General features: G+C 39.3%; 12 protein-coding genes and 1 long non-coding RNA gene across 25 annotated transcripts; 4 read left to right on the forward strand and 9 right to left on the reverse strand.

Moving 5' to 3' along the window:
- Positions 1–7,734: 7,734 nt before the first annotated feature.
- LOC135584441 (dof zinc finger protein 1-like) lies at positions 7,735–9,820 on the reverse strand. Of its 3 annotated transcripts, XR_010487103.1 has the most exons (3): positions 9,613–9,820; positions 8,097–9,218; positions 7,735–8,007 (listed from the first exon to the last, which is right to left on the reverse strand). XR_010487103.1 is itself a non-coding variant. In XM_065109470.1 (2 exons), the coding sequence occupies exons 1-2, from the start codon at positions 9,634–9,636 to the stop codon at positions 8,253–8,255; spliced, it is 990 nt and encodes a 329-aa protein (XP_064965542.1). In that variant the 5' UTR covers positions 9,637–9,820; the 3' UTR covers positions 7,735–8,252. The 3 variants fall into 3 exon arrangements, 2 of the variants coding, with proteins under 2 accessions (XP_064965542.1, XP_064965543.1); XM_065109470.1 differs by having other exon boundaries at positions 7,735–9,218; XM_065109471.1 differs by lacking the exon at positions 9,613–9,820 and adding an exon at positions 9,378–9,606 and having other exon boundaries at positions 7,735–9,218.
- Positions 9,821–11,748: 1,928 nt separating this feature from the next.
- LOC103985711 (uncharacterized) lies at positions 11,749–20,101 on the reverse strand. Of its 2 annotated transcripts, none has more exons than XM_009403507.3 (9): positions 19,582–20,101; positions 18,902–19,033; positions 18,461–18,584; positions 16,936–17,054; positions 16,621–16,845; positions 14,894–14,970; positions 14,647–14,782; positions 12,748–12,951; positions 11,749–12,364 (listed from the first exon to the last, which is right to left on the reverse strand). In XM_009403507.3, exons 1-9 carry the CDS (start codon positions 20,050–20,052, stop codon positions 12,305–12,307), a joined length of 1,548 nt encoding a protein of 515 aa, XP_009401782.3. In that variant the 5' UTR covers positions 20,053–20,101; the 3' UTR covers positions 11,749–12,304. The 2 variants fall into 2 exon arrangements, with proteins under 2 accessions (XP_009401782.3, XP_009401781.3); XM_009403506.3 differs by having other exon boundaries at positions 16,936–17,060.
- Positions 20,102–26,776: 6,675 nt separating this feature from the next.
- On the forward strand, positions 26,777–31,276 carry LOC135612792 (uncharacterized). Of its 2 annotated transcripts, XM_065109473.1 has the most exons (8): positions 26,777–27,129; positions 27,665–28,774; positions 28,862–28,952; positions 29,050–29,207; positions 29,295–29,346; positions 29,962–30,041; positions 30,141–30,234; positions 30,325–31,276. In XM_065109473.1, exons 1-8 carry the CDS (start codon positions 27,118–27,120, stop codon positions 30,993–30,995), a joined length of 2,268 nt encoding a protein of 755 aa, XP_064965545.1. In that variant the 5' UTR covers positions 26,777–27,117; the 3' UTR covers positions 30,996–31,276. The 2 variants fall into 2 exon arrangements, with proteins under 2 accessions (XP_064965545.1, XP_064965544.1); XM_065109472.1 differs by lacking the exon at positions 26,777–27,129 and having other exon boundaries at positions 27,626–28,774.
- A 790-nt stretch (positions 31,277–32,066) lies between these two features.
- On the reverse strand, positions 32,067–35,671 carry LOC103985709 (uncharacterized). 3 transcript variants are annotated; one of them, XM_009403502.3, is made up of 3 exons: positions 35,261–35,671; positions 34,717–34,811; positions 32,067–32,402 (listed from the first exon to the last, which is right to left on the reverse strand). In XM_009403502.3, the coding sequence occupies exons 1-3, from the start codon at positions 35,562–35,564 to the stop codon at positions 32,256–32,258; spliced, it is 546 nt and encodes a 181-aa protein (XP_009401777.2). In that variant the 5' UTR covers positions 35,565–35,671; the 3' UTR covers positions 32,067–32,255. The 3 variants fall into 3 exon arrangements, with proteins under 3 accessions (XP_009401777.2, XP_018681567.2, XP_009401776.2); XM_018826022.2 differs by having other exon boundaries at positions 34,717–34,814; XM_009403501.3 differs by having other exon boundaries at positions 34,717–34,817; positions 35,261–35,670.
- A 128-nt stretch (positions 35,672–35,799) lies between these two features.
- LOC135612793 (uncharacterized) lies at positions 35,800–39,346 on the forward strand. Of its 2 annotated transcripts, none has more exons than XR_010487106.1 (4): positions 35,800–36,507; positions 36,756–36,829; positions 38,671–38,756; positions 39,060–39,346. It is a non-coding gene; the product is annotated as an uncharacterized LOC135612793 (long non-coding RNA). The 2 variants fall into 2 exon arrangements; XR_010487105.1 differs by lacking the exon at positions 39,060–39,346 and adding an exon at positions 38,830–38,985.
- Positions 39,347–42,757: 3,411 nt separating this feature from the next.
- LOC103985706 (E3 ubiquitin-protein ligase At1g63170) lies at positions 42,758–49,169 on the reverse strand. 2 transcript variants are annotated; one of them, XM_009403500.3, is made up of 5 exons: positions 48,382–49,169; positions 46,015–46,134; positions 45,787–45,919; positions 44,698–44,856; positions 42,758–43,176 (listed from the first exon to the last, which is right to left on the reverse strand). In XM_009403500.3, the coding sequence occupies exons 1-5, from the start codon at positions 49,149–49,151 to the stop codon at positions 43,003–43,005; spliced, it is 1,356 nt and encodes a 451-aa protein (XP_009401775.2). In that variant the 5' UTR covers positions 49,152–49,169; the 3' UTR covers positions 42,758–43,002. The 2 variants fall into 2 exon arrangements, with proteins under 2 accessions (XP_009401775.2, XP_009401774.2); XM_009403499.3 differs by having other exon boundaries at positions 44,698–44,859.
- Positions 49,170–49,981: 812 nt separating this feature from the next.
- LOC135611802 (CEN-like protein 1) lies at positions 49,982–50,990 on the forward strand. The gene is made up of 4 exons (XM_065107441.1): positions 49,982–50,253; positions 50,321–50,382; positions 50,465–50,505; positions 50,597–50,990. The coding sequence occupies exons 1-4, from the start codon at positions 50,053–50,055 to the stop codon at positions 50,812–50,814; spliced, it is 522 nt and encodes a 173-aa protein (XP_064963513.1). The 5' UTR covers positions 49,982–50,052; the 3' UTR covers positions 50,815–50,990.
- A 2,916-nt stretch (positions 50,991–53,906) lies between these two features.
- On the reverse strand, positions 53,907–58,809 carry LOC135612795 (homeobox-leucine zipper protein ROC5-like). The gene is made up of 10 exons (XM_065109474.1): positions 58,646–58,809; positions 57,916–58,254; positions 57,612–57,835; positions 57,406–57,523; positions 56,639–57,325; positions 56,454–56,555; positions 56,158–56,373; positions 55,241–55,415; positions 54,792–55,162; positions 53,907–54,557 (listed from the first exon to the last, which is right to left on the reverse strand). The coding sequence occupies exons 2-10, from the start codon at positions 58,075–58,077 to the stop codon at positions 54,198–54,200; spliced, it is 2,415 nt and encodes an 804-aa protein (XP_064965546.1). The 5' UTR covers positions 58,078–58,254; positions 58,646–58,809; the 3' UTR covers positions 53,907–54,197.
- Positions 58,810–64,882: 6,073 nt separating this feature from the next.
- Positions 64,883–76,666, forward strand: LOC103985943 (RHOMBOID-like protein 2). Of its 3 annotated transcripts, none has more exons than XM_065109475.1 (5): positions 64,883–65,135; positions 71,621–71,784; positions 71,903–72,066; positions 72,146–72,396; positions 76,424–76,666. In XM_065109475.1, exons 1-5 carry the CDS (start codon positions 65,014–65,016, stop codon positions 76,533–76,535), a joined length of 813 nt encoding a protein of 270 aa, XP_064965547.1. In that variant the 5' UTR covers positions 64,883–65,013; the 3' UTR covers positions 76,536–76,666. The 3 variants fall into 3 exon arrangements, with proteins under 3 accessions (XP_064965547.1, XP_064965549.1, XP_064965550.1); XM_065109477.1 differs by having other exon boundaries at positions 71,621–71,754; XM_065109478.1 differs by having other exon boundaries at positions 71,621–71,691.
- A 381-nt stretch (positions 76,667–77,047) lies between these two features.
- LOC103985703 (probable pectin methyltransferase QUA3) lies at positions 77,048–81,914 on the reverse strand. Its single transcript, XM_009403495.3, has 7 exons — positions 81,108–81,914; positions 80,315–80,518; positions 79,999–80,209; positions 79,639–79,900; positions 79,169–79,540; positions 78,748–78,840; positions 77,048–77,452 (listed from the first exon to the last, which is right to left on the reverse strand). Exons 1-7 carry the CDS (start codon positions 81,552–81,554, stop codon positions 77,230–77,232), a joined length of 1,812 nt encoding a protein of 603 aa, XP_009401770.2. The 5' UTR covers positions 81,555–81,914; the 3' UTR covers positions 77,048–77,229.
- A 10,611-nt stretch (positions 81,915–92,525) lies between these two features.
- Positions 92,526–95,219, reverse strand: LOC103985702 (protein IQ-DOMAIN 22). The gene is made up of 4 exons (XM_009403494.3): positions 94,599–95,219; positions 93,658–93,852; positions 93,493–93,570; positions 92,526–93,415 (listed from the first exon to the last, which is right to left on the reverse strand). Exons 1-4 carry the CDS (start codon positions 95,046–95,048, stop codon positions 92,693–92,695), a joined length of 1,446 nt encoding a protein of 481 aa, XP_009401769.2. The 5' UTR covers positions 95,049–95,219; the 3' UTR covers positions 92,526–92,692.
- A 531-nt stretch (positions 95,220–95,750) lies between these two features.
- Positions 95,751–97,400, reverse strand: LOC135612796 (uncharacterized). 3 transcript variants are annotated; one of them, XM_065109480.1, is made up of 5 exons: positions 97,014–97,400; positions 96,388–96,772; positions 96,218–96,309; positions 96,078–96,135; positions 95,751–95,969 (listed from the first exon to the last, which is right to left on the reverse strand). In XM_065109480.1, the coding sequence occupies exons 1-4, from the start codon at positions 97,286–97,288 to the stop codon at positions 96,114–96,116; spliced, it is 774 nt and encodes a 257-aa protein (XP_064965552.1). In that variant the 5' UTR covers positions 97,289–97,400; the 3' UTR covers positions 95,751–95,969; positions 96,078–96,113. The 3 variants fall into 3 exon arrangements, with proteins under 3 accessions (XP_064965552.1, XP_064965553.1, XP_064965551.1); XM_065109481.1 differs by having other exon boundaries at positions 95,751–96,006; XM_065109479.1 differs by having other exon boundaries at positions 95,751–95,956; positions 97,014–97,399.
- A 40,112-nt stretch (positions 97,401–137,512) lies between these two features.
- Positions 137,513–139,707, reverse strand: LOC103974561 (triacylglycerol lipase 2-like). Its single transcript, XM_065107210.1, has 9 exons — positions 139,534–139,707; positions 139,338–139,448; positions 139,082–139,222; positions 138,886–138,996; positions 138,620–138,763; positions 138,448–138,488; positions 138,222–138,301; positions 137,935–138,030; positions 137,513–137,835 (listed from the first exon to the last, which is right to left on the reverse strand). The coding sequence occupies exons 1-9, from the start codon at positions 139,705–139,707 to the stop codon at positions 137,513–137,515; spliced, it is 1,221 nt and encodes a 406-aa protein (XP_064963282.1).
- Positions 139,708–141,514: the final 1,807 nt, after the last annotated feature.

A 141,514-nucleotide genomic window follows, 5' to 3' on the forward strand; every position in this document is an offset into this window, starting at 1 on the left:
CTTTTACTGATATATGGATGAGGTAGCCTCAAGGTTAAGGGCTACATGGGCTCGAGTTTTCAGTCTGATACCGACAATAGCAAGTCAAACTCAAAGTATGTGTTCACCGTGAATGAAGGAGTAATAAACTGGAAGAGTTCCAAGTAAGACACTATTGCTGACTCGACCACTAAAGTGGAGTATATTGTTGTAGTAGAAGCAGCAAAGGAGGAAGTTTGGATGAAAAAGTTTATCGTAGATCTGGGAGTCATGCTGAATAGCGAGGAGCCAATTCCCTTATATTACAACAATAATGGGGCGATTGCTTAAGCAAAGGAACCTAAGTCTCATCAGAAATCTAAGCACGTTCTGAGAATGTTCCACTTGATTAGAGAAATCGTGGCTCGTAGTAATGTAGTAGTGGAAAAAGTTCTATCCGAAAATAACATTGTAGATCCATTGACAAAGTCATTGTCTTACATTATTTTTTAGCGTTATAAGGGTTTTATAGAAATCAGACATATAAGCGATTGACTTTAGGCCAAGTATGAGATTGCTAGTTACAAGTGTCTTGCAAACTAATCACGTGAGTGATGATACGTGTGACATATTGTATAATATTTTTTGTTATTATTATTATGATATTTTCTCACTTTATATTATATGATTAATATATATTATGATGTCCTTGGATCTATACAATGAGAATTATATCATGATGAGGTCATGATAGTGACATTAATTCACCTATAAACATAGATCGCTAAATGTTCCCGATAATAGGTTACTCGAGATGGACATTAAGATAGCCGAACATGTCGATGTGCTATATATTCGTTCATATGATAGAAGTAGCTGGTCTTATAGTTGATTATATGGGAACACTAGGAATATAGTGCAGGTTCTTATTGGAGAATGGGTTCACTGAATGATCCACTTACGGAATGTTGGTTGACTAATGATACCTTATATTCAGACAGCAATTCTGTAGTTCCAATTGTGTGTCTAGTTCTTAGACTTGAGACACCAATGATATCTTGTATGAGTACTTCATTGTTTGATATCGAAATTTTAGGTTTAAAAGTTTCACACCTAGCATAACCAGTCATCGGGCGTGGTAGCCAACCTTACGAGGGTAATTGGGTGACAATAGAGATCATCCGCTCTCAATATCATAAGAAGAATATCCTATGTCTTCTCACTCAAGCAAATCTCTAGCTAGGGTTAGTCGGATTATGATGAAACTGATAAACATAAGATTCAAATTAAAAGAGAGAATTCTCTAGGAGAATCTGATTAGAGTGAGACTTTGATAGATTTTGTATTGGTCTGATTGTGGCATGCCCAATATATAATCTCTAGGATATTAAATGGATGAGGGACTATAGATACATAGTAATTAAGGGCAGATATGTTCAATGGATTAGATCTCCCTATGCCATCTAGGGACTATGGCGTAGTGGCCTACTACATTCGTAGCTGATGAGTTAAGTGAATTATTATGAAGATAATAATTTATTAAGTCAGAAGGAGTTCTGATAGATGTAACTCATGGCCAGCTTAGTATAGGGCCTAGAGGGTCACACACATACGGTGGATGATATGACGAATAGAGTATTGAATATGCAATATCTAATAAGCCCATATTTTAATGGATTCTTGGGTGAGACCCAATAAGGCTTAGAATGGTTATTAGATGGGGATCCAACATCCATTAAGCCAAGGGTTATTGGATAGAGATCCAATATCCAAAGAGAAGAATCTATTAGGGTTAAGTTGAGAGGGCTCTCTATAAATAGGAGAGGGACCAAAGAGTCATATGCTAGATTTCTTTTGGCCGCCCACCTCCTATCATCTCCTTCCATTTCTTCCCTTGCCACCAACCCCTATTTTGGTATGAGGATAGTAAGAAGGGCTAGCCCCTTTTTATTTTGCTGTTGTATGGTGGTGTGCGAAGGCAAGAAAGAATGTGCAACGAGATGAGGTGCGTCGCTATTTCATCCATCATATGGATCACCATTAGAGAGGAGTTTGTGAGAGCTCCTTCATCCATGAACTAGGATCTACAGATTAGGAGATATACGATCTCTCCTATGTGAGAACATCTCACATATCTTACGCAGTTTTCGGTTTCACGAGTTTACGCTCCCAATTATTACAGGACGATTGATTCTTTTGATAAACCAATTTTTTTTTTTTTTTCTCGTTGTATATGTGATGCTCTCTAAGGTTTTCCTATAAGGAGTACCTAATGAACTCCCAATCTAAGTCATCAGCCTTGTAGTGGTGATAAATGGAAGACAAGTGGTAGTAAGGGAAGGAAGGGGCAGATGTGAGAGAGGCGAAGGTGATGGAAGTAGATAAAGCGATGGCACTAGAAAGGAGGGCGGGGGGCATCTATCGCTAGATGTGGTCAAATACGAAAATGTTGAAGGCACCGAAGGAGTAAAAGATGCCATAAGGAATGTCAAGGTCGACAATAAGGTGGTGGGTTCGACTAATGAAGAAATCGGAGATGGTGTAGAACTTGCCAAGGGAGGATGAATCGGAGGGCGACGGTCGCTCAACATTTATATCAACATCGACGTAAATGCAAAGGGGGAGGAGTCCACCACCACCAATGTCAACTGCACCATCATTGTCGTCTACCACTAAACGTTAAAATTATCTTTTTACCCTTTATTTTTATGTTTTTATCGATAAAACTGATATCGTTAGGGTAAATGGATCTAATTGTTTTACTTTTGTAACTATATGATTGTCAATATAACTTTTTAAAGTATAGGGATCGGGACATTAAAGATATCTAACTATAGGGGACAATATGTACTTAGCCTAAATTAATTTAAATATTAGGTTTACAAAGATATTAGTGACAACTAAATGTTGGATTAAAACATAGTTATAATAATGAAAGATCTTTTATATTATGATATAGATGATTGAGATATATCTGTAAGGAAAGAATTGAAAGATTAGTGAAAGATAATATTTTAGAAGATTTAAACTTCGTTGATTTTGATATTTACATATATTACATTAAGGAAAAGTAAGCTAAGTATACAAAGAAAAAATGCTAGAAGAAGTAAAGAACTCCTTGAGATTATTCATACTGATATCTACAAACCATTTCATATTCTTTATTTCAATGGAGAAATGCATTTCTTCACATTTATAGATGATCTATCCAGATATGATTATATGTATCTAATATATGAAAAGTCTCAAGTTAATGATATTCTTGAAATATACATAATGGGATCAATAGATAATTAGATAGAAAAGTTAAAATTATCATATCTAATAAGGTGGTAAATTTTATGATGGATATAATGAATCTAGTCAGAAAGTTGATTCTTTTATTAGATTCCTAGAAAAATAGGATATTTGTGCTTCATTTATCTTACTAAATATGCCACAAGTGAATAACATTGCTGAAAGGCAAAATTATACTTGTATGGACATGATTAGGATCATTATGAGTTATTCCTCTGTACCCGAATCAATAACATTGCTGAAAGGAAAAATTATATTTTTATGGACATGATTAGGAGCATTATGAGTTATTCCTCTATACCCGAATCAATGTGAAGTAAAACTCTTAGAATAACCATGTATATCTTGAACAGAGTTCTTAATAAGTTGGTTTTATCAACTTCATTTGAGTTATAAACTAAAGGAAATCTAGTTTAGGATATTTATATATTTGGGGTGTTTTGTAGAGATAAGAGTCTTTAATCCGCATAAAAAAAAATTGAATCCAAGAACTATTTTTAAATATTTTATTAGTTATCTAGAAAAATTCAAGGAATATAAATTTTATTACCCTAATCATAGTATGAGGATAATAGAATCTAATAATACAATATTCTAATAAAATGATGAAATCAATGGGAGTGAAGAATCTCAAAGGATTAATTTTAATATCGAGGAGATACAAGTTAATTATTCCTTGTCATCTCATATTCGAGAGATTATTATTCCTCAAATTATTAAGAGAATTGATGATGATGAACAACAAAATAGCATTAATAAACTCTCGTATGATATTGATATTATCGCTACTAATCTTGTAGAGCAATCACAATCAGTAATTTTGATAATTTCTCAAAGAAAAAATAAGCATATTATTGTTGATAATTATGTGATATATTTACAAGAATCAAATTATAATATGAGGATAAAAAAGGGACCCATTATCATTTTCATATGTCATAAAAAATAGTAATTTTGAAAAGTGGTATGATGTGATAGAAGAAAAGTTAAAATCGATGGATTAGAATAATGTTTGAAAACTCGTTGAATTGTCCAATAACTATAAAGAGTCAATTGCAAATTGGTCTTCAAGACAAAATGTGACTCAACAAGTAATATTGAATGATATAAAGTCAGAGTTATAGCTAAAGATTTTTCTCAAAAAGAAACATCGACTATAATGAAATCTTTTCTCTAGTTTTTTAAAACGATATGTTAAAGATCATCATTATATTATTAGCTTATAATGATCTTGAATTATATCAAATAGATATACAAATAATATTTTTGAATGAGAATATAGATGAGAAAATCTATATGAAACAGCTTGAAAGATTTACAAAAAAGAAAAAATAAAGTTGGGCTTACAAACTTAGAAAATCTATTTATGGCCTTAAATAAGTTTTTGGAAATGATATATAAAGTTTTATTATACCGTTACTTTCTTCATATTTAAGAAAAATACTATTGATTAGTGCATATATTTGAAGGTTAATAGGAGCAAGTTTATTATATTAGTCTTATATATGAATGATATTTTGCTTACCATTAGTGATATTAGTTTATTGTATGAAACTAAGATGTTTCTCAACAAAATTTTTCAAATTGTTGATATAAATGAGGCAGCATATGCTATTGACATTGAGATATTCAGAGATAGATATTAAGGAATATCTCATAAATGATATATTGATCAGGTTTTAGAGAAATTTAGTATGCAGTTTTGTTCAGTTAATAATACACCTACTACTAGAGGTGAAAGATTTAGTCAAAGCTAGTTTCCGAAAAATTATTTAGAAATGAATCAAATGAAGGATATTCCTTATATATACGTAGTTGGAAGTCTATTCAAATCTGTACAATAGTTTTGTAGTTGTAATACTGGGTAGATACTAGAGCAGTCCATGAATAGAACATTAGATTATTGCAAAGAAAATAATGAGATATCTACGAGAGACAAAAGATTACATGCTCATATACAAGATATCAGATCAACTTGAAGAGATGCGATATTCAGATGTTTATTTTGTAAATTGTCTCGATAGTAAGAAGCCTACTTTATGATTTATATTTACATTAGCTAAAGGGGTCATTTCTTAAAAAAATATAAAACAATCGCTTATTGCATCATCAATAATGAAAGCTAAATTTGTGACATGTTTTGAGGCCACAAATCAAACTTTATGGGCATGAAATTTCATCACAAGACTTGGTATGATCGACTCAATTGTTAGGTTGTTGAAGATATCTTATGATAACATCATAGTAATTTTCTTCTCTAAGAGTAGTAAGTACTATTATAGTTCCAAGCATATCGAGATAAGGTATTTGGTGGTTAAAGAAAGAGTCCAGAAACAATACATATCAATTGACAACCTGAGCACCACCTTAATGATTACTGATTCATTTGCTAAAGCTTTACATTCTAAAATATTTAAAAAATATATTCTTAGAATAGGGCTTGTGAGAAAATGCTGATGCATGTTTAGGTAGATAATACATTAATGAGAAATTATAAATCTTCTCTAATCTTTTCTTAGTCACATAATCAGTCATTAAAAGATTACAACTATTCTCTCATCCTCTCTTATATCTAATCCATCGATCGTAGCGATGAATCTAGTTTTTTCTTTTAGATCAATATCACTATGATTTTTTGATTTGCGGTGCCTTTGCAGATTAAATAAAAAAAAATTTATGATATCAAAAAATACATATTGTAAATTTAATGTATTGTTATCTGATTTTAATACTGATATTAAGGTTTCTTCACATAATAATAATATATTATAATTTTTTATACTTATACATATTTGTATTATATCTCTAGCTTTATCCTCATATAAGCTTAAGCCGACGTGTCATAATCCCAATTGATAGGATCATCAAATCTTTATATATCAATTTAAATATGTAATCAGATTAGATGCCCGAAAAAATGGAGGATCACTTACTTGTTTAATATGCGGGAGAGTGGGAAATGCTTGCTTAACAATTAAGCATTGCTTGAGCTGAAGGAAATGGTGGAAGGATAAAAGAATTCCCGAGCAGATCATAGGGTACATATAATCCACTACGAATACCACGATGGATGGATGTGATTCGCGAACTGGGACCCCCCAACTCCCCCTTACGAATCAGGGAGAGAGAAGCATCCTCGTGCCCACGTGTTCTACCAAGCGGAGCCCGATCGGAGGACCGGCGATGGCCCACGACCCATTAACTCCGATGTCTTAGATATCACCGGAAGGTTCGTGGAATTGCGTTCGCATCACGAGAGACGACTCCTTCGTGCATGTCGTCCCTGTCTTGGCGTTTTAGGGTGACACGAGCAAAACGGACACGGTCGGTGGTCGCATGGCTCTGCAGGTGGTGGTCTCGGGGAGTGGCTCCCCCGTAGCATTTCATCCCCATCGGCCTGAGGCCGACAAGTTCACGTGTCGCTCCTAGTCGACGTACATCAGTCTCCCAGAGCCCTCTGAAGTGTTGCTGCCACCAAATCTGACCATCGGCAAAGCATTCAACGCAGCAGCGGCAGAATACCTTTTCCATCGCTAAGCCAATGACCCACCCCTCCACCGAAACAATAGATGTGGCTTACGTCGGAGGAGTACCGGCTTCTTGCCGTCCAAATGTGATGGCAACCAAAACAAAAGAGAGCCACACCTTCCTCCAGAGAGTATCATGCAAGCGAGTAAGATATCGGTGTCAGGATGAAGCCAATGGTGTGGGTCATTCTTCTGCCCACATCCCAAGGAGAATGTTTGCAGGGAGCCCACATCCGGGAAATCAATTAAATGTTTCCGAGGAAGTAGAGTGGCCTCCTTGTTTCCAAGTAGAAAGGCATGGGAGAGGAGGGTGGTGGTGAGTGGGTGCAGGAATCATTAGCCGCAAGACTAGTGCTGAGGCAGGTGAAGTCTGCAATTTCCATGCCTCACGACCCAAGCTTTCTTCCTCATCCAACTGGCACTGCAACTCCTAAGAAACCTGTTTAATGCTGGTAGTATACATATATATATATATATATATATATATATGTATATATATATATATATATGTATATATATATATATGTATATATATATATATGTATATATATATATATATGTATATATATATATATGTATATATATATATATATGTATATATATATATATATGTATATATATATATATATGTATATATATATATATATGTATGTATATATATATATATGTATGTATATATATATATATATGTATGTATATACATATATATACATATATATACATATACATACATATATATATATATACATATATATATATATATACATATATATATATATATATATATATAATTAATTCGAAGGAAAAAGTTCCTCGACGGGGAGAGTATGGGCATGCCAACCTATTCCGGTCTATCTTAAGCTTCTCGTGGTGCTTTCATAGTTGGGAGAATCTCACTCGAATGATGAGACGTGACATCTCAGACTGATTCAAGAGGGCGACACAAACGACAAGAAGAACATGCATGCCAACGTGAATTGACGTACACAAAATCCCTGTTTCTCGAGTTACAAAGTAGAGCAGTACAACTGTAGTTTTCCCTTCTGCCCCCGTTTTTGGCCAATACAAATCTGATGCAAAGTCCGCACAGTCGCCACACTACGACTCTGTTGCCTAACCCAACCAAACATTATCACAAACGCTACCCATTCTTCTTCTCCATCTCCAGCGAACCAGGCGATGGACCACTACTAGCAAGGAGGTGTATCACCTCCCTTTGTCATCACTGCACAGAAACAAAGGAAGAAAAAATGTGGGTTCTCTGGCCTAACCAAAGGCTACTTTTGCACGGTAAGATATCATTTTGAAGCCGACCTAAAAAGAAGCTTCATGCTGCTGAAAAATGAAGGCTGTAAAAGAAGAGAAGAAGGGAGTGATGGAGAGATACGAAGAAGGAACTTCATGTGGCTTCTGTCTTTTGTTAGTGCTGAGCCACCCGAGACCTAATGGATAAGCATAGTGTGTTGATTCCTACCATGAGCCTCCTCCACCGAACATACCATTCCAAAAACCAGGAGTGGCCACACCTTCCTCCCTGCTATTCTCCAACTCGGGAGTCGTGCTTGTATCAGCCACTCCTGGCTTTACGTCTTCGAACGGGAACACAAGCCTTCCATGAGCACTCTCCTGCATCCCCTGCAGAGCCCCGTACCCGCCGCTACTCCCGCCTCGTCCTCCTTCCCCTCCTCCTCCTCCTCCTCCACCAATTCCCTCTATCGGGAAGTTGAATGCAGGAGCCCTGAATTCCTGCAACACAAATCCAGTTGGGTATTCCGGCAGTGGCACCGGCACGAATGTCCCGATCTCTCTCGCTGTCATTCCACTACTCAGCAGCTCCATGGCTGAGAGAGCACCAAGTGCATTGCATGGGATGCTTCTACTACTGGTGCTGCTATTGTTGTTGACGGTACTGCTCTCCAAGCTGGGGAAGTCGTTGTACTCGGGGAGTCCCGGGTGGGGGAAGGCCATGTTGAGATCTTGTCCCTCATGGAACTTACGAGAAGTAGAGAGGGAGAAGGGAGGGGAAACGTGCTCGGTTGGAAGCTTCTTAGGATTTGACACTAATGCTGATGCCGCTGTGGCGGTGGAAGAGGTGGCGGTGGTGGCGGCGGTGGAAAGGAAAGACTTCTTGTTCTTCCTTGAGCCACCACCGACGGGAACATTTCTGAGGGATCCACCCTCGGTCCAATACCTCCTGCAGGTCTTGCAGAAGTACCTGGGCTGAGTGAGGCTGTAGTTGTTGTAGTAGCAGAACTTGGTGTTGGTGGAGTTGCACCGGGGGCAATTGAGGGCCTGCTCCTTCTGCGGCCTAGCCCTGCGCTCCGTCACCACCTGCGACATGGCTGTGGAGCAAGTATTGCTCGCAGTGGTGGTGGTGGTGGAGGGGGAGGAGGATGCAGAGGGCACCAGCTGCATGGGCTTCGCCAGCCCTATATCCTGAAGAGCAACAAAACCGCAACCCCATGCGGACCAATAATTAGACATACAAAACATTAGCAAACATCTATATATGTTGGAGAGCTGTAGATATCCACGATTACATGAAAAGGATGATCCGAGGGAAATCAGAAAAGATGAAAGAGAAATCAGACTCACTTGGTACACCAACCTGTTCATGCCTTTGCTTTTACCTCACAAGCTAAAAAGGAGGAGAAAGAGAAAGGGAGAAGAAAAGAAGGTAGAAAAAGAAAGTGATTTGCTTCTTTCAAGGATTAAAGAGGAAGCCATGACAGTATCATAAGAGATGATGTACCAGAAGAGATCCAACACAAAGAATGAAAAGACCCAACAAAGCGCCATGCCCTCCCTCACATATCCACAGACCATTTACCTGACGCCACTGAGCAGCATCCATGCGATCCGGATGAAGCTGAGAGAAGAAGAGGAAGAAAAAACGGCTGCTGCCCCTGGAGAAGGAACGCTTATGGACGGCGGTGGAATCGCGGTGCGGTGGTGCCTCTCATGGCATCGAGAAAGTAAGAATGAGATGGCTGCGGTGAGAGGACGCGAGTCCGCCAAAGCTTACCATTTGTGCGGGCGGTCTTGTCCATTGCTGCCCGTTCGCCGTGTGTGATTCGAGTGCACGAGCAAGACGGCAAGGTGGGGCCGTGACGCAAGTGCGGACGCTGACGTGGTACGTTCCTGCGATGGAGAGCTGTTGTGTGGGGCCGGTGACATGAGTTGTCCACAGACGGGAATCCGCCAAGCGGGGCCCCACTTCTCGTGCCGATGGGAGGAGAATTGCGGGTACAAAACCATCGAGGTCTTGCACTCCCTGCCACGTGGCGCACTCCCGTGCCTTGCGATTGGAAGATAGATCAGATGATGCATTTTTGGGCTTTTTGATGAATCAGCTGTTGGTGGCGAGGGAAAGGAGGAGTTTTGACCCGATCGGGATCGGATCGACATAGTCGACGGGTTGGGTTGAGTCGATTTAAGTTATCGGATCGATATTTACGTGGATCCGCATCCGACTCGTGGACAGGTTAAAAGTCTCCATCCAATTGATGATCTTATGGTTGCAATTGATTTGAACGAGCTTTATGCTTATGCAGACCGTAGGATGACGTTATGAACATAAAACACGAAAGTTAACTCGTACCGTACGATGACTTTACATCCAAATAACGCCCCCGAAACAGTTCGGGGGGGGAAACAATGGCCACCGTTCGAAGCAACAATCAAGTACGCACACGAATCTCAAAGCGGCGTTATCAACTCAAATAGGTAGGATTCGTTTTGTACGGGCGCTTAACGGTGGTGACGCGAGTCGTGTCTGAAGCGGCTGCGAGTGGTCGGCACGGCTATAATTGCTCATTACGATGCCGCTCGATAACATCATGGTCCGCAGGCCCCCCCTGGCACCGTGCACCACGAGACATGCCACGAGTCGGGCCCAGGCGAGCATGTGTTGTCTGGTGAAAGCGACGCCCTCGGCTGACAAGCCACGTACTGAACTCCGAGGGTGATCGCAGATGTCGGGTAAAGCGCGAAACGCATACAGTGCGTATCGGATCGAAAGAACAGGAGAACGATTCCGAGTGTCGACCATCCATGTCCGCTGTGCCCTCTTCTTCCCCTCTCTCTCTCTCCCCGCCTCGTCAAGTCGATCGTTGTGCGTGCACTTTGGCTCCCAAGGCAAGCAAAGAATGGCTGTGGACTCCATGAACACTCCACGATGTCGTCCTGGTGGGATCTGCTGCCGCTGTCAATAGATTTAATATGATACAAAATATTGAAGTGCTCTTGTGATGTTCCTCTTTGTCTTCCACTGGCTTCGTCGTCCTATCATTTTACACTAAACGACAAGCTGCGTTGCTGTGCTTTGATGCTCTCGCTGTTCCCTTTTGTCCGCAGGCAACACAGATGGATGGTTAAGCAGACAATTTGCCTTTCTATTACAGGTGTATGGCTTAAGGCAGCCATTCACTCATCAAATCTAAATGGGTACGTATTGGTTGAGAGTGGGAACTATTCGCTGGTCGTTTCCCGGTCTTCTCCACTTGCAGAAAAGGATGGACGGCGGAATTTATTCTCGTGCGCAGAAAGCTGCGGTGCAATGAATGATGACAATCTGAGTTAAGCTGATGGGTTCATATCCGAGACAAGTTTCCACGTTTTATGTATTTAATATCTCAAGACAGAACTACTAATTTCGGCAGATTGGTTTTAATTTTCGATTCCCTATGTCTCGAGTCAAAGTGGCCGACGCACAAAAGGATAAAATATAGCTTTTGTTTTACAACAAAAAGAAATACTGATTTCATTTTTTTCATTACAGGCAGACCTCACATCGACAAAGTAATTGATGCACAAAACATCACAACAAGGATTATAATAGAACGTGAAGCTCAAGATTGCAGCCATATGTGGGGGCCAGAAAGAGAGAGTGTACGTCGGATGGGAGTCTAACCCAATCCCACCTACAAACCTGTCACCCAACATGCCCCTTTTCTCTCTCAAGAAATTGACAGTTTACACTGTTCAGACGAAATGCATTGATCGAACAAGGCTATGACAGAATTCTCTACTCCTCAACCAACAACAAAAGTAAAAGCACATAGGCTAACATGTTAAAAGCATCTGTGTCAGATCTACTAAGAGAATAGTTGACAAAATGGAAAAAGAATGGGCATAAAGGTCAATCTCAGCCCCCTGTCTTCTCTGCAGATGGGAGGCCATAAACGCATTCATTTTTCCCTCACTAAGGCCAGATTAGGCTACCAAAGATATCTTCAAATGAAACGAACAGTATGTTTTCTTGGTTGGAGAAGTTGTACCAGAAGACATGAAGTTGGAAGGTGAGAAGGTTCAGTCTTCTGTGTCTTCTCTGCAGATGGGAGGCCATGAACGCATTCATTTTTCCCTCACCAAGGCCAGATTAGGTTACAAAAGATATCTTCAAATATTCTTACAACAACAGAATCAAGGTGGAAGCCATGCAGAAAGCCTGAAACGAACAGTAGGTTTTCTTGGTTTGATGAAGTTGTACCAGAAGACATGAAGTTGGAAGGTGAGAAGGTTCAGTCATTCAACTTGCAAACTGCCACAAATTTCTGTACTGCATTGTGATACTGGGTTCCCTGTAAAGTGGAGACAACACTGTTAAATAATCTGGGATAAGACGTATAATTTGAAACAATTTGGTTTCTATGAACTGAATATTTGGTAGGGTACCAAAGCTGAATCAAATGATTATCACAATTTGTAACAATATGGGCTAAATTATTGAGGGTTTGAAGAGGATAATTTATCCAAAACTAATCGGTCTTTCAGAATATTGAAGTACACAGCTGCAATGATTATAGTGGATATATGGCTTTTCAACTTTGGATTGAAAACTAGGACATGGTCATATCTTGAGAAAAGAAAACATTAGACTGTCCGAAAACAAAGATATCATCAGGCCAGTTTAACATATAACGGAACCAAGACAACAACGTCAGCAAGCAGGTTGAGACATTACCTCCCAGTAGAGTTGTTTGCAGTCAGTGCATTGCCAGAACTCAAGATTTCGGTCAAAAAGGCAGTCAGGAATGACCTGGAATCCCCTAGAAGCTGCAATAGCTTCTTCAATTGTCAGAGGCTTCTGAATGAAGTTTCCGTTGCATTTTGTACATCTTGACATGAGTTGTTCCTCGGAAATTTTCAACTGGAAGGTCTCAATGACCTGTCAGAACTAAACAAATCAAAACTGGCACAGAATGTAATAGTCATAATAATTCTTTTAGTGAACATAAATGTTACGACCATTGACCAGTGTATCTTGATAGTTCGAGAACATGATTTCCTAGTCGGATTTGTTTTGTAGATCTAATTTTGTGAAAACTGCACACATAACCGAGATTGCTTCTTTGAGATGTTATAACTCATTAAACGACAAAGGCAAAATAACATAACAAAAAGAACTTTTCTCAAAAGAATCAGGTCTTACTGACTGACACATCAAGAAGATGAAAATGAAAAGGAAAAGGTCAAGTGGCCAAGATGAACCAGAGCACCATTTTGAGGTACTGATCTGAAAGAGAATGGGTTCGGATTTCACTCTTGATACTTAAGATATAAGATATTTAATAATAATAAGTGGAATGAAGTGCATACTGCACCTAATATGGGTGATTTAATGGATATGTTTAATGCTTCATATAAAGTAGCAAAATAGAAATCTTAAAGTTCTAAAAATGACTGAGATGTTGCAGTTGGTTGTTCAAGTGATTTTGGATTCCAAGATGACACAGTTAAATTAGTAAACAACTGCACCATTCAATTACACTAAGAGCACATTTATATTACTATAAGTAAACCACTGAAGTGAATTTATAGTCAAAGTGATCTGAGTTCTTGTGTTAATTCACCAAAAATAAGATGCAATTCTGAAGTGAAGTTCCAAGAGGCCAAAAAATTGAAGGTGGTCTTTTGTGCAAAGAGCTCCAGAATCATTTTAGGGGAAATGGGAACAGGAGATTTCGTTATTTCATTTGAATTTTGTAGAGCTCAATTTTGGTGCTTTTCAGAAAACCAAATACTACTTGTGAGTGATTGATTGGAAAAAAAATCAGAGCTCACTTCCCCCTTAATTATGTAGTTAGGCTTTTATATAGCTAATTTCACCTTGAGCCTGAACCATGGAAGTCCTAGGTCATCTGAAGTGCATTCCACTAGATATTTTTAGCCTGCAATTTAGTTGATTGTGAACCCAACCACAGGCTACTAGTTATTTTTGCGGACCATCAAGTAGCTAGCAATGGCAATGAATCAGCAATCAAGATTTGTCGAGAGCAACCTATGATAACCAACTGCGGCTCTACGGATTGTTTACCAATCTAATAACAGATGGTAATACCAACTATGTTAAATGATGAGTGATCACCCTCCAATGTCCTAACAAAGGCGACAATCTGTCAGCAAATGAAATTGGGGTTTACAATGGGCTAACAATTTGCCTGCAATCACTGATAAACTAATATTGACTAAAAATTGGCTCACTAAAAATGTTGATTGATTAAAGATCCTCAATTGTTTGTCCCTAAAGAAGGGAAAGACAACTATGAGCAATCGCTATGTAGTAAGAGGAATGATTGACAAAATGTGCATGGTCATTGATTAGCAGTTTGTTAGCGATGGCCAGCCTGTAATCTGCCAGTGGTCCACAATCATCAAATGGTGCGCTCTACCAGAGGCTAACAATCTAACAGTGGTTTTAATTGTAATCAATGGAATACAACCAATAACAGCAGTTTACAACTCTCAACAAATCCACTGAGCAACCTTCATGCTATCCATGACAACAAGGTAGTGAGTGAACTGGAGATTATCTTAATAAGAGATGTCTGATATATACTGAACAAATATTCCATGCAATTACCTCAAGTAGTTGGTCATTCTTGAGTGAACTCTTCACCTTGTATACTTGATTCCTCACCAAATATTGATATCTCAAAAGCTTGGCATCTCGTGTTAACAGGACCCTTTTCTCTTTGTATGCTTGATTCAGTAGCTGCCTACAGAAAATAGAGGTTGGATAAGAATCATATGTTTCTGTTAAAAAGAATGTGACATACACATGGTTAAGAAGAGGTACTAAAAGTCCAAATGTGTTTTCACAAACTAACCTTGGATCAGGCTTCCTTAAAAAAGGAATAGCAGCATCAATGCCAACACATCGTAGATGTTTTGCTAACCCCTCTATCTATGGATCCAAAACTGTATCTAGTTAGATTTAGTAGAATTTCCAAAATGCACATGATAAATTAAAGAAAATACACAATCAAATAACACTAACAAAAGCCTGAGTGATGCATGAAAAATAGGTCAAATATAGAAAGTAAACACGAAAGTTTTGGATAAATGTTTATACTAATTGTGCTAAAAAATAGTATAAAAACATATAAGAAAATCTATATAGACCATCTGTTAAAGATCAAGAAAGCAATTAATAAGAAAATATAAGTTTTCAGGACAATATCATAAGGACCTAGTACTGGACTTCCCGCTATATTTGTTGAATTCATATGTGATCCAATTTTAGATCAAGCTCTGATTTGAAAGCCAAATGTGATTATATAATTTATATGCATCTTATGTAAACCATCATTAAATACAGTTCTAAATTCATCTGATAGTGAATACATTATTTCATGATACTCGACATACCATACATTCTTTCGTTGTCTCCTACGAAACAAGCTTCATAATATTAGTCCTTGTTTATACTGTAAAATTGGTTAATTTAGTAAAGTAATCTCTAGTAGCAATCTTTAGGAGGCCTATTCTTTCAAATTGGAGAATACTCCAACAGCAATTGGTTGCTTCCAAATCATGACCAACCAATTTTAAACAATATGACTTGATCCGATCCAATCCAATAGTTGAATTACAAGTTCATTATCTAGGTGAAAATCAAACCTTCATTTTGGAAGCCTGAAGTTTGTAAAAATCAAAGTTATAGTTTATATAACCTGAACCGAGCAAATCCAATTATAGTCAAACTTCATAATGTTAGTTCAGATTTCAGGCCCTGACTATCATGATTTTATTCTAACATTATGCTTTTGGATACTATCTTGCAACCATTAGATTTAAGATTCAAATGTAAATGAAGGTGGTACTCATAGTAAAATTAACAATCCACAAACCAAAGAATATTTGACTGAATTGGTTCATAATTGACTAAATTTTGATCGGATTGAGGTCAATCTGGATCTTATCAATCTAGAATGAGCAAGATTCTGCTTAGGAAAGTAAATGCTTATTTTAGCATTGTTAGGGTGAAATCAGTTCATAATCAGGTTTATAGAATAATACCACTATTAGTTTGAGTTTTTAGTTAAAAATCTGATAAATGTAATTTTGAGGTCATGAATTAACAAGCACACATTCGTCGAATACAGTGATGCCTATTTTGGGCAGTATTTCGGGTGGGCAAGCCTTGATACAAATGATAAGAATCTTAATTCATGACCTAGATGACTATAATTCAACTCGCAAAAATAAGCTCTCTGCTTGTCGGGGTTGGACTGTGTGCCTGCCTAACTTTTCTGTCACTTGTCAGCTTTAGCCCCCTTTTGAATTAGTTCTATGGCCTGAACTTTTGAATATCAAACCCCCAATCTTGATGCATGCTAAATGATTCAACACCTCAACTGATGCTGAAGAGAGATCCCATATAGACGGAAGCCTTATGTACTAGGCTCACTTTAGGGATGTCTATTTTCCCTAATGACATAAAAAGTAATAAGAACACACGAGAAAGCCATACTACAAAGTCAATGACTATAAGCAATCAAAACTAGCAGCAGCGATACAAATATAAAGCAGTGCACAAAGAAAAGTCTCATACCATCACATCACATAAAAACTTTGGGCTTCCATCCCCACCGAAGGATACATCCCATGGTGGAGGGCCTTGCCAATCTTCATCACAAGTCAATTTCTCTTTGTTCTTTGCATTTCCAGATGACTGCTTTTTCTCTTTTCGTCTTGAGGTCCGAGGTATTTTGTCTGATTCCTTCAACATAATTTTTTCGCCATGTCTCCTGACATTGTTCGAGAGACAATCATCAAGCTGAAATATATATATCAACAAGAAGGCCATAAGGTGGGTATAACTGCAAAATGTCTCAAAAGAGAAAATTTTAAAATCACGTGATCTGACCATATCAGATGATTCACAACATTCAGTAAACAATTTGTTGGAGCCTGATTCTGGGATGATTTCCTTTTCTATAACAGTGGCAATGAAATTCTGTCCAGGAGGACTAGGTTGTGATTTGGCTGCAGCTACAATCATTCAAAGTTAACAAAAGAAATTGAACAGCATTTCAAAGGATCTGTTCTGCAAGAAAATTTAAGAAATAAAAATCCTAACTAATCATTATCTAGCAAAAAATCTAGTGATAAGACCCAAAAGACTTTTATAAGATAGAAAATTACCATGAAAAGAAAATGAATCAGAAAGATTATATGAAGGTAGGAAATCCTGATAGAGTTGTCATGCTAGATATAACTTACAAAATTACAGCCAAGAATTTCAGTATCATATAATCATGACATGCTACCATCGTACAGCATAGCAGGTGCCAAGGCATGTGTTCTCCCAATTATTACACCTGGGACTCAACAAGTGTGTTCACATAATTCCAGTATGATAAGACCAGGGCAACAAAGCATTACTTTAAAGAGGCGTCCAATCACAGAAGGCTCTGCAAATGAAAATAGAAGACTGGTGGGATGCAATAATTGCTTAGAACAAAAGTCAGATCTAGCAATGGGAAAACATGTGTGATGAGATTAAAGGCTACCAAAATTTTGTAGCTATTGGTATTGGTGAAGTTGGCTCAACCCAAGCAGAAGGCTTGATAAGACTATAAAGTGAATTTGATGTCTCCAAAGAGACTTGTTTTTAGGGTACTGAAATCAGTGGCTATTATAATAAGTCCAATACTTTAATAATTTTAGTACCGATTATTTCTTGAATGGATCATCATGAGGCAGGATAATAACCTCATGCAATTGTCCATCAGCTCCTAATGATCTTAACTTTCACTTTCATGTTAAAATATAACCGTTGAACCTCATGAACTACAGGATTTATAACACACCAGAAGTCCATTCGTATAGGCTATTCTATTGACCATAAGAGAAGGCCAGTGAAAAATTAGAAAAAGAAGGCAGAAGCACTTCAAGAATATTCCCGTCACCACTGTCACTTTTACATCTATTTTCTTTGTTCTTTTTTTTTTTCTGTTCTTATCAGCATCAAAAGATTTTTTTTCTAAATACCTATTTGATTAAGGCAGTCACCGCAAATGTAAGAGAGAGTATATTTTGTATCAATATCCTGAATTTGGCTTTGCTACTATACTTGTGAGCTGTGAAATGAATGTCAGCTTAGTGAATTTGGGGAATAGAGAGGCAAAAGAATGATGGCTAAACCAATATCACTAGCTCAGAAGACACTAGGCTAAGCCATAGGCATTGATACACAAGACTGCTAAGTCCCCAGACGTTTAAAACTTGTCACATAACCAACAAAAAAAATTGATATGGAAAATTTTGTCATTGTCCATCACACTGAAAAGTAAGATAATACAACACAAGTTCAACAAAAAGAATGTACTATGGAAATTTGATCAGGACATATACATATAATAATAGTTCCAAGCTTACAGAGGATATACCTTTGGTGATTATTTTTTGCTGGAAGACATCAAATATTTCAAGCAAGTAATACGCATCAGCTGCAGCATATAATATCTGCTGTTCACTAAGAGGACGGCATGACCAGTCACTGCATTGGAGTTCCTGTAGAAAGAAATTGTTGAGCAATAACTCCAGGAGATGTTTGAAGTCCAATATAGAAAATTATATGATGCTTCAGGTCATTTTTAAATTCTACTTTAGTCAACTCATACAAAATGAAGAATAGAAAAGGATATACAAAATAGGAAGGGTACTTGCAGACATGGAAGAACACATGATAAGGAGCCATTTGTGGTATTTTGATGGAGTACTAAGGCCTTTAATGAAAGCCAACGAAAGCCACTATCCATTAGATATATTACATGTTAACATGAAAAAGAAATCCAGAAGTCTATAAGAAACCTCATGCAACAACCAACCTTTGATAAAGAGACATTAAGAACTTCCTTGCAGATAGCTGCTAAGCTTTTAGTATCCTTTGGATGTTTTTTACCCATGGTTGGATTCTTTAGGTGATGGTAAATGCTGGTGATATCCATAAAAGGCTCCACCTGTCCCAGAAAGACATAGTTATCGTTTCAAAGAAGTGAGAACCATTAAATTAACATTAAAGAAAAGGTCCCAGATTCAAAGAAAAACTAGCATTACAAACTTCAACATTCCATTGTAGTTCCTACTTGTAGGCCACCAATTATATGAGAACCTAAAACAAACATTCCATATCTTTCCCAATTGACACTGTTGTCATCATTTTCCATAGATCAATAAGTCCATCGAAAAAATTCGAATTGATCAGAGACCGTAACTTAACATATGGGGAGAAAGGCAAGTCTGCTGAGAGTGCCACCGACGACCTAAGCAAACCCTTATACTGTTCTCAATCTTATTTAAAGGATCTTGTGGTGATTGTAGATAGATCTCCTTTTAACTTCATGCTGTCCGCTGCATGTAAAATCGAAAGATGACCAAAAAGGCGGCCGTGCATCCAATAATCCGCACAATGTTTGGCCCAATTTTCAATATATATCGAAATTAAAAGTCCTAAAACAATGCAACACCAAAGAGCACAACGTTTACAGAGTATGCGGAGGAAGATTACTCTATCGAAGCCAGGATCGCATCCGTTGGCGGAGAAGGTGGAGGAGAGGTATACGAGATCCTGTTTGAACTTAAAACCAAGCTTGATTACCGACGACGACTCGAACATATCCCTTAGCGGATCCCACAGGGCAACGAGCGGGACGGAGAGTAGGTCCACCAAGAAAACCGGCGAGTCTCCGACCACCGGATCCGACGGGCGCCGACGGACACGGCAGGCGATTTGGAGGAGGGACACGGTGGGGAACGACCGAGCCGGGAGGTCGGCGGCGGGGGCGGAGTCCCCGCCGCCGACGGTGTCCTGGTGGTGGAGCCGGATGGTCCGGTTGGGCTTCCACTCGGCGTCGAGGCCGACGACAGGGGAGCTGCGGAGGGCCCAGCAGAGGAGCGCAAACTCGGGCGAGTCCGCGGCCGCCACCATGTGGATCTCCATCATCGGCGGAGGCGGTCGCTCGGGTTGGATCGGCTCCATCGCGTCCGGACCGAATCGTGTCGTGTTAATGGCGCCGGGCTCTTATCTACGACCCAGCTCGGGTCGGAAGAAGTTTGGTGGGACCACCACATGATTAATTGGTTGTTACTTAACCCAGTCGGTCCATTAAAGCCCAAAAAGTATTGGGCTGGTGACACCAACGTCATGTGTGGTCCAATCTATTATATTACATATTGGATCTCTTAAATCTTTGAGATGTATGATTATTCAATCAAAATCTTTATCATTGTATTTAAGTTATCTGATACAAAGAATGAGATCTAATGGAGGATTTGTCAGAAGGTTACTGGAAATTGCCACGTAAGTGCAGAGTTCAGCCTCAGTCACCAGCTTTTTCCCTATGTGAACGTTCGTACGTTTGAGTAATCAAACATAGTTTATTGGAAAACAAATCATCGGCGTGGTAGTAGTCATTACTTCGATTAGACTGATGACAAGGCTTGGCATGTACTCTCTCAGGCTCTATGCTGTCCAGATATCTAATCGTCTACGTCAAGTAATCCCACGACAAGTCCATCAGCTCAAGATTTGAATGTTCCAATCTTGCCATCATCTGGAAAGAAACAAAAGACCTGTGAAGGATATGTTTGGTGTTAAGATACCACAGAAGCAGTTCAAAATGGTACAACAAACTCACCTAAATACTTGATGATAAGCTTCACATTCCTAAGATCCAGTTCACCTACTGGGAGAGCTAACGTCGTAGGAACACGAAGAAGTTGGAGAACCGGTCAACAAGTCACTACTTTGACTTTGACTTGTGTTTTGGTCACATAATGCGAGCGTTTGAAGCTACCCACGCGAACAAGTTGTCTTTTATTAATCTACCCCTCCTTTTCTATATATATATATATAACTAATCTCTTCTTGTGTCAAAAGTTAGACTGACAATTTTTGTTATTGTCATGAAGGCCGAACCACGAGCCGGAAAGGTAGAGACTCAATCTTATGGAGGAATGACATCCTCTATGACATCCATATCCGAGCACCTGGTAAGCACCAAACGTTTCTCGAGAATCATAACCAATAGCTTCAAGCTTCCGTCTGACTTTTCTAAGAATTGCCATGGAATCAGTAAGAGTTTACACGGCACAAAATTCTAGGTTTTCATCTCCTATTGATTGGAACCCAATTAAATGCGTGTGGGTGTCCACTGTCAAAATGGCCTCATTGTTTAGGAGATCCTGGGGGAACGATCCTGGATAAGGTTCCTCACCTCAGATCGATGTACTTACTGTTCATTGCACCTCCATATCTTTTCTTTCTTCCTCCGCTTCTGGATCTATCTATAATACCCGACACAAATCTCTCTCTCTCTCTCTCTCTCTCTCTCTCATAAGAAGAAACGGAAAGAGATCAACATGTCCTTAGAAAATGAAAGGACCACTAGGGGACGGCAATAACTTGTAAACGAAGACTCAACGTAACGAGTGAACGAGGGAATCATGCATGTGGGCAACAACATGCCCACATACTGTGGTTTGACAAGCTCTACAAAGTACTGGCTTCAGCTATTGCTTAATCCCCGAATCTTACAATAGTACTGGTCACAGTTATTAATAGAAGATAAGGAAAATCCTATATTCTTTTCAGGGAAATCCTTCCTCATAATATGTATAAATAGGAAAGTTAATGTATTTAAACTAAAGTTACTTCAATAAAACTTCTTTAATAAAGTTTCTTCAATAATTATTCTTATTTTCTATTCTTTCCATCATGGTATCAGAGTAGTGAGAAAAGCGAAACTTTGCTTTTGCCTTCGGCCAGCGACTAACGTCGCTGAGAAAAGCAAAGCTTCGCCCTTGCCTTCGGCTAGCGACCAACGCCGCCAGCCAAACTTCTAAGAGGCTCCACGGCCAATTCTTATCTTTCTCACCGCGATAGTCTTCGTTGATCTACTAACAGTCGGCGGACTTAAAGAGAACGAAGGACGGACTTAAGGGGAATGAAAGGAACGCATGTGCCCTCACAGCAACAGCAATCGCAGTAGTAGTAGTGATCTGCTCTTGCTCTACTCACAACTCTCGCTCGTAAACCATTCTTTGCATCGATCATCCAAGATTGGTATCCTTAACAGAAGCACCATCTTACGGGAGCATGATAGAAGATAAGGAAAATCCTTTATTCTGTTGAGGAAAATCTTTCCTCCTAATCTGTATAAATAGGATAGTTAATACATTTAAGCTAAAGTTACGTCAATAAAACTTATTCAATAAAACTTCTTCAATAATTATTCTTATCTTATATTCTTTCCATTAGTCATTACCAACATGAAATGTTCGTCTCCATTATGCATAAAATCATTTTTCTCCACTATTTTCTGCCACAACTTTGCTCTCGAGTGGCATCATCATCATGTACTGTGTATTAAGTCCAAATGTAGGAGGTTTATTTGTTATTATTCGAACCGTGCAAGGACGTTTCAGGATATGCACTAAGAAAGATGAAGCTTTGAACGAAGTGTGAGGAAACGAGGAAGGTGCGATGTTGCATCAGATGGGACTTTGTGTGGAAAAGAGGCACGACGTTTACCCAACAATAGTTGATTAGACCGGGAGACAAGGAAATGGACCGGAAAGATCGAATGATACTTTGACCGTGGAATCAAAGTCAATGGAACACCTAATTATGCGTGCCTCCCGTGACGGCTCTTTCACCACCGACCCAAAAAAGTACCAAAGCGTCACGACCACCGACGCCTTTTCCGCCGCTCGTGATCTCATATTCTCGCCATCGATCTGCTAACGAACGACGATCCGCGTTCACTCAAGTCGTCCGAAGGCCCCCACAATGATGCAATAACACCAGCTCGGATGCCGCGTGAGCCGTTTGAGTTACGTTGTCTCGGAAACGATCGATGCCGTGGTGGGGGCCATATATCGAACGGTGGATATGCGTCGTCGAAGGAGGGTACGACTTTGAGGCAAATAGAGTGAGCCAATAGAATAGCTAAAGAAAAGAAGTTATTTTCCGTGATATGAGAATAATATTCTGGCCATCGATCTGCTAACGGACGGCGATCCGCGTTCACTGAAGTCGTCCGAAGGCCCCCACAATGATGTAATAACATCATCTCGGATGCCGCGTAAGCGATTTGAGTTACGTTGTCTCGGAAACGACCGATGCCGTGGTGGGGGCCATATATCGAACGGTTGATATGCGTCGCCGAAGGAGGGTACGACTTTGGGGTAAATAGAGTGAGCCAATAGAATAGCTAAAAAAAAAGAAGTTATTTTCCGTGATATGATAATAATATTCTGAACGTTATTTTTGTGCAATGAAAAGTTCCCATTATAATTAACTTTCATGAAGTCAAACGCGTTGACTCCGTGCGAACTTTCCCCAGTCGTGCACTGACGGCGGACCCACCATCCCCAGATGGGAAAAGAAGGGCTTGGAGACTGGTCCTGTTAATTTCCGCGTGTTCTTCAAGCTAAATATCTTACGACCGCCCTTCAACGCACGCTATTCGGAAGTCAACACCACGTGGACTTTTTTCTTCCCTCCTAAAAATATTCAGAGAGAATGCACGGGTGGTGCGAGAGGACGAGTGATTTGAGATCCACGCATGATCTTGATGAACGTTGTCGAGGTGTATATCATACGCTAGCAAAGAGAGAGAGAAATCATTGATTTAAAAGAATGTATATAATCGAATAATTTACCAAAGAAAAATCCAAGTTTTGGACCTTTACAAGAGAAATATGGGAACATCCCTTTAATGTAAATATTACGTTTGTCTCCTCATCGGTCCACACCATGGCTGACTTCTTCCTCTATCTCTTCCTTCTTGGTTGATGATGCCGGTTGCACTCGTGTCCTCCCCCCTTTTGTTTGATCATACTTGCTCTTTCTCCTTTTTCCTCTTTTCTCTCTCATATATTAACAATCTCAACTCTAACCTCAGTATCACAACCTTCAACTTCCACTACTAACCCATTCCCCTCTTCCTTGTAGTAAAAATATTAATTACAAAAAATATTTCTAGATAAATTAGCAAAAAAAATCCTATTGGATTAAAACTCAAAACCTAATATTTTTTTAATAAATAATTATATATTTATTAACATAGTTTATGTTATTGATATGTTTTTGGGTATCGATTGATTAACGATATGATACGTATCAAATTATATTGATATGTGTTGACAAATTGATATGTATAGTTCATATCATTCTCTTGTCAGATTATTATATATTTCTCATATTAAACGATATATTATAATATGATGAACCTTGCTTATCAATAAACTCTTACATTCATGTTTATATTATGATACCTAGTTAATACTCTTAAAATATATTCATCCCCTTTAAAATATTAGGAAGAGGGATCGAATTCTTGTGGAGATTCGACTATAAAATATGATTTTGGATATCAAACTTTCACTCTCCACTAAGTCCATTTCTAAAGTCTAGATGAAACGTTAGAGGATCACATCGAGTGCCTCATTGTGACAGTCTTGGTCGAGGAAACATTCCTCCATAATGCTAAAGCAACTGTCATATGCGTTAAAGGTATCATATCGAATATTAAAAGACTCCTCGCTCAGATCGATCGAGATCAGAGCGTTCATCATCGATGTAGCTGTCGTGTGCTCCGTATCAAAGCAAACATTCCTCCTATCAGCCACAAAAGTTTGTCATGCAAAAGGTTTAATCCATAATGCTCATTTTAATGGAATTATGGGGGCATTCCGTTGGTTTTAATCATAAAAAACTAATGATAATATGGTAGACACTAAGGATAATTATTCTAATATTATCAACGGGATAAGTATTAGCCTTATCCAAAGTTTCAATGGTCAGAACTCAACCTGCATGTTAAAAGGTCATTTAAATGATGCTCAATATACTAATCATAAATTGATTGGTTAGTCAATAACACACTTAGCAAATTAGTACAATTATATAATAACTAGTTTTCATGTGTAGATGGATAAGAAGGACGCAACTTTGAATTAGATCTGAAATGATATTTTCGGTTAGATATGACTCGACAATCCTTGGTAGAAGCTCTTACTATTTGTATTTGACCGCGATAAGAAACTTGGGTAATCGTTAAATAATTAAGACATCACACGAGATCATAAACATGTAATCATGTGAATGATTATTCTATGCTTTGTTGACAATAACTTAAATCTAGATTAAAGTAACATAGTGAATCTTATAAAGACACTTCATCCAATGGATCTTATAAACATTGAGCAGCATCTTTCATTTTGTTTGTTTAGAAATTTTGAGCTTTGTGTTGTTACAACTTTGATTTTAAAAACGAAAACCTCGATTTTTTTTACTTTATCTTTTTTATTTTTCTTATTTTTAAATCTATTTCCTTGCCCTTCTTTAATTATGTGTTTTTTTTTCTCAATCAATTTAGATTCTTAAATTGGATTTATGGTTTGCCATTACATCTTAGCAACTATACTTATTATTTTTCTAAAGAAGTGATATATATATGAAGAAGATTTGTCGTTTGCTTTACATAATGTTAGCGCAGGATTATTCAAGATGTTTTTTAGGTGGAAACGTCGAATTCCTTATGTATCATCTACATAAAGATCAAGGTCAAAAGAGGTTTTTCAATCCAGTCCCTTTGACGCTAAATTAGTAACTCAAAGATTTATGAGTACGAACGTAAATAGTCAAAGGAAGTCTCATAGTCAAATGAAATCTCCATAAAAGCAAGCACGAAGGAAGTTTGTGATTGTTTTTCTCCTCATATATAACGAGAAGGAAGTTTACAATTATCTTTCTTATAAAAGAAAAAAATTTAATCTTATCCTTATGCCAATGTGTCAATGATTAACCGACAATATATTCTTTTATCACATAACTAAATATATTATTTTGGACACAACCAAGATTTTATCTATAAGAAAATATTTTTCAAGATTTTGCACGTATCATTCTCAATTCCCTTAACATTTTTGCTGCTGAAAAAGCTACCAACCACATCACGTCGGCAAAGTTACGAGAGGAATGTCAGAAACTACCTTTGGGGAATGGATTCAATCATATGCATGCACGAAGAGACACACTCATTCCTTCGAAGTGACATCTAAAATAAAACGGATCGGATGAGAGTCTCAAAACCTCATATATCTTTTTTTTTTATCTTTTATTTATTTCCTTGCCCTTCTTTAATTGCTTGTGTTATTTTTCCTCAATTAATTTAGAAAATTTTCCATTACATTTTGGCCGTTATCATTTGAAATAAGAAGACAAATTGCTGCTTATTTTACGTGGAAAAAGATTAATATTATTTGGATGCAACCGAGAGTAAATCTTCTTCGGGATTTTCCACGTATTATTCTCGGAAAATGGACCCAATTCTCTTTATTCGCTTACGTTGGAACATTACTGCAAAAATAAATAAATAAATAAATAATGCTTACGTTGGAACATTTGTTTGTACGCATCGAGTGGCAATTAAGTTGTTATTCTGCCTACGTTTGGTTGATGCCAAAATGTTTCTATATTTAAAATTAATCATATTATTATTTGTCGACGTACTTTCAAAAGGGTATTCCCAACAGTCAACGTAGCTAATGCAGGGCGCAAACGTCAAACGAGCCCTAATTCCGCTACCTGCCTCGTTTGACTTGGGCTCGGCTCGTCCGGAATGGGTCTCGTAGAAATGTCGTATTGGCATTCAGCAGGCGATTTCCGTCTTTTGGTCGCGCGCCGGGGGTAGAAACTCATCGACATGTTGGCAGCAAAAGCAGAGGATGGGAGAGAGAGAGCAGAGACGGCGGCGGCGGCGTGAGCAGGAGAGAACGGTGCAATAAAAAGCAGTTGTACTCACGCGGGGAATTGAGAGAACCTGAGAGAGAGAGAGAGAGAGAGAGAGACGCACACAGCCAAAATCCTCGTAGTCTCGCAACTCGAGGTTTGTGCCCTCTGCTTTTTTATTCCAAAGATCGAATTTTTATTGCCGGGAAGCAGAGGCTTTTGCTCTCTCCGTTCTTCGGATTGGACGAGGGACGGAGGGAGGAGAACGGAGTGCTGTGGATTGCCGTGGAAGATTAGCCGCTGCTGATGGGAGTCCAGGTGAGCCTGCTCCTGTTCCATTCTCCACTTTTGGGTACAGAATTTGTGGTGGATTATTTCTTTTTATTCGTCAGATTCTATTCTTTTTGCCTTCATGAGAGGAAACAAAACTTGTTCGCTTCGTCTGATTCGCTGTTCCTTTTCATCAAAATCGAATTTTGATCCCTGTCGAGATTTGGGCTCGGAGACTCCTTGATTAGCGTCGGAGATCGAGGCCTTCTCGTGGACTTTCCCCCCCTTATTAAACAATTGTTTCCTATTCAAATGCAATCCGACTGCCTTTGGATCGAGGATCGTTTCGTCTGGTTCGACTTGAGACCTGACTTGCAATCCAAGGCAATCCCAATTGCTGTTCTCGTGGAGATTTTGAGTGCTTAGTTTGATCTCTCCTCGTCTCTTTTCCCGGAGAGGAAACTGAGGGGCTTTCTTGCCGACCTGCAAGTGCATTGGAATCCTTTGTTATGCTTTTCCTGAGATGGGTTTCTGTTTGAAGGTTTTGAAGTGAGGAATAATGGCTGAGAGTTGCGTGTTTCAGGAAGAAGAGGAGGATCTGTTCTTCGACTCGCGTGAAGACGTCTCGTCGGTGTTCGACTCGTGTCCTGGCAGCCCCGCAAAGAATGATTCGCTCCCGGAAGAACAATTCACCGGTCCCCAGTTCGAGTTTTGGCTCAAGAGTCCTCACGGCGTGAGGGAACGCCGAGACAAGTTCATGCGATGGATGGGCAAGGATCTCATGAACTGCTCCCTTCCCAGCTCCTCTGGTTTGGATGGACAGGTTCAGATCGACGACGACATCCTGCCAGGGATCAACAGGAGCACGTCAAACTGTTGTGATGCGGGGAACAAGTGTCCGATGTGCAGCTGGTCTAGCCAGGATGCGAGCACATCTTGCAACGAGGCCTTGGAAGAGAACATGGTGTACAGAATCAAGAATTTGGATGATGGTGCTGTTTTCACGGTGGATGAGTTGGGAAAAGATGGTAGCTTGAGAAGCCTTCGCAAAGCCGGTTCGAATCAGATGGCAGCGCTCAATGAGCCTGAGAAAAGTTTGGGTCCGTCGTCTTCGATCCCACGGCACATGCAGCAAGAAGATAACACATCAAAGAAATCTGGCAATTCAGTGAGGAGGAAGTGGAAACGGTGGCTACAGAGACTAAGTGCTGTGGCTTGCATTTTAGATAGACATTCCTTTAAAAATGGAATTGCCAAGTCTGGGAGAGTGGAAGTCAGGCAACACAGAAAGCAGTCAAAAGAACTGTCTGCAGTCTACAAGGGGCAAGACATCAAAGCACATGATGGTGCAATCTTGGCCATGAAGTTTAGCCCTGATGGCCGGTATTTAGCTACTGGTGGCGCTGATGGCATTGTACGCGTGTGGCATGCCATGGAATGTGAGAGGAAAGATGAATTTAGCATTCCTGATGATGATCCTTCGTGTTTATACTTCACAGTGAATCATAACGCCGAATTAACTCCTGTTCGAGCTGATAAGGAGAAAAAGCCCAATTCTAAGCGAACAAGGAGAACTACAGATTCAGCTTGTGTCGTAATTCCTGCTCATGTTTTCCGGTTATCGGAAAAACCAGTGCACGAATTCCGTGGGCATGATGCAGATGTATTGGACCTTTCATGGTCAATGAATCAGGTTCGTGCCTTCTTTAACAGCTCAATTTTATTCTCATACTTCTCACTATTATTTCCAAGTACCAACACTTCTTTTATTTGCATTCAGCTTCTATTGTCATCTTCCAAGGACAAAACTGTTCGCCTGTGGCAAGTTGGATGTGATCGCTGCCTCAAAGTTTTCTCCCATACCAACTATGGTTGTTTCTTGTTGTAATGTGCTTATGTTATGTTTTGCCAATCCTTTTTGCTTCAATAATTCTGACGTATTCCTATATTGTCTGATATATAATGCAGTGACATGTGTTCAATTTAATCCCATGAATGAGAATTACTTTGTAAGCGGATCTATAGATGGAAAAATTCGTATCTGGGATGTTTCTGGATGTCAAGTTGTGGATTGGGTTTATATTAGAGAAATAGTCACCGCAATAGGTTACCATCCCAAAGGAAAGGTATGTCAGTTACTTTGTGATTGTTTCTAAGGATCGATGCTTAAGAAAATCCATTTTGAAAAGTGATATTTTTTTTTGTCCTTGTAGAGACTGGCCATTGGCACCTTGAAAGGCAATTGTCGCTTTTATGATGCATCGGGTAAATATAAACATAATGACTCCTATGAAATTTACAAATACATTTGTTTTCATTTTGCACATCATTGCATGAGTGGTTATACTATTGTTCTAAAGGTAGATGAGTACTTCAAAAAACATCTGTATATCTGCAGAAATTTTTTTTTGAGTAGTTTTCATGGCAACCTTTACTTACAAGCTATCCTTTTATAGGCTATGCCCAATATGTTTTTATGGTTGCCATTGAAACCATTATCATTGAAAATATTTGTCCAGATGGCCGCACATCTATATTTGGTATAACAACACATCTATGCACCTGAAGATGCAACAGTAAAATCTTGCGAAGAGAAATTTATGAGTTTGGAGCTTTTTCTTTAATATGATCACTCTTTAGAGTATTGCAACAGTTTCTTTATGATACCGTAAAATAACTACCATTGATTCTGGAATATATTTCTGTAATTTCTTGCATGGATTGAGCAAATAGAAATTTTTATTCTGGAATAGATTTCTTCTGTAATTTCCTGTGTGGTTTGAAACCTGTGCTAATGCCACCACAGGTGATACATGGAGACACAATTTGTATCTAGCTTTGCATGTGAATAACTTGGTGCTTCCATTTTCTGTTTGACAGATACTCATCTGCAAAGAGAAGCTCAGGTCTTTTTGCAAGGAAAAAAGAAGTCTGGTAACAAGCAGATAACTGGATTTCAGGTAGCTTGCAAGGGATATCGATCTTTCATGATTGGCATATATTTTTATGTGCTTCATGTGATTTCTTTTCTTACTTTGTAATGTGGCTTTGACATCCAGTTTTGCCCAGTGGACCCTAAAAAATTGATGGTCACCTCTGCTGACTCACAAATTCAAATTTTTGATGGGACTAATGTGGTCTCCAGATACAAGGGTATGCATTCACCTTATCTTCTTGATCTCATCCATTAATGCTCATCATCCATCTGTCCTCACAGATCTTACTTTGACAATCTTGTTTCAGGTTTTTGTGGTGCTGGAAGTCAGATGTATGCATCTTTCACCGCAGACGGGCAGCATATCGTCTCTGCCAGTGATGATTCAAATGTCTATTTCTGGAACCGTGCTAGCCATAACACCTCCACGTCCAACCATGTTAAGAGCACACGGTCTTGCGAGCATTTCTTCTCCAGAAACACTACTATCGCGATACCTTGGCATGGTTTGGAATCCGGTGATCGGATCTCTGTGACCTCTGAGGTTATCCATTCCCAACAAGGTAACAGTGACGAAGCTGGAGTCCCAGAGATCGATTTGAAATGCCACTCAGGAGATTCTTACGGCAACAACGCACTGTATCTTTCGCCTTCTGGTAGTTTCACTCTGAGTCATGAATTCTTCTCAGAGTTTTCGCCAAAGGGATCGGTGACATGGCCCGAGGAGAAACTTCCCTCGAGCTCTGCCGCATCTACCTTGTCCAAAGCCCACCACAAGTTCTTGAAGACATCTTTCCGGAATACCTCCCATGCCTGGGGTCAAGTGATACTGACTGCTGGATGGGATGGATCGATCAGATCCTACCAGAATTATGGTTTGCCAGTGTGCATCGATGACCAGTTTGGCCTTTACACGGCTGGCATCAGTCTCTTCCAGTGGGCATTGCCAACGAATGATCACCGCACCGAAGTTGAGTGACCAGCAAAGATGATGCAGCCGATCCAGTTGGAGACAGACCTACAACTATAGAGTTCCATGCTCGGTGCTCCTTCCTTATCGAGCATGGACCCGTGCTGTTAACATGTGCTGGTGGTCCTTGAATGTCTTAGCAGCACCATCATCGAGCCATGGAAGAAGGCCCAGAGAGGTCGAAGATCTTCTGGGTTTGTGCAGTGCAGGTGAGATTTTGAAGTCTCAAGTGTTTCTTTCAGATCCTATGGGTTTCGGAGACATACTGCAAGCAGGTTGTGCCGAAAACCCGAGTAGAAGAAGAAGGCATCGTTGCATATAGAAATTTGATGTAGTTATTACTCAATTCTTTCATTTATTCAATGTTAGGTGTTCATAGTTTTTGCCCTTCAAAGAGATTGATTTGTTCATGTGGGGGAAGTCATGTTTGCACTTTATGATTAGATATTTTCCTTTACAAATAAGAATCCGCGGACTTGTCAATCTTCCGAATTACTTACTGCCTACATGTCACTTGAGCGGAGAGCTTTGTTTATGGAGTGATTAATTGGACAAGGGGGTCGACTTGATCAATTAAAATATTTCAAATTTTAATCAAATAATTCAAAATTATATATACTATTATTTTATAAATATCATAATTAATGAAAAATGAATATAAAGAAAAATAAAACTATAATCACATAGACAAGAATGTTTAACTGAAATAAATAAATAAAAAGATGAAAGATGTAAGAGAGAAATGACTGTAACGAAGAAAAATAGAGAGAGAAAAATGATATATTAGAAAAATTGGTACCCACATTAGGTTTTAATTAATTTACCTGATATATTTTTATTATTGGATAACATAACAGCAAATCAACCTTATTTTTTTAATTTATAAAAAAAATCATGTTCTTCTAATCTGTTGAAATTAAAATTGGAAATTCGAATGAGAGAAATATGATCTTGTACATGAATTCTATGAGAATTATTTGGAACACTTAAAAGATTTTGATTTAGCAGAATCAGTTAGTTAATAGTAGAGAGATGATAGGAATGTTTATTGTCCATTTCAAAAGAAAAAGAAAAGAAATATTAAAATAACACACTGCACGGACTATTTCTCTTTGGCTGAACCGGCTATCATCAGATTCGCAACTGCGATCGGAGAATTAAGAGACAGTAATTATATCTCGCAACTGCGAACTCAGAGAAAAGAGGATGACGCTTACCACCACTAGTACAAAACTCGAACTAGGAAAAAGAACCAAAGAAGAAAGAAAGTTAAACAGCACCAACAGATCGATTGCTTGCACTTCTTTTCTTACTCGGTGTGGTGTTGGCGTCTCGCTGAGCAATCTGGGAAGCTCCTGCTTCTCCAGCTTTCATTTTGTGTGAAGTAATCCCGTCGTCTGGCTTTGCGCTTCCAAGCTGTGTGTGCAACCAAGTCAGAGGAGTAGGCATACATTATTATAACTTTAAAGAACAAGTTCAATTTCACACGCTAAACTAACCAAAGAATATGAGTAACCCAAATTGAAGTGAACCAGAAAAAGAAGGAATAGTGCCCATAAAAAGTAATAGTAAAACAATCATATTGACCAAAGCAAACAATAATGCAAATATATGTCGTTTTATATGCTTTAGTGAGTCCATCTCTGGGATCTCATCGATCATTCAACCGTGTTGGGTGCCAACTCCCATAGACCACACAACATTAGCTAAACCTGATCCAAAATACTCGAAGAAACATGGGCCAGAAACACTAGCTAAACCTGATCCAAAACATTCGCTAAACCTGATGTTGACAATGTGCAAGGTGGGGAGAGGCAAGTCTTCAAACACTCACACCTCTTCTCTCTCTCTCTTTTCTCCATGGATCCTTTTTTTGGAGTTGGTTCCCAGAATCTGACTTGCATTATGGGGCCTCTACAAATTTAAAGTAAACAATATATTCTGCATTTGTTCCATAAAGAAAATTCTATAGGGTAAGATCTAACTGTGACATCCGGAAGATAAAATTTAGAGGGGAGAATTTGAAATATCAAAAGTATTTAATTAAAAAACCCAAAATTTGGAAATTTATTAAACCAGAGCTTTTCCACCGATTTGGATCTTCCAAGCTACAGCCTGCTGGTTGGCTCCACGCTACAGGACAAACCCATTAATTATCAGACAATACAGGTCACGACATGGCCACCGGTAAATCGTGATGTGACTTAATGTCACAGATGTCCTCGTCCCCGGATAACACCGCATGACAGAGTCCTCGGCACCATTGCCACCTCGTCACGTTTTGATTTGGACAATTCTATTTTACGGGAAAAAAAAAGAGAGAAAAAGAATGTGTCGACTACTCGAGAAACCAAGTCTCTTACTCCAATTAGATGACGTGAAGCTTTTGAAGGTGACGACGACCATGACCCCGAAGATGTTCTAATATCTGCGGTAGATATCGACGAGTCTTCGTTATCAAGATTATCCATATCTTTTTATAAGCTTGGATAATCTCGAACTAGGAAGAAAGAAAGGCCATAATAGAAATTTGGTGCCCCATACATACTTCTGTACGTGCAACAACACACGAAAGCCTCGACCAAAAATTTCTCAGCTGAATTACCTAACACACTTCGATCTTTTTTCCATCGAATTTGAAACCAATATTGGCGGTATTTATTAAAAACTTCTAACGATGCTTAATATCTTCGAGGCTTCGATGATTCGTGTCCACACAAAAAACAACAAAAAACAAAAACTTACCGACAAAAGGTACTTGCGGTAGCGTACCACCCCCGACCCCACCGGTTCTCCGCCATACGTGCACCGCATCATGCACAGTCGTGACACGAACCATTTGAAAGCAGCGTTGAAACTAGCAGGACACTTAAAAATCTGCCCAGTACTTGCAGTGTTGGCAACAGAGCCACAATCTGCTTTATGTGTACCTACCTAATCACCTTCCGTCGACGGACTTGGGTCCTCTCCAAACTCGTTCCTTCCTGCCATGACGACGGGTGGAAGACGAGAGTTACGAGATTACACACCCGAGGCTTCACAAGCTTAAAACCCACCGTAAGCCGTGAGGGGCGTCCTCCTAATGGGCAATCCGAGGCACCCACGGTTCCGTACAAGAAATCCATCGAGCACTTTTCATGCAGTATTTTTATCATTTTGTGCCAGGTTTTACGGCATTTTATTGCTTCCTACTCCTGCCACTGCTTCCCGTTCTAGCCTTCCCAGTTGGTGCACCGGGTTGTACCTCACACCAAGCTAATGTGTTGCAGGACCATGAAAGAACTTGAGAACGCTATAAATTAATGCATGTGCCTAAATCGATTTATACAGCAGCATATTAATGGATGAAAGCGTTGTGTAGCTGTTATAACGAGTTTCACTAATCTACGCATCGACGATCTGTTTTCCGTATGTAACTCATCCATACAAATGTCAGACTAATAAAAAAAAGAAAGAAAGCCAAAGCCAATTCATCTATTTTTAAATCCATCTCCATCTACTCACTTGCCATTTGAAAAACTAGAATTACTATTATGTCCTTCTCAATTTAATGGTTTATGTTTTCACTCTTATTGTTTCTATGTAAAGAAAAACAACAATAATATTGTATATATATATATATATAAAGAAAGTAACAACAGTAATGGAAAACTAACAGATGAGAAAAATGATATTATTCAAGAAAACAAATAAGATAGACTGAAACACATACACATGAAATGAAATTTACCTGATCCTTCTGGCACTTGTGCTTTGAGAGAAGTGGTTGTGGCTTCCTTTTCCTGTGACGACTTGTCACGACTGACTCCCCTTCTTCTTCTTCTTCTTCTTCTGAGGAGAAAAAAAGGAAAAAGAGCAAATAAATAAAACGAAGAACGATCACCCACGACCAATTTAAATAATATTAAAAGAGTTAAAAAAATAAATTTAATATATTAAAGAGTCCTCATGCTTCTATTTCTTGCGCCATACTGTGCAGCTACCGAACAGGTTAGTGCAACGACCGTAACGGGCAGGAGCAACAAAATATACGACTTATCCCAACAAACTCCATCCCCAACAACCCTTTCCAATAAAGGCAAGCATCGCAACAACGTCGAAAATATCTAAGGGTAATTTCGTCATTTCATCACCGACAGCGACCATCCTCGTAGACCCGCCCACCGGAAAAATGACGCGATCGCAACACCTCCCATCACCATACCGCAACAACGGAAGCGAAGAACAGGCAGACGTGTGCCCGCGGGGACGATGAGAATGGGCAGAAACCGTACCTGGCTCCTCCGCCTCCACGGCCGTCGTCGCCGATCGCCGTGTCCGGGCCGGCCTGGCGGGCCTCCCAGGGTTGCGGTTGGACTCGGTGGCGCTGTCGGGGAGGAAGCGGTCGAGCGGGAGCGGCGGCGGGAGCCAAACGGAGGCCCCGAGCTTGACGTCGAGGTCCAGGTGGGGGCTAGGGTCGTTGCCGCGGGCGGCGAGCACCCGGCGGACGAAGGACTCCTCTACCCAGTTGAGGAAGGCGGAGTGGCGCTCTTCCGTCCACGACCCGCCGCAGCCGTCCATCATCTCCTCGAGGTCCATAGATCGGACGCCAGAGATTGCAGCTCTCTCTCGCTCGCTCGGGAACTCTTAAGGCGTGGCGGTTGCGCGACTTCTCTTTTAATTTCCCCCCTCGTGCCTCTTGAGGGGGAGAGACAGAGGAAATATCTAGGAGTATGTTGCCACGTGTCCCAAAGATTTTTTTTTCTTCCTCGTCCATGTGGGACCTCAACGTGGGACGAAGACGACGGCGAACAGAGATAACCTGATTCCCAAAAGTAAAGGAAAAGACGAAGATAAAAAGAGAGACGCATTGGAAGAAATCCAACAAGGAATCGAGGAGAAAGAGTCTTGTCACGTCATCAGTGGATCGCGAGCAAGCAGTCTTAATCTCCAACCGACCATTGCAGCGTATCATTAATGTTTATGATGGGGAAATGTTCATCATTCTTCGGTAATTTATGATATCACATTTAGTTAGGGTATTCTTCGCACGAATCTTCACCGTCGTTTTCTGTTGTCACGTGATTCCTTTCGCTGGAGCTGGTGACCATCTCAGTGAGCACGCGGGGCATTTGGTTTTGGGTTTGGAACCGTCTGGAATCAGCTACATTCCCACGTCACGTGAGTATTAAGTCAATTATTGGGCCGAAGAACGCTGATGCCCGTCACAGAAACCCAGAGTTTGTTGGTCAGCCGTCCATTTGAAAGGGCTTCTCCCTCCCTTTCCCATCTCCTCTCTCTCTCTCTCTCTCTCTCTCTCTCTCGCTGCTTTGTTCGGAGTTCTCTTCTTTTTACCCTCTTTCGATTTTCTCAGTCTTCTTGACCTCTCTGGGGTTCCCAAGATTCTCATTCGTTGATCCATTTCCGTCCCTCCCGATCCTTGAACGACCATCTCCTCGGAGAAACTGGAGGCCCAGCAACGCCGGTTTCTGGAGGAGGACGGCACTCCTGATCGCCAGCTCAAGCTGATGGAGGAGATATTGTGAGAAGCTAGGATAATGTTATTTCTTACCCTAATTTATCGTTCGGATCTTTTTTTCTAGCTTCCCTTCTCTTTTGGTTCTTGATTGGGTTTGGCGAGTCTGCTTCTTGGATTCTTTTCTTTGTTCGTTGATTCAGTTTTTCTGGGGCTTCTTTGGTTTTGGCTATCGATTTCCATCTTGATCATGAGAGTCTGGTTCAACCAAGAAAAGACGATTTCATCTTGATTATGGTGGGACTTTGATGCAGCCAAGAAGATGCAGCAGCTGGAGGCGAGGACTGCAAGAATTCAAAGAAGGAAGACGACGTGGACCCAAGCGCAGGTGAGCCCAAAAATCTTCGACGGCAAGGAACCTTCGATTTTGTTCTTGATGTTTCCCTAGATCTCTAAACTTCTGCAATGATGAAAAATCATCGTCCATGAATAGAGAACCTTCCTTTGTTCTTTCAATGGTTGCAGTCAAATTCCAAGAAATTATTTCGTGATATTCTTGTCAAAGTTTCGTAAATATGTTAAAATAAATAATAAATTGAAGAATAGGATCGAGACACTGGTACAGAAAAATGCTTTGAATTGAAAAAATCTTGAGAAATCGACTCCACAAGCATTTCTTTTTCTACTCCTTTTAATATATGACAATCTTGCTAGGTTTCTTGATCATCTTACCAACTGACTGCCATATAAATCTTACATGATCGTCCTATGATTCTAAACACATATCTTATGCATTTACCCTATCCTTAGAAATTGACTCCACGAGTATTTCTTTGTATACTCCTGTTATCAGATGAAAAATATATATGAAAATATTGCTAGGTTTCTTGATACTCATACCAGGAGACTGCCATATAAATCTTACATGATTGTCCTATGATTCTGTATACATATCTGCATTTACTCTATTTGTAAAAATTCATATTTTTATTTCCCCTGATGTGCATAAAAAAGATTCCAATGCTAAGAATGTTTCTGTAAATTATTTCCTACGTTGATGTGCATGTATGATTTTTCTTACTTGTGCCATAATCACACTTTTTAATTTAAAGTATTGGTTGATATTATCCTTCTATAAAAGAAATATGTGTTATTACATGAGAAAACAACTAGTTAAATTCCTAAATAGTGCAAGTGCTTTATCCATGTTACCATACCAGATGAGTCCGCGGTTGAACTTCGGTATTTGGAAGCAAAAGACCCTGCTTAATGAGCATTTGATTAATAATCTTTTAAGGAGCACCACAGATTCAAGTTGTATTAATGGTCTATTATTTTTCTCAAGGATAATTTTATACTTTTATGTACATCATCTGGAAATGAGTTTACAAAAGATTTTGTTGAATAGCAATGCTTCCTAGTGTTCCTTAAAAAGCATTTTAAGCATTCCTCACAATTTGAGTAATTATATAGTTAAAATTCAATCAGTCCTTTGGTCTACTTGTATAAAAGTTTAAACAAAGATCTGGATGTTTAGGCAGTAGTTAACATGGATAGTCGATTTATGAATGAACAATTTTGATATGTTCAATCCATGAAATACTTGTTGGTTGTATAACCAATATGTAATATGAAGAGAAACAATGAATGTGAATTATGTAATCAGAATGCCAGCAGATTGGGAAATTTCACTTATTCAATAAACCCCAAGTACTTGTTAAATGGGTGCAGCCTTGTCATGAGGAACCACTGTTAATTCCATAATAATGAAACTATCAAGTAGGCAATTACTTCATTCTCCAATTCTTGATCAATGATAGTGCAGAAGTCTGTTGTTAGTGGTGGCCAATCTGGATTTGTTATAGAAATCATGAAAATTGTAATCATTTGAAGACATTTCAGGTTCACTGTAAATTGTATGCTTCCTCAATATGCGTCAACACTTACAGAAGATGAGATGGGTTATAGATGGATTGGAACTTGTAGTCTCTTGATTTTGTGCCTTTGATCAGTCCTTCAGATATCAGGTTAGTACAGTCAACATGTGGGAAATGTAGTCAAATTATCTCCATGAGTATCTGTTGTCCGAGATAATCTCTGTTATGTTCATTCTAATATTTCTTTAATTGCATGTTCATTTGGACAAAGATGTTTAATATTTCATTTAGGGAAATTTAAATGAAATGAGATTATTTTGCTTTATATTAATAATAAGGCTCTTGGTCTCAGGTGGACTTCTATTGTTTACTGTTCTAATTAGGGGGGCTACCATCCTGCTTCGGATGAATCAAATGAAAGGCTCGGTCAAGCTTCGCGTGAGTTGCTCATTGTCATTTAGTTTTTTCTTTTCATATTTGATTATTGATAATATCCAATATTGCCATTCAGAGACTGGTCTGTTCAAAACATTCAGAGACTGATCTGCTCAACTTTTAACTTCTTTGATGTCGGACGGTGTATTGCCATTCAATGTTGGGCATTTTTACTATTTACGCTTGTCTTTTTAATATATCAATGAATTGGATCTGTCATCTGCTTTATTTATTTGCATGAAAAATTAAAAAGTGATGAGCTGCCTAGCCCAGTAGCTAACACGAAGGATCGTCGACCCGTTTCAGAGAGGAAGAAGAAGGAAAAAGAAAGAGTTGTGAAGGAGAGATAAATAAGTGCGGAGAAATGGGTGGACTAGTGGTTGTGGCAACAAAGGCGGCGTCAGAAATGGGTCGCAAGCTCTAATCGGGAGTGGCATCACCCAATGTTATATTTATTTTATGATTTATTTCTTTTTATATATGATTTAGCCCGTGCCATGACGGCAACATGAGAAGTGGGTCACAAGCCCTAATCGGGGGTGGCACCACACAATGTTATATTTATTTTTGGGTTTGTTTCTATTTATATATGATGTGGATTGGACTGCCCAAAACGAGAGAAGTGATGGAAACCAGGGTGTTCAAACCGAGTAAAATAAAATAGTCTAAATCGATTTGAATCTACCAATTCAAAATCAATTAATTCAGTTCAGTTAATCGATTTATAATTTTAAATAATTTAAAAAATATATATTTCAAATGAACTTATTCCAATTCAATTGAATCGAATCGAAGATATGATAAAATTTGCTAAATTAAGTCTTGGTTGGTAAAATTAGACTTTTGGATCAATAAAGGGTTTAGAATAATGAAGTTTAATATCCTTTTAAATTAAGATTGATTTAATTCAATTCAAATCGATTAATCAAATCAAATAAGTGTATCCCAAATTAAAATTATTTATAGCGTGAAGCATAGATTCAATTTAAATAACCCTATCCCAAAGATTAAAAATACTAAATATATGTGAATGTGAAATCAAAAGTCCATCAGTGTTTGTATCGTTTTGGGTGGTATGATACAAGGATTACAATACCGAATGATACCGTCCATATTGGTCGATACGTAACGATCAGCCAGTAGACCTATAAACGAATCACCCGCTATCAGATAGTTCTATTGATCTAGCCTCGTATCGAATGATACGAGGTTATATTGGGCAATAACGATCGATTTCGATCATCATCGCTTGTAACCGAGCGGTATCAACCTGGTTGCGACCTAACTGTGGCGAGGGAAGAAGAAGCGTTGAGAGAGAAGAGGGAGAAGGCACTCGAAGAAAAGGAAGAATCGGGAAAACCTCGACGATCCCAATCTAGGGGTAACAAAGAGGCGACGACTCAGCTTCTTCTTTGTTGCATTCTTTTGCTGAAGGTGGGAGACGCCTATAGTCTTTGTCTTGTTCTTTGTCGAATGTCGGGGACGTATGTTGCCTTTGACGTTTTCGTTGAACGTCACAAATGAGGAGAAGACCGCGTTCTTTTTCTCGTCTGACGCGATAAGGAGAAGAGAAGGAGGCGCTGAGACAGCATACGTTTTCTTTTTTTTATATATATTTTTTATATATTTTTACATTATATATAGACATACCAAGTGATACATCTCTTGACGTATCGCTCGATACGCCCGTACTACGTGTACCGTATTGAGCAAAGTTCGATATGTCGGTACGATATGAAAATATAACGATGGCCCTTGGTTAACATAACCTATTTAAATGGATCTAAGTTATCAAATTTATCATATGAAGCCACTAGAGGTGCAAGTATTTTTGTAATAATTTCATTTAGCAAATCATGTGCAATAATAAGGTAACAACTAATAGCCACAATCATTTTGTGGACCATGACCCAACAAGAGATGATATAGGGTTATCCTTAGTGTTTATGAGGTAATAATTCATAACTTTTGTTTTTGTTGGATGCTTGTTTGGACTTTCACAACGTCTCCGTTATAACATCATCTTGTTGTTTCTTGTATACACTTGGTGGCTTCTCATAACAAAATCTTACTTTTGTTATCAGAGATCTATTGACCCATAATCAAGCAAGCTTATGCCGTCTACGAAGATAATTAAAGCAAGTGTCTAGAGGCCTATTGGTTTGAATACCTTTTTTATATACACACTTTTGCTTTGATTACACTGTATTTCCTCAAAAAAAGTGGTCGTGCTTATTTGTGGTATCTGAAACGTTGCTGTGACTAGAAACTAGAAGTCAATTTTTTAATGCTGCATAATTTTCCTGTGCAGATGATGAGACCAGAGTTGGGACAGTTTATGGAACCAATAATTGCTTCTTATGACAGTTTATGAAATCAGCTGCAAACAAATCATTTTCAAGATGTGCAGTAAAGTAGGAGCCACACACTTTTCGAACCAATAATTGTCGGAAGTAGTGAACAAAAGATGGAAGACAGTTAATGATCTCATGGAATGCAGAGAAAAATTGAACCGAATACAACTTAACAGTAGAAGAAACAGTACCTACCAACAACCAGCAGAACTTGACAGTAAAAGAAACAACCATCACTGCCCACGTTCCAATAAAGAATAAGCAAGTGTAGCTTGGTAAGCTTAAAGAGAAATTACCAAGAAAAAAAATATATATAAAAAATAAAATAAAGCAAGAAGCACCTCATTGCATATTTATCTATCATCAGACAAAACTTCAAACTTGCCAAAAATTAACAACCAGTTCAATAGGGACAATAAAGAAAATAGGTTCACCATCTACAGGTAATAAATAATAGAACAATAATGACGATGTCTATGTACATGTATTCATGGTGAGCAAAGGTAAAAAGCTTTCACTGTTTGAGAAAGTAAACTTACTGCAGCTACATCACCAATATATGTCTGTCCAAATCAGGACGTCGCTGAGATGTTTTCATCTTAACCGCAGGTGCCAGGTGCAATTAGCACAGTCCAAAAAGTTCCAGGTCTTGAGAGACTAAAATAAATGCTTCATGATGATAATAATGATATAACAACAATATAGTTTAGAATTCAACATGAAGTCTCTCACCTGTAGATATAACAACAAAACCAAGACAAGTTACATGCATCATCATCATCATATCAACGAAATCACCGTTCTGATGAACAGTCTTCTAAGGTCTCTGCAAGAGAAAAACAATACTTTATGACAGTGCATAAAATGTGGAGGAAGCCAAACTAATAACTAATAGGGAAAGAGAAATGAACATATCTGAGAATGGTCCATTAATGCATGCCGTACTGTGCCTTTGCGTGATATCAGTACAAAAGAAGCACTGAAGATTGATTGTCAGCATTACATTTCGGGTGTCAACCATAACTCCAACAACCAAAACCAAAGCAGCAACATAAGAGAATCAAGAAAACAGAAGCTCATCTGAAGGGGTTTACCGGACTCTACGTGTTCAAGAACGTCACCGGCGTAGATTATATCCGAGTCGACGACGGCGTAGATTATGGCCGGGTAGATGAACCGAATTCTTGGATGGAGAAGAATAAATAGTGCCGTGAACCGGACCCGGTTTGGTTCTCCTAATCAAGTCCGTACCCAACAAATCCCGAGTCATTAGCCCATCAAATGAGGCTTATTCGGTCGAAGACCTCATCTTAACCCTTCGCAAACGAAGTATTTTTATTAAATGCAGACTTTATGCTGCACCACACGTAGAAAACTCAATCCATGGATTGATTGAATCAAATCGAGCATAGTTCGTTCGTTCTTGCACATCTCAAGCCCGATAAATCTGAGGAAGTATGAACCATTGAAAGTATATACGTAGTATAAATGTGTTTAGTGCAACGCCACGACGTGGGCAGAGACCCCTCTCACCGAAGGGTTCCTACATCAAAGGTTCGCCATCTCAAAGCATGATTGAGTGCAGATCATGTGTCTGAATAAATTATATGGAGAGAGGATTTGAACTCTTTATGTGAAGGGGACAGAAAATAGAGCAACATTTCCCGAGTCCAACAGGAGCATCAGGCTTATGAACAACATTTTCATGTTGCGCAACAATTTTTTTGTATGCTACATATGTCGAAAAGATTATCCACCAACATAGGCCACAAATTACAATAGTCCATGAGGAGGCCTACCACCAGCAGCAGCAGCAGCAGCAGAAGCAGTAAAAGTTCGCTCACGTCGTCATCTCTTTACACATAATAATCACATCTTTTAGGTGGACAGAGGGTCTACACCTCCTCCGTTCCATGGTGGTTGCTTTTTAATATGTTGAACTTGCAGAGTGGGCATGTAGCATTTATACGCAGCCATTTATCTATGCAGCTGCAATGGAAATGGTGACCACAAGGCAGTTCACGCAGCTCCACACCATCGTCATACGGAGACAGGCAAATGCAGCATTCCTGCAGGTAAGAAAGACACATGATTGTAAGTAAACTAGATTTGGTTGCTTCGAGTTCATGGAAGGAGATAAAAAGGACAATAAAATGCTAAGGTTCGCCAAGCTATCAGATCAACATACAGGAATAACCCTGTTAACATTTAGCAGTAAAAAAGAAAAAAGTCAGATAACAAACAAACTGGTCTGATATTTAGCCATGAGTTGATTCATTTGTCGGTATTCTCACTCTGACAAAAATGAACCTTTTTCATGCCACTTTGATATCTAGTTAGCTTTGGGACGGCTAGAATCTGCTTTAAAATGACATTGATTTGGAGATAGGCAGTCTGAGTCAAAGTGACATTTTGTCCTGAGCTGAGGATTGTAAAAAACATGAGATTCTCAAAAAATATCCAATAGCTGCCTCGATGCTGGAAAGATCTGATGTTGCATAGCAAAATGAAACGAAACCTATCTTGGTTAAAGCATCTATACTAGCATCTTTCAATAACAATTATAAGCATCTACATTGAATCGGTGGTGACATCTTTCCTATTCATTGAATTACACTGAGAGAGCTAGGGATCTTCTGGAAAAAATTGCTCTGCCTGTTCAGTAAATATCAAGCTCCCTATCGCCTTGCAACTTTTTTTCCTGTCAAGCCCAGTGAAAAGTTACTCATGAAAAATTAGATTGCTCAAGCACAATTGGACTCGTGCATACTGATATGACTTCATCAAACATTACACTGGAAGATCTTATGTTGATTGTTTTCTATAAAATGCATTAAGCAGGTTACCATCTTAGCCATGGAGAACTCATGTGGAATCTCTATAAAGGCTGAGCATGTTTTCATTAAAGTGTCAATTATCTGTGACCAGAAAGCCATCAACTAGAAGCCCACCTTGCATTAGAAAGAAAAGTATAAAAATGCTCTGGTCAAGTGGTGAAAGGCACAATTGTTTCATGAAAAGAGTTAGACTGCCATGGGAGTAATGGTAGAGAAGAAGAATTAATTTAAAACAAATAAACTTACAACCAAAGAAGATAACCTCAAAAAGTAAGAAAAACCAAATCAACATGAAAATTAGATATAAAACTGATTTTCTTCAATGCCTTGACAGGAGGGAATAGGGATAACACAGTGGTTTAGAAAAACAAGGGAACATCAAAGCGATCTTCATAGATGGACCAAATGATGTTTAAGACTAGATATGGACCAAATGATGTTCAAGATCTTTAAATTTAGACTAAGTATAAAACCAGGTCGTGGGCTTCGTTTGATAAATAGATTATCAATATATTTAACAGATCTCCACCAGGAAGCCATCATTTGACACTTACAACTCCAATTATGCCTTTAAGTGATTTAGAGAAAATTTTCTTGCTTACTGTTCCTGGGTGTCTGCCTAATGATCATACCACGCATGACAACAGTGACATGTAAAGATCCATAAAAGGAAAATAAAATTAAACACAAACTAAAGCCTAAAGAGAAAAACAAGAACTAAAGCTTAAAGATAAGTCAAACTGAAAAGCTTACAGCATCCTCGGCTGAAAGAGTGTGCTCCACGGGTGGATCACTGCCACACTCTATCATGATTCCACCAAAAGGTCCGGATATCTCAAGTTTTTCAGGATCTCCAACCTTATGAAATTTGTACTTTGAAAGTTGGTGTATATCTTCTTCAGACGCTCCTTCCTGCTTAAATGGTGAAATGAATGCATCACATACTTGATATTATACAAATCATAGATAGAAGTCCCATATGACTGCAATATATGACATGCCAACCCATAAGATTCAAGCACTGCATTGACAGAAAGCAACAGCATGCATTAAGTACCATGGCACAAACTGCACAAGTGGCCAGCCAAAATAGACGCCATGTGACATACTAACCCTTGATGCAAGCTCTTACCATGTCTTATTAGGATCCAGTAAAAGAAATATTTCCAGACATTCAAAAATAACTAAAGAACCCACTTATACCATGAATGAAGAGAGAAGACCCACATTTAACCAACTAATTTCAATGCACATAAATGTGAAATATCTGTGATAATTTAACCAAAATGAACAGATAGAAGTACAAAGGTTTTAAGCAAAAGGTCACTATGAAGCAAAATATTGTCCTTAGCAAATCAGATTAATGAAATGAAACTAAAAATACCAGAGTTCAGCTAGCATAATATAAACAAATACATTATCATCAAAGGAAGTACTAGATAGGGTTGGTATTCTAAAAGATCAGCTCAGGTGTGTACAATTGCATAAACTCATATAAATTTATTTCCCATATTTTAGCTAGAGAAAAGTTTATACATCTTTGATAAGCACCCTCTTACACACCGCTGTTGATAACAATTGCATCAACTTCAAGAGCAAAATGTCAGACAAAACGTTACTCAAGTTAGTAATACTCCATATAAAAAGATCAACCCAGAAGAAAATTACCAAAAAAGATTTACCAAGTTGTGACATGGAATGATTGTTTTCTCAACCCTTATCTGGAAAGAATATAAAACCCAGTCTAGCGAATTGCTTCAAATATCAAAATAATCAAGAAAAGAAGGAATAGCTACAGGATAACAACATGACATGGATATAATAACACTTGAGGTGGCATACCTGGTCTGCAACAGCATATAAAATGGCAATGATGCATGGCAGACAGCAGCAAACAGCAATACCAACCACACAAGCCAAAGCAACACAGAAAACAACAAAGAATACATCAAACGCCAGAAAGATTATGCACAGCCTGCAAAAAAAGAAAGGTTCAAACTTAATTCTGGAGTTCATCATGGTTCAAACTTTACTATGCAACAAAATACTTGATCTATATCTTAGTCAAACCAGTAAAGTTGGGGTGCATCATGGGTCAATTCTTGGCCTCCAGCAGATACCCAGTAAAATCCAATGATCCACCATATGAATGAGAACATAGTGTTTGCAGACTCCAAATGCTTTACAACACTGCCAAAAAAGGGAACAGACGAAAAAAGGTAGAAACTTGGTATCCATGATAAATAAAGGTAGAAACTTTAATAATCTTATGTTCCTATAGTATACAAAGGGTATTATATAGAGAAAAGAGGAAAAAAAATTAATAAACCTACACGGAGATCAACACATTATTATTCATAAACATGGTCATGGCCCTTTCCAGAATTATGGCATCTTAATACAGAAGAAAATTTTGCAACATTGATACAAGTAAAATGTTGATTAAAGATAAATTTCACAATGTGACTAGATATGTGAAAATCATGAAGTCTATAATTGGTGGTTCATGTACATAAAGTCCTTTTAAACTAAAATGGCCCATTTGCAGCAGTTGTATTTAATAGAAAGGTATGGCTACAAAGAAGCAAATATATATAGTATATTTTATTGCCTCTAAAGTTTATGTTAAAGGAAGCAACAACAGAAAGAAAATCATACAAAGACAGCCAGTTCAAGAGGTCCTAACCACTTTGGAGATAATAATATGATTTGAACCATCACACATCTTAAATGTAACAAAAGTTTCAATAAAGGATCTCCATCCATAATTGGCATGTTCATAGGATCTGTGATGGGTAACACAAGCCAAAAAGAAACAAGACGACCTGTCAGTATTCCCTCAATGCAGCACAAACCGTATGCCAATACTGTGCCTGTACAGTTCCACACTTGTCAAAGTCCGAATAAAAACCTAGCCCACAGACACATAAGATTAACCCCAGGAACATTTTTATATAATTATACTTGACAAAAGAACTCGTGCGTCATCCATTTAAATAACCCCCAAATCCAAAGTATACAGTATATTAATAAAGCAATCATTACTAATGTTACAATTTACCTCCCTGGCCAGTACTTCTCTAGTTCAAGGATGTGAAAAACCCTCCCAAAGAGAATTGGAAGAGAAAAGGAAGGTTGTATAGCTGAAAATTTTGGAGAAACTGCAAATGAGATAATTGAAGTGTCCCTTACAAGATTTATTCGAAGGATATTATTGCTGAGCTCTAAATTATTAGAGAAAGAACAAGAAAAACCATGTCTCCTTAATTTGTTTCTATTGTTGAATGCACTCAATCAGGGGTTTTCGGCTGATCACTGCTCGTCAAAGGTTTAAGAGAGGTCACCAACCCTTCTCCTCAACCTGGTAGGACTCGGTGAACTCTTTTGCGAGTAGGGTAAAGGATCCCTTTCAGTCACAGGAAAAGGGTTGCCGGACCAGATAGTTGGCTGCACATGTCTGTTGAGCTTTGCTTAATGAGAAACCATGGCCACTGGGCTTCTAATACTGCTGCTTTTGTATATACTGCCTGTTAGATTTCTCAAAGTTATTTTTTGTAAAGAAGAAGAAATACCAAACATGCCCTTAACTTTTACATTTAAATTTGATACAGTCACAAGTCAACCCTTCTCCTTTCTAATAACTTCCTTTTCTTTCACTATGCTCTAATCACCAAACATCAAACGTCAAAGCAATCAGCATTGTGTATGATATTATTTTCTTTCTAGATAATCTGCTGATTTCAAACAATTACCAGCAGACTTTTATATGCTTCCATTTATAAATAATTAGGTGTAATCCTGATAGAGATCAAATGAGGCCTATAGATGTTGTCATTAGGTGATATGAGTTAAATATGATTAGTGGTGTATGGAGGAAGGTCGCAAGACTTCAATAAAAATAATGATAATAATAAAAACCTTAATGCTCTTGAGTTAACGAGAGATATTGCATTACACAAGGGACAATGGTGAAAAAAAATCCATGCGACCAAGCGAAATGGTTTGGTATGGCTTATTATTCGTATTGTTATGAACAGAAATCCCAGAAAAAGGGTGGTTGATATTTGTTAACTTTTTTCTAAACAGAGACCGGGAGAATGCATGGTTTTCCCCCATTGTTATCGGAAACAAAAGCTCTTCTGCATACATGGATTATCTCCTTTACCATAGAAGTCCATTCCATTTTCCAGATATTTAAGTAGGGTATGGCATCATTCTCATTCAGTTATTTTTTTCAGATCAAATATTATATCTCATAGCCCAGGATAATTACTACATTGAATAGGAACATCATGCATTCAGAGATCAACAGAGAACTATTGTGACAAATAGTAAATCTACATGCATGTGAATATCAAGAAGAGGAACGAACAACAGCGGAATTTTGTTAGTGTTGTAAAAGATGACTAGTAGAATGCAGGATAACAAAATCCTTACCCATTACTATCTTCGTCTTGGTGCTGCGCATCATCCGCAGATTCTCCGATCTCCCTTGGTGAATTCGAGCCCGAGCTCCTCCCACTACTGCCCTCTTCCACGTCCAGAATATCCTCCTCGGTCGGGTGCCTCCGCCGGTACTCGATGCACACACAGACCATATGCAGCAGGCACTGGAACGCGTATCCCACGATCCACAATCGAAGAGGCATCGACGGCGTCTCATCACGGCTCAAGATCAGCACGCCGACAGCGACCCCCACGAAGGCCAGGTTCCACAGGATGTCGAGGAACACGACGGGCTTAGAATAGGCCCAGTCGTTCTGCCGCTCCTCCAGATGCTCCGCCGCCGTCTCCCGCACCATCATCGACGGCTCCCTCATCATCCGCCGGCCGCTCGCCCGGCGGAGGAACCAAGCGGCACTGCGGAGGCTGGGGCCTCGCCCGTACCGGCCCGCGCCGCCGAGGAGCGGGGCCGGGTCTACGCTGCCTTCCCCGCCCGGGCTCGGAGGCCTCGTCGTCGTCGTCGTCGTCGACATCCCCAATATCGAAGATCTGAAATCGGATGCAACTCTCGTCCTTGTGCCGACCCTAATCGATCCTATCGCTTCCGATCGTGGCGATCCCCAAACGAAGATCCTCGACGAGGAAACCCTTGGTGTGACGGAATCGGAGCCACTTTTCGTCGTCTCTTGATGAATCCCCACAAACGATGATGAGGGCGGGGCCAACCGCGTATAGTCTCGACGCGTAACCGCGTCAGTTTGCATGTGCTAGCTCTAGCGGTGTAAATATGTCACACGGTACTCTTTTAAATCTTGGAAACCTCTCTTATAATTAATTCTAAAAAGTATCAATAATTAATTAATAATGCAGAAAGATCTTTAAATTATTTGTGTCGATATATTATACTTCTAACGGTCATCAATAATAATTAACCACGTAGAAAGATCTTTGAACTATCTCAGGGGAAGTCAAGACATGGAAATAAATAACAGGATTATTCTAAATGACCTAAAATATATGATTAACTCGCTCATTAATTTCATTGGATTTGAATCACTTGTCAAAAAATTTTGAAGTTAAATAAATTAACAATAATATCTATAAGATTTTTATAGATTAATCTAATATTAAAAACTATACCAAGGAAGAACAAATTCTTTCGATTTTAGGATAAGACAGAGACTCTTCCGAAGGATTCTGTCTACCTACCGTCTCCATTAAGCTGGCCCGAGCGAAAAAGATATCCATCAAGCACCAAAAATCATACACATCTTTTCTGATTTCCACCTCTGACCAGCAGACAAATGTATGCCCGTGGATGTCAATCCCATTCTGATTCCTTCTCTAACGCAGACGAAACCTTTCCCAGCATCCATTACCCGAAAGATATCATTAACAAAGGCGAAAGGTCCACTCCTCCGTGCGTAGACTTTGTGAAGTTGTTCAATCAGTGCTCCAGTTTATGATGATTTCAATCCTCCCATCATCTGTCCTCTCGACACCTCACGGCACGAGAATATCTCTTTTTGATCTCCGTGGCCAGCTTGCACTACTCCTTCCCTCTATAAACCCTACCGGCTCCGAAGCAGGAGCCACAAACTTGTCTGCACCTTCTCATTTAGAAGCTTGCAGCTTTCTTCGAGTTCTTTCGATCTCGCTGAGACGATGACCAAAACGTTGGGTCCACTCGCAGTGGGGAGAGTGATAGGAGATGTGTTGGATTCCTTCGTCCCTGGAATGAAGCTGGAGGTTGCTTACGGTCATAACAAGCAAGTCTACAATGGCCATGAGCTCATGCCTTCTGCGGTGTGTGGAAGACCGCGGGTTGAGATCGGTGGCGATGACATGAGGAGCTTTTATACGCTTGTACGTAACGTATGATTCTATCAACTTTGATCCAACATATGGAGTTAATTTATGCGAGCATTCGTAGGTTTTGACAGACCCAGACGCTCCGAGCCCCAGTGACCCTCACTCGCGAGAACACCTCCACTGGTTAGCATGCAGCGTAACATTTCTATTACGGTCTGTAAAGTTCGTATTCGGTGCATAAACAATCTGGGTTTGGCTTCTTCAGGATTGTTACTGACATTCCCGGCACGACTAATGCATCGTTTGGTGAGTAGTAGGACTCGAACACGTTCTTCCGATGCTCATCTTTTCATGGTTGATGCAAGTGATGAAGTGCCGGTTAGTGTGGACGATGCAGGTAGAGAGATAGTTAGCTACGAGGCACCGAAGCCTTCCATCGGCATCCACAGGTACGTGTTCGTCCTCTTCAAGCAGAAAGGGAGGCGAACGGTGTGCGTGCCGGCTTCGAGAGACCACTTCAACACGCGAAGCTTCTCCGAGGAAAGCGGCCTCGGACTGCCTGTGGCTGCGGTCTACTTCAACGCACAAAGAGAAACAGCTGCAAGAAGAAGATGAATCGTGATTGTGATGATCAGCCACGAGTTTCATCTATGGAAGTGTTCTTACGATGAAGAAATGAGCAAGAAAATTATATGTAACATTATTATCTTAGTGGTAAGTTTGTTTGAATAAGTATGTCCAATGCTTGTTAAATCAGACAATTATAGCTAATAAAGAACTTATCAAGATTCTGATAACTCTTTTTTGAGGAAACAAAACACCTTCGATGAGTATATAAGTTTCCATTGAAATGTAGATTAATTCCACAAATTATCATTCATTCTATTCCGTATCCATCGGTCGTCGTGACAAGTCAACGTCATCTCGGCCATGCACCAAAGATTCCCTCGATATTAATAGTGTGCAGCATCTACTTTACCGAGCAGTAATGACCAATAAATCAACGCCATCAACAATCTTGCCCTCTTAAATGACCTTATTCTTTGCCATGATATTTATCCTTCCATGGGATATAAAGAAAAATATTAATCTTTTTAAATAATATATATATATATATAATCAAACTGTTTAGGATATATTTAATTTAAAATCAACGAATAATCAAATCGATTTAATTTCGAGTCCAATCGAATCGATGATCAGAACGAACTATCAGAGTCTCCCTACGTAAGAGTAATGGGGTTGTCAAGATAACGTCTGGTGCCAGTAGGACGTGACCTCTGAGTAAGGCTTGACAGGAAATGGTGTGAGGATTGTGGCTGGCGATAGGAGGTGCGTTTGGCAAGGAAAAGATGCAGAGGGTGACTACAAGATCGATTAGTTTGCTCGGTGATGTGTATGGTCTAATGTAACATTGTCTTTCGTTGGATTGAGATGCACTGATGTGGAAGAGATGTCATCATCACCACATGACCTTTATGACGTTGATATGCATGTAGGTGATGTTGTCTCTCGTCAACATCCAAATCTAATAACTAGAAGAAATCCACCATTTTCTCGAACAAATAATAAGTTGGAGCATATCTCATTCATTAACCTATTTCAGCAGTTTAGTTACCATGTAATCATTTCAAACAATTCAATCGAATATGACTTTTAGGTTAAACTTGTACCAATAAGATGTAAGTAGAATATTCATCTACGCCCCCAAAACATTAATAGAGTGAGCTAATTTATTATTGAAATATTACTATTTGTATTTCCTTTTTTATGATTTATAATTTTTTTTTATTTTTAACTGTCTTTTTATAAATAATTATATATATATATATATATATATATATATATATATATATATATATATATTTCCCTCCTACTCTTCTTCCTTTTTCTCATCGTCCTTCTCCTCCTCTTCTCTTTCCCCTTCTTTTTATTAGATGTTTATTGTCTTTAAAGTTTTTCATGAACAACATACTGTTGATAACATCAGAATGATGAAAATTATTTTGGAAGAGCATTATTTGGTTTTAAATTGGTTTTGATAATGCATCTGTAAATACTATTTTGATCCTTAATTACAAAAAGTGTGTCAACCAACTTTTGGTGGTGTCTTTTTCTATATTAGCTCCTATATATGTAAAAGAAATCTAGATTTTAAAGATTAAAATGCTCCTGTAGATGAAACTTTACATATTAATTGCTTAATAAAAGTTTTGAGTAAAAAAAATTATTATATACTTTTGTTACAAATAATGTTAAACAAGTAAGTTTATATCCACAACATTGGAATGTCTGCAATACCTTATTCAGTGTTTATTATCCTACCACTCATATATTTTTAATTATATATATTAATATTGTTGGTGCTTCAAAAGAATATCAACATGATCATGACTTAAATATAACTATTATGACAATGAAAACAAAATGGATGGATAAATTATTTTCTCGTTATTCCATTGATTTATCTTGTTGCTTTTGTTTTTATCCTCGTAGATGGTTTGAGTGATTATTTATATATTTATTATGAAAATTTAGGATTATAAGTTAATATTGGGAAGAAAATTAGAGTAATAAAAAAAATTGGTCATTAACTTAGACTATTATAGTGTAAAATTTAATAGACAATAAACTACTTTTAAAACCTCTCCATTTTTGGATTAAGTTAGCAAGAATAGTAGAATTAGTAAGGGAGCAAAATTATTATTACAAAGATAAACAAAAATTTGAGGAGATTATTAGGCTCAAACTTGGAGCTTAAATTTAGTTTGATAACAATAAGTATAGAATTTTTAATTGTTCAAAGGTGGATGCCAAAGACAATAACTTTTCTTATTTTGACAATTACAATAAGATAAATATTAGCAATCTATGGAAAGTTTTCAACACACAGGAAATATATTATGTATGAAACTTGTTGAGTATGACCCTGAATCAATTTAAGCTTAAACATATATCAATGATTGGAATAAGATGGAGAAAAAGAAGAAGAAGAGATCATCCGCAAAAACAATGACTACTTATTTAACGTATCAACCGAAAGAACAATCAGAACATCCGATACCAAATTTATAATTTTATTTTATATATATATTTTTTTATTTGACTCATTATACACCCATTTTTTAAGCTTACAAATAAAATTATAAAGTTTTTATATTTTAAGTTATTTTTAACTAATATTCTTAAAAAAAATTAATGATTCAAATCGGAATTAAAACCATCAGAATTAGAATTATCGATTCCAATTCTAATTCAAGAACTGGCGATTTTGGAACCTTATGACTTAAAATATCTAATCATTTTCAATCTCTATTATTTTCGATTTTGGAACCTTATTATTTTCGATCTTGAATTCAAGTGATCAGCAAAATAATCAGCTTATCATGTTACATAGCTGATTATTTTCGATCTCTATTGAGATATTTAAGTTGATTAAAAATCTTGAGACACAAAATGTACTCATAAGAATAAATCCTCTAATTAAAATTTAATTTTAATACATCAAAAAGTTTGAATTTAATTTAAAACTCTTATCAAGTAGATAGACACATCTAAATACAGCAGTTTATTTATCCTAAATTGTAGACTACAGATTGTGTTTTTCATGTATACCATAGAATTCTTAGATCAAATATGTAGCATGGCCTGTGTGAGATGCATGTTACATAGTCATGGAAATGAATCAAGGAGGAGGAAGAAGAGTATGACTTCCTTACCATCACCAACATTTATTGAACTTGCTACAACTCAACCATCTCGTTCTTAGATGAAACCCAATAGTCGTAAAGCACGCGTACAACATAGTCTTCCACACACGAAACAAAAGCCACACGACAACATCAATTGAATAACGCAGCAGGCGGTGGAGCGACGGCATTTAGAGACAGAGTCAATGCCCGAACCACCACCATCGCTCGGTGCTAGGGATCTTTGTTCGCGCGGTTCGTTCTTGACTCAACCCATGCCATGGCACTCTCCCCTACACTGCTGCTTCGTCAAGGCTCGCAGTTGAGCGCCGCCTTTATCTTTTGGACGGTGCAGGAGATTAGGTTGTTGACGGTCTCCACCGACTCCACCGTCAGCTTCGCAGTTGGCTGGCTGTTCACTAGGATCTGGAACGCCACGGTCAGCAGAGAGCCACCGGCCTTGCGCGCGCCACCGACGCTGCCGCTGGGTAGGCCGTCCGGGAGGACAGCGAAGCCGGAGGGAAGGAGAGCGACGTAGGCGGAGTCACCGCCGCTCATGACGAGGTGCATGGCCGGGATGTCCACCGGCGCGTACACCACCAGCGACCCCGACGCGTCCGTGCACGTCTCCTGCAGTATCAGCATGCTGCTCTGATTCGCGTTCATGGCCTGCAGATACAACTCAAATGCTGAGGCGCCACATTGCTTCAAGAAACAGCAATGCAACCACATAATGATAAAAGTATGGATTGAGCATGAGGGAAGGTTACTATGATGTCAGGGGTGAAGAAGAAAGGACAGCTATGAGCCAGTCATGCTTCTCATGTCAAGTCTAATGTCACTAGTACGTTTGTACGCTGAGGAGAAGGAAGAGCTATGGAAGTGAGGTAAAAAGATACTCACGCTGGCTCGGAGCAGGGAGACGGCGTTGCCGGTGTTCTGGCCCTTAGCGATGTGGGCCATCTCCTGCATGGGCCCGCCGTTGGAGAGGATGTCCCACTGGCTGCGGAGCTGCTCGTTGCGGAGGAAGTCGAACAGGCGCTGCGGTGAAACTGGGAGCCACACCGAGGTGGCGGCGCTAAGCACCACCCCCGGCGGTTCCCCGGGGTCGGCCACGCTCTGCCTCGTCATCACCCGCACGTCCTCCCCGATGTTGATCCCGCCGCCAAGCTTTTTCCACTCGCGGGCCGACGATGCGCAGACGCCGGCGCAGAAGTTGTCGGTCATCCGCTGCGCCAGCTTCAGCATGCTCCTCCGTCCGCTCGGCGTTATCGCTGTCATGGCAATACGACCACTTCTGCTGTAAACAACTATTGCACTTATACGTGTTCGTTCTTCGCCAAGAAGCTTACCGGTGTTGTCATCAGGAGGGAGGGAGGAGGACATGAGGATGGCGAGGGACTGGCACTGGCGTTGGAGCGAGGCCACCCAGCGGCAGGCACCGAGGGCCAACCCGGAGAGCAGCAGCGGGCGGTACAGCGGCGGGACTGCCGCCTCGTCGTACTCGGCATGCTCCACCCATGTGACCTGCGCACCACCGTCGTCGTTAGTTCATTGAATCTCCCTTCTCTCTCTCTCTCTCTCTGCTAGGTCGACGCTACAGTGCACGTTGTCACTAGGAGACACAGTTCACTCTTCCCTATGCAAGCTTGATACTGCACACGACTTGGGCTCTGATGGACGCCAAAAGCTTTGACTATGAGAACCAGTGACTGCATCGATCCAAAACAAATGAACAGAAGCAGTATATACTACTGAACCCTCTTAAGAATAGGCCTCGAGCTATTGCACGGGTGTTAGCTTAGATGACTAATTAAAGCTAAGAACTGGAATAGAAATGGGATTAGAAACAGCAGGCTCCTTGCGACTAAACCAATCTAGATGTAAACTAAGTCATCGTAATCCATGTTCGAAGAAAGCGACGCACAGCTCACGAGGGACGCGACATTTTTAATGTTTATTTGCAGGAGACGGGGACAGGAAGAGAAGAGACTTCCATGTCCAGACTAAACAATACAAACTGTGATCGAAAGACATGGGCGAACCCGGCGGCGGAGCCCCAACTTAGGGCTTTGAGAGCCCGGAGAGAGAGGCGAGATAGGTTGCATAAACAAGACAGCAGGCAATCTTAGGGTGACGCTCTCGATGGGGAAGAAGAAGCATCTAAACCTCTAAAGAAAGACGCACGAGAAGTCAGCGTGGGGAGACGTGCAACTCCAATGGAAATGCACGAAACGGAACGAAGTGGGGAAGGACAGTGATCAATTACCTTAGAATAGCCAGTAGGCGTATCTTGCACCACACATCCGGAAGGAAGCCTGCGGCATTGCGTCTTAGCCGGTGAGGCAGATGGGGTGCCTCTAATTCCGTCGATGGAGACGTCAACTATGGCCCAAGCGCCCTCAGTCAACTGCTTGCAGAACCTAAGGAAACGGACTTCTCGAACAGGAACCAAGGGAGACAGAACTTGGAGCTCCGCATGCATCTGGTGGCACCGAAAGCAACAGGCATCAGATTCGGTATAGATGAATGAATCAATAGCTCATGAGTGATGCTTGGACTCACAAGCTGGAGTGCACCATTGTTAGTCCCACCCAGGCCGCTGGAGATCACGTCCGCAGGGCTCGCTCTTGCAATCACAGACGGGAACATGTCTGCCCATCGAGCCTGCTCATGAATCAGACGTGAATTCATAAGAACCTTGATGGATTCCAATACAGTGCCTGTAACGCAAATAGATAAACGCTTACAGCATCCATGAGAGTGTCAACAAGGGAAGAGCTGTTGATGATGACCACCCCGGTCTCCCTCGTGGCCTCGGAAACGAAGCCGGTGGGCCTGGGGCCGATGCACCGGGAGAAGCACCGGTCGTATTCGACGTGGTTCAGGGTTTCTCTGCCGGCGTCCAAGCTCGGAATCCACAGGGGCTCCTCCAACTGGGCCATCTTCACCAACTCGTCCATGGCTACGAGTGCAAGCTCCAAGAACACGAACCTGTCCGGCGATTTGTCCACGCCGCCTACGGCCCGCGAGGGAGTTATGACGGTGTCCAGAGGGCTTGATGCCCCAGAAGGGAGATCAGTCAGCGGAGGCAACGTCGCGGCGGCCACCGTGCCGACGGAGGCAAAACCATTCGTTCCGACCGCGAGCTCCAGCGACGAGTTCGGCAACGGGAGAGGGAGCGAGCCGGCCAAGGCGGAGACGGGCTTTCCGAGAAATTTCCCGGCGAGGGCGCGGACGCGGTCGAGGTCGTCTTTGAGGCGAGCGTTATCGATTCTCAGGTGCTGCTCCTCGAGGGAGATCTCGCTGAGTACCGCCGGGCCACCACAGTTGCAGCACATGGGGTTCCTCATGGCCTCTCTGATGGATAGGTTCTCCGCTCGAAGCTTGTCGTTCTCTTGCCTCAGGATCATGTTCTCGTGCCGTTCCATCTGGGTCTGGTTTCCACGATTTGCAAGCACGTGAGAGATAAAGATCGAACTTTTAGGGGAGGGATGGCCTCAGGAAGAACAAACACCTTCATCTGCGTTCGTCTGTTCTGGAACCAAAACTTGACCTGGCGAACCTCCAAGCAAAGCCGGTTGCTGAGCTCCATCCTTTGCTTCTCGTCGGGGTGAGGGCACTCCTTGAAAAGACTAGAAACAGGGGGTCAAAATGTACTTTTTCTTCGGGGGATGCGAGTAGAATCAAAAGGTACGAGCTCGACGCAAATGGATCCCTTACGCTTCCAGTTCCTGGATCTGCTGAGGGGTGTGGCGGTGGTATCTCTTCTTCTTCCGAGGGTTTTCTTGCTCCAAATCGTCTCCAGATCCGCCTTCCAAGTTATCGCTCCCCGATCTGCTCCCGTTCTCATCTTCCTTGCTCCGACGAGCAGAATCCAGCTGCCCTCCACCGCCGCCAACCACCGGGGCCAAGTTCCGAACTCCGTGCGCGTCCAAATTCGTTTGCTGCGGAAAGTAACCCAAACAAGTATACCAAAACCGCTCCAAGAACGTGTGGGAGAAGGAAAGAAGAAATGGTGGGTTACCAGGGCGAGGGAGAGACCAGGAGAGCTGAACATAGACTTGTGGAGCGAGGACGAAAGAAGGCGCGGGTGGGAGACGGCGCCGGCAGGGTTGCCGAACGGCATGTCGCCTACGAGACGAGCGCCGCCGCCAGAGCCGCCGTCGTACAAACTCCCAAAACTCATCAAAGATCCCTTAGTTGTTCTTCTCAACGTCGCTTCGTTCTCCTTCGAAGACGCCTTCTTTTCCTCCGAGTAGCAGTGACGGCAGTGGCAGATCTACCGAGTGCACTCGCCTCCCACACGATTCTTCTCGATTCAGCAAGGACATGCAGCAGCACCTCGAGGGGATCGAACCGAAATCTAACGAAAAATGAAAGAAACGGAAGAGAAAATGGGGAAAACACACCAAGAAAGCAAAGAGCAGAAGGGAGAGATCTGAAGCAGAGGCGAGAGGAGGCAAAAGCATCAGCTGCGGGATGAACAAATGCCTTCAACACCCTCTCTCCCTGTCCCAAAGTCAAGGGAGAAAGACAGAGACGTAAGCCAAGCAAGAAACGCTAGCGCCTCGTTCTCTGTCCCGCTCCCTGTTCCTCGCCTAACCTCTCGAACCCCATAACCCCAGCGTACCCCCTCCAACATATAAAAAGCAAGAGAAAGGGAAGCCACAGAGCCCGAGCTTTCCTCCCCCCTTCTCTCTACTTCTGTTGCATGGCTCTGAACTCTTTTTAGTAGCGAAGCACAAAGATCGAACCTTTAGAAGCTCAGAGACCGTGGGAGGTGGAGTACAGTGGGCGAGGCGAAGGCAGGGGGGAAGATCTTTATACGCGGCCGCTTCGAGGCTGCAGAAATCAAACAAAAAGGTGATCTTTTTAGAAAGATCGGGAAAGGGAGAGCTCAGTACAGAGAGAAAGAACAGGGTCGGTTGGCCAAAAAAAAAAGAAGAAGAGGGTTGGTTGACTGTCCCGTCCGTCTTTCTCGTAAAAGCTAAATCTAAAGTCCACACCGTATCGCCTTCAAGAAGGAAATTTTCCTCATTGTAAAACAAAAAGGAGAAAATTTCCACCAAAATATTAAGTTATCGATTTGAATCAGAGATATCAAAATAAAAAAAATGCATATTTCTGTGCTAAAATTAAAGTATAATTAGAATATTCATATATACAATTTTAACATATAATATTTATGTACTTATATCTAATTTTTTTACTTGATACAAAAATAAATTATAATATTAATTTATAAAATAAAAAGTATCATATTATTAAGAATTTAAAAAGTTAGATGATATATACTAAATTTGATTTATCATTTATTGTATATTAAATTTTATATTTATATTAGTGTATTGTTACACAACTTGTTATCTATATGTGAGCGAAACATGTATACCATTTAATATAATAAAAATATATTTTAAAAAATATAAATTATGTGTATTATGTAATTTATTAAACCTAATTTTTATGTTAAAGTTGCATTCAATATTATAAAGCAAAAAAAAGAAATGGTATTTATTAACTCTAATTCATCATTTATTAAACGCGAGCTTATACGTTGAATTTGACACTCAAGTTCTTAGAGACTGAAAGAGTCAGATGATACATATTAGCAATGATCCATAATTCATGAAACCTATGTTTCTAAGTTGAGTTTATATTCATTATTATTCATCAATTTTAAAAGCAGACTTGTGATTGTTGTTCACTGATCTATAAAATATTATTAAAACGTGCAGAAATATGCAAGAAATCTCCTCTCACTTTCTACGTTTGAGCTAAGAAAACGAGAGTTCAAAAGCTGACAGAAAAGGCAGGCCAACAGTGTCTCCCACAAATCTCTTTGTCTTCTTCCTTCCGCCGCTTCTTCACAGGCGTCCCCGACTCGAACAAAGCATCCAACAGCGGAAGACAGGAACACCAAAACAAAATAGAAAGGAAAAAGTTGGAGGAGGACATCTCTTGCACTCTCCCTCCTCGTAAAAAGAGCAGATGCAGAGAGAGAGAGAGAGAGAGAGAGATTCTTCGGCCGTCTGATCTGAATCAGACGAGCGAGATGTGGGGATGGGGGACTCGACGGAGGAATTGAAGGCAGAGGCGAAGGTTGGCGGGGAAGTGGGATTCTAGTAATAAATTAGTGGGCCGGGGAGTGGGAGCGAGATCCACCGTTGGGGCTTCCGATCAAGGGTTAGGATTGTCGTGGCATAGGTGGTCGCTGGGTGGCAGCTTGCCGTCATTAAATGGCCTCCACCAATATTTCATGTGGTTCATCACTCATGCATCTTTCCAGCATCAATGTGCTGTTTTCTTTATTATTATTATTATTATTGTTATTATTATTATTATTATTATTACTATTATATGAAATTATTTAAATACGAAAATAAAATATTCAAGAAGGGTAATTGATCTTGTGATTTCAAGTATATAATAATTATTAAAGGGATCGATCTTGTGATCCTAATAAACCCATGCGTGGAACAATAATCTCAAAAATACATTTAATTAGAGTGAAGTAAAAAAAAAAGAAACTCATTTATATATTTAGAAAAATGGAGATGAAAGAAAAATTAGAAAAGACACGTTTTAAACTGGTGGACTAATCAATACAGATGTGGGCACAATTATCACTCTATGAATGTGATATTATTGATCACCTTTTTGTCTGATATGAATCAAAGATCTGAAATCAGCCCATATGCATTTCACCCTCGTGGAAAGTAGATTCAAACAGGCCTCTTGTGATACTGCAAATTATTATCCGACAATTGTGTCCATACTTTGAGAGGTATATATATATATATATATATATATATATATATATATATATATATAGAGAGAGAGAGAGAGAGAGAGAGAGAGAGAGAGAGAGAGAGAGAAGACTAAGACTAGTGTTATGTTGACTATTGTTATCAACAGCCTTATCATGATGATGATGATGATGGAGTACCTTTTGATTGATATGCATGGACAAGATAAAGATGAGGACGATGATACAGGAGCTACTTAGCAATCATGCATCATCATCATCATCATCTTCTCATGCTTGAGCAAAAACTTTTCTCTCTTAAGAAAATTTAACGTTTGATGCTCATTTCATGTGATTGTGTCATGGAATGATTCCAAAAAAAATCTAAATTGGCATGAACGTGAAATTTAGCTCTTTTCTATCTTTTTGTTTTATTTTTTTGTCTCAAGTTATCAACCAAGCACTCTGACAGAAAAGAAAACATGCAGATTCGAAAGTAGATGTCAAACACAATAAAGACAAGCAAACCAATGTGTCTATTGTGAAGCATGATCGTCACGGTGGTGTCCGCTTTGTCTTCTTTGGTCACGTACTATTTTAACTCTTGCCAAAACCTTGACGTTGGATATTGAATTGAAAGTTATTTTCAGATAAGGAGGAATTGATTTAAAAGTTTAGTTAAAATGATGTCTTTGTCTTACTTATAATTATATATATATATATATATATATATATATATATATATATATATATATATATATATATATATATATATATATATATATATATATATATATACTAATAAAGTCTTCTTAAGAAAAAAAAAAAAGAATACTTGTATTATGGATCTCACAGTGGTTATCAATTTGCATGGAAAGAATCATAATGTCATTTTGTTAAATCAATAATCAGAATAAACAATCGAAAGCAGCATTAATGGTGATCTTCACATAAGCCAGAGAAATGTTTTTATACCCACTTAATCCAACACTTACTAATATTTGATCTAATGATAATATACCAAACTCAAGTTATTAATTTGAAACCTCATTCACTTAAAAGAAAGACTAAGAATTTTTGTCTCAAGATAATATTAAGCCATGGTTAGTGATAAAACATAGTAGGACTTTTACCAGTTACCTAACTGATTAGAAAAGGATGTAATACATGCTTAAAACTTGACACGTAAACTAAACTTTAATGTGTGCTATAAGCCCAAATAAAAAACTGAGTATTGTATGAATGACCAAAGCCAATTTTCTAAAGATTATCCATATATATATATATATGTATATAATCTTTTGATTGATTTTGGGATAGATTTGAATAGGGAGGTGTATCCAAGTTGGATTCAGATACCTATATGTACGGTTGGATTTGGGTTCAGGTACCCTACCAAATGTCCTTGTATAGGTAGGAATGACATTCTGTAACATGACAGCATATTCTCACATATAGCATCAAAGGGAGATGCTGGAAGCTACAATTTTGTCAACTATTTAGTCATAATACGTGAAAAAGAAATCTTTCTAAGATCTATACATATGCTTAAAGCATCGTAAAATCAAAAAAATAAGAAAAAATGATAATAAACATGTTAGGATTATGTTATGATAGTTTTAAAAAAGTTTAAATAGGTTTAGAGATAATTTTTCTATTTATACTTGAGTTACACTCGATCAGAAATTTAATATAAAAACCTTTTATTTCGACAATTGGTAATCCTAAAATCATAAAAATTAGAAAAAATAATGCTAAACATATCATAATTATGTTATAATAGTTTTCGATAAGTTTGGATAGTTTTAAAGATAATTTTCTTATTTATACTTGTGTTATGTTCGGATTATGCTCAAGTTACGATTAATCATAAATTCAATATATAATTTTCATATTTCGACAATTAATAGCCATAAAATCAGAGAAAATAAACAAAAGTGATACTAAATGTATAGGTTATCTTTATCAAATAGACTTGAATTTAATTCATTTAGTTAAGCATATTAGAACATTAGGGTGCTAAACTTTCTAATACGTTTTGTAATATACATATGTTTGAATTTCTCGTTGTTTATTATCCCCTAAACTTTGGATATAATATTCATTATTTATAATCTTTATTTTTGTAGGTATATATAGAATAACATCAGTACGTAGATTCCTCCTCCTGGGGTAAGAAGACATATCATAACTTAAAGATTTATATTAATCATTATTAAATTATATGTAACCAATTAATTTTTTTTACCAGTGTAAAGTCGAGGAAGCATGAAACACCCATTCCTTCTTCATCTCCTCCACCATCTTGTCCTTCCTTAGTTACCACTAAACCTTATCATAATACATAATCAGTGGCCATTGTTACATCCATCAATTTAGATATTTTTTTTATAAACCAAGTATTAGGAGTTAGAGGGCATATGAATTTTATTTTCTCTAGGGTGTGTCATTATCATGTTCTTAGGAGAATATAATTTGTCATCTAGTTGATATTCCTAATATTTTTACTTATCAATTTACTTTATATAGTAATTTGAATCATTCGAACAATGGATCTATTTTTATGTCTGGTTGTATCCCAATTAAGTTTAACTCGAGTGATGTTACTCTAATTTTGAGGATTCCTGATTATTGAAAACTCATAGATATTGAAGCAATAGCTTCAAGTTATCATGACCTTAATGTTAACTCATATTCCTAATTAATTTTTGATTAGTTTAAATAATAATTTAATAAATCTATATAAATATACAATAATTACATAAAAGAAAATAAGGAGGGGAGAGGAGGTTAGAAGGCTTACGTGGAGTGTAAGAGTCGAAAACGAAATATGTTAAGAGCTAGTCCTAGACAAGATACAATCAAGGAGTTGGATCAATTATATTTTCTGAGTTAATACATCGCTTTGAGAATAGAAATTTTCTTTTTTCTAAATAATCTTTAACATAACTTATCTAATGCTCTTGGCCTTACATAATAAAATGGTGGTTGAATGAATGGTGTTATAGAAGAGGTGACGCATAGAGTGGTGTTGATTGATGGGGGCAATCTATCTCTTGAATAGATAGGACATCTATCCCTCAAAGACTCTCTCTTCACTTTGGTTCTTCGTGAATATAAGCTCTCAACTCATAATTCATTAATTAACTCTAAAATATGATATTTATAATTTTTTTGTAAAGATAGATATCGTTTGGATGAGTACTACATGCTTCTTTCTAAAAGAAAAATAGGTAAAGATCTATCGGATGAAGACCAATTGTCTATCCTTAAATGAGTGTCATATACCTCTTTATGTAAGAATGATGGATAGAGATCCAAATGATTATAACAAGTGTCTATCCTTATATGAATATCGTATACTCTTTTTTAGAACATAGGAAGTTAGAGATTAATAGGATGAAGACATATGTCCACTATGTACTTTAAGATATGTGCATGACATCCCTTTTGATGACTCATACACGCTCAAGAAGCCTAATACAAATATATCTTATATCTAAATTCTATTATAAAATATAAAAATATATATAGGAAGAATCATCTATGTACATTTAGGTTAATATGGTTCCGATTTATTGATTCGAAACTTTCTATTTCTTCTAATATCATCATTACTTAATGATGTGGTGATGTTTTGATTCTTATCAAGTTGCTCGAGGCCGATGATAGATGAGTATTTTTATCAAAACAATGAAAAAGAGATACTAAAAATTAATTATGGAGGTATCATTATATAACATTTTTAAGATAAAATATTAAAAAAAATTATTGAAAATTACTCATACTTTAAGATGATCATTGATTTTTTTTTTCTATTGAAATGGGTGGACAGATCATATTTTCCCCAGGAAGGTTATTCCCCAGTGGCCACATAGACAAGCTTCTTCGTTAGATTTGTTTGCTTTCCATTCGAATGCCAATGAATGTGACTGCAAGGAAAGCTGCTTCATGGTTGAACCCATCAAAAAGACAAGTGTTATTTATTGAAGACACAGCTTTAGGAAGAAGAACAAGCAAAGAATCATTTTAGACCTCATTAAAATTCATTGATTCTACTACTTAAAGAGACCAACCCAACTCTACTCATTACTGTCGGCTTCTCAGCAAAGCTTTTAATTTTTAGAGTGTTCTCTTGTTATTAACCCCTGGCCAATTCGAACGGCGGTTGCGGCCATGTCCGACGCCGACGTCCAGAGGGGCGCCGCCTCCGCCGGTGGGAAGACCATGGGATATGCCGCCGACTCGTACCGAATCCCGGGTAATTAGCCATCGCCGTTCTACTATGACCCCGGAGCCTTGGCGGGGCGGGAGTGGACGTCGTGGATCGTGCCCCTGATCGTGGTCGCGAACGTCGCCGTGTTCGTGGGCATTATGTACGTCAACGACTGTTCTGGCCACCGGAACCCCTATGGCTCCTGCGTCGCCGGGTTCCTCCGCCGCTTCTCCTTCCAGCCCCTCCGCGAGAACCACCTCTTGGGGCCCTCGTCTTCGACGTAACGTCACCGTCCCATCTCGTTGTGACTCTTTTCTTGTCAAATCTGACATAAAGTTGCGATCTTTATTGCTCTGGCTGCTCATAAGTGATAGATGCGGGAAGGAAGAGGGTGGCATAACAAGATAAAAGCATCATATTTCTACACTTTTTTTAACCAAAAAATTCTTTAGGAAATCACCGAAATTTGTTTTTTAGAGTCTTTTTAGAAAATTAGCTGCTTTTTAGTGTCTAAATATGCCCTGTTTTTTAATGCAGAGCATTTTATGAGAAATAAGTATTTGTCAAGTAGATTTTTCTTTCAATTCCCACTAACTTAGCTGACTTACGATATATTTTGGCCCCAAGATATGTCAGATCAGAATCCGCATTAAGGCACTGCTCGACCTCGGGAACCCTGAGCCGACACCACCCCCAAGACACATCAAGTCAGAATTCGTACTAAGGCACTAGTCGGCCTCGGGAACCCCAGGACGACGTCGCCCCCAAAACACGCCAAGTCAGAATTCGAACTAAGGCACTGATCGGCACGTCCACTACGCCAACCTGCGTACGATCGACCCACGTATAGTAATATAAAAACCTCTGGCCAGAGGACGAAAAAATCAATGGATCACTCCACTGACTTGCTCGTCGGAGGGGCCTCGTCGGGTGATCTCGACGAGGGCCATTTTTGCAGAAAAACGCGGCCACCTCACAAAGACGAGCTGCCAACCACTCGAGAATCACCATCTAGTGCACGAAGGAGAGCAGCCAATCGGTCCAGATCCTGACCAATGCCAACCAGCACTTCTTCCCGAGGGCACGAACACCTCACGAAGACGAGCTGCCAACCACCCCGGAGAAGGAGAGACGCAGCTTGGCATACACGGTGCCCGGATCGACACACCAAGGAACGTTGATCAACACCCCGTCGTGAGGGCCCGGTCGACCTCGGCATCCAGCTCAGCCGACAAAAGACTCCCGACATCGACCCATGGACCAGGCCGTGCTGACTCACCAGCCACGACATATTTGTTCACTAACATTTTGATGCTAGAAGGAGGGCCATATCACAGGAGCATCCCGCGGGAGCTCTCCCCGAGGGAGAACTATCGGCCGGTCACCCTTCTGTCGAGCCCAGAGATCAGCCCCTCCCCATCCTTCGAGATGGGGGGATCCCGGCCTCGACGCCAGATCGCTACTGGCGCTCGTTCAACGACCCGGGGTTACCACCTCCCGGACTTATCATGGGACCCTCGGCCATGTCGCTCGAGGCGTTCCTCAGCCTGACCAAGCAAGTACAAGCGATGGCAGGGATGATGTAGATGCTCGTCCCACTCATTCCCTAGATCATGCAGCTAGTAGCTCCTTCGACCGACCCAACCCGGCAACGGTCGAGTGGGGAGCAGGTCGAGACCGGAGAAGCCCGAGAGCAAGCAACGGACCCGAGAGGTCCTCCCAAGCAGAGCATACCCGCACCCTATCAAATCACACAGCCTCGCTCCGAGCCCGACACCATATCGTCCGACTCGGTAGATAACTCGTTCAGGATCCAATTGTCCTGGGTCAACCAATGCCTGGATGAGTTCCAACGCGAGTTTCAGAAATCACAGTGCGAGTTGAACGAAGGCGGCTCGGGTGAATCCTCTTTCACTCAGGAAATACAGGACAAGCCTATACCCCTCAACTTCGGGCTACCCGCATTGGAGACGTACGATGGTGGCTCCGACCCCGCGGAGCATGTCGCCGTGTTTCGGGCTCAAATGGCCCTCTATGGCACCTCCGATGCATTGATGTGTCGGGCATTCCCGACCACCATCAGGGGACCGGCACGAGCGTGGTTCAGCCAGTTGCGCTAGTCCTCAATCGCATCCTTCGACCAGCTCGTCAGGGAGTTTGAGTAGAATTTCCTCGCCAGTGTATGACCCAGGCCTTCCATGGTCACCCTGCTCGCGTTATCTTAGTGCGAAGACGAGTCGCTCTCTTAGTTCGTGGCACGTTTCACCATTGAAATCCGGGGATTTCTGGATGCTTACCCCTCTCTTATTATGCAAGCGTTTCTGATGGGCCTAAAGCCTTCAAGGTTCTTCTGGTCACTGATCAAGAAGTCGCCAGTAACCATCCCCGAGATGCTCTAGCGCGCCAACCAGTACATCGCCACCGAAGCTCTGGTGGTGGGAAAGTGCATGGACAGCAAGAGGCCAAGGGCGGAACAATTCTGGAGAACGACTTCAACAGCCCCGGTGCAACCCCGCCAGAGGCCCGACTAACAATTGCTACTACTCCCAAGGCCTCTGCCTCTCCCTCCGAGCATGTTCCACCTGGACTACGGCCACGCCACAGAAGATTGTCGTGACCTCCAGAACCAAATCGAGGACTTGATCCGAAAGGGTCACTTCGGGCGCTATCTCAAGGAACCTCGAGAAGCAACTCCACGTCCCAGGAGACCCATCGAAAGACACATCGTCATCCAAAATCTCCTACCGAAAAGCCACTCGTGACAAGAGGTCCATAGGCTCGCCAGATCGGCTCTCAACCTGCGCCTCGCCGGCCCAGCTCTTGCCGAGCCATTCTAGATCGGTTCTCACCTACGGCTCGTTGGCCCAGCTCTCATCCGAGTCGCTCCAGATCGACTCTTGACCTGCGGCTCGCTGACCCAGCTCTTGCCCGAGCCGCTCTAGATCGGTTCCTGACCTGTGGCTCGCCGGCCCAGCTCTCATCCGAGCCGCTCCAGATCAGCTCCCAACCTACGGCTCGTTGGCCCAGCTCTCATCCGGGTCGCTCCAGATCGGCTCCCAACCTGCGCCACGCTGGCCTAGCTCTTGCCCAAGCCACTCTAGATCGGTTCTCGACCTACGGCTCGCCGACCCAGCTCTCATCTGAGCCGCTCCAGATCGGCTCCCAATCTACGCCTCGCCAACCCAGCTCTTGCCCGAGCCGCTCCAGATCGGTTCCGACCTTTGGCTCGCTGGCCCAGCTCTCAACCAGGTTGCTCCAGATCGATTCCCGACCTACGGCTCACCGGCGTAGCTCTCATTCGAGCCGCTCCAAATCGGCTCCCAACCTGCGCCTCGTTGGCCCAACTCTTGCCCGAGTCGCTCCAGATTGGTTCCCGACCTATAGCTCGCCGGCCCAGCTCTCATCCGGGTCGCTCTAGATCGGCTCCCAACCTACGCCTCGCCAGCCCAGCTCTTGCTCGAGTTGCTCCAGATCGGTTCCCAACCTACGGCTCGCCGTCCCAGCTCTCATCCGAGCCGCACCAGATCGGCTCCCAACTTGCGCCTCGCCGGCCTAACTCTTGCCCGAGCCGCTCCAGATCGGCTCCCAGCCTGTGCCTCGCCGGCCCAGCTCTTGCCCGAGCTGCTCCAGATCGATTCCCGACCTGCGGCTCGCCGGCCTAGCTCTCATCCGGGTCGCTCCAGATCGCTCCTGATTGGCGACCCGTCAGCACCCCCAGCTCGATTCCTGCCTGGGTCGCTCCAGATCGCTCCCGACTAGCGACCCGTCAGCACTCCAAGCTTAATTCCTGCCCGGGTCGCTCCAGACCGCTCTCGACTTGCGACCCGTCAGCACTCCAAGCTCAATTCCTGCCCGAGTCGCTCCAGATTGCTCCCGACTGGTGACCCATTAGCACCCAAGCACGATTCCTGCCCTGATCGCACCAGATCGCTCACGACTAGCAAACCGTCAGTATTGCAACCGGAACCGAGCTCAACCGCTCAGACCCCAAGCTCAATTCCTGCCTGGGTCGCTCCAGAGCACTCTCGACTGGTGACTCGTATGCACCCCAACTCGATTCCTGCCCGGGTCGCTCCAGATCGCTCTCGACTGGCGACCCGTCAGCACCCCAGCTCAATTCTTGCCCGGGTCACTCCAGATTGCACCTGACTGGTGACCCGTCAGCACCCCAGCTCGATTCCTGCCCAGGTTGCTCCAAATCGCCCCCGACTAGCAACTCGTCAGCCCCAAGCACGATTCCTGCCTGGGTCACTCCAGATCGCTCTCGATTGGCGACCCATCAGCATTCGATTCGGAGCCGAGCATATTTGGTCCCTAGATCCGGGGCCGAGCTCACGCACTCGGTCCCCATATACTCGATTCGGAGCCGAGCATATTCAGTCCCCATACTCGATACGGAGCCGAGCTCACAAACTCAGTACCCAGACTCAATATGAAGCTGAGCTCACGCACTCGGTTCCCAGATTCGATTCGGAGCCGAGCTTACTCGGTCCACAGATCCGATACGGAGCCGAGCTCATGCACTCGGTCCCCAGATCCGATACGGAGCCGAGCTCACGCACTTGGTCCCCAGATTCGATTCGGAGCTGAGCTTACTCGGTCCCTAGATCCAATACGGAGCCCAGCTCACGCACTAGGTCCCCAGATCCGATTCGGAGCCGAGTTTACTCGGTCCCCAGATTCGATTCGGAGCCAAGCTTACTTAGTCCCCAGATCCGATTCATAGCCAAGTTTACCCACTCAGCCAATCCAACGCCCGAGTCGCATCTCGGCCAAATCCAGCATCCGTGCCACGTATCTCGGCCAATCCAACACCCGTGTCATATCTTGGCCAAATCCAATGCCCGAGTCGCATCTCAGCCAATCCAACGCCCGAGTCGCATCTCAGCCAAATCCAATGCCCGAGTCACATCTCGGCCAATCCAAAGCCCGAGTTGCATCTTGACCAAATCCAACGCCCGAGTCGCATATCGGCCAAATCCAATGCTCGAGTCGCATCTCGACCAAATCCAGCGTCCGAACCACACATCTCGACTGATCCAACGCCCAAGCCACACCTCACGGCCAATCTTATGCTCGAGTCACATCTCGGTCGATCCAGCGTCCGAATCACTGGCCTACTCCGTTAAATTGAAGTCGCTCCACGTCGACCCCCGACTCGCAGCCCGTCAAGTCTCTAACCGAGCCACCTCGACTCGCTCGCCGACTTGCAAACTCGGCAATCATAACCCCGAGCCGTGCCAAACCCGTTATCCGACCTACGACATGTCGGTTTTGCCTCGTTGGTTTCGCCACGTCGGTTTTGACACGTTGTTTTCGCCTCGTCGGTTTCACCATGTCGATTTCGACATGTCGTTTTTGCCTCGTTGGTTTCACCACATCGGTTTTGCCTCATCGGTTTCGCCATGTCGGTTTTGATGCATCGGTTTTGTCTCGTCAGGCCCCTGCCTCCCGATCAGTAGAGTCAATCTTGCCCGTAGCATGGGGCGCCGCCCCTCTAAATCGCCCTGCGACGAGTTAATCTAGCTTCCCCTCTTGAGCAATCAGCCTCACTCCGACCCAGGCATGCCGCCCGGCCCTTTAAGGACCCCACAGCACGCCTTGGAGAGGGGGGGGTGGGGGGAGATGGAGAGGTGATACGACATATTTTGGCCCCTAAGACACGCTAGGTTAGAATCCGCACTAAGGCACTGCTCGGCCTTGGGAACCCCGAGACGACGCCGCCCCCAAGACATGCCAAGTCAGTATCCGTACTAAGGCACTGCTCGACCTTGGGAACCCCGAGACGACGCCACCCCCAAAACACGCCAAGCCTGAATCCGTACTAAGGCATTGCTCGGCATGTCCACCATGCCAACCTGCGTACGACCGACCCACGTACAGTAATATAAAGACCTATGGCCAGCATCTGGCCAAGGGAGGAAAAAATCAATGGATCACTCCACTGACTTGCTCGTCGGAGGGGCCTCGTCGGGTGATCCCGACAAGGGCCATTTTTGCAGGAAAACGTGGCTACCTCACGAAGACGAGCTACCAACCACCCGGGAATCGCCATCCAGTGCACGAAGGAGAGCAGCCAATCGGTCCGGATCCTGACCAACGCCAATCAGTACTCCTTCCCGAGGGCACGACCACCTCACGAAGATGAGCTGCCAACCACCCCGGAGAAGGAGAGACGCAGCTCGGCATACATGGCACTCGGATCGGCACACCAAGGAATGATGATCAACACCCCGTTGCGAGGGCTTGGTCGACCTCTGCATCTAGCTCAGCTGACAGAAGACTCCCGATATCGACTCGTGGACTAGACTGTGCTGACTCACTAGCCACGACACATTTGTTCACTGACACTGTCAATGCCTGCTTGTTTGGAATACTGCTTGCTTATTTCAAAGAAGTCATTTTTCTATGGTTAGATTCTGGTCTACAGTGTGAGACCACGAGCTAAAGAGGCCTCTAATGACTTGTGAGAACATTTTGCCGGGTCATATTTGCATAGGACAAACAATTTAGTTGTGTTAATAATCAGGCTGCTGAAATTTGCTATCTTGATAAGTATGAACAGATTAGCCTAACCTTTTATTAGGTTGATCTAAGTCCTCTTTCTCATTTTCTGATCCTTGCTCCGCAAAGAGTGTGCAATCGAATGATGCTTATTATTCACGAAGCAGATGTCTTTGGTGCCTTTGATATAATTAGGCACATAAGTTTATCCTCTAATGGTGGTATCTTACACATGGATCTTGTTCTTGTTTTAATTGCCAGACTGCAGAAGTTGGGTGCTCTAGAATGGGACAAGGTGGTACACCAGCATCAGGGATGGAGGCTTGTGACTTGTATGTGGTTGCATGCTGGTCTTATACATCTGCTTGCCAATATGCTAAGCTTGGTTTTTATTGGTATTCACCTTGAACAACAATTTGGATTCAGTAAGCAATATGTTAGATTGATTGCACACATTGTGAAATCTTTGCTGTTTCTTTTTTTTTTTTGTACTATATTGTGATATCATTCTTGGGCTAAAAGTTCTATGACCATCTTTTGCAGTCTGGATTGGTATAATCTACCTACTCTCTGGATTTGGTGGTAGCATTTTGTCATCTCTTTTCATCAGGAATAGTATCTCTGTCGGTGCTTCTGGTGCTTTGTTTGGACTTCTTGGAGCAATGCTGTCAGAACTAATCACAAACTGGACCATTTATACAAACAAGGTACAAGTGTTGTTATCGAGCTTATTATTCCCTTAGAAGTTATATGTTACATGGTTTTATTTCATCATCTTTTTTGTAGGCTTCTTCTCTGTTCACTCTGTTGGTCATCATCATGTTCAACTTGGCTGTTGGAATACTGCCACATGTTGATAATTATTCCCACATTGGAGGATTTTTGACAGGTTTTCTCCTTGGCTTTGTATTGTTGATCCAGCCTCAGTTTATTTGGTTGGAAGGCCACAATCTGCCTCCTACAGACCGGGTTAAATCAAAATACATGGCATATCAGTATATATTATGGGTGATGTCACTGATTTTGCTAGGAATTGGGTAAGCATTGCCAGACTAGAACTTTACTGATTTAGGTTTCTGTGCATGTCACAGATTTAATGATTGTTACCTTGCTTTTGTTTTTTCATTCTCCTTATGGAACACACCTTACTTAGTTTCAAGTGTAACTTGGAACACAGTACTTGCTACTAGGTTCTGTTCCCATTTTATGAGAAATTGTACATTTATGGATGGATTTGATGTTTCTGGGAAAGAATTTAGTTAGTTAGATGTCCTTATCACATGATTTTTGACAAGCCATTCAATATGTTTTACTTGGCACACATGCAAACCCAATTTCTAGCGACTTAGATTATTCTAGAGAGAATTATGGACATTGAAGATTATGATTTCACCACAGAAAATATCACATTAGTTATATCCATGGAACTATCCACTTGCATCCTACTATAGATTTTCCAGAAGCTAAGTCAACCAAATCCCATGTTTGAGTATTGACAAGTGCTTCAAGTTTTTCATTCATAGCCTTTTGCCAAGAAGGATTAGTGGAAGCCTCATGAAAAGAACAAGGTTAGAGTAGCAAGAACATAGTAACAATGAAATTTTTTTAAACAAGTAGAGGGTTCACATATTGTTTTAGAATGATGAAGAACAATGGTATAAGGATTTGTGTCTAATGTGTCAGAACTAACAACCATATCAAAAGTATCAAAAACAACCATAGTTGGACCATCAGATTGAGCATCCAAAGGAAAAAGATCACATGAGATATTTGTGAATAGTGGATCTCACTAGTGATAGACACATTAAAGAAGACATTCAAAAACATTTTATGTTCCCAAAAGATCGCATGACGGGAGATGCGAAGACGTTTAAAAATAGGGTCATAACATCTATACCTCTTATGTTCAATTCGATATCCAAGAAAACAATATAATCGTGAATGAGATTGTAACTTATTATGCTCATGAGGTTGCAGAAGGACAAAACAAGCACAACCAAAAATTTTGAAGATTGAATAATTAGGGGTTTTACTAAAAGTCACTCATATGATGATTGTTGAACAATAACAAAAGATGGATTACGATTTATTGCATATACAACTGTAAGAGTTGCTTCACCCCAAAAGGTCTCTGAGCAGAAATAGAAAAAAGCATAGCACGGACAAAGTCTAAAATGTGTCTAAGCTTTCATTCTGCTCGTCCATCTTGTTGAGATGTTCCTGGACATGAATATTTTGAAATAGTTCCATGTTGATGAAGAAGAGAACACAACTCTCTAGATTTATATTCTTAGGCATATATATATATATATGTATATGTATATAGCTCACATTGGTTATGCATCAAATAAATCCATGTAAAGCGAGAAATCATTAACAAAAATGACAAGATAATGAGATCCACCCATAGTAGGTATAGGTGATAGACCCCAAACATCAGAATGAACTAAATCAAAAGGTTTGGAAGCAATGGAAGCACTAATAGAAATTGGAAGAGCCATTTGTTTTGCCATCTGACATGACCTGCATTGAAAATAATGAGAAGAAACTGGTCCTAATTGACCACTGGTGACTAAAGGTCATAATCGAGAAAGTGAAGTATGGCCTAATCGAGAATGCCACAAATCCAATGGTATGGGTTTCATAGTTTCTGAGTGGATGCAGCATATGCAGAAGGAATATGAAGTTTAAGTGAGGAAGAATAGACATCTAACTTAACGGCCTGTCCCAATGATCTGACGGGTTTGTTGATCCTACACAATGCAGCTAGTAGAAGAAAAATGAACATCAAATCACAGGTCACATAATTGACCAATTGATAATAAATTTAATGAAAGTTCAGGGACAAGATATGTATCAGAAATTGTCAGATTTGAAGTAAAAATTGAGCCAATATGACCTGAAGTGTTGACCTATTAGCGGTGTGAACCTTAGGGATATTGGATGTAGGAGTTTTAAAAGAGAATTTTGAAGAATCTGATGTCATCTGATTTGAATATGCAGAATCAAGAAGCCAAATAGTATTTACGTGACATGTCAGAAGCTGTAGAGGCAGAATGAATTGATGCACGCGATAGAACTTGGTTGACTATGGCTTCAACATCTGTGGCAGTAAGTTTTAGGCTGATGGAGGAAGACTCATTAGTCGCAACTACAGCAATCTTTTTAGCAAGTTTAGGACAATTTTGAATCATATGTCCAATCTGACAACAATATCTACAAACTGGCTTTTTATACTCTGTATTCTGAGAATAATTTGTTTGGTTTGCTTGCTTTGAGAGGTATGATTGTGTTTTATATTTGAATGATGCTATAGCAGTTGCGAGAACTGTCTCATTTGGAATAGGTTGACGGGCATGCAATGTGGTTCTTGTTTCTTCAGATATGACTTCTGAAAGGACAACATCTAAGAAAGGAAGTGCCTTATGATAAAGCAAAGAGGCCCGAACATGCTCAAAATCATCAGTTAAAGCCATTATAAACTGATTTAATCTTAATCTATCACAATATGTACCAAATCGTGTAGCATCATTTTTGCATTGCCATTGAGGCTCAAACAAAGCAAGTTGATCCCAGAAAAACACCATTTGAGAATAAAACTCATTAACAGACTGACCTGGGGATTGTTTCATATGATGTAGACTGGTGAGGATCTGATATTGTTGAGCTAGATCTCCTGAAGCATAGCGAATAGATAAAAATTCCCAAAGATCTTTTGCAGTACCGAAACGACCAAATGACATATTAATGGATGCAATTGAAGTATTCATGATCCATGTAATAATCTTGTGGTTGCCACTGTCCCATTCCTTAAGACAATCCTCCAATGCTTTTGGGGATTCTGAATTATCTTTAACTAGTGATTGAATACCACCAGTAACATAGCGCTAAAGTTTTCATCCTTTCAAAAAACTACGGATAGCTTGGGCCCAATGAATGTAATTAGTTCCATTTAAAATAATGGAAATAGGTTGAGAAATATCTAATTGCGCCATATCAAAAGAAGAAAATCAGGTAGAATTAGAATTACTAGAAGTGATCACCATATGGAATTTGGCAATGAAGATGAGTTTGGAAATTTACGAACTAATCAAGTCCAAATAAAATTTTAGGCACTTCACAGGGGTTAAGGTAATGGGACTGTGTAAAAATAGATACCTTATTGCTTTGAACTTTGAGACGAGATGGATTATAAAATAAGCTAGGGGAAGTTTGGATGTCTTTGATGCTAGTGTGTTTAATTCATAAGCATACTCCTGCTTTCAGTTGATTTCCTTTTCAATCACTTTCTTATACAGAAAGCAACTTTACATTTCAAGTGTTCTTATGAGGTGCAAAGTACGGATATATAGGAAATAGGAGTTAGAGAGGAAGAGAGAAATGGACATTGCTGCCAAGACATTCTGCCAGAGTTGGCATTTGTAGTGATAGAGTGGCATTTGTAACGATAGATATCTCTTAACTGAGGGTCCGTAGGAATATTTTCTGGGATTTCTTTAGTTGGATATTCTTGCAAGTTATCAAGGATGCATTTATGATAACCTTTTTAAGTGCTATAGGTTTTGCTGTTGATTCGAATTCTATAAATAGCAGTGATACTGTTGAATGATGTTAAACAATATAAAAAGCCTCTGATAATTTTTTTTTAGTTCTATAGTTTTTGCTGTTGATTTGAATTTTATAAATGACAATCATATTTCGGGATGATGTTGAAGAAAAGAAAGGAAAAGAAAGCCTTATATTAAAGGGCACATACTACTTTAGAAGCATTTTCTTAGATGATAAAATGGAATTGAAATCAAATGATGGGAGAAGGCACTCATGCATTAAATTCTCAATCTTGCTTCCAGTTATCTGCTTATACCTATGCATGGGAAAATTAAGGTATTTGATTCCTAAAATCAAGGTTAAATTTTAGCAACTTCATCTTTTGCTCATAGAATCAGATTGATATGTAACTGAAAGATGCCTTTGCGAATACTTTTTTATATTTGTGGTTCTCTTGAGAACCACAAAGATAAAATTGTCACTGATTACATCAGTCTACATTTTTATTGTTTTCAGATTGATTGTTGGCTTGGTAATGCCATTTCGAGGAGTCAATGGGAATGATCATTGCCACTGGTGTCACTATTTGAGTTGCTTACCGACATCTCGGTGGAGCTGCAGAAATTGAAGAATGAAGAAGTTAGCCACTTGGGTTTTTCTTTTTCTTCAGAACACATTGGATATATGCGTGCTCGAGTGACATGTTACATTCCGCTTACCTGTAGGTTCGCAGCAAGCAGATTGAGATAGATCACTGGGTGTTGGAGTGATTGACCACATGTTTCTACCATCATATGGGAAGTGGATGTAATTTTATGGTCTACAATTCTTTCAATATATTCCCATGTGTTTATTGTCTTGTATGCGTGTGGAAGCAAGTTCTTACAATTCTGATATCCAGGAAAATCTATGATCAGGTGTTTGACTTCATAAACATGCATTAACATGCTTACTATGCCGTCATAATACTTAATAGTCGAAAGATGAAGATTAACATGTTTTTCCTGTCACAATATGATCGATGAGAAAAAAATGTGAGTTCCATCTTGCATATGGATCGAGTACTTCATCAGATGGTACACCTGTCTGAAACAAGTTTGATGCGTGCAGGAAAACAAACCCTTGCAGTTCGAGAAAAAAGAATAGAAATGAGCGAAACTTGAATTGCTACTTGGTTCATCTTACAATGCGGAACATAAACAATATGTAAATGGAGCTAATTGCATCTCCTAACATCATTACTCGAATAGCTACATTTGCTTCTCCCCTCCCTGATCCACAAAAATGAAAATTAAAGGGAAAAACCGATCATCTTTAGCATATCAACTGGAGGTTGCAGGCAACGTCCAAAATGTTTTGGTTGCCACCAGAATCTTCTCGCCGGCACGGGATTCTGGCTCACTCTCGTGCACATGGACAGTCCACCGGATTGCACGAGCTATGTGTGCGGCCTTATCTATGACTTCTGGTGAGTCTCTCACCACAGCAGTTCCTTCTGGACGTAACATGCGATCCATCTCCACCATCAAATCAACCAAGCTACACCTGTGACAAGTGAACCCGGTCATGACAATTTAATTAGTCTAGGATCCCAAAAACTTTTATTTAGACTCAGATTCTATAATTTCTGATGGTTGACTTTGAAGAACTTCTAAATGCAAGAAGACTCGAGTAATTGTTTAGAAATCCTCTGTGACATCATGTTGGAAATTGGAATGATGAACGACAAAAACTAAGGCATGTTGCTTGGCTGCTTCTGACATTGTAAATGATACTTGAAAAGAACCAAAGAATGACCTTGCTTGCCATCGATCATCATCCTTAATATTGAATGATCATATCAATTTCATGGAAAAGCACAAACAAACAAGATGAACTCTTTAACACAACAGGGTATTTTATTATTCACCTTTATATGGATGCTTTGTATCGTACATTATCTGCAACCAAACTTTGAAATGCACAAGTCTAAATTGCAATTGTCATGGTGGTTTAGGCAGACGGATGGAATGCAAAACTAAAGCAAAAAGAATGAGATAATGGTAAGACTATCACTACTCTATCAGAGACTTTAAATAAGGGTATGAATCCTTCATCAAGTCAGATGTGGATATGAATCCACTTTTGGCTGAATCCACTCCCTTGAAAAAACTGATAGAGAAATGTATGAGTAGGGTTACCCAAGTTGCCTGTTTATACATTAAAGATAGGTTTCAAAAATATGTGATATAAGTGCAGCCACATTTATTCTCAACAATGGGACAGATGTTCAAATTCCAATTCGAATGACTTTATAGTATGAGCATTCAGAAAAGTAAACACAGATAGTTGGATTAGATTTGGTGCTATCAAACTTCATGTGTAGACTTATGATGTGGAACAGTGAAGATTATGGTTGATATCGAGTATTGAGTAGTTAAATGAATAGAGAAAAATATCCATATATACGACCAAAAAATATTTATGTTTTTGTTTCCTTTTCAAGTTCATCAAATCCAAATATCTGAATCCAGCTCCAAATTTATCATTCCACTTTGCATTCATAATTCCAATCTGAATTCATATATTATGTTATCAAATTGGAATATTTCAAAAACCTATCTACTTGAAATGGCATCTGTTACAGGCCCATTGTGAGCAGATTTTACCCCATTAGCTTTCACCCCTACTGACAAGCATATGGTGTAAAGCTCATAGATGGTTAGTTATAGAATTAAACCTATAGTAGCTGAGTCTTTCAGTAACTGATATTAAATAAACAAAAAAAAAATGGTATTTCATGTCCACCAACTTCTTCATATTGATTGTTACCAACACTTAGACAATCAAATTCCACATACCTGTTCTTGCCTGAAGTATCTCTTATCAAAGAGTTAATTCCAGCCACATGAATGAGATCATAGGTTCTTGGGTAAGTGGAGAAAGCTTCACACCTAGCACCACAAACAAATCACCATTATGTCTAGATATTAGAGTGCTTCATATGTTGCCAAAACTATAAATATATATAAGAGAAGCATAACTCTAAATCAACAAATCCAATAAAGATAAACCACGATCAACTGGAAGAAACACTTTCTACATCACCAAATATATAGGATAAGCATGTTCCCCCAAAAAGTACTGCCAGAAAAACAAATTACAGAGTTTGGTCGGGCCTGAGGATTCTAGCATGTAAACAAAGTTAATTCAAGTATGTCATAAGTAAGTCTGTAATAAGTAATACCAACTACGATAAGATTAAGAGTAGAGATATCTTACCAGTCATGATATACTCCAACAAGACCTCTATCATAAATAATACCAAGAGTTAATGGCTTTCTAGCGGGGACAACATTCATGACCCAGACCGGCTCAGAACTTAGAGATGCTGCGAAGCCTCCAAAGAAAGCATTCATGTCCATAACATTGCGTATCTGTGGAGACCCTAGCTTCACACCAAGTGATTTCTTATAGTATGCAACTCGTCTTGCCCAGCGCCTTGTGTCAGCGTCAAATACGTCAATTCCATTTTTCATTAATGAGACCCTTGCAGGTGGCTTTGACAGCCTCTTTGGCCATTTAGGAATGGATCCAATAGATGTTTCTGATGAAAGGGGGACTTTACTGACACACTTTTTTAACTTAACATACCTACAAAAAAAGTTCAACATTAATGAGTAATATGTAACCTATCATTTAAAGGTGGCCAATGGCAGGTAAATATATATGAAGAAATTCATAAAGTTTACCATGCTTCGTTCGGGTCATCATTATCACTGCACTGATCAAGCCTAAAATTGCCTAGGTTAGGAAGACAAGAAGCACCAGAAGGCTTCTTCCAGATTGCAGTATTACCATCTACAGCAATAAGTTCATAACATAACGCATGAGCCATGGCCTGAAGATCAGCCCACTCCTTGTCCTGTTTAGCCCATTGCACGGGTGGACCTGATATTACTAGATATCCTTCTGGTCGAAGCAAACGATCCACTTCGATAAGATAAGTTCCATCTGCATTTCATTGATTATGTTAGAACTTTGATGAACAAGAACACCAAAATGTGGATCCAAGCACTTGACAGAACATCTATAGCCACAAGAAATCTCACTATGGGCAGTAAAGGGAATCAAACACCGTGAACAATGAACAAGGTCAAATGAGTATGCAGGGAATGGCAGTCGCCGAGTGCCCAGCATGGCAACAAATGCAGGCACCCCTCGTTCTAATGCAAACTGTATCTGGGATTTATGTGAGTCCCTTGGAGCAAATGAAATGGTCATGATATTCTCCTTAAGGAGGAAACCACCAAAGCTCGCCACCTACATGGATAAGGATACTATATATCTTAATTTAAATTACAAGAGAAAAGAACAAAACATGCATGAAAAGAAGCTTCATAGCCTCAATAGCAATAGATCTCTTACCCCACATCCCATGTCCAAAGCCGTCCTTACAAGGCCTTTGTTCATAGGGATAAATTGCCCAAGCTTTGCAATATACTGTTCAGCCCCATCAGGGAACATAGTGCCACCACCTGGAAAAATAAAATATGGGCCTTCTTCCTTCATCCAACCCTGATGGCCTTTCCTCTCTGCAATTTTGTCATATGGCATGTTATCATGCCATATCTGCACAGGAAGTAGTACACTTATAGCAAGTTTATTCAATTAACAATAATAAAACAAGAAAATGATGCTAATTACAAATACTATACAAGGTTAACACGAATGCCACTGGGCTATTACTTGCTAGGGTGTCTTACGGATGAACAAACCAATTGGTATGGGACTTCTTAGCGAATGCTGAATTGTGAGTAATTACGCCTGAAAAAATTGAATTTCCAGCAGTTGCACGAAGATAGCAACAAGTAATCAGCAACATATCGGGATTACAAGTTCATTGAATTCATGCATGAAGTCGTTGCTATGAGAACTAAAAGAAAATTTCTAACAAACGTCATTGCAACTCTAGTTGTTTCTATCACAAAGGTGGTTTCTTCAATGTATATAAGCGCATATAGGCACATAGAGAACTATCCTACAATTCCTCACTCGAGATCTAATCCTTCAAGCTCTGTTTGATAGCCGCTCCACTGGATGAAAATAAGAGCGGCATGGATTTACTACATATGCCCTCAATTTCCAGATCCAAAACTACTGCATGACCAACATGAAATGCAACAGATTGGAGGGAGCAGAAGCGAAGGGCGGAAGGCACCTTGTGGAGGCTCTCGGGCCACGAGACGGGAATCCGGTACCCCTTGGGCGGAGGGACGAGGCAGAGCGGCATCTCCTCCGGCGGCGGGCAGTGGCGCTCGCGGTAGAAGTTCATCTCCCTGCTCAACTGGCTGTTCCGGCGGGGGTCCTCGCACGGCATGTTGTCCACCTCCTCAGCCGAGCAGGCGTCGATGACGACGGTTCGACCGGCGGCGGAGGAAGGAGGGTCGAGGAGGGCGAGGATGCGCTGCCGCTGGCGGGGATCGTCGGTGGAGGAGCGGGCGAGGGCGCGACGGCCTGAGGCGGCGAGGGAGTCGCCGAGGGAGGTGAATACAAGGACGAAGAAGACGAGCACGGCGGCGAAGAAGGCGGCGGAGACGAGGTCGAGAAGCGTCCACTGCCGGCCCCCCGGCCCGCGACGCCCCGGCGGTAGGTTCACGTGTCCCATCGCCCTCACCGGATCGGGTCGGATCCGATCAAGCCCAACGGAAGGGCAACAGGGGAACCCAAGATCTGCTGAAAGATCGGATCGCTTCCCCCTCTCTCCCTCCCACTCCTTGTCGGTATCAAGCAATTCTAGAGAGAGAGAGAGAGAGAGAGAGAGAGAGAGAGAGAGAGATCTCAACGAGTGAGATGTGAGCGAGTGAGAAATCCTCCTAATAACTCCGCGTCTGCCTCCCTGAGAGAGAGAGAGAGAGAGAGAGGGAGAGAGAGAGGTGCTGGTAAGATGGCACTAGTGGAGAGTGGGATGGGAAGAGAGGAACGAAGTGGGGTGGTTCATCACCGACTTGGGGTGCTCAAAGACCGTCTTCAGGTACCTCTGCAGCGATCCGACATGCCTCAGTGAGACACGTTTATATATTTTATTACAAATAAGTCATATAATACGATACTGTCTATATTTAAAATAATATTTTTTTTAGAACATAGAATATATAGTTTCTCTCTAATCATATATAGTTATAGTTAATATTACTTATTACTTATAAATAATAACTTGATATTACTTATAATATATATATCATAATAATATATGTTTCCAATATATAAAAATATTAAAACGGATAGTAACTTACCCTCTATTTTAGTGGATCTAATATTTTTTTTATAATTGTAATGATTTTTTTTATTTCTTTATATCGAAAAAAATATTGTCTTAAATCCGAATATTATCAATTTATGTTAATATAAATAATTTAGTTTATAAATTTTTTGATAATTTATCTTTTATAAAAAAAATAAAAATATTTATTTCTTATAATATGATATGATTTGTGGCTCTTTCTTAACACAGAAGTGAGATATCTGCATTACTTAACCGATTGCTCCTAATCTTTAATAATAGACATTAAATGTTGTCAAAATATAGATGAGATATAAACCTTGCTGGCTATTCCACAAATCAACTCTAACCCATTATAACAGAAGCCAATTGATCAAAATAACAATTATAATCCATGCAATAACTGACTTGATTTGATGATTTTAAAAAGTAGATTTAGCTTTATTCCCATTGACTCAGTTTCTTCCAAAGCAACAAATAATTTTATCCATAGATTATTCATCTTTGCTGTCTTCAAGGATCATTGCTTATCCTTTCCTTAACAATGTATATAGTAATTATAAGTATTTGGATGGAATTAGACTATCACACTCGATCATATAATTGAAGATAATGAGTTCCATCCGATTAAGAGCTCTGATTTTTAGAGTATTTCTCTTGCGTCCGCATCGATTATGATAAAAATATATTAATATCATCGTTACTTTACATCATAAAAACAAATAAATGAATGAATATATATATAGACGATCGTTGATCATACAGAGTCACACCTCACAAGTTTTCGACATCACCCGAAAAAGAGCATTAGAAGAAGAGACGAGGAGAATCATTGTTGTTTTAAAGATGTCATTTATGTTCTAACACATATTTATCTCATACGAGAAGATGAATAAATTTACTTAATTCTTAATGCTATATAAGAAGCTTATCAAATTTGTTTGCATCACATTGTCTGTGAGGATGTACATTAAATTGGACTGCTGCTGCAAGGAAGGCACCACTAAATGATGTCACCAAAAATACAAGACTTCTTTCTGTGTCTTGAGATGGTCATATGTTGCTGGTGACAGATGTTTCATGTTGAAACATCTATCACCCCATCTATCACTTGTTTGGAAGTATATTTTAGATGTGGATTGACTTTCCATGTACATTTTTAAAATAATTTAATTATTAATATTTTTTCAGATCATATAATAACATTGACATTTCAGTATTATAGGTTGCCTAATAATCTTTTAAATTCTTAAAGATCCCTGTGACATTATCTAAAATTATAATATTACCATATGAAAATTTTTGTAACATTACATACATTTATTTATTATTTTTCTTATTTATTTAAATAAAAAATATGTATTCACTTTTGAATAAATACAAACAATATCAAAAGGGTAAATTTATTACATAATATTCAATAAACTTTTGAAATATAATTTTACTAAACAATACTCATATAAATACATCGTGGTGTTTTGCTTTGATCAAAGTAGATCAATTGATGAATCAATCGAACATGAAATTTTTGAACTCATCTTTCATGTATAGCATTAAATATAATGGAATTCTCTTTCTAGCTTATACAGGTGATTGATTACACGACTTCAAATGGGCCGTGAGAGCCTTTTCGGCTCGGCCCAAATGGCAAATGGTTCAGCCCGATGGACATATCGATCAATAACATCACCTTATTAATTTTTGTATTTGATATATATATATAATATCCTTATTAATGTTTATTTTAATTATGTGACACTATGAAATAAAATAAAATAAATATATTTTAATTTTAATATATATAACACTCTTTTGATATTTAAAATAAAATAAAAGAATAAAATATGCTACTATATAGCAAGTGATATTTGATACAAAAGGTATGTTTATAGATGATTTATATAATTATCGATGTTCAGTGAAAGGTTTAATTTCGTGGTTGATGGTCTTTCATACGAAGAGTCGTTCAAATCATCGGCTGTGATGTTATAGTTGCCCCTCACATAATATTGATACATAGGTTTGAACGGAGATCGAGTGTCGATCACGCACTGATGGGATGCCCGAATGCCCACACCTTATCTCGTTGATGTCATGTAGAAACATAAGCATTGGGTTCGAGTTTGTCGGCGTGAATTGAGTCAACCGTTGACCGACAATTATTGTGTAGGTGGTGGTGAGTCATCTACTTCTTCCACGTAGCGGCGTCTAAAGCCCACAAGGAAGGAATGGTTGATTGAACATGTGCTGCAAAGCGTTCGTTTGACCGTAGAATCTTTCTTTGCCTTGTCGGCAGAGTAATGTGGTGTTCATGAATTGACCATTTTAGGTCCTTCATTTGCGCTTGTTCTCATGGTGTGCCACACATGCGCTGGTCAAAGTCTTAATTTAATCTTCGATACGACAAAGACATCAAACGAACAAAAACAAAAAGCCAATAGATGCACATGCTTTACTCGATTGGGCATAATTCAAATAAATTTGGACACAAAGAATTGCATGTTTTAGACTCCAATATTCCAGGAGACAAATATTTTTAATTGAAACAGTAAAAAACTTAAGTTGTGAGGAAATGACCTCATATATATTTTTTTAATTTTAACACGTATAAGTAGAATTAGTAAGATTGAACTGTAAGCTTGTCTTGATTAAACGATTACTTATCTCAGAAACTTAACATATTGGTAATTGTCCAATATAATTACCCTTTTGTTTTAAGTGTGAGTCACAAAAATAAGATTAGGTTAACTAATATTAAAGATTTGACCTCTCAATTTATAAGTAGCACCGTTATATTAATATTTTAGGTATAAAAATTATTAAATAAAATTTTTAAATCTCAACCATCGATAAGTTTGGATACATTACTATCATATCAGTGCCTTATGTAAGATTTGTCTTATTGGTTGTTGAAAAAATCTAGGGGACGATATCACATGGCACAGCGAAAGAACATAAAAAAGAAATCTCTAAATTTCCAAAGATGTGTTCTTCATCATGCGAAGATTGTTGCGCAAAATCCACGAAACTTAAAACTACGTATATGAAAGATTATGCTATCTAGGGAGATCGTATATCCCTAAATCTCTACAGATCTCTAGGAGATGGTGAAGGAGGTCAATCGTCTTCCTCTCTAGTGGTGATCCACACAATAGGGCTGCGACGATACTGTCTTCCTCTCTAGTGGTGATCCACACAATAGGGCTGCGACGATACTCCTCAAATCTCCAAGCCTACTATCTGAGGAGGAGAAGGAGAGGAAAATAGGAGATGATAATCCGAAAATGCTCTAGCCTATGAACCATTGGTTCCCTCCTATTTATAGAGGTCCTTTGTCAACTTAACTTTAATGGATCCTACTCTATTGGGTATTGGATCTCCATCCAACTATCCAAATATTTTTGATTAGTGGATCTCTATCTAATAACCTCTTATTGACTCTTAATGAATCTCATCCATAAGATCCAATAATTCAGGGGCTTATTGGATATCCAATAAGATAGGGGCTCCGATGGATATCTCATATTTGAACCTCTACTCATCGCAATGCCTACCATATGTGTGTGACCCTCTAGGCCTAATATCGAACTGGCTATGAGTCATACCTATCAGAACTCCTTCTGGCTTAGTAAATTATTATCTTCATAATAAGTCACTCAACTCATCGACTACAAACGTACTATGCCACTACGTTGCAATCCCCAAACAATACAAAGGAATCTAATCTATTGGACCTGTCTGTCCTCAGAGATCATATACCGGGAATTGGTGCTGTCAGACCCATACGGTTTCTACTCGAGTCTCGCTCTAATCGGGTTCTCCCGGAGAACTCTTTCTTTCTCAATCTGAATGACCATGGCCAGGGATTTGTCTGAGCAAGGACACATTGGATATTCCTCTCATGACACCGAGAGTGGATGATCCTCTATCGACACTTAATAGTCCTCGTAAGGTTGGCTACCACTCCCGAAGACTGACTGTGCTAGATCTGGAACTTCCAGATCTATAAGTCCGATATCAAAGAGTGGAGTACTTATATAGGACATCTTTAGTGTCTCAAGTCTAAGGACTCGATGCATCACTGGTACTACGGAATCATTGTCTAACAATAAGACATCATCAACCATCCAACATTCCGTAAGCAGATCAATCAGTGAACTCATTCCCAAATGAACACCTGTACTGTATCCATAGTGTCCCCACACGAGCAACTATGAGACCAATTACATATATCATATGGACGGGTATATAGCACACCAGTCTATTTGGTTATCTCGATGTCCCTCTCGAGTAACCTATAACCGGGATTATTTAGGATCTGTGTTTAAAAACGAATCGGTCTCATTATCATGATCGTATCACGATATGATTCCCATTGCACAGATCCATAAATATCACAATATATTCAAGTAACAAGCAATATAAAGTGATAAAATATCAAATAATAATAAGCAAAAAGACTACGTGTCAAGTCACACGTGTCATCACTTAAGTGATTGGCTTGCAGAACACCTATGACTAGCATATGTATCACATTGTCTTAGTGTGTCATGTTTTAGCATAGTGAGGTGTGCCAATGGTACAGAAAAAAGTGTCAAAAATTATTTTAAAATTATATATATATAAAAAAAAACTTAGACTAAGATTTTTAAGTTAAAATAAATATAAATATAATATATTTTTATAAAAAATACTATAAATTATAAAAAATAGTGACATATATTTTTTTGAACTTTAAGAAACAACCTTATAACATGTTTCAATCTATTCTTTCATTCATATTAAATTATTTAAAAATTAATTTAAATTATTAGATTAAGGTTAAACTTTAATGTTCAAATAAATCTAAGTAAATGAGGGGTAGAAAGAGTTAAAAAACCCTTAGATCTGATTCAAATGATTAAAGGGACCATTTGAATTCAATAAACTATAGCCTTTAACTATTACCGGTATAGGTCGATAATAGTCAGATTTCGATTATTCTACTTGATAAGGATCTCAAATAGTCTGATACAATGTCCCATATTATGAATTACATAGTACAGGATAATTCACGTATTGATCTCCTATCGAACTAGTATATATTATCTTATATAAGTCATTTTATATAGGTCAACACGACAAACCTTGATCTTAAATATCAAAATTTATTAAATAAGATCTTGAACCATTATTCAGTTGAATCTCAGATTTTGATGATGAAACCAATTGATATGTATTTATAATTTAATCTACGTTTTGAGTGATGCAGGATGCTTTAAGGAGAGACAATTAAAGCAGAAAGAATCATGTTGGGCCAGAGGAAAACGTGTTAGAAGATTGGACGTCGGGCCGGAGGATCAGTCGACGTATCGACAGAAGGATTTGGGCCAAGAAGAGCGGATATTGCACCAAGAATATCGGAGTTGCGGAGGTCAATTGAGCAATAGGCCGCAAGAGAGGACGATGCGCCGAAGAATCGGACGAAGCGTCGATGGACCAATGACATACCGGACAACATGATTCATGCTTAGTAATAATTGTCTAGATCGAAGTGTGTTTTTATGTGTGCAGTATTAACTACGATAGCAAGGCATAAAGTAAAATGAAGTCTCGGAGAAAAGAACGCGATTTCGTTGGGAGTTCGAGAGTTCGTTGGAAGTTCTGCCGGAACCAACCGAGAAGTCCAGGAGCTTACCAAAGAAGCTCATCGGAACTCGCCAAGAAGATCATCGTGAAGTCCAGGAGCTTGCCGGGAGTCTGCCGGAACATTGTCGAGAGATCGTCGGAAGTTCGCCAGAAGCTCGCCAGAAGAAATCAGACTTATCTTGCTTAGAATATATCTTAGGAATCATAGTTAGCACATAATTAGAGTTAGGATTGAGAGGTAATCCCATCAACTCTGTTAGGGGCCAATTGGGTCCGAAGTTGGGCTGGTTTGGGCCGGATTTAAGGCCCAATTAGGGTGCTGAAACCATGGCCGACAATGGCACCACCAGGGCTGGCGGTGGCACCGCTTAGGGAACAACACCCCAGGATTCCTAGGTGGTGGTACCGCCCAATACTAGATCCTGTGGTGGTAGTACCGCCCAAGAACGGCGGTGGTACCGTTAGTACCCAGGAAACCTAGGATGAGACCTTTTTAGGCTTCAACTTTGAATCAACTTAAAGCTTATAAATATCCTTCTCATCCCTGGTTAAGATACACAAGCACAGAGAATTTAAAAAGGGAAAAACACTATAGAAATCTCTTATGAGAATCCTCCTCTAGTCTAAGTGTTAGAATTCTGTTTAGAGAGGAGTGTATGTGCTTGTAAGGGTTGTCTCCTAAACCCGGTACAAGGAGAAAAGGAGTGTAAGAAGGAGGTTGATCTTCGCCTATTAAAGGAAGATCGATAGTTGATGCTAGTGGCCTTGACGGAAGAGGAATCAGTGAAGTGGATATAGGTCATGATGACCGAACCACTCTAAAATCTGGTTTGCATTTTACTTTGAGCAATTTATCTTTACTACAAACCACTTTACCTCCTTACTTGCTTTACATTCAATACATTCTTGCTTTGCTTTCGAAGTTAAGTATTTCTGAAATCGATTTTATCGTACGAAGAGATTTTCTGAAACCGATTTGAAGACGTATTTTACGGCTACACTAATTCACCCCTCTCTTAGTGCGGATTCATTCCTAACACATTCTTCAATAAAATTGATAAAAAATAAATTATTATTAAATTAGTCTTTTAAGTATGAATAGAAAATTTTATCTGACCAGATTTTGAACCTCGTAAGTGCAAATTAATTACCTTCGTAAGTAATATGATTGTGTTATTCGAAAAAGAACGTCCTATAAATACTACTAATGTTGAAGAGAGATGTTTGAAACTTTTTTTCTTGATTGGCATGTGATTATGGTATCCACATATCGATATTGGTAGATGGAGTTCTTAACTTAAAAATTGAGAGCAGGAAGAGTCCAAAGTACCAAAAGCCACATGCAACCTATCAACAGAAGGTGAGGAACTATTAAATGCAGATGAGCTGGCAGATGAGATGGCTTCCAGCGAACTTAGTCTGCATCAGCAGGTCTATGTCCTTTCAGAGTCAAGTAAAAGGATTTAAAAGCTTGAATCATGTGCAATAAATAAATTAATGGGTAATTTACCAAAAAGCTTGTAGCATTAAATTTTTATCAGATGATGTTGCAATATTTGATTTTTATAAAAAAAATATATTTACAAATTTTAAATAATATTATTAAATCAAATTATTTCAAGCAAAAGATCCACCATTTCGGATTGGTTTGATCTTAGAGATTCATATCAGATCGTTTTGAATTAAGTTGGGTTCGATCGTAATGAACTGGGTTAGACTTTGTTGAATCTATAAGCACATGTAGTATAATTCGAGGATAACTAAAGTATTTTCATCAAATCCATTCAAACTTATTGAATATAACCTAAGTAGTATATTATTCTAAGATATTGAATAAATTTTCAATAAGGATATTTTTTGGTTGAATCGATGATTGAATATAACCTATTGAATTTTCATCAAATATATCTAAACTTTTTTGGAACTACTAGGGTGAGATGATAATATGTTTAGTATCTTTTTTTTACTTTTTATAATTTTAAGATTAATTTTTTAAATAAAATATTTTTGAGTTGATTCTGCGATTGAGTGCAACTCTTTGAATTTAAAAAAAAAAAAAACTATCCAAACTTCTCTTGAGCTACTAGTGTGATGCTAATATATTTATTATCATATTTTATGAATTCAGGGTGATTAATTTTTGAAATATGATATTTTTTATTAAATTTATGATAGAGTATAGCTCTTTGAATTTTCACTACCTCTCTTGAGGATTCATCTCCTTAATCCTTTCACTACCAAGCAAGATGAAAAATGAGAAAGGAAAGCTTCGAGAATATGAGTCCTCTCCCAAAGATAAGAAATAATTTAATTTAATTTTACTTTCACACATAAAATAAATTATAATATTCATTTTTAGAGAGAGAGAGGAAGGTGGATGAGAGAGAAAGAGAGGGAAGAGGAGGAAATTATGGGAGAGGAAGAGGAGGTGGTGGAATGGGAGGAGGAGGAGTGGAAGCGGAGGCGACGAGGATAATTTGAGAATAAGGATAGCGAGGTAATTTAGAAAAAAAATTTAAAACTTAATAAAAATAAATCAAATGTTTAGATTTTTATTAAATCATCCGGCTAAAATAACCCAAAGTCAAGTTCTGATGATAAAAATCAAATATAAGGGTATGATAGGATAAAACTCTATCATTAAAGCTTTTCTAATAAATTATCCTAAATTAATTGAAAATATTTATCTAATTAATTTAATTTTTAGGTGGCATGAGGGTTAGATTGATGTGGACTAGGAACAAATCTAGAGCCATCTACCTCTTCTTCATCGAAGGTTAACCACACTCATATGTTTTCTTTCATTTACTAATTGATCATGAGGTTATGCTTAAGTTAAATATTAAGATATCTATATCTTAAAAAAATTATTATGTGATCAATTATTCCAAAAGATTAAACTTTTAGGTAAAAAATATAATATATTTACAAATCATAATATCCACATGTACAAATAGGTCCACTAATATCATCTTAAGGTTTAATTAGGTGAACAATAATTCTAAAAACTAATTTTTTTAAATGACTCAATATATTTATAAGTCTGAAAAATTTCTAATCCTAGTCCATATCAACTAGATTGTCATAAGTAATTCTGCTACCTGAAAGAAAATCCATAAAATCTACAACTAAATTCAGATGAATATATTTACGGTTATGAGGGTTTATTTGAGATTATGGTGAGCAGAGGGTGGCATTAGAAAACTTTTAATCTTATAGTAGTGTGTTGCATCTAATCACTGAAGAGGATACATATAATTATGTAGGAATATATATAAATAGAGCTTCAATTTAAATAGGTTTCATTCTTTAGTACTATTTTCTTATGTATTGGGTACCAATTCTCCCAAGTTAAGTTTCACAACGACTAAACATGTGCTTCACCCACTTACCATGTATATATATATATATATATATATATATATATATATATATATATATATATATATATATATATATATATATATATATATATATATATATATATATATATATATATATATAAGGAGATAAAATACATGGTGCACTAGAAGTTTATAGATGATTCCAGATATTCCAAATACAGATTATGGATCAAATTTAAATCTTTTGCATTCTTCATTTCACAATTAAATATTTTCTTGATTTTTTTTCTCATTTTTATGTGAATATTTTTCCTAAAACACTGTTGGCAATGATAACATACTAATAGATCAAAGCGAGCAGTAGAATCCATGTCAGTCCCACAGAAATCTTTTCACGAATCATAACGAGATCGTTGGCAGCAAATTCTGCAAGTAAAAAGCTTCAGAGACGGTACATCGCATGTGTGCCTCACTCTCTGGCACGTGAAACGAGTTTGGAGGCATGGCAAGGAGACAGGAGAGCGAGGACGCCTCTCTCTCTCTCTCTCTCTCTCTCTACGGTAAGACTTGTAGGTCACCATCTTCCTGATAACAACAAGCCCCCCTTCACCAACCAACGAAGGAGACCAGAGCGATAAATTCCAAATCCCCTCTCTCTCGACACTGAGACTCGAAGGCTCACCGTCTTCCTGATAGCAACAAGACACTCGTTCCATGGCCACCAACCAACCAAGGAGACCGTAGAGCAACCTTCCAAATCCCGGCCATGCCCACGCTGCGCCCCAGCAACTGAAGCCTAGCATTGCACGTTCTGCTGCTCCTTCCCACCGGAGACGAATCGATGAGGACAATCTCCACATCCGGACGCTCCCACCGCCCACCCCATCCCTCTCTACTCACGGTTAATGTATTCCAAATGCATTTTGGCACCGAGCTTAGGAATGGTTTCAGCTCAAAACCTAATCACCTTCGACCATCCACATGGCTTCACCAGTTCCGTTTGTCACCTTGTGGTGTTGCGGGAGCGATGGCGGTGCAGTGAGCGCCTGAATCTGGTCCAATCGATCGTGGGTTACGTGCGGATAATGCCATATACAAAACCTGGGAGAACGTGGCGTTCGCTCGGTTTGATGCCTCCTCGGTCATGGAGAGAGCGTTGCATGGCCGGCACTCACCACCCACCGACACCATTCCGCCCTCCGACGAGGCCCTACCAACTGTTCTCTGATATGGTTTCTCGGAGCAACACAACACCTGATTGAAAAGTTTGAGATGTCCACTTGCCACCTTCAGACCTTTCAAGACTTTATATGATTAGAATTGATCGATCTCCAATCAAACCTTATGGAGTAGACATGGACAAAGAAAACAACAGTGGAAGAGGTTCTCGCCATGGCACAGATTGCTTTCATTAAACAGGAACAGTAGTAGTCAAGAGAAAGCCAACATGATCTTCAAATTTCCTTACAAGACAAAAGAGCTGAACAAAAAACAAGGAAATTTACCACATAACATGGAAGAACACCAAATTGCACATTCTGCTCAACAGCATCAAATCCTAAGAGGCATCCCTAATCTATCCAACCTGCCTGAGCCAGGATAAGCCTTGTTGGTGAACTTGGCATGCAGAGACGACGACCTCTGAGCTGCTACTGCCCCCGAGGACCTCTTCAGTGATCCAGACTTCTCATACTCCGGCCTCTGCTTCGGTGCGCTATGCGACCTCAGTTTCGCCGTCGAAGACTGCGTGTTCGCCATGTAGTTGGGGAAGTCTGCGAACCCACTGAACAAGCTCTGAGAGCCCTCGCCATTCGATGGCGTGAAGGGGCCTTTGGTTGCGCTGCCACGCCGTGACGACGATGAGTAGTACTGCGGGCTTCCGCAGAAGCCCACTACCTGGAGCGGGAACCGCAGGGAGCTCAGACATTGCTGCTTCATGTTGACGGAGGAAGGGCTGGGAATGGATTGTTGGGCAGCTGTGGAATCCTTTGATGGTGAATCCTGCACGGTGGTGAAGCTCCGGCTGTTGTAATCCGAGGTCAAGGTGGAGCATGAGTACTGATGATGGTTACTCCTCTTGTGACTGAACTGTGGCTTTCCTGGATCTACTTCCAGGATCTTAGCATTCTTCTCATCGTCGATCGATGCAAAGCTTCCTGTCTTCCTTGCAGCTTCTCGACCGTCCCAGCACCTCTCCTCCACCCACCGATCCAGCCAGTTCCATGCAGCAGTATCGGGTCTGTCATCTGCTCCAGCATGCTTTGAAGAATTCCTCTGCACATAAGGGAAGCATGAAGTGATAGGTTGATTACTCTGCATCACTAGGTTTCCAGAGATTTAACTGGGATTACCTTGAGAGCACAAGACCCATCAGATTTCGTGGCACTCGATCGAACCGCTTGCTCATATTTCTCTGGAGTAGGAGGACCCTGAACGCGATATGATTTGCACATACAAATTATAAATAGAACGAAATTGCAAGAACAGAGGTCAGAGAAATGAGATCTAAAGCTTACAGCACGCATTCGGTTGCCTTTCTCAGACCCGTCCCTCTCCGAGCGCAAGGCTCGGCATGCCCGGGCTCGAGCCTGCACTCTCACCAGTGCTTGCATGCATCGCAGAGTCTCTGCAGCCTGTTTCCTAACAATGTTGCCTCTGACCAGTGCCTGGAGCTTCACCAGCCCCCTTAACGCTCTCAGTGCTCTCCTTGCCTTCAAGAAACACGAATGAATCAATCATGATCCATATGAATTATACATCAAATTCCGAGTATAATGGAAAGTCGATAGAACAAGTTGTCTTCCTCAGAATTCATCGCGTCAAATGTCCATTCTAACACGAGAAAGACCAGTGTTTCTGCAGGCGTTTCATTGGCAGTGAACAGAAACACAAGCACACAACACTAACTACTATAGAATGGGAGCGAAAAGGGTACAAATCTATGGATCTAAGCCCATCTCTAGCTATCACCACTACGAGATGCTATCATAAATGCCTTGGCTAAGGCGACAGGCATCATCGTCAGCAAGTCCCATCTTCTTAAGAGAACCAGGAGATATTCCTCTGCGACGACGGCATCAATGAGCCAACCGAACCGCAAGGGATAGGGCAAGAGGTCCAAAGAAAACAAAGGGAAATAGAAGGTCAAAAGAGTTCCCTGGTAAAGACATCAAGGAAATAGGAAGACAGACGTAAAGAGGCTCTGATCTGCGAAAAGGTTGCACCCTTGAGGTGACAGGAGCCATTACCAAACCAGCTTCGCGGCGCAAAGCTTGAGCCATGGGCTATAGCATGCAAGAATCCAAATGCTTGTTTACTGCGCCAATCACGGACGCCAGACACAAAAATGAAGAGAATAAGATCGGGGAAAAAACTATTCTTTTTCTGCAGATTCACATCAAAATTTCAACTTTTTAGTGTATACGGTCGAGAAAGGGGAAGAGCAGAGAAGGCCAACCAGGTAACCCCGGAAAGTAGACTGGATCTTTACGGCGGCCGACTCCTCCCGTTTCCCGCCCACGAGGCCCACCACGGTCCGCCCGCTGCTCGTCAGCCTCACCACCACGGCAGCCGCCTGCGCCGCGGCCACCGCGGCCTCTGCCACCGCCGCGGTCGCCGCAGCCACCGCGATGGCCCGCTTGCTCTGCTCCTCCTCGTCCACCACCAGCGCGGCCGTGCCGCACGGCCTCATAAGCTCCCTGTACGACCCCTTCCTCTCCTCGGACGGCGCCGGAGACGGCGGCCGAGGGTGCTCGCCCCTCCGCAGCGGCGAAAGCTGCCGCTCCTTCTCCCGGGACGACTTCCCGAAGCCCCACTTCCTCTTCTCCTTGATCCCCGCCGAGTGCTCGCCTGGGTTCGCCTTCTTCCCGCCCAGGAGCCCCCGGATCCACCTCGCGGCGCGCCCCATGTGTTCACCGCTCCTCCGCCTGCGGTGACGCCAGTCGTCCTGTTACGGTCCCCATTTGCCTATAATTCAAGAAAAGAACCAACATAAAACGGAAATCCCAATCCCAAACGCAGAAGAGAAGGGAAGATATCGAAGCGGCGGAGGAGAAAGATAAGTGAGTCGAGTGGGGGGTTCGCGACACCATGGCCTCTCATTTATATCATTTACTCCGTTACCGTTGTCATGTACCAAAAAAAATGAATGTTCCATGGAGAAGGAATTCTCACACAAAAGTACCAAAACGCCCCAACATCCGCTGCTTATTTTCGCCCACCGCATACGTCATACCACTGACCGCTGCTTCCACGACAGGCTACACAGGTAGGTTCACGTGGGCAAGACGGAACTGCAGGTCGATGACAGCGCGTTCCTCAGCCGTCTGATCGCGATCTGCAGTCCGACTCCACACCGATCGGATCCCCTTCTTGTTTCGTTTTCGTTTATTGCGTACTTCCTTCTGCTGGTCACAGCAGCAGGCAGTTTTGGTGGTGACAGAAGGAGGGAGAGGGAGGGGGGATGGGGGAAGGCGTGGGTGGCAGATCATGCGTTCGTCTTGGCCTCGTCGTCGGACGCTCGGCACGGAGCTTTGGGATGTGAGCATCGACGGTGATGGGACGGCGTGGAGAAGGTTGTATTGATAGCTTATGTCTATACGGTAGGGGAGAAAATAATCATATGCTCCATGTTCTTATATTTCCTTATTCGAGTACACAAGTGGGATTAGCAGATACAAGATACTGCAATCTCATGGTTCACTTCATTGTTCTGAAGAAGCTACATACAAATTACAGGAGGAAAACAAGTCTTCGCTGATTTGCCTGCCACATTATCCTCTGGAGTTGATGGTGCTCAGAAAAGGCCTATGCAGCCTGTCATTTTTATCTGTATAGGTCAGAACGAATCACCAATTTGTATATTTCTGCATGAAGAGAAACATCATATACACTTCTATGCTGATTAATTCTTGAGATAAAGTCTGCTCACACTTACAGGATTTTTCCTCCATGCCTCTCTTCCCAGCTTGCATCATGAAGACCGTCTCCAGTGCCTGCAAATATTCCATGCTGTTTCACCACTGCTCATAAATGTAGGTGAGCTTGTCAGTCAAAGAGCCACGAGTTGCAACTTACTGGTGCTTCTTCTTTGGCTTCGCATTTCCTTCTCGGGAAGCTTCGTGCTCACTGTCACTGCATGAATGGCTTCGAGAGAACACCCTCAAAGCCTGTTCAGTTTAGCTATCTTACAGACAATTAAGGAAAGAGAAGCATAACATGAAGCAGCCGATTCAACGAACACGTACGAGGTTTGAGACAGATGATGCGAGCTGTGGGCGTTGGCACCAATGAACTCTCTTTAACACTCTCGGCTTGTCCCGCACTTGATCTCCGCTGCCTTCCATCGTCTCCGAGTACTTGGCATTGAGCACCGCAGCATCACTTGAGACTGCAATGACACCTACAAAGGAGCCGTCTTCGTACAATGGAGTCTTGGTCACCATCGCCGTAAGCATCTCCCCTGACTTCTTCTTAAGTGCGAGTTGACCTGACCACGGTTGACCTCTGTTCAATTGTTCCATGACCTTTCCAAGGTGCGGATTGCTTCCTTCTTGAATCAGCAGATCCCCAACCCTTTTCCCGAGTGCTTCATGGTCCTTCCATCCATATAGGTTTTCTGCTGATTGATTCCTGCACAAGAAGAAGATAATATTCAGGTTCTTTGTCATGTGAAGTCCTGTGTGAGAATTATATGTACAGCCCTGCTTTCATTAAATGAACTAAAATAGAAGCATACTTTGTGGCTAAAGCTTTGGAAATCGACCAAAGAACAAATAATAAACACTACAATTAAAAGAACAGTAAGCTAAAGAGAAGGGCTAAGGCTGGGGGTGGTGGGGGGGGAGAGAGAGAGAGAGAAGCTGCAGTAGACCAGAAGATGATCTCGCCAGTGTCCGGGCGGTAGATGTGAAGGGCGTGGCCGATGTGTTTGAGCACGCTGCGGTAGGGGCCGTGGGCGAAGCGGCCGGGAATGGTGCTGCCAACCTCGCCACCTCCACGTCCTCTCCGACTCGTCCCAGGGCCAAGGTCATGAGCTTGCTGCTTTCTCCCTTTCCCCAGGATCAACTGCAGTTGCTCCCTTAGCCTCGCCTGGCTCACCTCCAAGTCCCGGAACCTCGTCACCAGATCCTCCAACGAGCCGCCCATCGGATCAGCCTGCGGCACGGCACTTCCTCGCTAGTGCTGCAGGTGAACTTGATGAGGTTGCCTCACCTAAAAGGAGGTGGAGACGTGATCGCGGCCCACCACCGGCTCTGCTGCTTTCCCGTGCCATCTGTCTTTGCTTATTTGGAGGACACCAAGTCTTGCTATGATCCCGGATTTAGCATCGAAGCAATCAATGCTCTTCAGCCACAAACTCATCAATGAAGCGTATCTCAACAGTCATAAACCTAAACCAATTAAAGAATCGTTCCTTGCCACTGCTAATCTCATTCCGCCTGTTTTCCGTGATGATGTATGCTTGACGACCTCGTGATGTTTCCTTTGACTTCTGCTGGTGCGCGTGACACAGTGCAGCAAACCCATTTATCCAATATCGAAGGCTTCAACTTTTTCTTCAAAAATAGAAAAAAAAATTCATTACAAGCTCACACGTGAACTTCAATATCAGATTTATTAATTATATAATAATAAATTTAATCAACTTAAATATCTCAATAGAGATCGAAGATTCCAAATGTTATTCGATTATTTTTATATTTAAATATTAATCTAATGATAGTATATCTGCTCACTTATTTATTAAGAAACAAAGTTTCAAAATCTCATCCAACAAATTAGACTCTTCTACAATTAAGTTGAGAGTTAAAATCCTGGGCCTTTAATTTTTTCTTTAAGAAAGAAATAAACATACAAGGGAGATCTTGTAAATAATAATAATAATAATAACAATAATAATAATAATAATAATAATAATAATAATAATAATAATAATTTTCCTTCTGTTGAAAATAAGTTATTTGGAGTATAAAAAATTTCAAAAAAAGTTATTTGGAATATAAATAATTTAAGTTTGGAAAGAAGCGAAGATGCAAATAAAGGAGTGTGTTGTCCTATACATATCCAAGAATTCAATGTGTGACATAAAAAACATATACTGTGCTCTTGATTTATTTGGTAGATTTACATATGTTGAAAAGAATAAAAAATCCAGATTTAGGTAAGAGATTATACAGTGATTGATCTTTTTTCTTCTTGGACGTGGGAAAAGAATGTGGAATCATGTTTAAATCTTGTGAGATTATATATATATATATATATATATATATATATATATATATATATATATATATATATATATATAATTGATTAGTTTTCTTGATTGTTCTTTTGATATCATCCTCTTTCCCTATAAATTTCATCAAATGTGATTCTCTCCTTGTGATTTTTTTAATGTGTAGATCCATGTAGAACAACATGAAAAAACAATCTATATGGTGATATCCCAACGACTAAGGCGTAATGTAATAGATAAAAGGTCGAATCGTATAATTGCCAATACATATGTAATGTTTGAATATAAGGAATAAACTGAAAAGAAAAACACCAACAACATTACCCTAATTAAGATTTGTGTGGGAATATTAGGTTCTCCATCCTCTCCCACACAATCTCCATTATATATATAATTTAATATATATAATCTATTAGGATAATTTATCAAAAAACTCTAACAATGAGATTTTACCATATGAGGCCCCCATAGCTGATTTTTATCAATGGGTACACTTTTTTTTTCTTCTAAAATACCGTAAATATTCTTGAAATCGAGTTGAGCTATTTAATAAAATGGGATAGGACCAATCCAAGGGCTGGTTCGGTCTAACTAGGTTTGTGATCCGGGTCAAATCCTATGAAGTGAATTGGGTCATGTTCAAATCTAGGGGGTTACATGAGGGTTATATCCGTTGAATCTTGGATTTTGATGATGAAATCAATTGATGGAATAATTGATCTAATCCATATTATTGAAGTTAAGTGTGCAGGATTAACTATGATAGCCTGAAAACATAAAGCAAGGATACCGGAGTCAAGTTCGATGGACGCTTGAGAGTCCGAAGATTCATTAGAGATGCTGCCAGAACCAACCAAGAAGAAATCGAAGACTTGTCGGAACTTTCGGAAGTCCGCCGAAGAGATCGTCGAGGTTCGCGGAGATCACCGAGAATGCTCGGCTACTCGTTGAATTCGTCACAAGATTGGGAGCCTGTTGGAAGTCCGCCGGAAGAAATCTGAGGGCATATCGGAAGTTCGCTTGAAGATCGCCGGAAAGCTCGCCGGAACAAGACTCGACATTTGCCGGTTAAAAACTTGCTTAGGATTATGTTTTTAGTTACGTAATATGTAATTAGGGTTAGGATTAAGGGATAATCCTATATCCTGGTTAGGGGTCAACTGGGCCCGAATTTAATCTGGTTTGGGCCGAACTTGAAGCCCAACCAGTGATCCATAAGGACGGGCGGTGGAACCGTCGGTCTGGGCGGTGGCACCGCCCAGAGCCCGAAGGGTCGGGCGGTGGCATCGCCAGACTAGGCGGTGGCACCACCCAACACCCGAGATCAGGCGGTGACACAGCTACCGACAGGCGGTGACACCGCTAGTACAATGTTAGTGTCAGACACTGATAGGCAGTGGCACCACTAGCCTCGAAAACCCAAGAGAATTCAAAATTTGGAGCCCAAATTTAAATCCTCTTGAGACCTATAAATACCCCTCAATTCTCAGGTGAGAACACAACTTTTGCAAAATAATATATTGAGATAAGAGCTTTAGCAAGTCTTGTTTTCAAATTGCTTGAGTGTTCACCTCCTTCCTTCTTGTTGAAAAAAAAAATTGTAAGAGTATGAACCACTTATAAAGGTTGTAAGAGGGGTATTAGTCCTTCCCCTTCAAAGTGATTTGTTAGTGGAAGTTGGGAGCCTCATTGAAGAAGGCTTCGCAAGTGGATGTAGGTCATTTGACCAAACCACTTTAAATTAGCGTGTTCATTGAATCTGTAAGTACTTACCTTTCTGCAATCGTTATCTACATAGCAGCGAGTTTCCGGTTCTTACTTTACTCAAGTTACTATCAAAGCTAAATTTCTCTGCATTTTACGGAATCATTTTCAAACTTATAAGTTTTAATCTGCTGCACTAATTCACCCCCCCCTCTTAGTGCCGTTCCGATCCTAACAATTGGTATCAAAGCGAGGCTCACTCTCATATTTGGTTTAATACCCAAGAGAGATGGCTTACTCCGACATGCATGAGGGTCATTCTATAACACGTCCACCTATGTTTAATGGGTCGGATTACACGTATTGGAAGACTCGTATGAGGATCTTCCTCATTTCCATGGATTTCGAGCTTTGGACTATTGTCAAAAATGGATTTAAAAAATCTTCTCTTCCGATGAGCGAATGGAATGAATCGGAGAAGAAGGTTTTTGCTTTAAACGCAAAGGCTATGAATGCCTTGTTTTGTGCACTAGACAAAAACGAATTTAATCGTGTTTCAATTTGTGATTCGGCTTTTGATATTTGGAGAACTCTTGAGGTCACTCATAAAAGCACTAGCCGAGTGAAAGAGTCCAAAATTAATATTCTTGTGCACTCTTACGAACTTTTTCGAATGAAACCAAGTGAGTCTATCAGAGACATGCACACCCGTTTCACGGATGTCATCAATGGACTCAAAGCTTTTAGTAAATATTTTTCTAACTTTGAACTAGTAGCTAAAATCTTAAGATCCCTTCCAAAAAGTTGGGATTCAAAAGTTACGGCCATTCAAGAGGCCAAGGACCTTAAAACATTCCCTCTTGAAGAACTTATTGAGTCTCTAATGACCTACGAAATGACGTGTCAAGCTCATGATGAGCTAGAGAACCCCCTTCCAAAGAACAGGAAGAATATGACACTCACATCACAAGAAGATCACTTGAAAGGAACATCAAGTGATGAGGATAGTGACAATGACATTGCATTTTGACTCAAAAATTTAAAAAATTTATAAGAAAGAATAAATTTAAAAATAATACCATAAATAGACTTGAACATAAAAAGGACCATGTGATATGTTACGAATGCAAGAAGCCGGGGTATTTCAAAAATGAATGCCCCCAAGCCAAGAAGAAGCAACCGAAGAAGAAGAAAGCTCTAAAAGCAACTTGGGACGATTCAAGTGATTCCGAAAGTGAAGATGCTAGCAACAAAGAGGAGACAAACTTCGTGCTAATGACTTTGGGAGAAGAGGTATGTGATTTAATTAATGAAGATTTATCTTTTGAAGAACTCTTTATCGCTTTTCATGAATTATTTGATGAATGTAGAACTATTAGTAAGAAGTTAAAAATCTTAAAGAAAGAGCATGTCTTACTACAAAATAAGTTTGATAGTCTTCAAACTCCTCCATGCTCTAAGTGTGAGCATTTAGAGGCAATAAAAAATAAAAATTTGCTACTTAAAGAGACCTTAAACAAGTTTAAGGTCGGTAGCAAAGGATTAGACATGATCCTTGCAAACAAGGGTCACGTCGCAAATAAAAGTGGAATTGGATTTATAAAAGGATCACATCAAAATCCTACCACTTTCATTAAAGAGCCTACATTGCATGTTTCATCTTATATGAAATGCAACTTTTGTTGCAAATCCGGACATGTTGCCTACAAATGTCTATTTAGGAAAATTAGTCCACATAAATTAATATGAGTTTCTAAAGGAACTATAAATAATTCAATAATGAATAACAAAATTGGTGGATCAATTTTTGAGGCACCCAAAATCAAATGGGTACCTAAAAAACATCCTCTTTTGTAGACAAACCCACAAGCTAGGAGCAAGAGATGGTATCTCGATAGTGGATGCTCAAGACATATGACTGGAGATCCATCTCATTTTCCTATGCTCACTAGCAAAGAAGAAGGGTACGTCACCTTCGGAGACAACAACAAAGGCAAAATCATTGGCAAGGGAATTATAGGTAACAAATTAAGTTTTTCTATTGATGATGTATTACCAGTTGATGGATTGAAACATAATCTCTTGAGTATTAGTCAATTATGCGATAAATGTTATATCGTTAGATTTGAATCAAATGTGTGCATTATTGAAAAACCAAATAATAACATGTCAATGATTGCTTTAAAGCAAAATAATGTCTACACCATCAACCTTGATGAACTAAGTAATGAAATGTGCTTCTTCGCCTTAAATGATGATGCTTGGCTTTGGCATAGGAGATTAGGTCATACAAGTATGAAACTAATATCTAAGATCTCATCTAAAGAATTAGTACGAGGGATTCCAAATATGAAGTTTGTTAAGGACAAAGTAAGTGATGCATGTCAACTAGGTAAACAAATAAAAACTAGTTTCAAACCAAAAAATCAAATTAGCACCACTAGACCATTACAATTGATCCATTTGGACTTATTTGGACCAATTGACACAACAAGTCTAGGAGGAAGCAAATATGCTTTTGTAATTGTGGATGACTATACTAGATACACTTGGACCTATATCTTGGTTCACAAAAGTGATTGTTTCAAGTGTTTCTCTAAATTTTGTAAACTCACTCAAAACGAAAAAGGCTTCATGATTTCATCAATTCGGAGTGATCACGGTGGCGAATTTTAAAATCATGATTTCCAAAGTTTTTGTGAAGTTAATGGATATAATCACAACTTCTCCACTCCAAGAAATCCTAAAAAAAATGGAGTAGTTGAAAGAAAAAATAGAAACCTACAAGAAATGACAAGAACTATGTTAAATGAACATAGTCTACCCAAGTATTTTTGGGCCGAAGCTATGAATACGACTTGCTATATCATGAATAGGGTTCTAATAAGACCGTCTCTATCAAAAACTCCCTATGAATTATGGAATAACAAAAAACCAAATGTTTCTTATTTTAAAATTTTCGGTTGCAAATGCTTTATTTTGAATGAAAAGGATGCCTTAGGAAAATTTGATGCTAAATCCGATGAAGACATCTTTCTTGGTTACTCTTTCGTTTCTAAGGCTTTTCGTGTTTTTAACAAAAGAACCTTAGTTATAGAAGAGTCTATTCATGTGGTTTTTAATAAAATTTTTTAGTTAAAGAAAAATGATTTTTCTGATGATCTAAGCTTTGATTATTTGAATTTAAAGGACCCCCCTCCTCAAAATAGCAACTTAGATGCATCTTCTTCCGAAATTTCCTTACCCAAGGAATGGAAGTATGTAAATGCTTATCCAAAAGAGCAAATTATAGGAGATACATCTTAAGGGGTTCAAACTCATTCTTCTTTTAAGAATTTTTGTGCTAACGCCACCTTCCTTTCTCAAATCGAACCTAAATGCATTGATGAGGCCTTAAAAGATGATTTTTGGGTCATTGCAATGTAAGAAGAATTAAACCAATTTGAGAGGAATGAGATATGGAAGCTTGTTCCTAGACCTAGTGACCATTTAGTCATTGGTACTAAATGGGTCTTTAGAAACAAGCAAGACGAATGCGGTATCATGGTTAGAAACAAGGCTAGATTAGTAGCCAAAGGTTTCAACCAAAAAGAAGGTATCGACTACGAAGAAACCTTCACTCCTGTGGCAAGATTAGAAGCCATTAGGATGCTATGCAAGGAGTAATTATTTTAAACTATTTTAAATTGATGTCAAAAGTGCCTTCTTGGATGGTTTTATTTCCGAAGAAGTATATGTCGAACAACCTCCTGGATTTGAAAATTCTCTTCTTCCTAATCATGTATTCAAATTGACTAAGGCTCTCTATGGCTTGAAACAAGCTCCTAGAGCTTTATATGAAAGACTTAGTTCTTTTCTTATTTTAAATAATTTTACCAAAGGCAAGGTTGATACTACATTGTTTATCAAACACTTTGAAAATAATTTTCTTATTGTGCAAATTTATGTTGACGATATTATTTTTGGTTCTTCGGATGAATCACTATATGAATCATTTGTCAAATGTATGAGTCAGGAATTTGAAATGAGTTTAATGGATGAATTAACTTTCTTTTTAGGATTACAAATCAAACAACTTAGTGATGGTATATTTCTTAATCAATCTAAATATACATTAGAATTGTTAAAACGATTTAACATGGATAATTCAAAAGCGATAAAAACCTCTATGAGTATTTCGACTTAGTTAGATATAGATGAAAATAGTGAAAATTTCGATCAAAAAATATATAGGGGAATGATAGGTAGTCTACTCTACCTCACCGCGACTAGACCGAATATCATGTTTAGTGTAGGACTTTGCGTTAGATTTCAATCTAATCCTAAATTATCTCATCTTAAGAATGTTAAAAGAATATTTAGATATCTTAAAGGAACTCCAAATTTAGGATTGTGGTATCCAAAAATCTGATAAATTTGATTTAATAGCTTATGCAGATGCCGATTTTGGCGGATGCAGGATAGATAGAAAAAGTACATCCGGAACATGTCAATTTTTAGGACATGTACTTGTTTCTTGGACTTCCAAGAAATAAAATTCAGTTGCACTATCTACGGCGGAAGCCGAATACATTGCTGCAAGTGCATGTTATACACAAATTATTTGGAAGAAAAATACATTAGAAGACTATGAAATTCACTTGAAAAATATCCCCATAAAATGTGATAATACAAGTGCCATATATCTTACCAAAAATCCAATTCAACACTCTAGAACTAAGTATATCGATATTAGGCATCATTTCATACGCGATTATGTCCTTAATAATAATGTCGTTCTAGAATTTATTGACACAAAGCATCAATTAGTAGACATTTTTACAAAAGTCTTAAATGAAGACCAATTTGAATTCATTAGAAGGGAACTAGGCATGTTAAATTGTCCATGAAAATAAGCTTATTTGAATGTATCATCCTTTTTTCATTCTTTTGTGGATTTGATTTCATCATTCTCTTTCGATTCCAAATGACATATTAAAGTACAACCCAATATCTTAACCTATCTTGAGTCAAACACCTTTGAAAAACAAAAGGAGGGAAGAAAGAATTTTTTTTCTTCTCTTTCGCGGCATGCCAACGGTGGCACCGCCAGAACCGATGGTAGCACCGCTCGTTTTGGCAGTGGCACCGCCCGAGAGCCCCTTTATAAGCCGAATGGTTAGGGCCGGTGGTGACACCGCCCCCAACCCATGAGAAACTGGCTCAAGCTCTCCCACAACCTCTCTAAACCCTCATTCCAACCTTTAGAAGCCTTGGAGAGGGATTCTTGTTGGTCCAAGCTCTCCATCTTCCAAGAAATTCTCCATAAGGTAAAATCTAAAATCTTTCCTTCCTCTTCTCATTATTTTGCCTACTCTTTACAGTTTCATATTTTTGATCTATCATCTTGTCTAGATAATGGCTCCTAAGAGATCAAAAAGGAAAATAGTTGAAGGAGATTCATATGACCAAGATCTTTTTAAATCCAAAGAAGTAGCTCTTAGGTTTCCAAATTTTGAAACAAGATGTATCCATAAGGGTAAACACGTTGATATCAATGAACTAGGAAACCTAGAACCCATTAGGTGGTTTGCACATCTAGATGCCCTACCTCTACTACAAATAAATGAACCAATTTATCCTAGGTTAGTTAGGCTATTTTATGCAAACTTATGTGTGGATAACGATAGCCTAAGTACTTACCTTCTAGGAACACAAATTAGAATTTTTGATAGTATTATTTGTGAACTAATTGGAATCACTGAAAAAGATAGGGGCTGTTATTTTAGAGGTAAATGGGTTGTCAATATAATCGGAGCAACTTACTCCAAAGCCGTCGAAACTATTTTTGCAAATCCGGACCTCGACATAATACCTAAGAGTTGCGAGCACTTACTGTCCTTTAACTCTAAAATTCTTCATCATATCATAACAAGCATACTCTTCCCTAAGCAATTTCATCTTGATGAAATGAGTCAAATAGAGATAAGCATTATGTATTGGATTATGACTGGTCAACATAACTGTTTTGGATACTCAATCTGGCAACACATGTAGGATATTATAGCTAAAGACACTATGTTGCCATATGGGGGTTTAATCACTCGATTTCTACTTGCCCATGACATTTGTATCCCACCCGATGAAGAAACAATTCAAAGTGATCGATATAACATTATCAATAGAAATCTACTAAAAAGTCTTAAGTGCACATTTAGCAATGATATATGGGTTAGACAACCTAGAAGGACTGATCCAATTCCCCCACCAGTAGAACACCTCGAAACACCAATTCTTCGGGGAAATGAATCTCCTCCTTCTAGTCCCTTTGACGCAGCACCTTCAGCTCCTGTTTCATCCTCTAAAGAACTCATTATGGCAGAATTATATCAGATCAAATCACAACAAGATCAACTCAAATCGCAGCAAGAACAAATTCAAATCTAGCAAATTGAAATTTTGAAAGAACTACGACAAATAAATCAAAAAATAGATGTCATGTATCAACACTATGGATTACCTCCTAAGGATTAATCGATGTACCTTCTTATTCTGTTCTAATTACTCTTAATGTCAAGTTAGAAGTTTGTCATCTTCTTTTGAACGAAAACTGAACCTTCTTTTGAGATGTATTTTTAAATTCTGGATAAATGCTGATTTATTCTGGATGAATGCTAAATTTTTTTTTAAGATGAATTCTGGATAAATATTTTTAGCGAGATTAATTTTGAATGATGAATTTTGTATGATTAATCTTAATGCTGAATTCTTTTTCTAATGGTTTTATGATCACAGTTTGTGTGCTTTAAGTCTCATCTCCTTTTTGTTGATGACAAAGGGGGAGAAGTGATGACTTGTACTATTTTGATAGCATAACTTAATGAAAATATCTTATGCGCATCGATAGCATGACTTATATGAATTGCAAAAGCTTGTGTAATACAAATGTCTTATATACCTTGTAAAATCTTTGAGTATATCGCAAGTTCTTAGATTGGTTGATCATATGAAATCATGCCTCATATTTATATTATGAAATTCATATTAAAATTTTTTATCTCTCGTCGTAGTGAAAATTGTCTCTTATCATTTGACTTGAAAATGATTTTCATAGTTGGAAATTATGAGAAATACGAAGTTTCGTATTTGCTCATGCTTAATGAGAATAACGATAAGTTCAACGGTTAGAACTTATCGGTTTATGCTTGAATTCAAAGGGATGGAATTCAAGTGTTTTTATCTTCTCATAATATGACATATAGATAGGGGGAGTTATGTTTAACTCCGTCATCAATTGATTGTCATCGTAAAAAAGGGGGAGATTGTTGAATCTCGGATTTTGATGATGAAATCAATTGATGAGTTAATTGATCTAATCCATATTATTGAAGTTAAGTGTGTAGGATTAACTACGATAGCCTAAAAATATAAAGCAAGGATACCAGAGTCAAGTTTGATAGACGTTTGAGAGTCCGAAGATTCGTCGGAGATGCTGCTAGAACCAACCAAGAAGAAATCCGAGACTTGTCGGAACTTTCGGAAGTCCGCCGAAGAGATCGTTAGAGGTTCGCGGAGATCACCAAGAAGGCTCGGCTACTCGTTGAATTTGTCACAAGATCGGGAGCCTGCTAGGAGTCCGCTGGAAGAAATCCGAGGGCATATCGGAAGTCCGCCTGAAGATCGTCGGAAAGCTCGCCGGAACAAGACTCGACATTTGCCGGTTAAAAACTTGCTTAGGATTATGTTTTTAGTTACGTAGTATGTAATTAGGGTTAGGATTAAGGGATAATCCTATATCCTGGTTAGGGGCCAATTGGGCCCGAATGTGATCTGGTTTGGGCTGAATTTGAAGCCCAACCAATGATCTGTAAGGACGGGCGGTGGCACCACCCAGCACCCGAGATCCGACGATGGCACAGCCACCGACAAGCGGTGACACCGCCAGTACATTGTTAGTGTCAGACACTGATAGGCGGTAGCACCGCCACTGATAAGCGGTGACACCGCCACTAACAGGCTGTCACGGACTTAGCTGGTTTTGCCTAAGTCGTGCGGTACCCTTGCGTGTCCGTCCACAAAGGTCAGCCCCCCCGATGCCTCCCATTGTCCCTTAGGACCACCAAAAGAGAGAACGGGTTAGAGAGAACGCCTCAATCGGGATCCACAAGCAAACATCTCCGAAAAACACTTCATAGACAATGTAAATTACAAACAGACTTTACAAGCTCTGAACAGTGGCACAACAAAGGGTAAAATGGTCCATTACAGACCGAAAATCTTTCGCACGTGTCCATATGACACAACCTTTATTTACAAGCCTAAATAGGCCACCAACCCAACTAAAATGGGACTATTAAGCCTTCGGCCGCCCCTTTACATGTTGTACAAGGCATGAACATGCCAAAAGACACGGACATACATAAGCATTACGTCAAACACCTTGTTTATAAGTTTGTCCGTGACATTCTCCCCCACTTATTCCTTCGACATCCTCGTTGAAGCCTTTGTCGACACTGCAACTCCTCGCCTTTGCTGAGTCTTCAATCTTCTGCTCCAGCTACAATGCGCCTCTTGGCTCCTTGCTGCTCTCCGCTGCTGTTTTTGAGTAGTCGAACCTTTGATCCGCCATGCTGCTTCAACTCACCAATGGCTCTAACTCTGGTGTGGGGTTGGTTGAGTTATGTTGATCCTTGTTGATTCCTGCGGATCCCCCAGATGAAGGAAAAGACCATCCTTACTGCGCCAGTCTCTCAAATGCCTCATGCTGCTTGAACTGGGTGGATGCTTGTTGGAGCTTTAACGAGCATCATCTCGCAAACTTCTGAAGTTTTGGGTCCTTCCTCCACAAAATTTGCTCATTGACTCTTCTTTCACTTAGTTGTCATATCCAAGTAGGTTCACATCACTTCCGCTTTCGATTGGCATTTCGTTGGGAAATGAAGCGGACAATCTACTCTCAGTAGCACTGATCACCGTTGGTGAGGATTTGACAACTATTGTCTTTCATTATCTTCGAAGGGTCTTTGAACTTATGCAGAGCTTCTCTGTTGGATAGATAAGAGAATTGGGGTACTCGGTTTCGCCCATTCTCTTGAGAGTTGAGAAGGCAAAGGTTACTTGACTTCGCCCGCCTTCTCGAGGTTTACTCCATGCATCGAGCTGGTTACTAGTCTTCGCCTGCTCTTTGCTCACACTTCTGAAGCACTTGAAGTGTTTGCACTCCTTGCATTGAGTTAGCTACTGTGATTCACCTTCTCAATGCCATCGAACTTCTGGAATGCGAGAAGTTTTCACCCCGACTTGGAGTAATTCTCTTATAGGTTTGGTCGCCTCTGGGATTGTACCGTCTTCTCCATCAACCCTACCGCCTACTCCACTGAGTAGCAAAGGTACAGCACCGCATACTACCTGCTTCGTTCCTTGGTTATGCACTCTTGCATGACCCGAAGTCCTTCACTTTTAGCTATCTTGATGAGAAGCACATTGACACCGGTCTTACGAAGTTCTTCGGCCTCTGCCCTTCAGCCTTGTCTCAGTACTTGGAGATTGCCTCTGCATTCTCCACCTCCTCGGCCCCTTTCACGACCAAGCGCTCTCCCTCCATGAGAGCCAGGGATCAATGACTTTCACGGAAGTCCCGCCTCTGCGGTACCATGGCGCTGCCATGCCCATGGCCCTACTATCCGTCGCCTCGCATCTGCATCCCTTTTCTTCACGATCAGTAGATATGTCTCCGTGGCACTCCTCTGAGTCCACCTCCATTCTAACTGATGCTTGATTTTGGGTAGCTAAGTCCCTCTGGACTCGTCATCGCTTCCTCACCCCTTTCAACCCCCTGCTTCAACACCTCTGTGTTCTCTAAGCAGTCCGTTTGGTCGATGGAAAGACAGACTGCAACTCCCATGCATGGCCTCTGCCATCACGTTGTAGGGTTTGCACCGATTCTGTTCTCCTTAGCTTCCTTGGTAGCAACGTTCGCTTACTCGGTCTTGTCCTCTGACTTGCCGGGCTCCCTTAAGCGAATATGAGCTCTGGAGCAGTCCAACTCTCCAGCTGCTTCGATCATACCTCTGCATGATCAAGTTCCTCCCATGGAACTCACTGGTACTTGCATTCGAACTTTTCCCTTGGTGGAACCCAGCCCCCATATGCTGATGACCAAGGTTTTCATCCGATGCAAAATTCGATGCACGCACGGAAGACTCGCCTCTGCGGTACCATGGCCTTCACTCCTTGAATCCATAGCCCTTCTTGTCGTCGTGTTATTCACCGAAGTGGAGCTCCCGATCATACCTCCATATGATCTAGTCCCTCCCGGGACTAAGTCGTGTGTATCGCATTGCCACGAACTGTTCCACCACGATCCGCTGCACCATGTCGCCTCCTGGTGACATCTCCATTGCATTCTGATCCTTGTGGAATAAACTCGAATTGTGAACCCTCCATGTGTGGCCTCTACCAATATATCACAAGGTCTCCTCCACCTTCGATTTTGTTCGCTCCTTTGGCAATTGACCTTCATCCACCCACTCTTGGGTCACACCTAGATGAAGCACCGCTCTAGGATAGTCCGTCACCTAGTAGCTCCCGAAGTCCACCGACTTCACTGTAATTTGTGCACCATTGTCTGGATCCTAGGCCTCTGCCCCTACCAGCACAATCTCCGCTGTGCACCGCTTCCTTCATGGCAACTTGAATGACAACACTGTGGCATATTCTTCAAGAGTACCCGCCTCTGCGTCCTCTTGCCCCGTGCTAAGGCTTTCTGAACCCAACTTCGCCTCCGCAAATTGAGTCACCTTAGTTCCTCCATCAAATGCTCCTCCGAGATATGGTGCATGTGCCCAGAAGCTCCCTTCGTCTTTGGCACCATGCAAGATGAGTCTGCTCCGTTAGAATGAAGGACCCATGGAACAACATGATCCTACTCTTGCCTCTGTAAGAGTTCATGTCCTTGACCTCTGTCTAAGGAAAGCACTATGCCTCTGCTCCATGTTCCAACTTCTATGCTGGCTCCCTTTATGCGGCTTGGGTACTTCGCCAAGTTACACCCAAGTTGCTCCGCTCCTCGTTTTTGCATTGAGTCGATGGTGGCCCTCGCGCCCACCATTCCACGAGTCAGCCCTCCCTTGAGTCCGATCTCCACATCGACTCCAAGTGTGCCTTCATTTAAGTTGCTTTGGGTCGCTCCCCCACTTGATCTCGCAATGCATCCACCAATGCATTCTCTCAAGCGAGATCATGCGATGACTCCTCGCCGCTTGCTCAGTCCATTGAGCTTTGTGGAGTTGTTGTTTGTTGAGGTACTCCTCCTCAACATGTGAGGTCCATCCCACATGATTCTCCCTCTGGAGAGCCGGGACTTATCCCTCCTAGATAACTATCCCGTTGGAGCAACATCTCTCTTCGTTTCGGAGACCGCCATCCCCTTGGACTACTCCGATCTGCTGAACAAACTGTGCATTGTTCTGCCTCCTGCAAACACACTTGCTAGATTGCGACTCCCTGTCAATACAGTCCCCGCTGCACCCCTCAAGGCCTAGCAACATGCTGAACTCGTTGCATACTTCAGCCTCCTACGGACGTATCCTTCACATGCCGAAGAGAAAGTTTCAATGCTCCATAGCGTCGAGTTTCGGTCGCCTTGGGATGGCCGCGAACATTCTATCGTCCGCATATAAGCCCATGCATGAGTACCAAATTCTTCGAGTTAGCAATTCCCCTCACCTCTGTGAGCTTTGCATAACTCTTTTGGTCGTTGAGCAACTCATTCCACCTTGGATGGTCTCATCCTTTACCAAGCGCCTCGCTTGCCTTGAGCACCATCAAGTATGGTTGTCAACGTTGAGCCGTAGCTCAAACTCAGCCATCCCAACCTTTGTGCGCTCCATATTCTTCCAAGCTTTCTTGTTCTCGTGGTGCCTCTTGCGCGAAGGGTTGGCCATTCCTCTGAATGCCAATGTCAGATGCCTGCTCCTCTGAGCGACTCCTTTTCCCTACATCTTCATGCCCGTTTTCCCCCAAACGATCGCGCGTGTGCTGACTGCCCTCAACGCAGCCCCGCTAGGTCCCCCACATTTGAATGCTAAGTGTTTCTATGAGTGCTTGTCCTGCTCTGATACCATCTGTCATGGACTTAGCTAGTTTTGCCTAAGTCGTGCGGCACCCTTGCGTGTCCGTCCGTAAAGGTCAGCCTCCCCGAAGCCTCCCATTGTCCCTTAGGACCACCAAAAGAGAGAACGGGTTAGAGAGAACGCCTCAATCGGGATCCATAAGCAAACATCTCCGAAAAACACTTCATAGACAATGTAAATTACAAACAAACTTTACAAGCTCTGAACAGTGGCACAACAAAGGGTAAAATGGTCCATTATAGATCGAAAATCTCTCGCACGTGTCCACATGACACAACCTTTATTTACAAGCCTAAAGAGGCCACCAACCCAACTAAAATGGGACTATTAAGCCTTCGGCCGCCCCTTTACATGTTGTACAAGGCATGAACATGCCAAAAGACACGGACATACATAAGCATTACATCAAACACCTTGTTTAGAAGTTTGTCCGTGACAAGGCGGTGGCACCGCCAACCTCGGACACCCAAGAGAATTCAAAATTTGGAGCCCAAATTTAAATCCTCTTGGGGCCTATAAATATCCCTCAATTCTCAGTAGAGAACATAATTTTTGCAAAACAATAGATTGATATAAGAGCCTTAGCAAAGTCTTAGCAAGTCTTGTTTTCAAATTGCTTAAGTGTTCATCTCCTTCCTTCTTGTTGAAAAAAAAAAATTGTAAGAGTGTGAACCACTTGTAAAGGTTGTAAGAGGGGTATTAGTCCTTTTCCTTCAAAGTGATTTGCTAGTGGAAGTTGGGAGCCTCATTGAAGAAAGCTTCGCAAGTGGATGTAGGTCATTTGACCGAATCACTTTAAATTAGCGTGTTCATTGAATCTGTAAGTACTTACCTTTCTGCAATCGTTATCTACAAAGCAGCGAGTTTCTGGTTCTTACTTTACTCAAGTTACTATCAAAGCTAAATCTCTCTGCATGCACTAATTCACCCCCCTAGTACCGTTCTAATCCTAACAATATCGAACGAGTGTAACCCTAGTGTCGGCGACAATGGCTAGCAATCCTCTCCTCTTCTCTTCTTCTCTTTGATGACGAATGACAATGACATTCTCCTCTTTCCGACGATGACATCCTCCCCTCTCTAACATTGGCTTCTCTGTAACAACTTCACAACGGCATCACTAAGCGACAAAAATCTCATCTCCTTTTCGGATACAAACGATAACATTTCATCAACGGTGATATCACATCACCGAGCACAAAAGTAAGTTTTATATTAAAAAATATATATCTTTATATTATCTTATATATTGCAACAACCATAAGATTTTTTCAATAGTACGGAGAATATTCAATATGAATTTTGAATGAATTGTTCATTTGTGTTACTAATTGAAGAATACAATAGGTGATGAGAATATTACAATAATGTAGGTTCCAGAAGTCATGTAAATTTTACTAATTACTAATTACTAATTACTAATCATGATTTGTTACATTGCTTGCTAATTTTTTAATTACCTTACTTCTCACTATAACCTTAGCTTGGCTTGTGTTCTTCCAAGCATTTTTGTGCTAATGTAAATGTTTACCTGTGTGGTTTGTCATCAAAAGTTAAAAGTGTTTCACCCTTCAATGAGTAGATATGGTGGATATCAGCTTTAATTTGTTATATTTCCTTGTAGTTTTTCTAGTGCTGATTAGAATGGTGTTGGCATATGTTCTTCCAAGCATGTTTATCTCACGCTAACTATAATACCTCTGCGATTTGGAATTGGAAGGTATTGTTTATTCTTTTATATGTTACAAAAATCTCTTGCCAATCTTGTAACGCAAATACACATGTTTCATAAGTACTTTGATGATCGAAAATTAGTCATTGATGTGATTTATTGATGAAATAATCCTTAAGAAATATTTATATTGTTCTGATTATTATCTAATAATTTATGTTATAATTTGTTCTTCCTTAAACTTTGGATATAATGTCACATATTCATAACATTTAATTCTGTAAATAAATAGAATGATGTCATTGTGTAGATGCTTTCAAACTTATGGGTGAGAAAGTAGATCGAGTGGCTACTATAAGTAATATATATATATATATATATATATATATATATCATAACTTAATGATTTATATTAATCATTTAGGCGTGTGAATGATACATGCAGTGCGAGGAAAAGAGAGAGGGAGGGAGGAGGACATCACACTAGGCAGGTCGGAGCAGGTGACCGGGGAAAGCTTGCACGCGGCAGGCATTCGAGAGATGATGTTGAGCGTCTCGCAGAGGGAGACTCGATCGACGCCCTTCATAGCAGTGCAGCATTCGTCACTCGGCGCGCCATGGGAACCAGGAACGGCGTAGGAAGCGCACGTTGCGAGTCCGACAAGTGCCGCCGAGCAGTTCTGCGCAGGCTGAGGCCGTGTTGAGGCCGTGCAAGCATGAGGACCACAAGCAAGAGCACAGTGGCGGCTAACCCCAAGACTGGCTTGCTCGCTGCCATTGCAGTTTTGTTCATGAACTGTCACACCAGTTTGGGCTCTCGACTGCGATATATATAGAAGTTCGTGGAGTGTTGCATCGCGTGATTCACCTGTCTATGATCATTGCAGAAGTGCGATGAAAGTGTCTCTGATACTAGCCAACCTCAGGCAGGAGTGTGATGCAGGTCTCCATCTAAGCATACCTAAGAATGCCGACCTTTTTATCAGTATGAGTTCTCGCTGCCCTTAGAAATTAAGGAGAAAAGGAAAAAAAATATATTAGAAGAAATTAGGAGTATTCCGATGATCTATAGTCCTTTAAATTAATCCAAAATTACCTATTTATATTAATAAAAAATTAAAGTATAAATTTTTTAAACAATAAAAAAATATATCATATCCTAAGAAATCTTCTCACTCTCATCTATTTATTTTAATCTAAGTTTTAATCTTTTATTTTTATTTAATTTTAATTATTTAAATTAATCTTATCACATCCCCTTAATTCACAATAATTGTAACTTGAAGTTGCCGAAAAAAATTAAAATTTTCTTTCGCCAAAACTTTTGTAAAGGTATTGATTTTCGTTGTTACAATAATTCATTTGTATTTCTTTTTTATCAACCAGTTCACAAATGTAATGATGTTGAACTTTGATGTGTTTAATGCGCTTATGGAAAATAGGATTTTTTGTCATTGTAATAATAGACTTGTTGTTGTAATAGATTTTAGTTGGTTTATTTTATTTTTCTTAGAGATCTACTAAAATTCTTTCAAGCCAAATTATTTGGCATGTTGTACTTGTAGCCACAATATATTCCATCTCAAAGCTTGAGAAAGCAACATATTCTTTTTATACTTGATCACCAGATTGAATTGTTATAGATATGACATCCACTTCATATGTCGTGTTTGCGATAATTTGAATTGTATATAAAGATATTGAAGTGGTGTCGATGGTCGTCTCTCTCCCTGAGAGATACACGCACTAATATTTGATTGCATGATGTAGCATGAGTAATTCTTTGTCATAAATAAGATAATTCTTTTGAAATCCTTAGAACATTTTAGAATAGTACATCATGGATCGACCATCTTACATCAAAACAATCCCCACTATGTTTCTCGACGCATCCACCACTAACTCAAATGGATGTTTTAAATGTCTTTGTTAAACAAATTGTATGGTTTAAGAATACTTTACGAGAAACAAAATAGAGAGAGTCAACTCATCTCATTTTGGCAATCGATGAAGTCCCAAGCAAAACTCAAATGGGAAAAGATCCTCGTAGCACCCCAAATAAGTGAGACATTACAGTATGTTAATGATTGTTTCTTACTTTAGTAGGTGTTAGTTTGTTCTGACTCTTCCCATTGCGTAGGATGATTTGTGAAGAGATCTTGATGCGTGAAATGCAACATTAACGATCGATAGTTCACGTCGATGAAAATAAACGACATCTTCATGAGATTATTTTCTTGCTTAAGTTGTATTTCGACAATTTAAGATCTATTATTATCATATATGATATCCTTTCAATTATTGTTAAAGGTTAATCATGCTAAACATGAGTTGCATAATGTATTTATCAGGCAACTTTACAGGTATTAACATGGTCACTCATTTTTTTGCTTGATCAACTTTGTTACAAGTTCTAATACGCATCAGATGTGTCGTTGTTAATCATCCTTTTGAAAGTTCAAACCAAGCATGGGATTTTGACCGGTTAAATAGGGAAAACCTCTTTGATGACATGCTGAAGGAACATAATAATACGTGAGACGCTGAGGGTTCTGCAATAGGCAGACAAGGTAGATCTCCTCGGACCTGGAACTATCATTTATTTACGCTGTGGTTATACTCATGCCTAATGTTCACCCAGCACAATTGTCCTCATGCTGCTTCTGTTATGACATTGGGTGTGATACCACTTGAAGCTGACACGGTCCAAAAGGGACATCATTTGGATGCTGATTCGACTGGTTCGACGTATGATTTATTTCTCTTTCACCTCCCTTTCTATATGAATCTTCTATAGAGTATGTTGGGTTGAAGGAGCAAGAAAATAATAAGAACAGAATACTATGATGTAATTAAAAAAAATTCTTTTGATCATATAGTGTTTAAACAAGAGGTTAGACATAAAATACTTATAAGATATTCCAATTACACATACCTCTCTTGCTTTATGAACTATGATCCTATTTATAGGACCTAATGGTAACTACCTCACTCCATCATATCATCCATGATTTAGTTTGGTATAGAAACTACCATATAACTACTAGATCATAGGTCACTATTTAAAATATGCCTATAAATATCTAGAACATGACAACTACCTAGATAACTACTATGAATCAATTATCAACACTCCCCCTTGATTAATAGTTATATACACCGATTTGAGACATAAAATAAACATGCTTATGAACCAGAAGCGATTTAGTGAGGATATCAACAACTTGTTCACTTGTTCCATAATACTTTATTACTATAGCTCCACTTGCTACAAAATCCCAGATGAAATGATAGTGTATCTCTATATGTTTCGTTCTTCCATAAAATGTTAGATTTTTTATTATTATAATTGTGGCTTTATTATCACAAAATATTTTCGTTACTTCTTTTTGCTCTTAATTAATATCTTCAAAAAGTCTTCTAGGCCATATTATTTAGCAAGCTGCTGATGTTGTAGCTACATATTCTACTTTCGATGTCGATAACACAATTGTTACTTACTTTGTTGAACTTCAAGATATAGCTCCTGATCCGAGGTTAAAAAATATTGCTTGAAGTACTCTTTCTATCATCTAAAGCTTCTACCCAATCACTATTAGTGAAACCAAATAATTTACATTTGAAATTATGAGAATACCAAATGTCATAATCTGTAGTTCCAGCAATATAATGCATAATTCTTTTAATAGTTTCGAAATGATGTTTGCTTGGGCTATACATAAACCTGGATACTACACCAATGAAGAAGGTAATATCTGGTTGAGTATGAGTTAGATAAATAAAACCTCCAACCAAACTTTTGTAGTGTCTTGTATTTGTCAAACATATACTAACTTCAATTTTCAATTTCTCATTTACATTTGGGTGTTACTATAACTTTACAATTAATTATGTTAGATTTTCTGAGTAAGTATATTGTATACTTTCTTTGTGAAATAAAAATTTAATCTGATACTTGCTTCACTTCTAACTCAAGAAAATAATGCACTTAGATCTGACATTTCAAACTTATTTATCATATATTTTTTAAATTCTATAACAAAAAAATTAGATGAACCCATATATATAATATCATCAACATAAAGGCAAACTATTATAATATTATGTTCACTTTCCTTCTTCAGATAAAGAGTAGGTTTATTATTGCTCCTCTTAAATTTATTTTGATGAAAATAATAATTAATTTTATTATACTATGCTCTTGGAGCTTGTTTAAGCTGAACTTTCTTTAGCTTATATACCTTTTCTTCATGTTCTTCAACCAAAAAACATTTAGATTGAATAACAAAAACCTCTTCATATAAATCTTCATTTAAAAACATAGATTTCACATTAAATTAATGAACAAGCCAAGTCAAGTGAGCAGCTAAAGCCTTATGCTTTTGGATACTTCAATCTACATTAAACTTTATTTTGAATACTTATTTTAATCCAATAGTTTTCTTTTCTTTCGGTAGATCTATTAGTTCCCAGATTTCATTCTTCTCAAATGATTTAATTTCCTCCTTCATTGTTTTTTACTATTCCTCTTTTTTAATTACTTCCTCAAATGTCAGGATTTGAAATAAACGAAGCAAATGTTAAGTCATAAATTTATGTTAATGGTCTGATTTTTCCTGAGTGAGGTTGGCAATGAACTTATTGGAGTAGGATCTATCACATAATTCTATGGAGTGTTTAGTTATGTTGGAATCTGAATTTGTGTTCCACTTTCATTAATCTCCCAATTCCAACTTGCCTTTTTATCAAACACAACATTTTTGTTAATAATAACTTTGCCACTAATAGGATTATACAATCGATATGCTTTGGATTGTAAGGAATAACCAATTAAGATGTATTTTTTAGATTTTTCATCAATCTTGTGAAGGTTTTATGAATTACCAAAGCATAAGCAATACAAAAAAAAATTCTTAGATACCTTACACTTGGTTTCATACTATACCAAGTCTCAAAACGAGTTTGATTCATAACAACCTTTGTTGGTGAAATATTCAATAAATAAACTACTGTTACAACTACTTCTGCCAAAACTGATTTGGAATGTATTTTCATTTATGCAAACTTTTTATCATTTTAACGACAGTTCAATTCTTACATTCAACTATACTATTTTGCTTTAGTGTATATAGTGTTGTTAATTCTCTATGAATACCATTGTTTTCACAAAAAAAATTAAACTCATTAGATAAATATTCACCACATCTATCTGTTTGAAGTGTCTTTATACATCTACCACTTTGCCTTTCTACAAGTACCTTGAATTTTTTTAAATTATCAAATGTTTTAGATTTCAGTTTCATAAAATATACCCAACTCATACGACTATAATTATTAGTAAATAATAGAAAATATTAATTTTCATCAAATAATTTTGTATTCATAGGTCTACCTAAGTCAGCATGAATTAATTCAAGACAATTAGAAGCTCTCCACGCTTTTCCAACAAGAAATATTTTTTTACTTTATTTGTCATAAATGTATCCTTTACAAACACCAAGCGTATTGATTTTGGGTAGTCCAAATTTTTTTTTTTTATTTAACATCCTTAAACCTTTAATATTAAGGTGTTTATATTTTAAATGTCACAAATTAGACTAATTTTTTTAAGTTTCAATAAAAGCATGATTTTCAATATTTGAAACATTAAGTGGAAACATCTTGTTTTGCATCATACAAACATTTACCGTAATTAATTAGGCTATATTTTTTTATCTTTAATAGTGCATGAACCATCATCAAATATAACTTAATATCCATCATTTATCAATTATCCAACACTCAATAAGTTATGTGATTAACTTGGAACAAAAAAAATATTATTAAGGTATTTTACCTTCTCTTGACTTGTCTTCACATTAATTGTTCATTTCCCTTCCACTTGAATTTGCTTGTTATCATCAGCTCTAACTTTCAAGAGTTTCATTACTATCTCTAAACATTGATCTTATGTCTAATATATGATTAGAATATACATTATCCAAAAATCAAATATCATTTGAGATATCATTAACCTGAGTAAAAAATAATTTATTATTTTCTTCATATTCCTTGCTTGCTTTTCTCTTTTCTAACAATTTGCCTCCGAATGACCAAACCTTTTATAATAGTGACATTGAATTCTACTTTTATAATTTTTTTATTATAATTTGATTGCTTTTATTCATCAAGCCCATCTAAGTGTCATCTTCCTCTTCCTCTTCTATTTCCTCTATCACAAAATCCTCTTTTGCCACGTCCTCTTCCTATTGATTTTTTGTCTTCTTTTGAAGTAGAAGACCTGAAATATATTTTCTTCACTTTTTTAAGTAACATATTTAACCTTGCTTCATGTGCTTACGAGGAACCCATTAGTTCATCTAATAAAAATGTAGATAAATCTTTTGACTTCTCAAGTGCGGCAACAACATGATCAAATTTTGGAGTTAAACTTCTCAAAATTTTTGCAATAATTATATGATCATGAAGATATTTCCTATTAGGAGTCCTATTAGGAGTTAGGGTTTAGAAGCCTTATAAATAGCCATGTATTTCTTCTCTTTTGATAAACAATAGATGAATCTTTTCTGCAGCCTTTGAGCAGCAACTTGGAGGGAGGAACCCCTATAGAGTTCCAAGGAGGCCGATCCCCTAAAGAGATCAACCCCAAGTTTAGAATCTGCAAGGGTTCTAACACCTGGTATCAGAGCAGCGTTCTTGGTGTCTCGTTGCCCTTCCACAGCCATCCATCTGTTAGGATCGAGAGCACTAAGAGGGGGGGGGGGGTGAATTAGTGCAGCGGAAATCTTACAGCGATTAAAACCAAAAGCTGTGTTCGTTCAATAAAAACTATTATGATGCAAAAGCTAATTCTCAGTTTGTATCTAAGTGTAGCTTGCGTCTAAGCGCAGATTGCGTCTAAGCGCAGTTTGCGTCTAAACACAGTTTGCGTCTAAGCGCAGTTTGCGTCTAAGCGCAGTTTGCGTCTAAATATAGTTTGCGTCTAAGCGCAGTTTGCGTCTAAGCGCAGTTTGCGTCTAAACACAGTTTGCGTCTAAGCGCAGTTTGCGTCTAAGCACAGTTTACGTCTAAACGCAGATTTACGTCTAAACGTAGTTTTACGTCTAAATGCAGATTTACGTCTAAACGTAGTTTTACGTCTAAACGCAGATTTACGTCTAAACTCAGTTTACGTCTAAAACGTCTAAACACAGTTTAAGCAGTTTTACGTCTAAACGCAATTTTACGTCTAGACACAGTTTCAAAGGGATCTGAACTTTAGAAACTCGTTCGTAAAAGCGCAGAAGACATTTTTGCAGAATCAAGGCGTAAACGTAAACTGCAATGTAAATATCGTACGAAAACGCTGGTTTACATCTGAAAGCAGATTCGGAAAGAACAGCACTTAGAACTTGTTCGTAAAAGCGCAGAGAGCAGTAGTTATGAAGGAGGTTTGCGGTAATGATAAAGTGCTCAAAATAAACGCAAACCAGAGATTTAGAGTGGTTCGGTCAGTCTTGACCTACTCCACTTTTGGCTTCCTCCACCGACGAGGTCACCGACGTCAACTAGAGGCCTTCCTTCAATAGGCGAAGGCCAACTACCCTCTTACAGATTCACTCCTTTTGACGGGCTTAGGAGACAACCCTTACAGATGTTTTCTCTCCTCTCTTTACAACTCAAACTTGAAGAACAGAAGGAGGAGGAAAACTAGCAGTTTTGAGCTCTAAGATCCACTGAAAAGATCAAGATTTCGGGTAAGTTCTTGCTGTCTCAGTGCTGAATGGGTGGGGTATTTATAGGCCCCAACCCAATTCAAATTTGGAGCTCAAAATGATCAAATCCCGGAATTCCGGGATCAGGCGGTTGCACCTCTTGACTGGAGAGGTTGCACCGCCTGGCAGAGCTCGAAGACCGAGCTCAGGCGGTGCCACCTCTCTACCAGGGAGGTTGCACCGCTCAGTCTTGCTCGAAGACTAAGCCCCAGGCGGTGCCACCTCCTGGCTGGGGCGGTTGCACCTCCCAGTCTCGCTGGGAGACATAGCCTGGGCGGTGCTACCTCTTGGCTGGGGCAGTGCCACCTCTTTCACTATTTCAGCTCACTTGGTTTAGCTCCAAACTTGGCCCAAACCAGTCCGAACTTGGGCCTAATTGACCCCTACTTGGGTTATAGGATTAACACCTAATCCTAACCCTAATTAATGTGCTAACTATGATTTTAAAGACATTGTCTAAGCTATTACAAAGTCCGCAAGTCAAGACTTCTTCTGGCGAGCTTCCGGCAAACTTCCGGCGGTCTTCCGATGAACTCTCGGAAACCATTATGCGGACTCCCGGCAAGCTCCTAGACTTCATGATTTGTTCTTAGCGAGTTCCAACGAGCTTCTTCGGCAAGCTCCGATCTTTCTCGGCGAGCTCCGCGAACTCCCAACGAACCTTCGGACTTCCGTCGAACTCTCGAACTCGCAACAAATCCATCGCGCTTGACTCCGACACTTTGTTTCGCTTTATGTCTTCATCGTTATCATAGTTAATCCTGCACAATTAAAACAAAACTTCGATCGAGACAATTAATCCTAAGCAATTAACCAAGTTGTCCGGCATGTCATTGGTCCCTCGACGCTTCGTCTGATTCTTCGGCGCATCGTCCTCTCCTGCGGCCTATTGCCCAATCGGCCAGTTGACTCCGCAACTCCGATATCCTTGGCACAATAACCGCTCTTCTTGGCCCGATGCCCGAGTCCACTGCCCGAAGCCTTCTGTCGATACATCGACCGATCTACCGGCCCGACGTCCAATCTTCTGACATGTTCCTCCGGCACAACATGATTTTCCTGCTTTAATTGTCTCATCCTGATCAAAGCATCCTGCGTCACTCAAAACGCATATTAAATCATAAACATATATCAAGTAGTTTCATTATCAAAATACGAGATTCAACAATCTCCCCCTTTTTGATGATGACAACTACTTGATGACGGAGTTAAACTTAACTCCCGGAGTTTAAACAAACTCCCCCTATCAATATGCCATATTGATAGAACCTTGAATTCAAACTGAATTCAAGTCATTACAATATTCATCATGAATACTTGCAACACGTCAACATGAACATATGCATAAACTTATGCATCACATGTCATGTCATCCACATACTTTCATCAACATACTTCTCCCCCTTTGTCATCAACAAAAAGGAGAAGTACCACAATCAAGTGTTTGTGATATTGGTTCAACTCATTGCATGAAAAACATATTATCAAGTTTTATCATCATGCAATTTTGCTAGAAAATATAGCAAGTTTTGAATCATGCTTAGAATATTCAAGCTATCAAGTTTTAGATATGCAAGTTTTATAGCATACAAGATAGCACTTGGTATGAAAATTATAGATGTTCAAGATAGCAAGTTCTACATCATGCAAGCTAGCAAATTAGAGATGTTCAAGAAGGCAACTCTTGCTTCTTGAAATATGAAAATTTTGTCCACTTTGCTAGATGCGCAAGTTAGCATGTTTTGCTTCTTGAGATAGGCAAGATAGCAATCAAGTTTTTGCATCTTCTTGACTTGTGCAAGCTAGCTATCTCCCCCTTTGTCATTGTCAAAAAGAAAGGAAGAATACAATTTTGTAGTTCTTTTTCCTTTTACAACGATTTCAAGATCATGACAAAGGATGAATAATCAAGTTATGAATGTCAAGATAATTTTTCATCATGAATATTTTATCATTGCATTATCATAATTTGAAGTATTACATGCATAATATCATATCATCATTCATAATTACATTAATGTTTCAATATAGCAATTTCTTCTCAAAATGTGTAACTTAGCACTCATCATGATTTACATCATTTGCAATACATCACATCATAATTAGAAAGCACAAGTATTGCATGCATAATTGCAAATCATAAATGTTTCATATCATGATGGTATCAATTTTGTCAAATTATATCCTACCATGCATGATTAATAACTCCTCATTTGTATTTCATGCATTATTTCATTTCATCTCATAAGGAATATCAAGAAAAGTTATTGGATGAGGAGATAAATATTTTATGAATACACGAAATTGTATAAAAATCATATCATAAGTGTTTCGTGTATTCATATTATCACATGAAGCATATTATCATTTTTGAGATTCATAACATGAATAACGTTATTACTATTTCATCAAAATCAATTTCGAGATTCACACAATATTATGAAATCATTAATCTCGATAAGATGGGAAAAGCATTTTCTTTTTAAGTGATTCTTTTAACACATCATAAAAAACTCATTCATAATTCAAGTGATTTACAAGATATCATAAATGAATTTATCACTTGTATTTTATCAAAATCGAGAACTCTAGAGATAGAAAATGATTGAAGCATTAATGCATGATTCATATTTAAAGTGTATCTTATGTCGTAAATACGAATCAAGCTTTTGTCAAATCTGAAATCATCCTCAAAATTACGTTCAATAAATTCATATATGACAAGCATAGATTTATTGAAAAATCAATAAGATAGAGGATTACATTTCAAGTGTTCATCAATTGTAGCATTTCATCATAAGGTAAGATATCAATGCGTAAAACTGTGAAGCAAGATTTTGTTTGATATCTTGATACAGGGCATGATGTACATATTTCAAATATTTTTTTGTAAGTGTAGCATTGCATCACATGGTAAGATATCAGCTCGTATGATGCAAATTTTTGTTTGATATCTTGAACAGGGCATATAGCAATGATAGCAATCATATATTTCTTGGTGATGCAAGCATGGGATAATCATAGCATAGTGTTTATAGCATCAATTCATATATTTCTCCCCTTTTTTTTTTTTCAAGTGTTTCATCTTAAGTGATCAATTTCATGTTAGCATGCCTTTTCATTTATGTCAAATGAAAACATGCATCAACGTTTAGGATCATGAAATGAATTTCATCATAAAACCATCAATCACAAAAATCATCATGCATAACTTTAAAATCTCAAATCTTTATTCTTATGTCAAAATCATACATCATATTTAACAAACAAAGATAATAAAAAATATCAAGCCTTCCAGACAAAAGCCATGTATCGTCATTGAAAAGCAATATGAAAATCATCAAAATATACATTCTTGCTTCTCAAGCACATAAATAAGATTTAATCTCACTAGGTATACAATCATTAGATTTCTATCTTGCATTAACATAAGACATGCAATTTTCATTATCATTTTCAAAATTACAAGCATGATCATATTTTTGCATTTTCATTATTAAATTATTAAAAATGTAATTTTCAAGAAAATTTAAAGAAAAAGAAAAATGCATCATGAAAAACATCATGTAATTTCGAAGTAAATTAAAGGCATTTTGATTACCTCAGCGTCGAAAGGCGTAAAGGCGTAGTTTGCCACCTCGCCTTTGTTGATTTTCTCCTCATCTTCAAAGGAGCTCGATTCATCGCAATTTTTGTTCTTCTTCTTGCGTTCAAAGCAAGTAGTTCCGTTCTTTTTACTTTTTAATTTTTGTTTCATTTGTAGTTTAAGTTCACCATCACTTGAGCTTATGCTCAAGTGGTCTTCAAATGTTCTATGTCCCAAATCTTTCCTGTTTTTTGGAAGGTGGTTCTCAAGTTCTTCACGTGCATTGCACGTCATTTCATATGTGATCAATGAACCAATTAGTTCTTCAAGTGGAAATTGGTTTAAGTTTTTCGATTCTTGAATAGCAGTTACTTTTGAATCCCAAGTTTTAGAAAGTGAGCGCAAAACTTTGTTAACGAGTTCAAAATCCGAAAAGCTTTTACCAAGTGATTTTAAACCATTGACGACATCCGTAAAACGGGTGTACATGTCAACAACGGTTTCGCTTGGTTTCATATGAAAAAGCTCGAAATCATGTAGTAAGATATTAACTTACGAGTCTTTGACTCTACTAGTTCCCTCATGCGTGATTTCAAGAGTGCGCCAAATATCGAAAGTCGTTTCGCACAAATAAACCCGATTGAACTCATTTTTGTCCAAAGCGCAAAATAAGGCATTCATAGCCTTTGCGTTTAAAGAAAAATACTTCTTCTCTAAATCCGACCATTCGTTCGTCGGTTTAGAGGGAAGTTGAAAACCATTTTCAACAATATTCCATAAATCCAGATTCAGAGAAATCAAGAAAACTCTCATTCGAGTTTTCCAATAAGTGTAGTCCAATCCGTTAAAGAACGGTGGACGAACAACCGATAAGCCCTCTTGAAGAGCCATTTCTCTCGGGTGTAAATCCGAAATGAGAAATACCCCGCTCTGATACCAATTGTTAGGATCGAGAGCACTAAGAGGGGGGGGGGTGAATTAGTGCAGCGGAAATCTTACAGCGATTAAAACCAAAAGCTGCGTTCGTTCAATAAAAACTATTATGATGCAAAAGCTAATTCTCAGTTTGTATCTAAGTGCAGTTTGCGTCTAAGCGCAGATTGCGTCTAAGCGCAGTTTGCATCTAAACACAGTTTGCGTCTAAGCGCAGTTTGCGTCTAAGCGCAGTTTGCGTCTAAATACAGTTTGCGTCTAAGCGCAGTTTGCATCTAAACATAGTTTGCGTCTAAGCGCAGTTTGCGTCTAAGCACAGTTTACGTCTAAAGGCAGATTTACGTCTAAACGCAGTTTTACATCTAAACGCAGATTTACGTCTAAACTCAGTTTACGTCTAAAACGTCTAAACACAGTTTGAGCAGTTTTACGTCTAGACGCAGTTTCAAAGGGATCTGAACTTTAGAAACTCGTTCGTAAAAGCGCAGAAGACATTTTTGCAGAATCAAGGCGTAAACGTAAACTGCAATGTAAATATCGTACGAAAACGTTGGTTTACGTTTAAAAGCAGATTCGGAAAGAACAGCACTTAGAACTTGTTCGTAAAAGCGCAGAGAGCAGTAGTTATGAAGGAGGTTTGCGGTAATGATAAAGTGCTCAAAATAAACACAAACTAGATATTTAGAGTGGTTCGGTCAGTCTTAACCTACTCCACTTTTGGCTTCCTCCACCGACGAGGTCACCGACGTCAACTAGAGGCCTTCCTTCAATAGGCGAAGGCCAACTACCCTCTTACAGATTCACTCCTTTTGACGGGCTTAGGAGACAACCCTTACAGATGTTTTCTCTCCTCTCTTTACAACTCAAACTTGAAGAACAGAAGGAGGAGGAAAACTAGCAGTTTTGAGCTCTAAGAACCACTGAAAAGATCAAGATTTCGGGTAAGTTCTTGCTGTCTCAGTGCTGAATGGGTGGGGTATTTATAGGCCCCAACCCAATTCAAATTTGGAGCTCAAAACGATCAAATCCCGGAATTTCGGGATCAGGTGGTTGCACCTCTTGACTGGAGAGGTTGCACCGCCTGGCAGAGCTCGAAGACCGAGCTCAGGCGGTGCCACCTCTCTGCCAGGGAGGTTGCACCGCCCAGTCTTGCTCGAAGACTGAGCCCCAAGCGGTGCCACCTCCTGGCTGGGGCGGTTGCACCTCCCAGTCTCGCTGGGAGACATAGCCTGGGCGGTGCTACCTCTTGGCTGGGGCGGTGCCACCTCTTTCACTATTTCAGCTCACTTGGTTTAGCTCCAAACTTGGCCCAAACCAGTCCGAACTTGGGCCTAATTGACCCCTACTTAGGTTATAGGATTAACACCTAATCCTAACCCTAATTAATGTGCTAACTATGATTTTAAAGACATTTTCTAAGCTATTACAAAGTCCGCAAGTCAAGACTTCTTCTGGCGAGCTTCCGGCAAACTTCCGGCGGTCTTCCGATGAACTCTCGGAAACCATTCTGCGGACTCCCGGCAAGCTCCTAGACTTCATGATTTGTTCTTAGCGAGTTCCAACGAGCTTCTTCGGCAAGCTCCGATCTTTCTCGGCGAGCTCCGCGAACTCCCAACGAACCTTCGGACTTCCGTCGAACTCTCGAACTCGCAACAAATCCATCGCGCTTGACTCCGACACTTTATTTTGCTTTATGTCTTCATCGTTATCATAGTTAATCCTGCACAATTAAAACAAAACTTCGATCGAGACAATTAATCCTAAGCAATTAACCAAGTTGTCCGGCATGTCATTGGTCCCTCGACGCTTCGTCTGATTCTTCGGCGCATCGTGCTCTCCTGCGGCCTATTGCCCAATCGGCCAGTTGACTCCGCAACTCCGATATCCTTGGCACAATAACCGCTCTTCTTGGCCCGATGCCCGAGTCCACTGCCCGAAGCCTTCTGTCGATACGTCGACCGATCTACCGGCCCGACGTCCAATCTTCTGACATGTTCCTCCGGCACAACATGATTTTCCTGCTTTAATTGTCTCATCCTGATCAAAGCATCCTGCGTCACTCAAAACGCATATTAAATCATAAATATATATCAAGTAGTTTCATTATCAAAATACGAGATTCAACACCATCAACCCTCCACAATCGCCCAAAGCAATTCCCATAATTGCTTAAGAGATCGTTGCCAAATTCCGCCGTCATCTCCACCACCACGGATCATCCTTTGATCTCCCCGTGAATTGCAACAGGTTCTGGTTTTTTACCTTACTGCTGCTGCAATTTAGTTATCCTTATTTGAAAATCCCAAAAAAATTATTCCTATATTGCTGCATAAACATTTTGTCATAAAGTTTTCATCTCTACGACGAAAGATACATTGCAGAATTCCAACCGTATAGCACCGTCTGTTTGATCTTGCTACTGTGTTTTTTCTATCTAAATCTCTACAAAATTTTTATGACATCTTTGACATTTCCTAACAGCAGATTTCCTTTAGTTTTGACAAAAAATCTCAGTATAAACCATTGATATTTTACGTCTAATCTGCTATACTTGAAAATCTGCACTATAAAATTTCAGCCGCATAGCACTGTATGTTTAATCTTGATACTACGTTTTTTCTATCCAAATCTCTACAAAATTTTTATGATAGCTTTGATACTTCCTAACAGTAGATTTCCCTTTGGTTTCATCAAAAAATTCTTAATATAAACCACTGATCTTTTACGTCCAATCTGCTGTACTTAAAAATCTATGCTGCAGAAAATTTCAGCCGCATATTGTTGCCTTAACCCATCTATTTGCAATCTTTTTTGAATGAAATTTCTTATACACTTCATAGATTATCTTGGCTTCCATCTAAGATTGATCTATTGAGAAATTCATCTCTAAAAATAATTTTGTGTTGCTACAAATTTTCGTCGTAACCCACTGAAATTTTTCGACGAGAATTCTGCTATCGCAACTTGCACCAATTTTCTTGCTGTTATACTGCCGAAATTCTCTTGATTAAATTAGACATCCTTGCTGTCATATAAACTATGATTTTGCTATCAATTCTCTCCTCAATTCTCTCAAGTTTTTGGTAGAAATTACATCGAAAAACCATTGTTTCTTCGACGATAATTCTACTCTTACAAGACAACACATACTTGCTGCAACTTCCACTGATTTCTATCAAACCTTTGCTGCCATCTACCACAGATCCAGAACTTTCATCCACAGCCCTAAAACTCCACTAAACTATACCCTCAAACTGTACCCAAAACAGCCACAAAACAAGCCTAAATCGTAGCCTACATCCATCGATCCACCAATCCTTTCGACCATCACTTCTCTCAACTATACATGCCTTTAACCTAACAACAAAAGAGAGATCTTAACATCATAGATTTGGAGGCATATACTATGGCATCTAAGGAGGCAATCAATGCTAAATTCGAAGCCTTGGAGGTGCGAATGGAGGATAAGATTCGGACGCTCTTTACCGAACTCAGATTGGGCCGACCACTAAGCCCGAAAAAATCATATCACGGAGAGAGCTTTGCCCAATCGCACCAGGCTCGAAGAGATGAGTTCGAAGGGAGGGGAGGCTCTATGACTGAACCCAACTATCCATGCATGAGAGTGGACTTCCCTAGATGGGAAGAAGGAGACCCGATTGGTTGGATCTCGCGCGCGGAGCGATATTTTCAGTACCACAAAACCGCGGATGCATCTATGGTGAAAATTGCAGCTATACATCTTGAAGGGGATGCTATACAGTGGTTTGACTGGTTTGAACATACTTATGGAGTCCTTTCATGGCAACAATTCAAAGAAGGACTGCTGATCCGCTTCAGACCAACCGATTACGAGAATATTGATGGACAACTAGCAAAGATCCAACAAACTTCCACCATTCAGGAGTACCAAACCAGGTTTGAAAGGTTATCTAATCAAACTCATGATTGGTCTCAAAAACATCTATTGAGGACCTTCATTGAGGGCTTGAAGCCGGAGATCCGATGAGAAGTTAAAGCGCGACAACCGTATACACTTATGGCAGCCATCTCTTTCGCACGACATCAAGAGGAGCAATTGAACCATGAAGCTCGGAGGACTAGGGTCGCTCCTCAACCAGTAATATTGAAGCCCTTAGCCTCCCCTACTATTGACCAAGCCCCTACACCAAAGAGGTTAACAAGAGAAGAGCTTCGGGAGCGATATGCGAAGGGGTTATGTTGGCATTGTGACGAGTCGTGGAGCCGTGAGCATCACTGTAGTAAAGGAGGACTTCTTATGATTGAACCGATAGAAGAAGAGGTCATTGAACATTCAGAAAAGAGCCTTGAACATAAAGAAAAAGATGCAGAAGAAGAGCCACAACCGACCGAAGTTACGGTACATACACTAGCTGGCTACTCAAACCTGCAAACGATGAAAGTTGGAGGCCTTCTCAAACAACAACCGATCACTGTTCTCATCGACACGGGCAGCACTAATAACTTCCTAAACAGTAAGGTTGCTGTCCATATGAACTTACCTATTGAGAATTGCAGCAGGTTTGTCGTTAAGGTCGCCAACGGACGGATTTTGAAGTGTGATCATAGGTGCCCGCAGGTGAAACTATTGCTGCAGGACCAAGAGATAATTGTAGATTTCTTCCTCCTCCCTCTTGATGATCATGAGGCCATACTCAGAATTAAATGGTTGATGACATTAGGTGATATTTCTTGGAATTTTATGCAACTATTTATAAAATTTTACAGTAAGGAGAAACAGGTGATACTGCATGGGAAACGTGAGGGCGACGTAACGATAATTTGCACACAACAAATGGAGAAGGTTTTGCATAAAGCATGCAGGGGCTTTTTGGTATAACTTGAGCAGCAAATTAAAGGAGAGCCAATAGAATTTGAAGTTCCAAACCTATTTCCTTTGCTTGCTGAATTTTCAGATATATTTGACGAGCCGCACAACCTACCTCTTACTCGTCGGCATGATCATTGTATAATGATTTTTTCAGTCAAATCTCCAGCAAATACTCAGCCATATCGGTATCCACATCTCTAGAATGATGAAATAGAAAGGATTTTAAAAGAGATGCTTGAAACAGGAGTTATTCGGCCAAGTTGCAACCTCTACTTTTCACCGGTGCTACTTGTACACAAGAAGGACGGAACATGGCGAATATGCGTTGATTACCGAGCTCTCAATGGCATAACCATCAAGAACAAATACCTTATTCCAATAGCAAATGAATTGCTAGATGAAAGGGAGCACAAATCTTCACAAAGCTGGACCTTCGATCCGGGTATTATCAAATACGAGTGTATGAAGAAGTCATACCGAAAACCGTCTTTCGAACACACAACGGCCACTACAAATTTTTACTTTCTTCAACAAAAGATGAAATATCTTGGGCATATCATATCAGAGGAAGGTGTGACGGTGGACCCCTTCAAAATTGAAGCAATGCAAAACTGGCCTACCCCGAGGAACATAAAATTGCTACATAGCTTTTTGGGTTTAACAGGCTACTATCGTAAGTTCGTGAAAAACTATGGAAAGATCAATGCAACACTTACTTCTTTACTGGAAAAAGATGTCTTCCAATGGTCGGACAGAGCCTCCACTGCCTTCGACAAACTTAAGGCAGCCATAACGACTACGCCGGTGCTAGCGCTACCAGATTTCAACCGACCCTTCATCATTAAGGCCGATGCATCTGGAGACAGAATGGGAGACGTTCTCATGCAAGATGGTCGACCACTCACATACATTAGCAAGACATTGTCTCCCCCCTATCAAAACATGTTAACATATGATAAGGAGATGCTCGCCATTGTGCACGCAGCAACGAGGTGGAGATCGTACTTGATCAGGCGATACTTTCAAATCAAGACCGACTATAAAAGCCTAAAATATCTCTTGGAGCAGAAGATATCTTCCCCCGAGCAACAAAAATGGGTAACAAAACTTCTTGGATTTGATTATGAAATAACTTACAAAAGGTGGAAAGAGAATGTTGTTGCAAATGCGCTTTCGCAGCTACTTGAGCAAGCTGAATTTTTGGTCGTTTTACGTCCAACCAGCGACTTCCTTGAGGATATTAAGATGGAATGACAGGAAGCTTCGGAGACCAGTAAGATACAAAAAAAATTAGAGGAAGCAACAAGCTCCGTGGCTCATTACAATCGGGACTCAAAAGAATTATGCTATAAGGGATGCATTGTGCTTGTGACAAATTCTACTTGCATCTTCAAGAGTAGATTTTGGACAAAGTTATTCTATATGCAGGGTACTAAATTGAAAAGGAGTACAACATATCACCCACAAACCAACAGCCAGACGGAAGTTTTAAATAGGTGCTTGGAGACAGGCCAAAGCCACCCACCAAATATGACTACCCAAAGAGAACTCCAGACCCAGCCAAGTGCCATTATTGATCGACGGATCGTGACTCGACGACGACGACCCACTAATGAAGTGCTAATACAGTGGGTGAACCTACCAATAGAAGATGCCACTTGGGAGAATTATGACGACTTGAAGATCAAATTCTCAGAATTCACGAATCATCAGCCTCGAGGACAAGGCTGATTTGAAGAGGGCGGGTCTGTTAGGACTCTAGCTTGGAGAGTCCTAATTGAGAGGGACATTCATGTAAAACTGTTAGGACTCTAGCTAGGAGAGTCCTAATTGAGAGGGACATTCTGTTAGGACTCTAGCTAGGAGAGTCCTAATTGAGAGGGGCATTCATGTAGGAGGTTTTTTCTTAGAGAAGAATTAGGAGTTGTAAGGGAATAGGAGTCTTGAGTAGGAGTCCTATTAGGAGTTGGTTAGAAGTAAGAGTCTTAAGTAGGAGTCCTATTAGGAGTTAGGGTTTAGAAGCCCTATAAATAGCCATGTATTTCTTCTCTTTTGATAAGCAATAGATGAATCTTTACTGCAGCCTTTGAGCAGCAACTTGGAGGGAGGAACCCCTATAGAGTTCCAAGGAGGTCGATCCCCTAAAGAGATCAACCCCAAGTTTAGAATCTGCAAGGGTTCTAACAGATATTCCAAGTACACATACCTCTCTTACTTCATGAACTATGATCCTATTTATAGGACCTAATGGTAACTACCTCACTCCATCATATCACCCATGATTTAGTTTGGTATAGGAACTACGATATAACTACTAGATCATAGGTCACTATTTAGAATATGCCTATAACTATCTAGAACATGACAACTACCTAGATAACTACTATGAATCAATTATCAACACTCCCCCTTGATTCATTGTTATATACACCGATTTTAGACATAAAATAAACATGCTTCTGAACCAAAAGCGATTTAGTGAGGATATCAACAACTTGTTCACTTGTTCCATAATACTTTATTACTATAGATCCACTTGCTACAAAATCCCGGATGAAATGATAGTGTATCTCTATATGTTTCGTTCTTCCATAAAATGTTGGATTTTTCATTATTGCAATTGTGGCTTTGTTGTCACAAAATATTTCCGTTACTTCTTTTTGCTCTTAACTAATATCTTCAAAAAGTCTTCTAAGCCATATTATTTAGCAAGCTACTGATGTTGTAGCTACATATTCTACTTTCGATGTCGATAACATAATTGTTACTTACTTTGTTGAACTTCAAGATATAGCTCCTGATCCGAGGTTAAAAAATATTGCTTGAAGTACTCTTTCTATCATCTAAAGCTTCTACCCAATCACTATTAGTGAAACCAAATAATTTATATTTGAAAATATGAGAATACCAAATGTCATAATCTGTAGTTCCAGCAATATAACGCAGAATTCTTTTAACAGTTTCGAGATGATGTTTGCTTGGGCTATACATAAACCTGGATACTACACCAACGAAGAAGGTAATATCTAGTTGAGTATGAGTTAGATAAATAAAACCTTCAACTAAACTTTTGTAGTATCTTGCATTTGTCAAACATATACTAACTTCAATTTTCAATTTCTCATTTACATTTGGGTGTTACTACAGCTTTGCAATTAATTATGTTGGATTTTCTGAGTAAGTATATTATATACTTTCTTTGTGAAATAAAAATTTAATCTGATACTTGCTTCACTTCTAACTCAAGAAAATAATGCACTTAGATCTGACATTTCAAACTTATTTATCATATATCTTTTAAATTCTACAACAAAAAAATTAGATGAACCCATATATATAATATCATCAACATAAAGGCAAACTATTATAATATTATGTTCACTTTCCTTCTTCAGATAAAGAGTAGGTTTATTATTGCTCCTCTTAAATTTATTTTGATGAAAATAATAATTAATTTTATTATACTATGCTCTTGGAACTTGTTTAAGCTGAACTTTCTTTAGCTTATATACCTTTTCTTCATATTTTTCAACCAAAAAACATTTAGATTGAGTAACAAAAACCTCTTTATATAAATCTTCATTTAAAAACATAGATTTCACATTAAATTAATGAACAAGCCAAGTCAAGTGAGCAGCTAAAGCTAAGAAGGTTCTCACAGTTTTAAGAGAAAAAGTATCATCAAAATTAATACCTTGTTATTGTGAATATTCTTTTGCTACAAATCAAGCCTTATGCTTTTGGATACTTCAATCTACATTAAACTTTATTTTAAATACTTATTTTAATCCAATAGTTTTCTTTTCTTTCGGTAGATCTGTTAGTTCCTAGATTTCATTCTTCTCAAATGATTTAATTTCCTCCTTCATTGTTTTTTACTATTCCTCTTTTTTAATTACTTCCTCAAATGTCAGGATTTGAAATAAATGAAGCAAATGTTAAGTCATAAATTTCTGTTAGTGGTCTGATTTTTCCTGGGTGAGGTTGACAATGAACTTGTTGAAGTAGGATCTATCACTTAATTCTGTGGAGTGTTTAGTTATGTTGGAATCTGAATTTGTGTTCCACTTTCATTAATCTCCCAATTCCAACTCGCCTTTTTATCAAACACAACATTTTTGTTAATAATAACTTTGCCACTAATAGGATTATACAATCGATATGCTTTGGATTGTAAGGAATAACCAATTAAGATGTATTTTTTAGATTTTTCATCAAACTTGTGAAGGTTTTATGAATTTACCAAAGCATAAGCAATACAAAAAAAAATTCTTAGATACCTTACACTTGTTTTCATACTATACCAAGTCTCAAAACGAGTTTGATTCAATAACAACCTTTGTTGGTGAAATATTCAATAAATAAACTACTGTTACAACTACTTCTGCCCAAAACTGATTTGGAATGTATTTTCATTTATGCAAACTTTTTATCATTTTAACGACAATTCAATTCTTACATTCAACTACATTATTTTGCTTTAGTGTATATAGTGTTGTTAATTCTCTATGAATACCATTGTTTTCATAAAAAAAATTAAACTCATTAGATAAATATTCACCACATCTATCTATTTGAAGTGTCTTTATACATCTACCACTTTGCCTTTCTACAAGTACCTTGATTTTTTTTAAATTATCAAATGTTTTAGATTTCAGTTTCAGAAAATATACCCAACTCATACGACTATAATTATTAGTAAATAATAGAAAATATTGATTTTTATCAAATAATTTTGTATTCATAGGTTACATAAGTCAGCATGAATTAATTCAAGACAATTAGATGCTCTCCATGCTTTTCCAACAAGAAATAATTTTTTACTTTATTTGTCATAAATGTATCCTTAACAAACACCAAGCGTATTGATTTTGGGTAGTCCGAAAATCTTTTTTTTTATTTAACAACCTTAAACCTTTAATATTAAGGTGTTCATATTTTAAATATCACAAATTAGATTAATTCTTTTAAGTTTCAATAAGAGCATGCTTTTCAATATTTGAAACATTAAGTGGAAACATCTTGTTTTGCATCATACAAACATTTACCGTAATTAATTAGGCTATATTTTTTTATCTTTAATAGTGCATAAACCATCATCAAATATAACTTAATATCCATCATTTATCAATTGTCCAACACTCAATAAGTTATGTGATTAACTTGGAACAAAAAAAATATTATTAAGGTATTTTACCTTCCCTTGACTTGTCTTCACATTAATTGTTCATTTCCCTTCCACTTGAATTTGCTTGTTATCATCAGCTCTAGCTCTAACTTTCAAGAGTTTCATTACTATCTCTAAATATTGATCTTATGCCTAATATATGATTAGAATATATATTATCCAAAAATCAAATATCATTTGAGATATCATTAACCTGAGTAAAAAATAATTTATTATTTTCTTCATTTTCCTTGCTTGCTTTTCTCTTTTCTAACAATTTGCCTCCATGTGACCAAACCTTTTATAATAGTGACATTGAATTCTACTTTTATAATTTTTTTATTATAATTTGATTGCTTTTATTCATCATGCCCATCTAAGTGTCATCTTCCTCTTCCTCTTCTATTTCCTCTATCACAAAATCCTCCTTTGCCATGTCTTATTCCTATTGATTTTTTGTCTTCTTTTGAAGTAGAAGACCTGAAATATATTTTCTTCACTTTTTTAAGTAACATATTTAACCTTGCTTCATGTGCTTACGAGGAACCCATTAGTTCATCTAATAAAAATGTAGATAAATCTTTTGACTTCTCAAGTGCGGCAACAACATGATCAAATTTTGGAGTTAAACTTCTCAAAATTTTTGCAATAATTATATGATCATGAAGATATTCATCATAAAATTTCATTTGACTAACGATTTCAATCACTCGAGAAAGAAAATTTTGTACTGATTCATTGCTTTTCATGAACAAAATTTCAAACTCACGACGAAGGGTTTGAAGTTTTACCTTAATAACCCTTGATGAGTCTTGAAATTCATTTTGAATCAACTAAGCTTGCTTTGAGGTTGACGCCACTGCAACTCTTGAGAAGATTATCTCATTGAAAGCTATAATACCTAGTTTAAACTGAAACTTAGCTCTGATACCACAAAATATTGGAGATGGAGGAGCAAGGAAACGATAAAAGCATAATACTGCGATGTAATTAAAAAGAATCATTTCGATTAAAAAAATCGATGTAGTATTTAAACAAGAGGTAAGACATAGAACACTTACAAGATATTCCCAAGTACACATACCTCTCTTGCTTCATAAACTATGATCATATTTATAGAACCTAGTAGTAACTACCTCACTTTATCATGTCACCCATGATTGAGTTAAGTATATGAATTATCCTATACTTACTAGATCATGAGTTATATAACTACTTAAAAACTTGAGAATTACCTAGATAATTACTGTGAATTCTCAATAGACCAAAAATGTCAAGTCAGCAGCAATCGCTCATTTGTCCTTCACCATTCGCATATGGTTATAAGTAAGCGCTGCAACAGGAAGAAGCCTATCAACTGTGTTTGTTGAAGAATGCGATGAGGCCGTCGTAGACGAGCTGCTTGGCATTCACCGCCATCACGAAGTCCATATGTGCGTACTCCTTCACCAGCTGAGCCACGAGCTTGTCGGCGTCATGGTTGCTGAGATCGTTCAACAGCAGCTGCACGTCCGTCACGTCCGACAGCATGTCCCCGCCGCCGTAGCTGAGCAGCAGCGGCAGGTCGTGTGGAATGTTGGACATGTGGTATTCGGGTGGGCTGCTCTCCCCATACGCAGCCATGTTGGCCATACTGCTCTCGTAGTCGTATTTTGCTATCACTCCACGTCTGAATGCTGTTAGTACTCAAAGAAAGGTATACATACTCCCTTGTGAGAAAGAAATCTAGGTAGCTCAATTATATGATATTTTAGATTTGTATCGGACTGACTGACTCTGTGAAAAATGGACGAGTGTCCTCACAGATGTAGGCTGGAGTTCATACTTCAAGAAGATGTCAACACTGGAGTAATTAAGGCAACAGTTTGGCCCTACATCCAAAGCGAGTGTGTGTGCAGAATAAGGAAGGAAAAGTCAATACATATGTAAATTAATTGAAGACTACAATATATATATATATATATATATATATATATATATATAAATAATTTGCGGAATATTAAACTTAAAGTCAAATCAAACTTAAGTTGCGGAATATTATCACCGGAATAATTTGTCGTACCTGTGAATGATGCCATAAAGTCGTAGCAGTTCACCTCCGGCATGGCGCAGACGGACTCCATAAAATGGGTTCCAACTGGCCTGTTTATCCATTAGGAACGCACTTGAATTAGAAGAGCTTTTACGATAACATCACTCAATATATGGTCGTTCATGTTGATAAGGCCTCTGATGATTTTGTCAGCACATTTCTTCTGACAACAAGAGGGATATGTCAGTTTACGTACCCTTTAGGATTATATTCTGCCACTCCAAGCGCTCCCAACATCTGCAAGAAAAAGCAAGAAAGCTATGACACAGCACTGGACGTAGGTAAATTAGAAGAAGATAATGATCTAGCTCCCTTGATGAGAAAAATCAGTGCTGTGAAATGGTAGAGTGTTGTGAACTCGTTCTTACTTCTCCTGAGAATGCGCTGGCTGCAGCTGCTCCGATTGGAGTTGCCATGTAAGTCAGATAGGCCACCGGACTCAAAAGGGCAGCTGACTTGATCATATCCACCAGCTTCCCTTCAGAGAATGCTGCTAGAGCTGTCAGAGTTCCCTGTAGCATCCAACGCCACACAGTTATAAAAATGTTGTTGTAGTAGCAGTGGTAGTAGTAGAACATGAACATACAAGGATGATATGTTTGGCATTAAAGTAATTCAAAGAAAAGTCTCCTACCATGGAGTGACCAACGTAGTGCAGCTTCTGCCCAGTTTGCTGGAATACAAAGCCCACAGTAGCAGGCAAATCATAGCTGGCCAACTCATCCCATGACCACGCCCAATAAGCCTGCGAGACAACAAAAGGTTGATGCTAATTATACCAACGACCTGCTCAGGACTTCATAAGCAGCAATGTAGAGAAGATGACTAACCGGGTTTGATGCATCGAGAGACTCATGGCGACGGCTCCACCTGGTGCCCCTGCCGTGTGTAATCCATACATCGAATCCGTTGTCTGCAAGTACGAAAGCCAGTGATTGTTGAGGTGGATTCAGTAGCCACGTCGACCCGTCCTGCCATCACCCATCAATCGTCAATCATCATATCATCATAAGAGGAATGACGAAGAAGACCGCGTACTGTGCATGCATGCATAGCAACACATGCAGATTGCTCAAGGAAACTTACCATGAGGAGTCCATGTTGCAGCAGCACGGGCTGCCTCTTCCCCGGGCTGCCGCCTCCTCTTCCTTGTGGGATCCTGTGCATGGTCAGTATGTACCCATCTTGCGTCTTCACCTGCAAGGGACGCAGCAAACTTCAACCACTCATGCCATGCCCGCATCAATCATCAATCCATCCACATTTATCTGCACTCGGCTACCTCATATTCTTGGCACTCGTAACCCTGAGGGCTCACGACGGCGGTGCACACCCCATCATTTGTAGCTTCGAGGCTTTGCAGCAGCTGCCGGTGTCCGCGAGCTCCGGCCAGCTCGCAATGGAAGCCCATGGAGAGGACGAAGGTGATGACGAGAAGCCAGCTGTGGAATGCCATGTTGGAGGTAAGCGAAGGATGATATCGCCTCCTTCACAAGGATTGGCCTTCTTATAGGGAGGAGGATGAGACCTCGTTTATGGCCTTCTAAAAGGGTGGAGGAGAAGGAAGGAAATGGAGAGGATGATCTGTTTAAGGCAGTTGAAGGGTGGTGATACGTGATTCTCGGTACGTGTTAACAGCTCTCAAAATGCTAGTTTTTAGATTGATTAAAAAGCATCTATTTATTTTTTTTAAATAATAAAAAAATTATCGTATCCTAATAAATGTTTTCACCGATATCTATTTATTTTAATCTAAATTTTAATCTTTTATTTTATCTAATTATAACTATCTGAATTAATCTTTTCATACCCCCTTTAAAATAGTTATAACTTGAAGTTGTAATAAAAGAAATAAAATTATTCCTTTCCCAAAGCTTTTATAAAGATATCGACAAGTTGATCTTTCATACTATAGCAGTCCATTTAAATTTCTCTTTTATTAACCAATTCATGAATGAAATGATATCAAACTTCAATATGTTTGATAAACTTATGAAAAACAGTCATTACAATAGTAAACTTATTATCATAATAAATTTTAATTGATCCATCTTATTTTTCTTGGAGATCTAATAGAATTTTTTAAAGTCACATTATTTGACATGTTATGCTTGTAGACGTAATATATTTCATCATAGAGCTTGAGAGAGCAATATATTCTTTTTTTTTATTGTCCATGAAATCACACCTAAGCTAAGGTTGAGCATAAATCTTTAAGTATTTTTTTTTTATCATATGCACAACTAGCCCAATCAATATCAGTATAAGAATATAATTTAAAATATTTTACCTGCTCATAACAGATGTCATAATGTATCTAAAAACTTTTTTGTTAGTTTTAGGAACTCATTGATGCTTAATGATTTTTTACTTCATTTATCATGATCAGTGTTTTCCTTTTTATCTATACTTTTCCGATTACCACGATCTTTGCTATGACATTTCATCTCATAGCAATCATGCGAGATAATTTGCATAGGCTCACAAAAATTTCAAATGATTATAGCTTTTATGTCATAATGTTGATTCATGTAGAATGATTGCATATACAAATAAATCCAAAAATAATAAGTGAAACACTTTGTTTTTATATCATAAATTAAATATTTTTCACTCTCAAATATCCTTTTCTCATTAGTTGTCATATTCTAATGAGTTTTTATTTTAAACTAAAAAAAATCATATTATCAATATATTTTTTATTAGATTTATTGTTCACAGTAATTATTCTTTTTCCTTTCACTTAGAACCTTATTATCATATCCCATTTGTATTGTAGATATAATTGAATCATCAAATCTTTAAAATAAATTTTTATCTCCTATAATATGATTATTGCATCCACTATTAAAAAATCAAACTGGTCTTAAATATTTTTATTAGAAGCTATAAAAATAATTTCTTCATCCTTTTTTTCACTATTATTTTTTTATGATAATTTACTTGATTTTTGTTCCAACAAACTTTTTCGAGATAGTCATATTTTCTACAATGAGAGCAGAGAAAAATATTTAGATTTTTATTTTTATACCAATAATCTTTTTCAATATATCTATTTTTTAATAAAAACATTGACAAATTTCTTTATTACATTCATTAGAGTTCCTCAAACTTTCATTTGATTGGTATCTCCTACCTTAAGCACTAGATTGTCGATGATCTCTATTATTTTGATCTCTCCCCTGGGATTTAGTTTTTGAAATTTTTTTTTGGTCTTTCTAATATATCTTCATTTAAAGAGCATATTTTGAAGTTTCATTAGA

The sequence above is a fragment of the Musa acuminata genome, chromosome BXJ2-5 (assembly GCF_036884655.1).
Source record: "Musa acuminata AAA Group cultivar baxijiao chromosome BXJ2-5, Cavendish_Baxijiao_AAA, whole genome shotgun sequence".
Taxonomy (NCBI): Eukaryota; Viridiplantae; Streptophyta; class Magnoliopsida; order Zingiberales; family Musaceae; genus Musa; species Musa acuminata.

What these genes read in the sequence shown, in the direction of transcription:
- LOC103974561 (XM_065107210.1), bottom strand. Translation starts at nt 139,707, where the DNA reads ATGGCATTCCACAGCTGGCTTCTCGTCATCACCTTCGTCCTCTCCATG. An exon ending in TGCAACATGGACTCCTCATG is followed by an intron (nt 139,223 to 139,337) that starts GTAAGTTTCCTT and finishes GGGTGATGGCAG; the next exon opens with GACGGGTCGACGTGGCTACT. An exon ending in ACTACGTTGGTCACTCCATG is followed by an intron (nt 138,764 to 138,885) that starts GTAGGAGACTTT and finishes TGGATGCTACAG; the next exon opens with GGAACTCTGACAGCTCTAGC.
- LOC135612795 (XM_065109474.1), bottom strand. Translation starts at nt 58,077, where the DNA reads ATGAGTTTTGGGAGTTTGTACGACGGCGGCTCTGGCGGCGGCGCTCGT. An exon ending in CTGGTCTCTCCCTCGCCCTG is followed by an intron (nt 57,836 to 57,915) that starts GTAACCCACCAT and finishes TACTTTCCGCAG; the next exon opens with CAAACGAATTTGGACGCGCA. An exon ending in ACAGACGAACGCAGATGAAG is followed by an intron (nt 57,326 to 57,405) that starts GTGTTTGTTCTT and finishes CGTGGAAACCAG; the next exon opens with ACCCAGATGGAACGGCACGA.
- LOC103985706 (XM_009403499.3), bottom strand. Translation starts at nt 49,151, where the DNA reads ATGCAAACTGACGCGGTTACGCGTCGAGACTATACGCGGTTGGCCCCG. An exon ending in CAAGACGAAGATAGTAATGG is followed by an intron (nt 46,135 to 48,381) that starts GTAAGGATTTTG and finishes CTTTTTTGGCAG; the next exon opens with TGTTGTAAAGCATTTGGAGT. An exon ending in TATATGCTGTTGCAGACCAG is followed by an intron (nt 44,860 to 45,786) that starts GTATGCCACCTC and finishes TCACCATTTAAG; the next exon opens with CAGGAAGGAGCGTCTGAAGA.
- LOC103985711 (XM_009403506.3), bottom strand. Translation starts at nt 20,052, where the DNA reads ATGGAGCCGATCCAACCCGAGCGACCGCCTCCGCCGATGATGGAGATC. An exon ending in AGTTTTTATGTGATGTGATG is followed by an intron (nt 14,971 to 16,620) that starts GTATGAGACTTT and finishes TTGGATCCATAG; the next exon opens with ATAGAGGGGTTAGCAAAACA. An exon ending in AGAATGACCAACTACTTGAG is followed by an intron (nt 12,952 to 14,646) that starts GTAATTGCATGG and finishes TAGTTCTGACAG; the next exon opens with GTCATTGAGACCTTCCAGTT.
- LOC135584441 (XM_065109470.1), bottom strand. Translation starts at nt 9,636, where the DNA reads ATGGATGCTGCTCAGTGGCGTCAG. An exon ending in ATGCTGCTCAGTGGCGTCAG is followed by an intron (nt 9,219 to 9,612) that starts GTAAATGGTCTG and finishes GTTGCTCTTCAG; the next exon opens with GATATAGGGCTGGCGAAGCC.
- LOC103985943 (XM_065109475.1), top strand. Translation starts at nt 65,014, where the DNA reads ATGTACGTCAACGACTGTTCTGGCCACCGGAACCCCTATGGCTCCTGC. An exon ending in TTGGGGCCCTCGTCTTCGAC is followed by an intron (nt 65,136 to 71,620) that starts GTAACGTCACCG and finishes TTTAATTGCCAG; the next exon opens with ACTGCAGAAGTTGGGTGCTC. An exon ending in TGAACAACAATTTGGATTCA is followed by an intron (nt 71,785 to 71,902) that starts GTAAGCAATATG and finishes CATCTTTTGCAG; the next exon opens with TCTGGATTGGTATAATCTAC.
- LOC103985709 (XM_009403501.3), bottom strand. Translation starts at nt 35,564, where the DNA reads ATGGACCTCGAGGAGATGATGGACGGCTGCGGCGGGTCGTGGACGGAA. An exon ending in CGTGGAGGCGGAGGAGCCAG is followed by an intron (nt 34,818 to 35,260) that starts GTACGGTTTCTG and finishes TTTTCTCCTCAG; the next exon opens with AAGAAGAAGAAGAAGAAGAA. An exon ending in ACAAGTGCCAGAAGGATCAG is followed by an intron (nt 32,403 to 34,716) that starts GTAAATTTCATT and finishes TTGCACACACAG; the next exon opens with CTTGGAAGCGCAAAGCCAGA.
- LOC103985702 (XM_009403494.3), bottom strand. Translation starts at nt 95,048, where the DNA reads ATGGGGCGCGCCGCGAGGTGGATCCGGGGGCTCCTGGGCGGGAAGAAG. An exon ending in CTACTTTCCGGGGTTACCTG is followed by an intron (nt 93,853 to 94,598) that starts GTTGGCCTTCTC and finishes TGTTTCTTGAAG; the next exon opens with GCAAGGAGAGCACTGAGAGC. An exon ending in AAGGCAACCGAATGCGTGCT is followed by an intron (nt 93,571 to 93,657) that starts GTAAGCTTTAGA and finishes TATCGCGTTCAG; the next exon opens with GGTCCTCCTACTCCAGAGAA.
- LOC135611802 (XM_065107441.1), top strand. Translation starts at nt 50,053, where the DNA reads ATGACCAAAACGTTGGGTCCACTCGCAGTGGGGAGAGTGATAGGAGAT. An exon ending in TCGCGAGAACACCTCCACTG is followed by an intron (nt 50,383 to 50,464) that starts GTTAGCATGCAG and finishes TGGCTTCTTCAG; the next exon opens with GATTGTTACTGACATTCCCG. An exon ending in CACGACTAATGCATCGTTTG is followed by an intron (nt 50,506 to 50,596) that starts GTGAGTAGTAGG and finishes TGGACGATGCAG; the next exon opens with GTAGAGAGATAGTTAGCTAC.
- LOC103985703 (XM_009403495.3), bottom strand. Translation starts at nt 81,554, where the DNA reads ATGGGACACGTGAACCTACCGCCGGGGCGTCGCGGGCCGGGGGGCCGG. An exon ending in GTTGGAGTATATCATGACTG is followed by an intron (nt 78,841 to 79,168) that starts GTAAGATATCTC and finishes TTGTGGTGCTAG; the next exon opens with GTGTGAAGCTTTCTCCACTT. An exon ending in GATACTTCAGGCAAGAACAG is followed by an intron (nt 77,453 to 78,747) that starts GTATGTGGAATT and finishes CACTTGTCACAG; the next exon opens with GTGTAGCTTGGTTGATTTGA.
- LOC135612792 (XM_065109472.1), top strand. Translation starts at nt 27,641, where the DNA reads ATGGCTGAGAGTTGCGTGTTTCAGGAAGAAGAGGAGGATCTGTTCTTC. An exon ending in TTTCTCCCATACCAACTATG is followed by an intron (nt 28,953 to 29,049) that starts GTTGTTTCTTGT and finishes TATATAATGCAG; the next exon opens with TGACATGTGTTCAATTTAAT. An exon ending in TGTGGTCTCCAGATACAAGG is followed by an intron (nt 30,235 to 30,324) that starts GTATGCATTCAC and finishes ATCTTGTTTCAG; the next exon opens with GTTTTTGTGGTGCTGGAAGT.
- LOC135612796 (XM_065109480.1), bottom strand. Translation starts at nt 97,288, where the DNA reads ATGGGCGGCTCGTTGGAGGATCTGGTGACGAGGTTCCGGGACTTGGAG. An exon ending in ACTGGCGAGATCATCTTCTG is followed by an intron (nt 96,773 to 97,013) that starts GTCTACTGCAGC and finishes CTTCTTGTGCAG; the next exon opens with GAATCAATCAGCAGAAAACC. An exon ending in CATCATCTGTCTCAAACCTC is followed by an intron (nt 96,310 to 96,387) that starts GTACGTGTTCGT and finishes TAAACTGAACAG; the next exon opens with GCTTTGAGGGTGTTCTCTCG.